Source organism: Opisthocomus hoazin, chromosome 25 (assembly GCF_030867145.1).
Source record: "Opisthocomus hoazin isolate bOpiHoa1 chromosome 25, bOpiHoa1.hap1, whole genome shotgun sequence".
Lineage (NCBI taxonomy): Eukaryota > Metazoa > Chordata > Aves > Opisthocomiformes > Opisthocomidae > Opisthocomus > Opisthocomus hoazin.
Genome location: NC_134438.1, coordinates 10,300,345 through 10,405,822, shown reverse-complemented (window position 1 = coordinate 10,405,822; position 105,478 = coordinate 10,300,345). Strand labels below are relative to the sequence as shown.

At 53.0% G+C, this 105,478-nt stretch overlaps 5 protein-coding genes across 6 annotated transcripts in view; 2 read left to right on the top strand and 3 right to left on the bottom strand.

Annotated features, from left to right (window-relative positions):
• DDX20 (DEAD-box helicase 20) overlaps positions 1-5,944 on the bottom strand; it is a 6,109-nt gene extending 165 nt beyond the window's left edge. The window contains exons 1-11 of the mRNA XM_075443162.1: positions 5,731-5,944; positions 5,562-5,656; positions 5,199-5,367; positions 4,797-4,911; positions 4,573-4,715; positions 4,048-4,186; positions 3,596-3,654; positions 2,840-2,922; positions 2,032-2,137; positions 1,846-1,947; positions 1-1,152 (exon numbers count right to left, since the gene is read on the bottom strand). The exon at positions 1-1,152 is cut by the window's left edge and continues 165 nt beyond it. Coding sequence (XP_075299277.1) covers positions 53-1,152; positions 1,846-1,947; positions 2,032-2,137; positions 2,840-2,922; positions 3,596-3,654; positions 4,048-4,186; positions 4,573-4,715; positions 4,797-4,911; positions 5,199-5,367; positions 5,562-5,656; positions 5,731-5,929 — 2,310 coding nt within the window. The 5' untranslated portion in view covers positions 5,930-5,944 and the 3' untranslated portion in view covers positions 1-52. The remainder of the gene's footprint in view (positions 1,153-1,845; positions 1,948-2,031; positions 2,138-2,839; positions 2,923-3,595; positions 3,655-4,047; positions 4,187-4,572; positions 4,716-4,796; positions 4,912-5,198; positions 5,368-5,561; positions 5,657-5,730) is intronic.
• Positions 5,945-13,049: 7,105 nt separating this feature from the next.
• Positions 13,050-23,792, top strand: INKA2 (inka box actin regulator 2). The gene is made up of 2 exons (XM_075442997.1): positions 13,050-13,130; positions 21,949-23,792. The coding sequence occupies exons 1-2, from the start codon at positions 13,095-13,097 to the stop codon at positions 22,939-22,941; spliced, it is 1,029 nt and encodes a 342-aa protein (XP_075299112.1). The 5' UTR covers positions 13,050-13,094; the 3' UTR covers positions 22,942-23,792.
• A 15,861-nt stretch (positions 23,793-39,653) lies between these two features.
• On the bottom strand, positions 39,654-77,720 carry RAP1A (RAP1A, member of RAS oncogene family). Of its 2 annotated transcripts, XM_075442851.1 has the most exons (10): positions 77,634-77,720; positions 77,200-77,268; positions 60,310-60,379; positions 55,615-55,698; positions 52,033-52,101; positions 50,428-50,484; positions 49,028-49,168; positions 45,347-45,490; positions 42,438-42,553; positions 39,654-40,375 (listed from the first exon to the last, which is right to left on the bottom strand). In XM_075442851.1, exons 4-9 carry the CDS (start codon positions 55,669-55,671, stop codon positions 42,467-42,469), a joined length of 555 nt encoding a protein of 184 aa, XP_075298966.1. In that variant the 5' UTR covers positions 55,672-55,698; positions 60,310-60,379; positions 77,200-77,268; positions 77,634-77,720; the 3' UTR covers positions 39,654-40,375; positions 42,438-42,466. The 2 variants fall into 2 exon arrangements, with proteins under 2 accessions (XP_075298966.1, XP_075298967.1); XM_075442852.1 differs by lacking the exon at positions 77,200-77,268.
• A 17,705-nt stretch (positions 77,721-95,425) lies between these two features.
• LOC104333174 (adenosine receptor A1-like) lies at positions 95,426-99,099 on the bottom strand. Its single transcript, XM_009938641.2, has 7 exons — positions 99,080-99,099; positions 98,865-99,010; positions 97,592-97,785; positions 97,373-97,428; positions 96,898-97,004; positions 96,357-96,681; positions 95,426-95,759 (listed from the first exon to the last, which is right to left on the bottom strand). The coding sequence occupies exons 1-7, from the start codon at positions 99,097-99,099 to the stop codon at positions 95,426-95,428; spliced, it is 1,182 nt and encodes a 393-aa protein (XP_009936943.2).
• On the top strand, positions 98,825-102,305 carry ADORA3 (adenosine A3 receptor). The gene is made up of 2 exons (XM_009938640.2): positions 98,825-99,499; positions 100,461-102,305. Exons 1-2 carry the CDS (start codon positions 99,150-99,152, stop codon positions 101,053-101,055), a joined length of 945 nt encoding a protein of 314 aa, XP_009936942.1. The 5' UTR covers positions 98,825-99,149; the 3' UTR covers positions 101,056-102,305.
• Positions 102,306-105,478: the final 3,173 nt, after the last annotated feature.

The window sequence follows — 105,478 nt, the reverse complement described above, 5'->3', positions numbered from 1 at the left end:
AACGTCCATGCACGGCACCAACCAGCCCATCCCTAACTGCAGCATCACTACATCAGTCTCCACTTTTCAGCAGTTCCTGAAGATAGACTGAGTTGACGTGATAGGCATTCATCCAGTTAAACTGCCTGTAACTCTTCCTATAGTGAGACACTGCAGCATAGTAGTTTTGCCATGCTTCATAATAAGATTTCCAGTAGTTTTTGTAACTCCAAGCGTTGTAGGGAACACCATCATCCCAAGAGCTGCAGGAGCAGTCGTCTTCAGTTTTTCTCGTGGAAGGGCTAGGGAATTGATGGCAATGGCTTTTCTTTTGTTTAGCGTTTTGTTTCAGAACTTTCTTTTTCACTTGATTTTGCTTTGGGACTTGTGATAGCTCCTGAGGCTTCTCTGGTGTAGGACAGCAGCCTGCACGACCCTGACGCACTGTGGGAACAGCATCCTTCTCCTGCGTGTCTGACAATGCCTCAAAGGACGAGTTGTTTTCCCTACTATTGGAGGAAGCCCTGGTACTGTACGAACCATCACTGTCACCAGACATCACACCGTTTCCTGCCGTCTCTGTATTATGTTCCACCTCTTGCCACTCTACACCATTTCTGAGGAAATCACGCTGTTCTCCCGGGGCTGAATAGCTCCTTAAGATTTCAACCTCTCTCTCCAACCCTTCTTTAATGAAATACTCATAGTCTTCAACAAACGCTGCTAAGCTCCAGGGATTGTTCTGTTGGTTTTTGAAAGAAGACAAGCACGGAATTCTGGGAAGGCTCTTTTTTAAGGCCTCCTCATCTGGAGACTGAGTGTTACGTTGTCCATCCGTTCTGGACACAGTTTTGAATTGACTCCTCCGTTCCATGTGGCAGCTGGAAGTTTGGGGGTTTCTACTACCTTTTTCTGGGTTTGCAGAATTTGTGCATTTTTTTATCTGCTTTTGCTTCAGAGCCTTTTTTGGCCTTTCTACAGAAGAAGTAGCGCCTGGAATATTAGAAAGAGGCTGAGGTACCTCTGAAAAACTATGTTGGACAGGCTGCAGTACTGGTTCCTCTGGTCTAAGACACACAGTGTCAGAATTCACTGAAGCACCTGTATATATAACAGTTTTGACTTCTACCTCCCCATCTTCAAAGTGATCCATCATTCCAGGAGGTATAGGCTCTGCACAAAAGGGAAACAAGCAGGCACTCAGTTAAGTGCATCCTTCCCTCTAGAGCTCAAATGAACAGTGAAGTAAAGCTTTGCAAAATCACAGACAAGGTGTTAAGATGTGTTAAGTTAGGGCTACAAACAGACCCCTTCAATTCTTGAAAGAGCTCAAAGAGCCAAACCATTTTCTTCATGTAAGAGATCAAAAAGTTGATGAAGACAAGCAGCATTACGTTACCTGTGAACTATTTTTCACATCCTACTTAACCAGATAAGAAATTAGAACTTAGACAAGAAGGAAAATGCTATATTTTTAGCAGAACAGCTTCTGGCAAAGCAAGGGTAGAAAATCTTCTGCTGTTTCCATTATTTCTTCCTTACTTCTCCTACTGTATCTTACAGCCTGAGAAAGGCTTAATACCAGATTTCTGGAAATGCAAGTAGTTATGTAGTTGCTTAAGTAACAGCTGGATGCAGAGTTCCTCTCCCTACGTATAGGCACGCACTAAGTTTGTTTCCTATTGCTTCGCCCAACTGCAGCAGTTACACAAGTAGTCACGAGCACACACATGAAAAACCTGTGCCAAAATTAATGCAACTTCAGCAGAGAAGACACATGGCAGTTCCCCATGGACTCGTCTGAAGCTTTGAATAAACAGCAAATAACCAACAAAAACCCAGTTGCATTCATAGGACAGAGCATACCTGGTAGAGGAAGCAGCTGAAGATTGCACTTCTGAGCAATCTTCATCATCATGTTTTCTTCCTCTCCGCGGCAGCAGTATGTCACAGATAAGCCTAAAGTTCCTGTGACACACAACAGAAGGTGTAACTACCTAGCCAGCGCCAGCAAAGCAGCACAAGCTCAAGAATCCACATGGCTCTTCTTACCAAAGCGCCCAGCTCTGCCAATACGATGCATGTATGTTTCCCAGTCTACAGGTACATCCAGGTTGATAACCAGATTCACTTTTTCAGCATCAATTCCGCGAGATGTCTTGAGAAAGCGAGCAGGAGAGAAGAGGACAGGTAACCAAATATGCTGAACAGATCTTGAAATAAATACAACACGTTTTGGAGTAACTGCTCATACTATAGCTCTCAGTTGTTACAACACACCTTAAAGCAGCTACAATTTTCCAGCCAGATTACAGTATTGTATGTACAATAGGCATATTGCATTGAAAACTACAGATCATTTTTCTTACACCTTCTACGTGTCAAACACAAGCATGTTTCTTCCCCCAGCATCAAAAAATTCAACCCAACAGCAGTAACCTTTTCACGACAGGACCTCAAACAACCAACTGAAGAGAAAAAACACCAAGCATGAAAAAGCTGAGACCGCCTCAAGCCTAACCACTGCTCTATGGAAAGCTGTTTGGGGTGTCACTGTTGCGAGCACACTGTACTAGAGAAACAAATTACTCTTGTCCTAGGAATAGTTCCTATCCAAAGCAAACAACTCCACTCCTCTGAAGTACCTATAAGCTTCTGCAAACCAACAGATAAATTATTTTTGAACCAGATGAGGAACAGGGGACAATTTCTACGTTTCACAATGAAAATAAGTCACACACAGTCCTGAAGTCACATGCTTTGTCATTACTTTTATTTTCTATTCAATTCCAAGTCAAATGTAATTCTCTGAAATAACTTTGTGTACAATATTCATGTACGCTATAAAACACTAACTCACCAAATCTGTGGAAATCAGAACTCTACAGTGGAATTGCTTTAATTTAGCCATAGCATCAAGTCGTTGATTTTGATTCATGCTGCCTGGAAAGAGAAAAATTGGAAACAGATACATTCCTCAGTTTTATTCCCCTCAATTTCTGGAAAAAAACTGCTTTGTAAAACTGTAGATATCAGAGATAAGGTTGAGAGAAATTTCCTCAAACATCAGTTTGAGGACTGAACAACGAACAAACAAAAACTTGAAAATAAGGAAATCCATTACATAAATGATTCTTTTGCTTGTTTTAAAGAGAAACCAAATACGCAGACACTTAACTCACTCCAACAACACTGACTTTAGGCACATGCTAAACACATAAGCCAAGGAAAACACTGTTGAAATAAAAATTCAAGGTTTTTAATAAACGTTAGGTACCAGCTATCAGTATTTTATAGAGCAGCTAGAAATAAAAAAGATTTAAATTTAACATCTGCAAAGAAACACTGCTTCAACCTGCAAATATAAGTAAACTTTCTCTTTACAAATTAGCCAATACATTGGCCAATAATGGACAGTCATAAAAATGACTCTCACACAAATCTGAAAGCAGGTAAAAAAAAAATAATTCAGTCCTAAAGACCTATGAAGATTCAAACGTTATTCTTCATTATTTAACTAGAGGCCATGCAAACCAAGATTTAAGATCAATTATCCTATTTTAGGTCACGTTTATGCACAACTTAAATAGAACCAGAAAGTTTTGAATGGACTTACCTGAAATGCACTCAGCAGGAAAGCCTCTGGATGTCAGTATTTCCGCTAGATGTTGAGCCCTGACAGAATATACACAATGAAAACTGTAAATAAAACCTCAAACCTAACAACCCCATGGCATTTCTTAACAACAGGCTACACTCTACAGCCACAGACCGCGTTCCAAAACCGTCACTTTCATCTTTATGTCTAGAACAGTCACCTGACAGATGGAAACCACCACCACGGTATCAGGTCTCACTGTATTTTGAACAGTTCATGAGGTGCCTTCACACTAAAGCATTCCTTTATTTTCAGTATTTCATACTGCATTCCTCCGGTTGTATTTCAGATCCCAAACTGCACACTGCTTTGAGACCTTACAGAAGGTCTATGTAAGTTTATCCACAACTGGACATTACAACCATTGCTTTCGAACATGCTTTTTACAGATTTTATTTCAAATTTGTTACCTGCTATGCAAATTTGAGAAGACTAAGGCTTGATTAAATGGAACCTTGCTGAACAACTCCTGTAGGTGCTGAGTTTTTTCCTCAAATGTTTTATGCGGAAGCGGGTGGGAATTCACAATTTTATAGTACTGCTTCAGCCCTGAGCATGAAACACAACAAAACAAAAAATCAGATTAGGGATTTCCATAAGACCATGCACAGTGCTGTGCTGCTATCAACATGTGCCACTGCAGATAAAACAAAGGCTTTAAACAAGAACACACATGTTCCAAGTAAGAACCTACAGAACACGCTTTCCTTAAAAGGTTAAAATATTTTTTGAATGGATAGAAAAAACAGAAAGTTACATTCATTACTGATATTTTAAATACATTAACACTGGGAATAAATACTTCATAAACTAATCGACTCACTTGTGGAGGGAAATTATTAATAATCACAAATTTTAAAGGTACACGCTTTGGTTTTAGTATACCCTTCGTAATCTATTGATGACAATACCACCATAAATGAACCTCTACTTACCAAGGAGACTTGGATCAGTAGGGTTCAACCTCACAAAGGTGGGCTCTCTCATGTACCTGGTCAAAGCATTAGCTAACGATTCGGGATAAGTCGCTGAAACAGCAAGCATCTGTTTATTGGCTGGTAGCGAAGAGTAAATCCAACTGCGAGACAAAGAAGTGGGAATGACTAACAAATATGTATCCAACCTCCTAAAAAATGCATGAGATAAATGTTTTTCTTACTTGATTTGCTCCTGAAAACTGCCTTCTTCTAGCAGCTTGTCTGCCTCATCAAGAATGAAAAGCCGGATACTGGCTGTATTCAAGTAGTCCAACTCTATGAGCTGTTTTATTCGACCTATACATGAAGAAAAAAGTAAAAGGAACTCCAGAAATATTAACTGAAAGGTTCTAATGATGAATTTTGTAATTTTTTAAAAAATTAATTTTACTACCCCTTCAAAAAACACATATTTGGAATAATCTCTCACTAAAAGTACCTGATGTAAATGTCTCTGGCACTGGCTTTTGAGATTATCCCCTGTTACTTAAACAAAAAACAAAACCAACCAAAAAAACTCAACATATTTCAAAAGCACCAAGTGTTGTGCACAGTCTCTGAAGCGCAACAAAGCTCATCCATACCTGGGGAGCCCACCGCTATGTGGCACTTCTTCAGCCTGACTTTGTCCTGGCTCAGGGGAGTCCCCCCAATGAAGACGTGGCATTCCAAGCCCTCCATTTTCACCCCAATAGTCGTGATCACAGCGTGGATCTGCACAGCAATCTCTCGAGTAGGAGCCAAGATCAGAATCTGCAAGGGCCAAAGACTAAACCTGAAAGCTGCAGTAGGGGTCCGAAAACTGAAGCCCAGCCTCGAGCCCTGATGACTTCAGGCACCGCGCCCCACAGGCGACAAGGCCCTTCTCTCCAGACAAAGCGCGGCTCCCCCTCACAACGCGCGGCCCCCCCGCGCGGCGGGAACGGCGGGCCCGGCCCGCGCCTCACCTGCGTGGCGGGGCTCTCCATCAGCACCGCGTCCAGGGCGATGGTGGAGAACACGCAGGTTTTGCCGGTGCCGGACTTGGCCTGCACGATGAGATCTGGAAAGAGCCGCCACAGAGGTGACCGGAGGCCCCCGGGTGCCCCCAGCCCCGCGCCCGGCCCGCCCGCTCACCCAGGCCGCAGCGCCCCAGCGGGATGGCCTTCAGCTGGACCGGCGAGGGCCTGTGGAACCCAGCCGCCTCCAGCCCCGCCAGCACCGGCGCCGACAGCAGCAGCGAGCCGAAGTCGGACGGGCCGCCGGGCACCAACACGTCGCGCGTGCGGAACCGGCCGTCGCCCGCCACCGCCGGCTGCTCCCCGGGCGCCGCCATCTTGGAAGGGGCGGAGGGTGGCGCCCCGCGAGACGCGCCTTTAGCCCGCGCCGCGCACGCGCCCTGGGACAAGCGCCTCCGCGAGCCGTGCCGCCAGGGGGCGCCGCGGCCGCCGATTGGCTGGCGGGGGCGGGCGGGACCGCGTGGAGGGGCGGGGCTTCGCGGGGCGGGGCAGGGCTTCTCGGGGCGGGGCTTCTCGGGGTGGGGCGGGGCTCCGTACGCCCTTTCCCGCCTCTTGGGGCATTTTAACCGCTATCGGCGATTATCGCCTGCTCGTGCCCGCGGCTGGGGCTGGGGCTGCCCGCTGTGCATCGGGGCAGAAGCGGGGTCACGGTGGTGGCTGTGAAACAGCAACCCTTCGGGTGCCGCAAGGCAAACCGGCGCGGCCGCCACGCCTCCCCGCGTCGCGTGTTGCTGGAACGCGGGAATGTCACAAAGCACAGAGCTCTGCGACGCGCGAGGGGGAGGGAAGCGGTGAGCGCCGCAGGCCTTGCCACTGGTTCCACAAACGAACTTCAACTGGAGCGTGAGCCTGCGCTGCAGGGATGCTGGGCTCGATGGCGGAGGGGTGGGAGCAGGTGCAGACGCTGGGATCGATGGCGGAGGGAGCCTGGCGCAGCGTGGGAGCAGGCGCAGATGCTGGGATCGATGGCGGAGGGAGCTCAGCGCAGGGTGGGAGCAGGCGCAGATGCTGGGATCGATGGCGGAGGGAGCTCAGCGCAGGGTGGGAGCAGGCGCAGATGCTGGGATCGATGGCGGAGGGGGCCTGGCGCAGGGTGGGAGCAGGCGCAGATGCTGGGCGCGATGGCAGAGGGTGGGAGCAGGCAGCTGGCCAACAGCGAGGGCAGGGCGGGAGGGAACGGTTGGAGGAGAAGAATGAGCAGGGGAAGGAGAGGGTCATAGGAGGAACGGAAGGGCCAGCAGAGGAATGATGGAGAAGGCTGCAAAAGGGGATGAGGAGGACAAAATTGACTGCATCGGCAAAACAGTGTCAACAGGCTTGCTGACAGTCAATGCAAAAAATATCTTTATCTCTGTTAATCTGGAGAGCGAGCAGTCGCCACTGGTCTCTCAGCTGTCCTGCTGTAACGAAACAGCGGGGACTTTTTTTTCTGAACGCCTGGTTTCAGCCCTCCTTCCGCCATCCTGACGACAGCAATGAGTGTCTCATTGCACTGAGTCTGGGACACAGCTGCACTGCACACAGAAACAAGATTTAAAAGCCAGGGTACAGCAAAAAATTAACAGCATAGCACTTGCTTCAGCAAAGGCCAAACGTGTTAATCCATCGTTTGTGCATTGCTACCCTCTGTAGATCACTTGTTTTAAATCGTGGGTGGTTTTATGCATATCAGCTTTTATTGCCACAGCAGTTCCGAGGCTCTGGACATGCAGCTTCCATTCATTGCAATGGGATTTGGAAAATCTCAACAGTGGCTTCTACTGTACAAGCACACACACTGCGTCCTTCTTCTTACATTGCCAGGCGGCCTAAATGAATTTGAATGGCTTTGGTGTACCACAGTCTTTGTCACGCCTTTGAAATTCCTCATGTTTGTATTCCTGATGGAGGAAAAAAAATCTGGCAAAATCTATTCAGTTGTTATTTTTTAGTATTATGATATTTTCATACGAATATCTGAGTACCAACCAAGAGTGGGGCCCCGCAGGGCAAAGAGCAGTTTCAGCGTGGAGAGCTTCTCTCTGCCAAGGCGGGACAGACCAGATGGCAGGGGCGAGAACTGTGCCCCGGAGCAGAGGTAACAGGATAGCCATCTACAAGCATCCTGTTAGTTCCAATTATTTTTTAATTTTTAAGTGGATATTCCCATTGGTCCTCAAGGGGAAACGAGTCTCCAACATGAGATAATTATCTCTGGATAAATCTGGGAAAGGAGGCAGACAAAGACACCTGGACAGAACAAATGTTTGATTACATACAGCCTCTCAAAACCCCTTTAAACTGATGTGATTCAACCAGACAACGAAGAGCAGTCGGAAGCGACTGTTCCCATGGGGGAGGGCAGAGAAGAGCGGATAAACCAGCCCAAGCCAGCCATCGCAACGAACCGCTCCCCCTCTGCTTCCCTCACCTCCTCCTCCTCTCCCCTGCGGCAGCGGCACCTCGCACCACGGCCGAGGTGCTCTGGAGCCCGGCGCTGCTCTCCGCGGTGCGTTGTTAACGCCACGTTCCGACACGCCACCCTCAGCCAGAAAGATGCTGCCGTTGGGTATTTTTTTCGCGTCCCATCGGACGCTGGCGGGACTGGTTCCGAACCATCTCAGTGTCCGTGTGCCGAGAAGCGCTTTGACGCCATGGCTGGCAGATTTACCGTCCCTCTCCCTCTGGTTTTGGCCCTGACTGATGGGGCTGTGTCAGATTCACGTCAAGCTCCTGCATCCTCCTGTATCAGCTGATCAAATGAAAGGTTTTGTTTCTCCCTTAACCCTTATTCCCGTAGAAGATCTTAACCGCTACCGCTGCTCACTCTGTTTTACGCTCCCTGGATGTTGTGTACTCTGCCATCAGTCGGTGTATAAATAGCAATCCCCAGCCTTCAGGCCTTGTTTCATTCTCCCATACTGAATTCACATCGTCGACGCGCACACATCAGCCCAGGCAAGAGGAAGCTGAGGTTTTGCCGTGGCATTGCTCTGCTTTAGCTTGCAGGAAGATCCAGAGGAGGCATTCCTGCTGAAAGCAGCCTTTGGAAATCTTGACAATTAATCTGAATGCTCTGCAGGCAGAATAGGTCCAGGGAAAGGATTTAGGTTAGTAAAAGAAGTAGATAAAACCTCCTTCTGAGCTGTAACATTAAAAAAATAACTGGTTCTTATAAAGGGATATAAGCTTGTGGTCATAAACCAGCCTCTAGGTTTTGGGACTCGTAAGAAAACTCTTGCTAGGGAAAACTTGCTCCCATATATCTTTTAAGAATACACTCATTATAGATTTGAACATTGCTACTGTAAACAAGCACCTGCCTTGTCTTATTCTTTTAGCTTCAAAGGATTTGTCTGTCATATCTGCCAAGACATGGAATTATTTAGAGCAAATCTCGGTTTACATAACATTTAAAGCATATTTTTCAAGTGAGATAATGTCAGCCTCCTCTCCCAGATGTGTTCAGATGAAGACAGTGACCTTTCTCCGTTCTCTGCAGCACGTGTGACTCGCACTTTGCAGTGTGGTATGTATTTGTGTTTACACTGCCATGGAAACCTTATTTGTTCTCTGTACAGTAAAGCACATTACAGTGAAAGGGCCATTGATATTAGCTTAGACAGTGACTTCACATTCACCACTAAAAATTGACTCCAAGCACCCTGCGCATTCATTTTCCCTTTGAGAAAAAAAGCTGGAGGGCAAGTTACCAGTGAGCAGCAAGTCTTTGGGGCAGCAGAATCTTCTCTGCTGCTTTAGTAATTGGCAAAGTCTTGGGTTTTTTCCAGCAAGCCTGGTACATGGAGTTGCTACAAATAATGATGATGATGATGATGAGATGACGGGGTCTTACGGTGCCCTCATTTCAGTGCCCTTCAGCTGAATGGATTTGGTTCCTTGTCGGGCATGTCCTTCAGAACGATCCAGAAGAACTCCACAAATTTCAGGTGAAATCTGAAGTACACGGGGGGGCCACTGCAGATGCCTGTGCAGATGCAGCGGCAGACAAACAGAAAGCAGACACCAGGATATCGGTTCAGAGCAGCTACCCCAGCTTTACCAGGGAGCAGTGCCAGTAGTTCGCTTCTGTCATTTTCCTCCAGCTAGATTAATATCAGCCCATTCTAATCTTAGTTATGCTTTTATACCAAGGTTTGCTAAGCTATTTTTCAGCTAGTAAGAACAGGATCTAGGTCACCAAAATGCAGCCAGCCGAGATGTAATCCAATAGTTCTTTAACACAAGACAGCACAGTGAATGCACGAGGAGTTTCCCTACCACTCCAGGGCAAGCAGAGCTGCGTCGGGAGCTGGAATTCGGCTGGAGCAGAACTAGAAGTTTTGCTTTTGGGATGGGAGCACAGCGAGGCAGAGGCATGTCAGGAACTTTAAAGGCCACAAGTGTAGAGGCTGCATATGCTAAATAAAGTTTAATGGAAGAAATGGTCACCTTTTCAGGGGTAATTTAGAATCACAGAATCATGGAATGGTTTGGGTTGGGAGGGACCTTAAAGTTCACCTGGTTCCAATCCCCCCTCCCATGGGCAGGGACACCTTCCACTAGACCAGGTTATCTCTTGATGCACAAATGTAAAACCAGAATTAAAGTTTTGACATCATATTCTTACCTATTTTGGCTGGACGTTTATGCCCCAGTGGATTTAAACAAAGGTGGGTGCAATTCAGGTCATGCTGCAACACAAAGGGGAAGAAATTCTGAAAGGTTTGCGTTTGGTATGCAAGAAAGTAAAAATGAACGAAAATTTAGCAATAACCATGCTTGTTAGTTCAGCAAAGAACAGTCACATGAAGGCCCTGAGAAACCAGATCAACGAACTGAAAGACACCAAATGGGATGAGCCGTCAGCGGTGCAGGGACGGCCGTGCCCTCAGACGGGAAGGAATGAGGCAGCTCGTGCAAGTGGAACACACCACTCCGAAAGGCGCATTCTGGTTTTGCCCAAGGATCGCAGTTTGTCATTTTATCCTGAAATACGGCACGTAGCTTTCTGCTTAAGGGTGTTTTATTCTCAGCTCTCTGTTTTCGGGGAGACCTGATTTTCCACTGCACCGCACCATCTGCTCACGGTTTGCACCACTGCGGAGTGGAAGGGAGTGCAGGGCCTGGCATGAAGCATCAATGCTGCTTTGAACCAGTTGTCTACACAGAAGAGAAAAGTGTTGCTTAGTGGGGAAATCCTACCGAGAAACTATTTCAGATTTTTCTCCTCTCTCACAGGTTCCCAGGAGTTTGGAGCACATGAATATTCCAGGCTTTTCTTTATCCTATGCTCACAAACTCCTTTATCAGCCTCACAGGACACAAGCAGCCCCGGAGGCTGAAAAAATGGATCAAAAAGACGACCTCAAACAGAAGCCAGGCAGGGGCTAAAAACTCTTCCCTGTTGATCTGCTGGCAGATCACACAGTTCGGTGTCTTGCAAGAGCTTTCTGGAACACAGCATCTGCCCATTGCCGTGGATACGTGCAGTTGGCCTCCTGAATGCTAGACGTGCTGGAAAATATGATGTTCTTTAACTCAGATTTGATGCTTCAAATAGCCATCCATATCTTTTGTATCTCTTTTCTACTGGAAAATTCAAAGTGCTGTGAAAAGCATCACTTAAAACAAATTCTGGAATTATATAATTTTAAAAAAAGTATGGTATTGTAAAGAGAACATTGAGGAGAGCATCCTGTGCCCAGGATAATCCCTGGTCTGCGGGTTTTCAAGATGCAAAAGCCACAGAGCTCGTCAGCAGTCTCCTTTGCCCAGACACGGTAACCCCGGGAGAACAGAAGCCATCCCCCCTCGATGCCTGCTCTTGGTCTATTCCCCACCAAATGTAAAAGAAGACCTAAACCCACTGTTGTTCAAAGCTGGCTTGGATAAATTAAGCTCATGGTCAGTTTTCAGCCCAAACCAGCTGAACCTAGGTCCAGCTATTACAGATGCAAAGAGAAAATGCCATCATGTTCTAGCTCTGGTGCCATGCCACAGGGAAGAAGTAGCGTCTACATATTCTGTTGCAGAACTGAGATAATACCGTAAGTTATAAAAATATAGTACCAGTAGCAGAAACGAAACAAAGGTCTTGAGCCACCCAAGAAACACAGAAACCTGGACTCTGAGGCTGTGGCTCTTCTCATCGCTGTCTGGGGCACAGAACGAGGAAAGGGACGTTGGGTCCTTCCCTCTGCTATTAATAATTGGCGGAGCAGGCCTTTCAGCTTGTAGTCGCCACATGGTGCCATCTTTTTGATTTTTTACCACTGACTGGCTGTTCTAACCTGCCATATGATACTTGATCTGCTCGGGTAGGCTGTGGACATCCATACCCGACCCTGGGCTGCGGGGAACAACCAGCTGGCCGGCAAATCCAGCCAGATTTCAAGACAAAAATCATAGCTGGGCTAGTTGGCTTTGGCTTTAAGAAAGACTGGCAGGGATCCCGCTCACAGCATAGCATACCCCGTTGGAAGCGATTAACTGTTTGATAAGGTCATTTCTTTAACACATTAATATGTTTACTGCCCCACGTTCTGCAGAGCCTTGAAGAAAGATGCAATTTTCATGCTTCCTTAATAGATAGGAAATAGAAACTCTGAAATGAGCAACAAGAAAGGAAATTTTGACCAATAATAAAAGAGATGCCAGAAGGATCAATAAATGTTAACTCAGGAGTGTTTCCTGAACACCCATGAAAGGGCAGATCGCAAATTTCTGATTTAAATTGGATTTTGACACAAAGGTCAGCTTTCAGAAACACCAAGGCTGATTTCTACAAACAAAATCCCATTACCGACTATAAAAAATGTTTTCCTTCAAAAAGTGAAGACCTAGAAAACCAAAGATTTTAGCCAGTCTCTGTCAATACTCAAATTTACAGCAAAAGCAAGTAATTATGTTTTCCACCCCAAATTTGAAACACGTATTTCTCATCCTATCAAGCTCTTTGCCATCGCGGAACGGTTCAGACAAGCCCTGCTAACCCGTTACAGGGGACTCGGCGTTTATCAGCCAAACAGCACAATTTTGCACATAAGCTGAGAATAACGCACATAATTTTGCATATAAACCGACAATAGGTGGGCTCTGCCGGCCGATGCCCTCAGGGGGCTTTTCCCACCTTTTCTACGATTCTGTGAAAACGGGGGGACCCACACCGGGGGTTGGGGGGGCTCTGTGCTCGGCCGCGATTCGCTTTGCCGCGCAGCTCAATCCCCGCCGAGCAGCCGGCAGCGCCCGCGCCCCCCGCCCGCAACCACCGCGCTCCCCCGCGGGGAGGGGGCACGACACCCCCCCCCCCCCCCCCCGCAAAGACCCCCGCGCTGCCGCCGCTCCCGACGGCCCCGCTCCCTCCGGCTCCCGCGCCCGCAGCCGCCCGCCGGGACCCCCGCGCCCCGCCCCGCGCCCCCCCGCCGCCGCCCCCCGGTGCCGCCCCGGCCGGCCCCCCCGCGGGCGGAGCGCCGGCATGGCGGGGCCGCGCTGAGCCGGGCCATGGACCGCCACCTGCGCCGGCTGCGCCAGGAGCTGGTGAGGGGCGGCGGGCGGGGGGCCCCGCACCCGGCGGGGCTCGGCCCTGCGGGGGGGGGGGGGGGAGCAGCCCGGGGCGGGGGGGGGTGTCCCGGCCCGGGGTGGGGGGGTCCCGCTGCTCCGCTCTCAGCCTCCGATGCCGCCGGTCCCTTCGCCTGCGGGGGGGCGCGGGGGGCTCGGTGGCTCCGGAGGGACGATGCCAGCCAAGGTCGGAGACCGGGGAAGCGTTGGCAGGAACCTGCGGGCAGAAGAAGTTTGCGGGAGTCGGCGCGGTGCGGAGGGAGCTGCGGCTGCCGGCTCCGGTGCCCCCGGGGAGCGAAGCCTTTGGCAGGGGTCAGCCCCCTGTGCCCCCTCCTCTGCCCGGCCGCGCTGCCTGGAGCCGCTCGGGCCCCGCCAGCCAGCGGGGGGTGCGGGCGGCTGCGGGGGCCGGGGCAGAGGCGCTGTCCCCGGCGGGGCTGCGGGCGGTGAGCGGGAACAAAAGGGGGAGACGAGGCAGAGCCAAACCGGGCGGGCGAAGTTTCTGAAGGCGCAGACGCTTCCCGCGTCCGGACGTGGCGGGGTGCTGGTTGCGGGTGATGGCTGAGCTGTCCGGAGCTTTACAAAGCGGGGGGGTGCGGCACTGCCTGCGGTGCGGCGAGCCTTTCCCGTGTGGGCAACGCCATGGGGGTCGGCGTGGTGCCCGCGGCCAGGGCAGGAGCAGGGGCTGGCTGCGGTGCCGGGCTCCCGCAGCTCGGACGCGTGCGAGGGACGCGGCAGCGAGCGGGGACGCTTCACCTGCCAGCCTCAGCAGTGTCCCCAGCGAACGGAGGAGCTGGGAGGGAAACCAAAACAAAGGAAAAGGGGAGTCGCGGGTGTTGGGCGCGCGGGGGGCGAGGAGCGAAAGGCAGACGGGAGCCAGCGGGAAGATCTGTAAAATCTGAGCAAGCTGGAAGGTGAGATGGGTACAAAGAGCAACTTTCAAAAAGCGTGCTTGGGATAAGGTTCCTGAATCTGTGCTTTGTCTTCCAAAGAAATCAGGCTCATTATCTGAGCAGTGTCTTTATCTGGAAGCCTAAACATTGCACCTTGACTTGTGAGTCTAAAATGTGCCTGTCTTGTAGTGCAGAACCGAACTCGTGAACAATCTGAATAGATGTGAAAGGAAGGCAGATCCCCCACACAATGTGAAAACCAGAAAATAATTGAGAAAATTATAGTTTTGTTCATACCCTTGCTATGATACAGTAGCAGATTTTTTTTTAAATTGTAAAAATGCAGCAATTTTTGTAATGTTAATAAACCAAGACCTTAGCCTGGCAAAGATTTATGTGTATGCTTGGCTTAAAAGCTGGGAAGGGGCAGTTGTCGCCTGCAGCAGCCTGGGCGAACATACGCTTGCCTGTTGCTAGTCACATTCTTTCCCCTTCCCACCCTCCAACTTCTGTTACTCAAGCTTAAAAACTTACTTTCACAACAGTTTCTCCGGGTGGCAGGGTGCAGTCTGGGCGCTGCTGTGAGCGCAGCCGTGCCAGGACAGCCCGCGGGCTGGCAGCTGGAGAGACCCTCTGCCTCACGGCACGCCGTCGCCAGCCGCTCCTCTCAGCAGCAGCTCAGGTGAGCTGCAGATCGCGTTTAGTGAAGGTAGGAGGACTGTATTAATTAAAACAACCATAAATGATAGCCTGAGCAATAAGAGCTTCTAAAATTCAAGGCTGTCAGGATAGCCTGGGATTAAAACAGATGAATGTTTCTTGAACGACCAGCAAGCAGCGCGACAGACAGCTGGGACCATCTGCCTGGCACGGCGAGTGGGAACCCAGCCTCTTGGCCCCGCTGCTTGACCGCTTTCCTCGTTCCCGGGCAGGTGGTGCCTCCGGCCACTAAACGCGCCAGAACCAAGAGTCATGCGGGAGGAATGGTGGGCAGGGCTTGGCCAGGCCGGGACCACGAGCTGCCTCGTGCGCAGCTAACGGGGGTCCGGTTCGGGAACGCGGTGGGGTGTGTGGGTGTGCCTCGTGCCAAGGAGCAGCTCTGCTCGGGTGGGACGCGCTGCCGGGCGCAGAGCGGGCGGCACGCGGGGCTGTGCTGCAAAAACGTCCTCGCAGGAGCCAGGCTGGCCGAGGCTGGTCAGCGTAACGTGAGCGTTGGAGGCCGTTCGGTTAGCAGAAGTTTAGTTTGCCTCGGTGCAAACTACTGCAGCCTTTGGCTGGTCTTGAGGAGGGGATTTTCTCCAAAAAGAGCGGATGTTGGCACAGCTCCCGGTTCCCAAAGAAAGGTTATCTTCCAGTGCAACTCTATCCCCCACCAGTGTGGGACTCGAGGATTCCAGCTCTGATTCTTCTTTCCCCTGCTTTGTGCACTAAAAATGTATTTAAATAATCGCCTGCTTGGTTTGGGCCGCTGGCGTGCCCGGAGGTTGCGACACACAGCCTGTGCGTTGAGACCGCGCCGCGGCGGAGCGTGGGTCCGGGCGAGCTCACACGCGTTACCTCGGGGAGGTCTCTGCCGGGGCTCCGAGGATGGACCTGACCCGTTTCAGTCCGTGAGAGAGCTCCTGTTCCCATCGCGTGTTTTCCACTGTAAGCTGATCGTCCCTGGCTTGTGTTGTCTCTCTGACTGGAATTCACTCGGAAGCTTCCCCATGCAAATGCTTGGCAGCCCACAGAGCCGCAGCTGGCACAGCCGCTCATCCCGACGTCCCAGCCCGGCGCGGGAGCGATTCCGAAGCCGGGCTCCTCGTCCCAGTGCTGGCACCAGCCCTCTTGGGCAAGCCGTGCCAGCGCTCTGCACCTCGGTCTCTGTACGTAGAAAATACAGAAGACCTTGTTCACCTCCGCTGGGAAGGTCCCCGCGACACAGAGCGGACACAGTGTGGTTTGGGGGGACACGCAGCGCTGTGTGTGGGCCTGGCGTGGAGTAAGCTGTGCTCCTCCACTCCTGCAGTCATCTGTCCTGCGTACGGCAGTTGCGGAATGTGCCACAGAGCTTGTGCATGTTCCATTAATGCAATTAATTCCAATACTAAAAGTCCTCGTGACTCTATCGCCTGGGTTCAGCACCCAGAAACGTCGTTCTGCGGCACAGAAATATTATGTCTGCTTTCCGAGTTACAGAACGTTATCTCAGCTGAAGGATCAGATTTAACAAGAATTGTCTTGCTCGGGGATTAGCAGAGAGGAATTTCATTTCCGTGTCTCACGCTGCAGATGGCATTACCTCCGTCAGCTTTCTGACATGGGGATTGTTTGCATTGATACGTAGTGACATCAGCATGCGTACCATGGGATGGGGGCTTCAAGGGTCTTTACAGTAAAAATAAATCACTGATTAGCTGGGAACTGGCAAGTTCACGGGGCAGATTTATCTTGCGCTTGGGGTTCGTATGACTGCAAGGGGCGAGGGGTCACAGTCAAGTTAGCTGTGGTTGTAACTTTACTTTGCATGTTCTGGTCTTTCTTGAGGAATCCAGGATATTTCTGAGCTTTCTGATGCTTTTTTCTAGGAGGAAAAGTATTAAAGTAAGTATTTAAAACAAACCCCACCACTCTGACTTGAATTTTTGAATGTTCTCCCTGCACATTCATCATAAATGCATCACATTGAGTTTGATAGAGTCTGACTCTCTTCTTACATTAATTTATGTCCTGGTAGACAGTATTTCTTGCTATGAGTATCTTGCAGGAATGGAACATTTGGTTGGAGTGAAAAATACAGCCAGTTATTTTTAGTCTTTGTCTCACACTGCGTCCTATTCCTGTAACTCGTAAAGAAGTCTGCTGTATTTTCATTCCTGCTCTTCCTGAAGGAGCAGTTCTTCTTGCGATTTACAGTAGAGTAGGGCATGAATGACAGACCTCAAGGTCTAATGTCACCGCTCACAGCTCCAGCAGGTGGAAACACGCAGCTCCCTTTGTGCCTCTGCCGATGAAGTGGGCCCTTTAGGGTGGCTCTGCCCATCGCTGCTGGAGATGGCGTCAGAAGCTTGGGTGGTTCTCGCAGAGTCTCATCGGTGTTGCCTTAAGGGAAGGTGCAAAGGAGTAACTGACAGCGGATGTCCTGTCACGTATAACCTGGGGAGAGAAAAGGCAGCCACAGGCTTTGTCCGCTTGTTTGTGTCCAGAGAAGACTCCTAAAGATGCCGGGGGATTGCTTTAGACTCCCAGCTGCACGTGTCGAGGAACGTGGACCAGGTCCCCCAGTGAAGCAGACCACTGGGCTGAAAGCCGACACTGCTGACCACCACCTTCGGCGCTCAGTCTGTACACCCAGGCTTGGGGTCACTTGTCCCTGGGTTGTGAGCAGAAGTCTGAAGGCTGGAGTTCCTTATGGGCCCTTTATTTCCTGGCTGTAGAGAGCTGATTTTCCAATTTGCCTTTAAACGTGCCAGGTGTGATTGGGAAGCACAGAAAAATATCGTTGCAACAGAAAGGAAGGCAATTGAGTGAGGAAGGTAGTTAATAGAGTGATGTGAACCACGTCTTTCGTAGTTAACATCTGTTTAAGATCTATTTAAACTACTGGGGAAAAAAAAAAATCTTTGGTGAAGTTTCAGCATCTTTCCTCTTCCAGAGAAATTGGAAGCTCGCAGTTAACATCCTCAGCTACGCCTAAAATACTCTGGAAAGACAAGAGGTGAAAAAGAGACTTGAAATTCTTGTGGCAAAACAGAAGGGCAAAAAGAAGATTGCAGGCCCTTGGCGTCCATCAAGCTGGAGGGCAGCTCCCGGGAGCCGGGCAGCGCGCTCCGCAGAGCCGAGCCCAGCCGCAGGCTTGTTGAAGATTAATCCAGTTAGTGACCCAAAGGAAACGGCAGAAACAACACGGTCAGCTCAGCAGTTCTGCAATAATTTTGGTCTCTATTATGTCATCCTCTTTAAATACCCGTTGTTTGTCGGGGCTCTGTTGCCCGTCAGCACTATTATTAAGGGCTGCCATTTGTTCTTTCCTGTCCCCTGAGCAAGAACTTCCTCTCTTTGCATTTCTCCTGCCCAAGAGCTGGACATCTGTCTTCCTCCTCATTACGACAAACGTGCTCCGAGCTCTCTGCTCACTGCTCTGCGCTGAGCTGAGAGCCGTGGTGTGTCACCTGGTGCTGCCGCTGCTCCCGTCAGCATCGCCAAGCTCTGCCGGCCCGGCGGGCCAGGGGCGCGGGTGGGCTGGGAACGCCGGCGGCTGGGGCTGGAGGGCACGGGCGGGAGCGGAACCCGGAGAGCTCGCTGAGCGTAGATGCCGATAGGAAAACACCGATTGCCAAAGTGGGTTAAAAAAGTTACTTATTTACCTGCGAAGGGGGCGGTGAAGCCTCCCGTGTTTCTGTCTCAGGTGTGGGGTTTTGAACTTGGTGAAATGCCAGTAGCTGCTGGAGGATGCTGCTGGGGGCAGGTCGTCCTCCTGCTGTGTTAATCAGTGGTGGAAGATCGCTGATTTATAAACTGTGTACAGCACTTGTGGCCGGAGTTCGGGGGATAAGCGTGTTGAGGAAATCAGCAGAAAGGCACGGCTTACAAAGCGATTGATGCGTTTGCCCCTCGAGCAGAGGCCAGCAGGCAGAAGAAGGGAGGATGCTGGCGAGCGAGGTCTGTGCTGAACCCGGAGCTTTGCCATGAAAATGGTGTTTCCCCCGCGCTCGGCTCTGCTGTGGGACGGAGCGCGGGGCCGATTCAACAGCAGGTCTGGGGTTTGCGGCTTATGAGCAGACACGAGGCAGAACGTCTCCTGAGGCCCCGCGGTGACTGGTTTACGTAACGTCACTTGTGTCACCCCAGCGAGCTCACTCAGGGTCTCTCCAAGCCAACTTGAGGCTCTCTGGGGTTTTGTGTCACAGTCACGCTCTGTTTGAAATCGCACTTTAGCTCATCACAGATTCCCATTCCTGCTGCACGAAGCGTGTGACCGGAGGAGCCAGCGAGGCTCCCGGGCTCGGCCCCGCAGCCTGCCGTTCCCATCACCTTGCATCAGGGCACCTGTTTGACTTCCAGCCCGATCTGCTGGATTATTCGCAGAAACTTTTGTCCTCTCACAGCCCCGATAGCTCCGTCCTGAACCTTTGCCAGGGGGTGGTCTCTGCTGGGGGAGGCTGCTCCTTTTCTGGAGAGGCTCAGAGAAGCCAGGCTGAACTTGGGAGAACTGAAATCTTCGTGGCAAAGAGGAGAGTGGCTGTTAGATAATGGGGAAGAAACTTTTTTTTCCCCTCCGTCTCTCCAGAGTTTTCTCTCCAGGGTGAGTACTCTTAATTACCACAGGGTAATTACTAGTGGATGCAATCCGAACCCCTGCAGACCGTTTGGTCACCAGTCAGTGGCTTTGCTTTGGGCTGGGTTCCACTGCCCCTTCACTTCTGTAAAAGACTGAACCGATACCGTGAAGAGCAAAAGATAGAGCAGGGGGCTTGGTCTGCTTTGTCTTTTAACTTGCACAGCCCAAAGTTTTAGAAGTGTTTGTCAGCAGAGTTCAAAGCCTCAGGATCTTTAAACCTCTCTCGCTGATGGTGGGATTCATGTTGGCAGAGGGACGCCGAGTCCTGAGGGCAGGATTCGTCCCACCCCAAAGCAGGTTGCTGACACAGGACAGGCGACTTGTGTCCCAAAAGCACCCACTTCTCCCCCTCTGCTGCGACGGGGACGGCTCAGCCCAGCCCTCGGCACGGGCAGCACCGGGCGTCGGGGGAGCAGTGTCCAAACCTCGTAGTCACCGATGGGAAAGTGCGTCCACAGATGACATCATCTCCATTCCTTCTCCGGTGGCTCGGGCTCCCCAGGCTGGTGCTGGTGCCAGGTTCGTTTGTTCAGCAGGAGACGTGCTGGAGTCTGAGCTTTCAGGGCTCAGGTCTTTCCTTGTCAGGGGGAGACAGGATCTGCCGGTGAGAAACGACCACGCTGATGATAAACGCTGCCCGTGAGATCTGAATGCTCAACAGAGCCTCGCTGGGCGAGGCATGCCGTGTAATGATGGCACCCGCCGTGGGGGAGCTGACGGAACCGATGAGCTGAACAGCAGAGCCACCCGGCATCTGCTGAGGGTTTGATGAGCCCGGTCGTTAGCGCAGGACCCTCGTTACTGGCCGCGCGGTGATTACAGCGCGGTGCCGGCCAGGGGATTTGGTGGGGAGCGGCCAATGAGGGGCCGGGCTGGCTCCAAAGCCAGCTTCTTGCAAAGCCCCAGATAAAGCAGACTTCCATTAATAAGGCGAGAAAGGTTAGGACGAGGAGCATTACAGCAAATCGGAGAGGTAAGGTGATAGTTTTGTCTGAGGCTTGCAGAGCATATGGCCCCAGCGTTCGTACGCATAACCCAAGAGCGCGGTTCATCTGTAAGGGGGGCATTATTTGCGTGGCTGCAGGAGGAGAGCTTTATTTGCTGATGTTAAAAAATTAGATAGCTGGAGACACTTGATAGTGTAATCGGGAAGCTAAGCACAGATTTTCTGTATCTTCGTAGCTTGTGTGCTCATTCTGCATGATAAAGAAGTTTCTTGGGAGTGAAGCTCTGAAAAATCATCGTAACCTGCCGGCGAGTGTCAGGGTCTGGGTTTTGAAATGGAGATTTGTGATCAAACTCTTGAGGAGCTTTCTGCTCACGCAGCCAGGTTGTTACAGAGGATCCAGCTTTTTGGTGGCTGCTCTTTCTCACTGGTCAGATCCACGTACAGAAATGGAAATAGAGCAAGGAATTGAACTAGTTTAGTTAAAATGAAGGAGATGTAAAAAAGTAAATCTTGATAAAGCTGAACATAAGATGCATCTCTTCTTTTTCACCCTAAACCTGAAATCTGTTGCTGTACAAAAATTGTGACGAGCCGTTTAAACTGTTTATGGCAGCGTAGGCTGAAGCTTTTCCTAGACAGTGGTAATCTCTTCTGCAAACCACCTTACATCAATGTGACATGTCTTCACCTCCAGCCCTGCCATCCCCTGCTGTTCTTCCCCGCTCCTTCCAGTTCCCCACTCCCCCTCCCTGCTGAAAAAAAAGTGGCAGCTGTTGGAAAGTACAGTCCATTTGTTTTATGATGCCGCTTTGGGAATATGATCCAGATCCTACGTGAGAGAGAAAGCAACAGAGCGAAAGAGAAGAGGGGGAATTTAGAAGCTCTGGAAAATAACTTGCTTATTTTAAGTCTAGTATAGAAAGTTGAATCTTCATAGCAAGGTTCAGGGATAAAGCAGAAGTGCTGCTAAAGGTCTTAGCTTGGGATTCAAAGAGATTGCTCGTTGAAGTAAGTAATTTTAGAGATTGCTGGTTGTTTTGTACAAAATTTCAAGTGCATTGAAATGTCTTTGTCCTCTAGTGAGAGGTGCCTGTAATGAGGGTATTAAGATCTTCAGACATGTTATATAGTAACAATGTGATTCTTATTGGGGCTTATTTTTAATTTACTTTGGCACTTCAGGTAAAGAAAACAAGGTTCTCTGTGGGAGGCACTTCTGTTCATTACTCTGACTCCTGATTTCAGCTAGTTACAGGGCACAGAAGACAGAAAAGCAAAGAATATGCTAAAACTGGCAGCAGCCAAAACCATTCATAGTTCTGCACCTTGGGTTTCTGCCAAGCAATTAATGGAAACTCAAACTATTTATTTTTGTTGTCAGGTCAAAAAATCCACTCCTCCTGTCAGCTCTTCTTATTCCTGGAGGGAAACTCCTAGAAAAATCTAAGAAAAATTCAGTTGCTGTTCTATGAAATGGGTGTGGTGCAAGTAGGATGCTTCTAAAAATGTGGTCATTAGGAAGAGGTGATGTTTCAGGAAGCTGCTCAGCCCAGCTCTCCTGTCCTTTGGTCAAAATTTTCTTGCTCTCCTGGCTCCTGGAGACACTGACTTGATGTCTGCTTCTTGCCTCCGCAGCTCTCCATGAAGGAGGTCGGAGACGGGCTGCACGAGCAGATGAACTGCATGATGGGCGCGCTGCAGGAGCTGAAGCTCCTCCAGGTCCAGACAGCTTTGGAGCAGCTGGACATCTCGGGGAGCCGAAGCACCATAGCTGGCACTGAGCAGCAGCAGTGCTGCCGAAGCAGCAGAGAGGTGCCTGGGGTACGGCAGCACGAGGGGCTGCAGGGACAGGCATCGGTGGAGGGGTGCAGCCCCACATCCCTCGCGTGGGCTGGGCCACGGCCGGTGGGTTTGCCCCGTCCCGCTGCGCTCCCAGAGGGCGGCTGCCATAGAGACACCCCCTCCTCCTTCAGGAGCCGCTGTGGTGGGGATGTCCATCACCCAGAAGGACCTTCCTCTGCTTCTGTCCAAGCGGAACATGTCCGCCCTCGGACATTTGAGCCCAGCAGCCAGGGCACAGCATGGGGACGGCCTGCATGCCGGGAGTGCCCAGGGTGTGACGATGGCCACGACTGGACGTCCTCCCTCATGTCCCAGAGCAGGAATCGGCAGCCGCTGGTCTTGGGGGATAACATCTTTGCAGACTTGGTTGGGAACTGGTTGGATCTGCCGGAACTGGATAAGAAGGGGGAGAAGAGCGAGGCATCCTTGTCCATGAGCAGATCCCAGGAGCTCTGCAGGAAGTTCTCCCTCACAGCCAACATCTTCAAGAAGTTCCTGAGGAGCGTTCGGCCAGACCGAGACAGGCTTCTCAAGGAGAAGCCTTGCTGGCTTCCACCTGAAGACAAACAGCCTGAGATCTCCAAGAGACCCAAAAAGATGAACAAACTCAAGGGGACATTTTACTTCCCACTTCACGGGAACATCCAGAGCCATCACGGCAAAGCAGAGAGGTGCCCAAAGGCAGAAAGCAATAGCGAGAAACCCAAAATTGGCACCAAGAAAATCCACGATACCATAGACTACACCCAGTCCAGATTTGACATCAACACAGCTGTTTGGGTCTAAGTTTGCTGCTGTCCTCTGCTCTGCTGAGCGTTTGTTTCACACCAGAGAGGAGCTGGATCTTCTCAGGGGATCCCCAAGCTCTCAACATGGACTGAGGTGTGAGAGGAGTCCTCTGCAAAACATCACCTGCAAGCAGCATCATCCAGAGCAGCCCAGACAGCCCCAATGGGGAGCTCTTTGGGGGACCCATATTTGCAAAAATAATCATAATCTTTAGCAGCTTTAGGGTGAGTGGTGCCACAGATGACCAGCTCCTGGGGCCCGGCTTACGACAGCCACTTCAGGCCCATTCCATCATCTCTGGTTAAAGTAGCTGCAGCACAAAATTCACTGTGTGCATGTGTGTGTATGAGTGTGCAAATATATATAGTTTTTTAAAGAAATCCTGCTTGTGTGCACTTAAGGCTGGGTTATGAACCAGGCACTGCAAGCGTTGTACCTGAAGCACTTGCTGTTTTAATTGAAAGAAGTTGGAATTTGTAAGACTTGAGCAACTGCCAGGCTGGAACGTTGCACCCCAGCTCTGCTGCACTGCAGCTGTGGGGTTTTCCCCCCCGAACTGCATCTCCGTTGTGCTCCCAGCACCTCTGCTTCCCCTGCCAGTTAAACCAGTGGGACACAAGGCTCCTTTCATGGAAGTTTGTGACCTGCAGCCCTTGGCGGGTCTCGCCTCTCTCCCCGTGCCCTTCTCCCCACAGGTCGCACCAGCTGCAGCTTGCGAAAGTTCGTTGTTGGGGTTGCACGGAGACACGGGGTTGCAACAGACGGTGGTGGTGGTGGTGGTTGTTGTTGTTCCCTCTGTTGTTGTGTACAAACCACGTCTTGGAAGAACCAAGTTCTTCAGTGTCCAGCTCTCCAAGAGTTACCAATAAAGTGGCATCGGTCTCCAGCGTGCCGTGGGGCTGTCTCCATCCCGGGGCCCCCTCAGCCCCGCTCCCTTCCAGCGTGGAAGCTTCTGGGTTTTCACTGACACAAAATCCCGGCCGAGCCGGCACGGAAGGCCGGGCTGGCAGGGGTGGGAGCCGGGAGTGCGGGCGGTTGGTGTCAGGCTGGTCCCATTCGGGAGAGTTTCCATTCAAGGAGAGGTTCCAAATCATAGCAGGGAGAAGAGCTGCAGCCAGAGGTCCCTGCCAGGGTCCCACTGCAGCCTATGCACATCCCCGAGAGCCTTCGGGTAACGCTTCAACATCCATCTTCCTCCTCCAGCACGGGGCAAGACAGAGGGAAAAATGCTGGGGGGAGAAACCGCTGCTGAGGGAAGGGTCTCGGAGCCATGCAGCCCTCGGCTCGTGGAGGGGGACATGGCCACATCATCCCAGGTCCTGCCGCGGGTCCCCTCCTCGCTGGCTCCAGGAGCAACAAGCAATGGAGGCGAGCCCCCCACAGCCCCGTGAGCCCCCATGGCAGAGCCCGGCGGTGGTGGGGCAGCTGCCCCCATCTCCATTAGCCCGGAGCCACCGGAGACCTCGTGTGCGTGGCAGGGTTGCGTTGCAGAAACCTGTTCCACTCACTCCAAGCTTCGGAAGGGCTTGTGTGCGAGCAGTTGGAGTAGGTTTTTTTAAGCATGCAATTCTATTCCTGTTGTAACTAACCAAGACAGAGAGGCCAGTGGAGCAGAGGCATGGAGGGAGAATTCTTTTTCCCTTGCAAATTAAATATAGGCACACGACAAGCCCTGTTTCTGCCCATACAAGGAGAGGAGCGGGTCAGCATCTGAAAGCTGCGCTCAGCACTTTTTCAGGAACCCGAGTTGCAAGCAAGCTTTTGGTTTTCCTCCTCACAGGCTTCAGGTCTGGTTGTTTCCCCCCTCATTTCTCTGAATGACAAAAAGCTATTTCTAAAGCATTTTGTTTTCCTCCACTTCTATCAGTAGCTCATCACGTTTGTTACAAAGACCCTCCCAGCTCCCACCAACCTTTCCACAGGGTCAGCAAAGAGGAGAAGGAGCTTTCCATAAGCAATAGCACAACAGAGAGAAACAGCTTTTCGTACACCAACCTCAGTCCCTGGAGAGCATGACCTCACCCCAGGGCTGCCCAGGCACAGCCCCGGGGACCCAGCCCATGGCTGGGCTGGCATGGCAGCAGAGAACATGGTGGCATCACCCTGGGGCACCCCATCCCCAGGCACACGTCCCGGCCATACCTGTCTGCACCGAAGGCTGAGCCCCACGGAGAGAGGAGCATCGTGCAGGATGGGAGAAGCTCTGGGGAGCTGAGCACCCACACCAGGGGCTTTTTAAGCTTGTCACAGAGCATTGCCCGCAGCTGTGCCGGGGTGGGGGGCAGCGGGCAAGGGCCCGGGCTGAGCACGGCGGGGCAGGGGCACGGTGATGCTGCGGCTGGGAGGCCAAGGGTCCATTTCTGCGGGTGGTCACCTCGCTGCGGCCGTGTGTTATCCAGAGAACAGGGTGTGCTTATGGAGGACGTGGGGAGATCTGGAGCCTAAAATGCACACTGGGAGCCCAGTCGTGGGAGAAGCCGTTCTGGGGGGTTGCACCCCCGTCCAGCCCCCACCCAGCAGCCTGCAGAGGCTCTGTGAGCTCAGCCCCGCTGCGCCAGCACGCGTGCTCCCGTGCAGCACCGGGTCCCGCTGTCGCGGTGCCGCTGCCCTCATCGCCGGGGTCTCGCGTGGGGCCGGTGGGAAGTTTCTCTCGAGAACAACCACTTCTGGCCCCGCGTGCTCCCGACAGCCGCCCCGGCCCGTGGGGCAGCGCCGGCTCGTCCTGCCCGCGCACGCTGTGCTCGGAGATCAGCTGCCGAACCCAGCCCTCTGTCCCCGCGCGGAGGAAGCGCCATTGTTTCTCGTTTCACGTGGAAAGGGCAGTTCTTGGCCCCAGCTGCCGCCCACATGTTCCTTTCCCACCCAAAATAATCGCTCCTGCTGCAGCCAGCACTGCTGAGTCCGTGCCCGCTCCCACCCTGCGATGCCCCTGCACCCCCCGGCCCCCTCCACCCCTGTCTGTGACTGCTGCCGGCCAGATCTCCGCCTTGGGGACCCCGACGGACGAACGCCAGTCCGAGGACAGGGGTGGTGGCGCTGGACTCGTTTCTGCCTTTGCCGGAGGATCAGGACCCTTCAGGGCCCTTTGCTGGCAGCTGACCGAACGCCCAGCGCGGTTTCAGAAGTGTCCATGTTCTCCCTGCCTCTGAAGTGTGTCTCCAAAGGATGTTTTGCACCAAAATAGGATTTTCCAGGGTGATTGCACTGACAAATGCAGTGTGACTGAGGCTTGAAAATTGCAAGTGAATGTAGCTGGATCTCAACCTTCTTAAGAGAAAAAAATATTTAATAAATATTCTTTAAGAGGCATTCAAATAATAATATCAGCGAAGCCAGACATCCTACCTAATTTAGTCTCCAGAGCAAGATCTGCTAATAGATCAGGGTAGGATTTGTGAATTACCATTTCACTTCTCCAGGGACTTTTCCTGAAATTGTAATGGCTTTTTCTCCTCTTTTTTTTTAATGAAACTGCCATTAAACAGTTCCCCGTTATTAAGTATGAAACCTACCTAATTAGCACAATGACAGTCTTTAATGAGGCCCTGGCTGTGTTCTGCATCTTTGATGGGAGCGGCTGATACCCAGCCCAGGCTGGCAGTGACAGAAGCGCGTTCCTCCGCGAGCTTGCCCCGCGGAAGGCAGCCGGGCAGCCGAAGCTTGGGCGTTCGGGTTTGCTGGAACGCTCTGCTCACGGGGCCGGCGAAGCCCAGCCGGGATCAAACGCGCTGGAGGCCGTTTGACGCCCGGCGCGTTCGTTCAGGCAGCAGCGATGGACGAGCTGGCGGTGCCGGAGGCTGCGGCCGAGGGGGGAGGCTGCTGCCGGCCCCCAGCGCTGCCCGGCGCGGGGCAGAGGCAGGGGCAGCTCGGGACGAGGTGTCACCTGCTCGTGGTGCAGCGCGGTTCCCTTCTGCCCAGGGCTGGACGGGCAGCGCAGCCCAGCCCCGCCACAGCCCACGTCACTCAGCGCCGCGGCTCCGGCACTGCTGGGACGGATGGGTGCTGGACCTGGCCCGTACGGCTTAATGTATAGAAAGGGTTTGGCTCTTCACATTTGCAGGGTGCTTCTCCAGGAGCTGCTCCTCGCTCGGCCTCCCCGGGCTGTCCCTTCCCCGGCAGCGCTGATGCTGACGCCCGGCTCTCCCAGCCAGATGGCCTCCAGAAGGCTCGCAAGTGTGCCTCTAATTAAAGAGCCTTTATTTTCAAAACCATTTCACAGCTTATTCTTCTGACAATGGGATGGGGCTGCTTAGGCTAATGCTGGGCCAGAGCAAAGGCAAACACAGGCTGGCTGCTGCCCGTCGTGCGCTCCTTCCCCGTTGACGCCGGCTGTATTTACCGTTTGCCCGCTGGAGCCGAGGAACCCGCACGCCCTGCAAGTCTGCGCCGTTGCCGCGGGCTCCCCAGGGCCAGCGCGCGCTTCCCCAGCGATGCCCGGCTCTGTCCCCGTTAGCCGTCTGTGCTGATGCGCCTAACGAACCCGAAAGGCTTTCCGGCTGGAGACTGAGCAAATTGAACCGTTTGCCCTCAATTCCCCTCATACTGAGGCCGGCAGAAAAGAAACCGCTTGCCGCATCCTTGCTGAACGAAGATCCTTTTCATTCAAAGTCCAGCACTGTTTTATTCACCCCAGCACAGTCCCAATCACTTTATTAATTGGCAGCAGAGTCTCTTCTGCTGCTTCAAGCAGCGTTACTAAAACACGGACCGCACCTCTTCAGCGTCCCTGTCTCTGCCGGAAGAGGCTGCGTTTCATTTCTCTCCCCTTTTGTTCAAGCCGTTTGTATCCGTGTGGCATTTCTAACCGAGCAGTCGTGCCCCTTGCCAGCTGGCAGGCAGCCTCGCGTGCTGGCTTTAAGGCATAAACAAAAGCCAGTTTTCTGCAACACTTCCCCTTGGCCGAGGCCGTGGCACCGTTCGGGAGCTCCCTCGCACCCCCGGCCATCGCCCTGATGTCCCCAGCCCCTCGCTCGCCCTTCTGCAGCCGCGGGGTCTGGCCCTGGCCGGGCGCTCGCCCTCTCCAGCCGCTTCCCACCCGCGTGTTTTCCAGGAGCAAGAACGGCAGCGAGCAAAGCCTCAGAGCTGGCTCCGGTTTCCTGGCTTTTGCTGAGCGGGAGAGCAGAAGGGGCAGAATCGATATCCCAGAAAGAAGAAACGCCTGATCCTGTGTCAGCCCTCACCTTGGGCAGGCTGGAGGTTAATTCGGAAAGCACTTTCTGACGTGCTATAAATGCACGCTTAAATCCCACCGAGGCCAGCTGGACACAAGCTCCAGTACGTGGAGGGAGGCTGAGGGGTCCCTGCTCAGGTTCTTTGCACTGCAGCCCACCCTGGCCCCTCCGCCGGCACAGGGGACGGGGCTGGATGCGGCCGCAGGCTGGGAGGAGGAGCGGGGGGAGAGCAGCTTGGGGCTGACCTTGCTCGCTGGCTGCTGCCCGCTGCCATGGGCTGGCACGGAGGGGCTCCCCGGCAGAGAGCGGGGGCTGCCGGGGGGCTGGGGGGGTCCCCCCGCTCAGCAAGGAGGGAGATCGGCTCCCGCATGAACAGACTAAGCCTGCAGTTCAGGCTGGACCTTCCCAGAGGGCTTCGCCACATCCACGACATCAGCCAGGAGTTCGCGATGTGACATCTCGAACCTAGAGATAACGAACGTGACGTTCTGTCAGGTCTAATTAGTCCCTGCGCTGTGCCGGTGACAGGCGCTGGGGAGGCAGAGCCTGGCTGCAGGCTGGCGGGACGGGGCTGCCGCCGCCGAAGGCTCCGCGAGCAGAGGGGAGCCCGGGGACGACACCCCGCGACGGGGACCCGCAGCTGCCCGACGAGGCGGTTGCTGGATTCGTGGATGCGTACGCTAACAGCAGCCTGCCTGTGCCTGGCGGGGATCACTGCAGGGGCACTCCGGGCCCCCACATCGTCCTCTCTGCCCGCTGTGGTCTGTAACAACCTGCTGGGGCTGTAGAAGTTCCTGGGGGGCTGGCTGGGTGCCTCCAGAGCGTTGCAGGGTCTCTCTCCCCAGCTCCGGACTGAAGGCATCGCAGCTCCAGGTCCCCAGGTCCCCCCCGAAGGGCAGCACGCGACGTGGCCCCGGCTGACTCCGCGTCTCGGTAGCGGCGTTGTCAGCAGCGCGGGCAGGGGCTGGGGCCGGCAGCGGTGTGACATGGCGAGGAATGAGCCCTCAAGCACATCCGTGTGCCCGGTGGCTCTGCTGACCACGGCCAGCCCGGCAGCCAGGAGAAGGGTCCTGGGGACCTGGGGGACCCGGTCCCTCCCTCACCCCTGCGAGGGCCAAGGGAGCAGCGCGGGTCCCAGGAGCCGCTGCGGCCGACGTCCTTGCGTTGCCCAGCGTGTTCCCTTCCTCGGGCCGTGATCCCGTAACCCTGCGCAGCTCCGAGGACGCTGCGGGAGTTTGGGGCCGTTCTGGGGTCGCTCCGCTGCAGCTCTCCCCAGCTGCCTGCGCCCGTTCCCCCTCCGCGCCTGCTCCTTCCGCTCCAAGCCGGTCACTGAGGGTTTGTGCCCAAAGGCAGCCAGCCAGGCGTTTATGCGTGCAGCTGCCCCATCTGCACGCGCTCGTGCTAATTGCGTGCAAACGAGCCGTGGCCGGTTTCGTTCGGCGTTTCCTGCACCCCGAGCTGCGCTCTGCAGAGAGCGGGGATTGGGCCCTCTGCGTTTGAAAGAATTCGAGAGGGGATCTTCCCAGTTACGGCTCACCCGGTTTTCAGACACGTCACTGATGTTATCAATGCTGTCAGCAGGAGCAGCTGAGCCTTTCGCAGCGCGTACGTGTTATTTGGGCACAAACTGAGGCACAGGAAGTTCCGTCTGAACATGAGGAAGAACTTCTTCCCTCTGAGGGTGACGGAGCCCTGGCCCAGGCTGCCCAGGGAGGTTGTGGAGTCTCCTTCTCTGGAGATATTCAAGACCCGCCTGGACAAGGTCCTCTACAGCCTGCTGTAGGTGACCCTGCTTCGGCAGGGGGGGTTGGACTAGATGACCCACAGAGGTCCCTGCCAACCCCTACTATTCTGTGATTCTGTGATTCTGTGATTTGCCTTTTTACGGTGTCTCCTGGCACGAATGGGAACAAACACTCTGCCTGCAGCTACAGGGGCTTGGGAAACTCGCTGGAGATCAGACGCGCTGCCGGGAGCCGTCGGGCAAAAGCCCCCCTTCAGCAGAGGTTTTATGGGACCTCTAAATCACACAAAGATGGACAGGATAAGGCACTCTCACCCTGGCTGTAAAACAGCAAAGCCTGCGGTTTCCTACAAACACCTGGTGGGTGCTTCCTCCTCCCTCCTCCTCCTCTGCCGGGAGCCGGCCGGGCGCAGCGGGGAGACGCGGGCTGCGCGGCGAGGGCTCCGTGGGATGTGCTCCTGCCCTCCTGCGCGCCTTTCCATCTCGTCTCGAACACCCTGGCACTGCTGCAGCACGTCAGAGGGGCATTTCCCCGCGTCCCGGCTGGAGGGGATTGTGTTCCCAGCAGGGGTTCAGGTTTTTTGCCGTAATGTGATTTAATGTGACAAGTGTAATTAGATGTGACCCATCTTTGCAACAATTCCCTACCTTGGAAAATCACAAAGAAGCTTACAATAAACCAGGATGCACCGACTCACATCTCTCTGTAGATCGCAGCTGGGAAAAATAAGCACCAAGTTAAGGACTTTTCGGCGCTTCCTTTGGGAGACAGCAAAGCCATGAACACGATGCTATCAATTAATTATTTAGATCCCAGCCCTGCAATGAGAGCCATCAGGCCAGATGCCTTTACGCTCACCAGAGCCGCCTTGGAGTTAAGAGCACTCCATGCAGAGGGAGCGAGCCGTCCACGAGTAGCTCATGAGGACTCAGGCTTCAGTCCTGCCCTGAAACAGGCAGAAACAGAGCAAAAATTACACGTAGCGCTGGGGTGCCTGAGCCATTTCGTTTCCTCTGGACTGAAGACAACAGACTAAGCCTACAGCGCCTTTGTAACGCCCGTGTTCGTACACCGAGCCCCCGGCTCAGGCTCTGATCCCCCCGTCCTTCCCGGCCCCGTCGGGGTTTACGCCGCGGGAGAACGCCCGGACTGGGTGACCGGCTCCAAGGGAGTGACCGGCTCCTCGTCCCCGGGTGCTGAGGGTGCAGAGCTCAGACAGCTCGTTCTGTGCCTCAGGATTAATGCTCATTCCCACGCCGTGGGGCCCTCGGTCCGCAGGCCGGCTTGTCCTTTGCCCCGGTCTGACGTTGCAGCGGGCAGTCGGTTCTCCTGGCTCTGAGTTGCAGACGTTCGTGGGCTTCGAGCTGCAGCGTCGCCGGTGTCCCCCCACGTAACACAGGGATGGAGACGGAGAGAAAGAAAACCCTCTGCCTGGAGAAGCACTGCAGGAAGCAGGCAGAGGCTCTGGAGAGCCTGGAAAACCCTCAGCAGGAGCACGAGCAGAGCGTGCGGAGCCGCACGGCCGCCGGCACCCCGGGACCCCTGCCCGCCATTCCCGGGCGAGAGGCAAAGAGTTAAAAGCTGTCTCCAGGCAGGAGAACAAAAACGCTACTGCGCTCCTCTTGCTCGCTTTGCTCATCTAATTACGTTATTTAACAGGATACCCTCTCATTGATTTTAATTACTCACATCATTTGGGAAGTAATTCGCAGTACATCCCTGCAGGGCGCATGAGTCTGAGCGGGGAACAACGTGCTCGAGCCCTCCTCTGCGTGAGAGGGAAGACAGAGACCGAGCCTCAGCGCAGCAGGGAACGTGGCCGGGGGTCCCTTCCCTCCGGGAGCATTGCTCCGTGGGGCAGGGGCTTGCGCCGGCTGCTCCATCAGCCCTGGAGACGTCGGCGAGGCCGGGGTCGCGCTGCAATAAAATATTATCGCACACGGGCGCTGGTGCAGGTCGGTTTCTGGTCAGCCGTCCCCGCGCTCCCGCCTGCGCAGCTCCCTTCCCGGCGGGATTCTCCGGACCCCTCGATGCCGCAGCCCCGGCCCCCAGCTGCCGCCATGCGAGAAGCTCCCTGTTCCCCGCCGTCCCCGTGCCCCCGCGCAGAGCAGCTGCGGATTAATCGGCCCTTTGATGCCGGTGGGGTTCTGCCAGGGACGCGTCGCTCGGGTCTCGCTGACGGGGGGGACGCTCGGCCCTTCCAGCGCCCGGGCAGCCGCTCGCTGCCCACAGCCCCCCTCCAACCACCCCGGGGCGAAGAGCCGCTCCCCAGCCCCGAGCACCGGTAACCAAACGGTCCCCGTCCCTGCTGAGTATTAAAAATGCTTTTAACCGCACTCCTCCTGCAATTTTAATCTTTTTTTTTAAACACGGTTGCACAGTTTAGCGAAAATGGGTTCTGCATCCCCCAGCCCACACTTGCTTGGTTTCTTCACCGCCTTTTGTAAGTTCCCGACTTAATTAGGATGCAAACAATCCCAGAGGAATGTTTAATTAATATTATAAAGTAACAATGGGATGATTAAGCAAGTCTGGGCAGCTGCTATTTATACACAGGGCATGTGGCACTTGTTGGGGGCGAGCGTGTCAAGGAAAAAATCCTTCCACAGACCTCTCTGTGCAGTTTTATTGCTTGTTTTAATTGTCTGGTTCAGTCCTTTTCTCCTCTTTGTGTGCGCTCAGGCAGAGCGAGAGAAACAGAGATTTAGCTCAGTGTCTCTTGTTCAGCTTAATTATAGAGTGAAAGCTTTCAGCCGCGGAGCCCGTCTCCCAGCCCTGCTCCTCTTCCCCAGCCACGAGGTCTCCAGCAAGAGCCCAGCAGAAGCTCCAGGCAATGAATGCCCTAAAACTGGTCCAGGAATAGCATCTGGGAGGCCCCTTCAAGCAGAAAAATACCCCTGAGAAGAGAGGCTTTCAGGCTGAAAGAGGTGGAGGGGCTTTGCCGGGAGCAGCAGCGACCGCTCGGCTCCCTCGTGCAAGGGGACAGGGTGGGACGGGGTGGGATGGGGTGGGATGGGCACGTCCAGGGCTGGGGCAGGTGAGGCTGGGTGCAGCACCGGGCGTCCAGAGCTGGCAGCCAGCTCCACCTCCCACCCCTGGGGAATTAAATGAGCCCCTCACATGGCGAAGCGATGCTCTCACTGCGCAGCGGCTTCGTGGCACTGGTTTTCAGGGCATTTGCTACTTAAAAAATATTTTTTCTGTGCTTCTCAGAAGCCTGCGTGCAACCTGAAGTAATTTTATTTGCCTTGGGTTGAGCTCTTTGCAGTTTCTAAAAATAAACAGTTGATTTCTTCTGCTTCCCATCGAGCTGTCTCTACTGAGAGCCGCAGCCAAATTGATAAAAAAGGACAGGGAGTGGGAAATCCGACAGAGGTGAAGTGGGAGGGCAAGAGCAGACCCCCAAGCCTGTCGGGAACGTACAGCTCCCGCAAGACAGCAGCAGATAAATCCACAGTTTCCAGGAGAAGACAGGGGCACGCAGCGGCACGTGCTGAGCATCGAGCCCCCCTGGCCCCCACACAGCTGATCCAGACCAGGCTGCGGTGGGACTCAGGGTGCCGTGCACCCCAGCACAGCCCCCCAGGACCTCCCTCGCCAGCCAGAGAAAATCCACTGCCAGCAGCTGGAAGAGCCCGGTCCCAGTGCTGGCCAGCGGCGGAGGAGCCGCCGAGGAGCCTTCCACCTCCTTCCCAAGGGCAGCGGCTTTGCCCCCGGCTGCTCTGAGTCACCCTTACGTGTGGCATTCACCACCTCACACCCCTTCAGCTATTACTTCAGCCCTGGCCCCGCTCTGCGAAGCTGATCTCACACCGAATCCCTCTCGGCCAAGCCCTGAACGCTGCGTGTTTCGGAAGGAGAGGGCCAAAGCTGCCTGGCAGCTGCTAGTCAGGCTGCGTCACGTAGCAAATACAAGGAAACACCCTGAGCTCAGGCGTGCAGCAAACCCGGGTCCTGCTCCGGTAAAAACCGGTGTGAAATGGGCCGTGGGACAGCCCTGCGGGGACCCAGCCACGCGGCGACCGTCAACGCACCACGACTGCGCGGGGCTCCGGCATGCGGAGCAGCAGCGAGCACCAGCCCCGGGAGCAGCCTCCTCGCTGTCTGCCCTGCTGCCGTCCCCACACGCAGACCGGACTCGGGACGGGGCTGAAGCCAGCACCGCCGGGCAGAGAGGGGGTCCCTGGGTCTCCCCTCCATCAGCACCCGCCAAGGCAGGAGAGGAGGCTGCGAGGGGAGAGCGGCCGCAACCCCGCTTTTTAGGGTTTCGAGAGAGCCGAGTCCGTTGTTAGAGGACCCCGTTAGCTTGAGCCCATCAAGGATGGTGAGGACACCCAGTTCTTCCAGTACCTCAGGCTGCGAGCTCTGAAGGCTTGCTGGTAATGATGAAACCCTTTAAACAACCGCTAAGGAACAGGACATGGAGAGATTCTTGGCGAAAACCCCTTTCGGGGCAGCCTTTTCAGCCGAGAGAGGCCACTGGAGGAGCTGCCCGTGGAAGTCCCAGCTGATGACAGGACTATATATTCACCGCGGTTTCTTTTAAACCTCAGGTGCCGTGTTCCTGCCCTCTGGGCTCAGCCCAGGCGCAGCCTCCCAGCCCCAGAGCGACCAGCGTTGAGGTCAGAAAACTTCGCTCCAGGGCCCGTGAACCGCGTGCTACCGTTGGCTCTGTTAGAGCCTGCGATCACTGACAGGACAAACATCTCCCTGTGCCCGAGTCCTGCAGAAAATGGATGCGTTCTCTGGTTTCCACTGAAATTCATGTCTCTTTCCAATGGGATTTCAGAAAACAAGAGGCTTCTGTTTGCCATTTAGGTTTCTTGCCAGATTTCTTGCACTTCTGTGCTGGACAATACCGCGAGTCAGTCGGCCATGGCGCACGTTGCAGGAGAGAAACCCGCGGGTACGTAAGCGCTGGCTGCGCTGCGGCACAGCGAGATGCTCCGGTTCGGTTTCTCTTCGCTGTGATTCCCCGGGCCGATCGCGCCGCGGGTTGAGCTGCTGCTGGTTTGTCAAAGCCCAAATCCCTTTGCTCCGGGATTGCGCGGGGCCTTTCCCTGTTCCTGCAGATTAACCGTGACCGGAGCGCGGGACAGCCAGTATCGGGTCTCCCTCATTTCAAACATCATTTATCATAAAGGATTACCCCGCAGGGGCTCCGGTGCAGTCATATTTAATAACGGAAACTGCTTCAAATCAAACGAGTTCTCCGGTGAATTTAAGCCACTCTGACACAGCAGCTTGACACTGCTTATTTCCAAAGCTAAATGAAAAATAGTCGTAGGATGCTGGCTGCCTGCAGCCCTCGACACGTTACAGCCGCACACGGACCGCGGGGAAGGATGCGCAAAGGTGTAACGTGCCCGAAGTCAGTTTGTCCGATGATTCGTAACCACCTGGGTAGGGAAGGGCAGCAGTGCTGATTGCTTTCACTGAGCTCCACCACCACTCACTCAGAAAGGGTTGCAAGAATCTCGATTTACATTTCAAACACAGAAAAAAAGGCAAAATTAGTGTCAACTTCCACGTCGCTGAGGAGCTCAGCTGCCCATGGCTGATGCTCTCCAGGGGGTCACTCTGAAGGACACCCAGGGGTTGCTCAGGTTTCTCGGCTGCGGAGCAGCGCTCCATGAAAATTAATCCCGGCAGCCTTGGCAGCATCCTGCGAGCGAAGGTGGTCCCGCGCAGCACAGGGTGCTCAGCACCCGCTCCCGAGGCCAGAGGCTGCCCAGCGCTGAGCGGAGCGCTCCCGGCCCCGTGAATCCGTCCTTTGTTGGTGGAGCTGGGGCCGCGGCAGCGGGGAGCAGCTGCCGCCCGCGCACGCCCCGCTGCTGCCGCCCAGCCCGGGGACGCGGCACGGGAACGCTGCCAGCGCCCCGAGCGTCCCCCCCGCCGCAGCACAACGGGCTCCTTATTCACCCCGAGCCACCGTGCCACGGCAGCGAGGGGCTGGCTGCTGGCCTCAAACACTGGTACCACCCAAGGAAAATGCCACGGATGTTTGAACTCGGGCTCTGCCTGGGACTGCGAGAGCGGCTCTGCCGGGGACACGCGCTCGTCTGGGCGACTCCTCCGTCCCAAAAGGTCCGGTGCAAGCGGGGTTTAGCCGAGAGCTGGCATGGCCAAGCCAGCGGGACGGGCACCTCGGACTCCAGCGCGGGGCTGCAACTCCAGCTCTGTCACTGACTTGTCCGCAAATCTCCCACAAATGATTTAATCTTCCTCTGCTGGTGCTGCTCCCTCTGAAGCTCATCCCGCTGGGGACGAGGGGCAGCGGCTCCAGGACACTGGGGAGAACGCGGCGTCACTCACCGCTCTGGCCTCTGCCTGCTGCTGACAGACACAAGGAATGAGCTGAGTTTCCTCGTGTGCAAGTTCTCTGCAAAGCAAGGGAGAACAGGGGTGTTTCAGTCCCAGGAGAACACAGATGCAGTTTCCCAACACTGGGATTAGCAAGTAACTGAGCTAAAGGCGAGAGCCCGGCCTGAGCCAGGAGCAGCCACATTCACACAGCGCTCTGCCAGGGCTACTGCAAGCTTGCAGCATGGCTAATTAGCCCTGGCATAGCCTCTAATTAGGCTGTTTCTAGAGCTGGCCTGGGGCTCTGCACTGGGCTGCCCCAGGCTGGGAGCTGGGAGCCCTCCGCAGCGGGGGCTCGCGTTGGCCAGAGTTGCCCGGCCCCGGCTCGACGGTGGGCAGGAGGGTCCTGGCGGGCAGGAGGGTCCTGCCATGCCCGGGCAGAGCAGGGACCCCCGAGCGCAGGCAGTGGGGCAGGCAGGAGCCGCTCCTGCCCCGCTCGCAGCAGCCACCCTCGGGGAAGGGGAGCTGGTTTTCCAGGCGAGTGGTGGGCGAAACCATCACAAAACACCGCGCCGAATGCCTCCACTGGTAACGAACCCGAGTTAAAAGCCCAGGAAACCGTGGGCACCGAGCACAGCCGAGCGCTGTTCTTACTGCTGGGCGTTCTCTTTTCTGTGCCGCAGCGTCGCGATGCTGCTGGGGACCTTCCAGAGCGGCTCCGCTGCCTCCTCCTGCACAGGGCTCGTCTCCGGATTTGGGGGTTTTCATCCCCAGAATGCAGCCTGCGTGCAGCCGGGAGCCCGTGCCACAGAGGAACCAGCGCCGGCTCCCATGCCCGGCACGCACCGAACGGCGCCTGGCCCGCTGCAGAATTCAGCCTCACTCCATCAGTGCCTAGTCCTGGCAAAACAAATAAAGCATGGATTAGTTGTGGTGATTTTGCAGAGGCTGACTCTGAAGCCAGCACTAATGAAGTTTCTGGGGTCGCTGCTGGGTGCGAGAGCTCCCACGTCAGTGCTCTGCGGGGTCGAGAACGTCTCTGCAGCTCCGGGGCAGCGCAGCAACCCGGGCGAGCGGCAGCATCACCGCGACGCTCCCTTCCGCAGCTCCTGCTCTGCTCGTGTCTCGGCATCAAAATCAAAACTCGCCATTCCAACTCTGCAGTAACCGGGCAGTTACCGGCTGATCCGACCCACACCAGGTGAGAAAATGTGATCTAAGATAACCGTTAGCTAACACTGAAAATAGGCAAAGACCGGCTGAGAAGCTGAGGAGCAGCGGGTTTGTACGGAGCAGCGCATGGCTTCGGCCGAGGCTGTGCACGGCTGGGATCGGCACCGACGGGGGGGAGGCTCGGGGGGCTGCGGGGCGGCGGTGCGGTGCTGGCAGTGCTGGCAGCGCTCCTTTCCACGGAGCGAAGCGTGACTTTGCTCGACTGGATGCTGGTCAAATGCAGCAGCACGTGGCTGCTTCTGGAAGGTTTTTATTTCACCCTTTTTTAAGACATTCCTCAGTAAACTCGTTTTTAGCCCAGCGAAACAGTGAACGCCGAGTGCTTCAGGACGCGTCGCGATCGGACACAAACCTGCGCGGCCTCTGCCCCGGCGTCTCCCCGGGCAGAACGCGGGCGGCGGCGATGAACGCCGACATAGCAAAATATCCCGCGTCCATTGTGTGCGGGCTCCGGGCACAGGACCCCCCAACCAGGACCCCCCCATTGAACTTCCAGGCTCCGGGTACAGGACCCCCCAACCGGGACCCCCCCCATTGAATTGCCGGGCTCTGGGCACAGGACCCTCCCCCAACCGCCCCCCCCACTGAACTGCCGGGCTCCAGGCACAGCACCCCGAACTGGGACCCCCCCATTGAACTGCGGGGCTCCGGGCACAGGACCCCCGACCCGGGACCCCCCCACGCACTGCGGGGCTCCGGCCCCCGCTCGCCCCCGCCGCTTCCCGCCACCGCCCTCTAGCGGCAGAGCCAAGGGACTCGGGCAGCGCTCCCAGCGCTCTTCGCCCTAGTCCTCCTCCAGCCTTACACCAGGTTTACTCCCAGGCGCAGCCCCCCCGCCTGCCCCTCTCGCCCTCCAGCTCCAGCAGCAGTCGGGGGCTGCCGGGGGGCCCTCGGACACCCCGACCCCCACTGCGGGGGCCGGCCTTGCCTTCCCCAGACCCACCAGTCACCACGGGAGCAGCCAGACTGGGAGACGCGAAGTCGAGCGGGTTGCGCATCCCCATCCTCGACGACGTGAGGGTTGAGGCGCTTACACGCCGCGCCGCAGCCAGCAAATGAAGGCCAGGTTTCTGGTTTTATACAAGAGACATCTAGCAAGCAGCAGGTACATTAAAATTACTTTATTACTAAAATATTTTTACATTTAGTAAAGATAACCAACCTGCAAAGACCACGCTTCTGCTCCTCCGGAGAAAGGAAGCGCAGAGGTGGGTTGAAGTCAGCCAGCGCAGTAACTACATTTGTCCCAGCAGCTCGTGAGGAGGCAGATGTGTCCACGTTCCCGTCATCCAAGCATTTTCATCCAGTCTTTTTTGGGCTGCAGGGAGAAACTGGGATCTCTGCAGAGTTCAACAGCTGCCTCAGTGACACAGTGCAAGAAAAACCTGTTTAGAGAAATTTCTCCCCCCTGGTTTCCATTAAAACTCTACAGCGGCTCCAGCTACGACACTGAGATTTCGCATTCAAACCCCCAGGACAAAGTCCACCCCCGGTTTTCTCCACCGTGAAGCCACGTTTCTCCTCTCACCTGCGGGAAGGGCAGCAGCGTCACACCCGGGGTGGGATCGGGGCCCGCAGCTCCCTGGGCGGCTCTCGCGCACGGCAGGAGCGGGGCACAGCACCCGTGCGTCTCACCATATCCCGCTCTCTTAAAGTTTAGGCAACCAACAGGTATTTAAAAAAAAAACAAACCAACAAACCCAAAATGAAACCAAAAGCCCCTGTGCAGATCAGGTAACGGTGGCCAGATTTTGTCTAAAAACGCAAAGCAGCCGTTTGCTTTGCCGAAATTGTATTTCGGCAGCCTGAGCTCTGCAGCTCCGTGTGGAGACGCTGATGGTGGGAGCTCACCTCGGGCTCGCGCCCGGCGGGTGCCACTGCCACAGCAGGGTCCTCCCCCTGTGCACGCCGTCGCGGGAAACCCCAGAGCACAGCAACAGTCAGACCTTGGTACAGTCTTAACCCAAATTTGTACGTATAAAAATCATTGTACAGAGGAAGTATTTTCAGCAGAATACAATCTCTAAACACTCAAAAGAATACACAAAGCTAATTAAAAGCAGCCTTCCGCACTGTAGCGTGTGGCACGACCAACCACGTCCAACAGCGCGGGCGCGTGAGACGTCGCGTCGGCACAACGGTGTGCTGGTGGTGGCTGGTGTCACCCAGCGCTCCACCTACCAGAACGGAAGAGGAGGTCACAAAACATGGGTAACAACCAAGGCCTGGAAACCATAACAAAAACACAGAAACAAAATGAAAATGTACTAAAATTTAATCATTCATAAAAGCTGTAATTTAATCTGTGACAGTAAAACACAAGAAGCAATATTAGAGTTGGTTTAGTATATTATATATTTTTGCTTTTAAAGCCATAGAAATCAGTTATCCCAGTTTTTTTCCTATAAAAGACCCATTTTTCCAAAGCATTATGCACAAACATTTTTCATTAGAATATAACGGCAGAATGAAAATAATGATATTCCATAACTTTTAAATATAAAATGAAGTCAATGACTCAAAAAGTTATTTGTCGCAGTGAGTTCAAAGGGAAATTTCAGATACCATATCTATAGTTATAGATATAAAACACAACGGTGGAACATTTTTAGTGCTTGATGGGGAGAAATTATGATAAAAGGGTCAATATGAAATTTTAATCATAGTAGCAATATCTAACATCTGAAATGCATCCATGCTCCTTTGTATAATCATACACTAGAGTCAATTATATTTATTTTCACATCTGTTAGCTGCTATTGCAAAGGAGGAGTACTATTGTCTTAAATTTCCAAGACATATACACAGAGCAATTGCTTTTTCCAGGGACTGTGTGCAAACCATTTTAAGATCCAAATTCTTCTCGCAGCATATAAAACCAGGAGAAGCTTCTTCAGGTATGTCATTAATTTCTGTAAGGTTCTGCAGTTGGGAATGCTGGCACTTTCCATTTAGGCAACAGTTCTTCATTCCTGCAATCTAGAAGAAGTAAAAAAAAGACAACAGAGGGAATGTTTCTCATCCTACCCCAGAGATGAACGATCTCGAACGAAGGCCTGAAAGCTTCCCCAGCAGACTGCCCGCACCCAGGCGTGTAAAAACACGTGGCATTTCAGCAGGAGGAGCTCACCTTCCTCCAGGATTGGGGCTTGCTCCGACCGCCCTCCGAGTTCGGAGGCACAGACGGAAAAGAGATTTTGGGCACTCTAACCCTCTGAGAAAGCAGTCCTTGTTCCACCGGGACTGCAGCAGGGCAGCCAGCACCCTGCCCGTCTGCCGTGACGGCGACAGTGCCCGTCCAGCTCCTCTGCTTACGAGACAGGCGGCCTTCAGGGGGATCCGAACTCAGCAACGGACGAGCAATTTACGGGAGAGGGATTTCATCTCTTGTATTTCTGAGATGCTCTTGAAGTCCACCGAGCTGGAGCCCTCCCCGAGCCCTGTCCCAGCTGTAACAAGCAGGCAATGAAATGGGAAGAGATTTACAAAGAACAAGGGAGACACCATGAAGCATTCCGAGAGCGGATCTGGGGGCACGGGCAGAAGCCCACGTGATGAGAAGTCTCATCAGGAACCAGCTGACCGCAGGGACTCCGCTCGCGGCCGCTGGCGTGTCAGTGCTGTGCCCCTGCCCACGCCGGGCTGCGTAGCACAGGGTCCCGGCCCGGCGGGCGAGGGCAGAGCCGTGTGAGCCCGGCAGGGAGCGTGTCCTCCCGCGGCGGGGGAAGCCCATCTCCAAGAAGCCATCCCGGCTGACGCCACGCCAGTTAAATTCAGATCCATCACCCAAGGAACAGGAAAAGCCACTTGAGACGTATTCTTCAATTTCTTTTCCTAAAGCCATTGTTTCCCCACAACCCTAAGCTATTCTTTTCTGGCATTCAAAGCTCAGGATAAGACACTCATCAATTAATAACGCACAAGTCATTAGAGGCCACGTTAACTGCGTAGCTCCCCTTACCCTACTCGAGCACCCCTCGGCTACTGACACGGCCATCTGCAGCACGGCAGCAGGCAGAGCCACCCGTTTTTAGGCATTCACCCCTGAAACCCTCCTAGGGCCAGGAGTTCGTCTGACGCTGCAGGACCAGGGCGCCTGAGCTGCTTTGCCAGCTGCACTGCGCCCATTTCTGAAATTCAAGCGCCGAGCCGCTGGCGGGCCGCAGAAGCCACCCGCAGCGCACAGCCCGCGCAGTGTAAGCGCACGACGGCAGCCGGCACAGCCCGCGCGTGGCGGCGAGTTCGTTCCTCCCCTTCGCTGCCGCCGGGCCGTGCCTCGCTGTACGGCAGCCCCGCGGGACGGTGCGCTTGGCCTCCGACTGCTTCTCACCCCGCGCCCCGCTCTCCCTGCCCACCACGGCAGCCGCCGTCAGATTTCTGTCCCAAACCTGAAGCTATGGAAACGCTGCTTTCTTTCAGGAGTGCGACAGAACAGCCGCAAGCACACCGAGTACCCTGCCAAGATACACAGGAAGATTATTTATAGCTGTGTCCAACCTTGGGGTGGTTTTTTGGTTTTGTTTGGGGTTTTTTTTTTTGGTGGGTAGCTTTTTGTTTCTGTGCCACTGGAATCCATGTCCTGCCCAAACCAGTTTGCAACTGTCCCCATGTCACCCAGGACTGAGACAGCGGCTGCAACAGTAACACGAGTGACATAGATGCTACTGCATTTCTGCAGAGGATAAAAAGGAAGCAAAACTGAGCCAGCACTCAGGGTGGCTCAGAGCACGGTGTCCCAAGACAGAGAACCTGCTGGAGTGAAAAGGAAGCCCCTTGCCCGTCTCCGTTAGTTCCTGCCCTGTCGCACTCATCAGCCCAAGCAAAAGGGGAAAGGGAGAGAAGCAGCTATTTCCCTGCCCCGTCAGCCAGGAGAACTGACTTTTTTTAAGCAGTCCAACAGATGCAGCAGAACGGGAAGGCATCTTCTGTTTGGGAGTATACGGAAGGAAGAGGAGTGGAGGGAAGGGGAGTGACTCCTCTCTGCCGGAGCAGCTCACGGCCCGATCACCTGAGCTGCAGGTGACATTCAGACACCTCTTACCTGGCTCAGAGCTGCTGCGCCATGGGAGTCTAAAGCAGCAGACACGATTTCTTTTTAGGTTTCTTCTTTTCCACTGGTGTTTTTCTATTTATCTGTCTGACCAGGTCATAAAAGATCTGAAAATGAAAAACACAAATTGAAAAATGGTAAGACACTGTGCAAGTGTCAAAAATTAGGTAGGCTGGCAAGCTGATACTCTTTCCTGGTGGCTGCAGTCTTAGAAATTCAATTAAACGGCTTGCATTTAGTTAAACATGTTTCTCCAGCAGCTGCTTAGGGAACAAGCGAGCAGAGAGCTCTCCTCAGTGCGCAGAACGTCAGGGAGCTGTGAACTCCTGCCCTGCAGCGGACAGCTTTCTCCCTCAGGCTGCGTACCACCAAAGGCTTCAGAGGAGTAGGGCAACGAAATGGCCACAAACCCCTCGCCTTGGAACAGTGGGAGAAAACTGGGAAATAAAAGGTTTTTTAACACAGAGGCATAACATGCTGCAGGATCATCTTGTCACCGGTCTCCCGGGGCTGGTGAGTGTCGCAGAGCACGGCTACGCCAGCAGCAGCGCGTTCTCGCTGCAGGGAAAGGCATCCCGCTCCTCGGCTTCCACCTGCAAACGCGGTCTTCATTCACCTGCTGCACAGCACGCACTGCTCATCTTCCTCTTTCCTAAGCATATTCGAGCTGTTAATCACTTCACCTTTTTGCCTGGTCTAATCTTTGGAGTTTATTAATAAAATTAGCAAGTAGAAGCAAAACATCTTCCTGAAGTCAGACACTTCCAGAAGGGGATGACTACAGGGGCCTCTTTCAGCTTCAGAGACGAGCTTCTTGTGAATGCTTTTGCCGTGAGTTGTTTTCCCAGCAAGACTCAGCCCATTTATAGCAAAATGAGCTTGGCAAAAACGCTTGAAGCTGGGTCACTGTATTAAGGAGAAATATTTAAACCTTCAGAAAGCTCCACCCTTGTCCTTGTTTACTCGTTTCCTTCCTGGAGTGGCTGACAGCTCACAAATTCTTGTTGACCCCAAGGAAATTCAGAAGACAAAGAAATAGTTTATAACAAATTGCAACAACTGGAAATTTAAGATTTTCTTGCTATTATCTACATGAAAAAGCACTACTGCAGAGTTTCAAATTAAATGAACGCGATGGTGGCTTTATCAAGCTCTCATGTAAAGTATTTTATACTGGCATTAGAGTTGCTCACGCCACTCCTTTACTGAGCTTATTGCCACAGTTCTCTACTGCCAGCCTCACCTGACGCGCTGCTGCTGAGAGTGACTCTCACCTGTATTAAAAGATTATTACCTGGGTGAAAGGTTTGCTTCACTTTCAGCAAATGCACATAGAAATTTATCACACTTTAGCCCAGATTTTAACAAACCTAGAAAGTCCAAAAGTAGCTAAAACCCCCCAAAACTCAGAATAATACAAGCACTTCCCTAGTCCATGAGCCAGCAGAACAAACAAATCACCAGTAGAGTAAGTTGCTTGATTCATGGTGTTTCTTCTCTTTGATTTCCTCAGCTTTTATGCTTTTCATAACAAGACAATATAAACCGGCAGAAAACCAGAACATTAAGATGACAATAAAACCACAACCTAATCTGCCAGATAATGATCTTCTCTGTGACCCGAGCCTCACTGGAGGCAGCGGACACGACAGGGAAACACGGAGACACGGGCTGCACACGTCAAGGCTGGCTGTACGTCACGGCGGGCGCGCGCTCGCCCCAGGACAGCGCGGTGCTCTCCCTCTCCCGCCCAGCTCTCGGGAGAGCTCCAAGGCCCCTTTGGCTGACGAGAGGTCAGTCTCTGCCACTGCTGTGGAAATGCAAACACCACCGAATTTGTTACATTCCATGGTGATCTGTTCAGTGACCGAGCCACTCAGTTCTTCATTAACACTCACAGCTTTACTACAGCTCAGACACACACACCAAATCCCCCTGGCAGGAGTCGAGCTCAGCACGCTGTGTTTACTGGGGTAGATTCCTGTGCACTACAGCTAGGCTAAGCCCAGCCACAGAAGCTGCAACTCCTGCAGCCTGGAGCTCCCTTCCCTCTCGAGCGGGTAGATGCAGTGCTGCGCACGTCCCCCGAGCTGCCAAGCGAACGCTGGGTCCAGGCCAAGATCCTACTGCTGCTGCTTATCACACAGCCTCCTAAACGGTCCCGGTTATCTCCTGGCACCACACCAGCTATGCTCAATGGGGTCACCTCAGCTTTTGTGGCTGGAAACCTGGCCTCTGTCACAGTCAGATAATTCACAGCAGGGAATAAAAACTTGGTGCCTGATGTCAAGCAGAGCTACGCTACCTCAGGCAGCAGCCAAAGGCACACCAACTGCAAAGGGGTTTCTCGTTTAAACACGGGGAACTGCTCAGACAGATCTGTGCTTGGAGACGGTCTCAGTACGCCAGTGGCTCCCCAGAGGAGGGCTGTGATGGGACGTCTGCTTGAGCAGCCAGACGTAGCAGGAATGTGAAAAGCAAATACTTCGAAAAACACCAGCCAACACTACGCAACATGACATGTAACACAGTGGGGCATAATCCACCTTCTGAACAGCAGCAACAGTTACCCTGAAAAGTATCCTTTCCAGATAAAGTTTATCTAAGCTAAGAGTCATCCAGTGAACTGGGCTTACTCAGGACCCTCTGCTATGCATGTCCTGACACAGACTACACTTACCTGGAGCAGTCACCCACTCTTTACAGAGAAAAAGGAGCAGGTCTCCTTAAAACAGACAGAAAGCAGTAGCTAAATACACCGCATCACAAGCCGTTCTTAGGCTGAGGTTGCAGGATCAGCCTGAATCTTCCCGATTCAAGACACACACGAAGGACCCCATGCTGGTTTAATGTGGCATTCATGCTGAAGCAGGAAAGAGAAGGGAACAGCTGATAGTTACCTCATTAACGTTGATTTTAGACTTTGCAGACGATTCTAGAAAGGCACAGTTACACCACTGTCTTGCTAAGTTTTGACCCTGTTCTTTGCCGACTACACGCTCTTCCTCCAGGTCACATTTATTGCCAACCAGAATCATTGGAACCTGGAGAGGAGACAAGCAAGAACAAGTGATACATCAGCAAGTTAATGTACAGCATGCACCGCAATGCTACGGCTTAGAACGGCGCGTGAGGAGGGAGCAGAATATACAGTATTAACAATAAAAATCAGCAGTTCAGCAGAGCTGCCAGACAAGACTGGGATTTAGATGCCTGCTGGGAAAGGGATGAAGAGGGTCCGTACTGTAGACACCCTGGTTCACCAAGAATGAAACACACAGAGGACACCGTAAAACCAAACCGTAGTATTTCAGCACAATCTTCAGTCAGTAAAGATTTATATTCTGGCCTCTACATCCACCATCATTCTAGTCAAAAACCTGATTTACTACTGGAATGCATTTCAGGACTTTTATGTGACGGCAGGCTGAACTGCCTGCCAGCTGAGCCTACTTCAGACACCAGAACACACAGCACGTGTTCCAAGACACACGCGATAGGTTTCAGCCCCTCTGACCCGTCTTGTCAACCTGCTGTCAAGGCACACGACAATCAACGGACGCACCTTTAAAAAGCCCTGCCCTGGACACAGAACCAAAGGGAACAGCCCTGTGCAGCTGAGCATTCCCAGCCAGGCCTGCCTGCCCTCCTCGCTCCCCCAGCCCGACACTGCCGCCGCGCTCTGCACGCTCACAGCAAAGCGGCTGCTCGCTGCAGAAGGCACGCACGCTGCGCTCAGCATTTACCAGCTTAGAATAAGGAAGATTTCCAGCTAGTGACCGCCTAGCAGCTCAGCTCCTGAAAGGACGTCGCTTCCGATAAATAATCTGATGCATTATTAAACCAAACATTTGATACACGTTCAAAAGATTCATCCTACGCCCATGATGCAAATCCAGGCAAATCATTTGCACAAGACAACGGCGAAAGGGCATCTGCCCCTCTCCTCGAGCCACTGGCTTGCTAACGAGTCTGGGTGAGTCACCTTCTCGCTCCTTCACGAGGAAGAAAGTGCCTTGGGGAAACCATATTCCTTGTGACTTTTCCTACAGAGAAACAGAGAAATTTAACACGTAGGAAAAGGACCTTGGCTGTAGTAAATCCTGATGTGTTTCCGCTGGGCTGCACGGACAGGAGGGATCCCTGGGCTTGCCCAGCCCTCCCACGAACGGCACGAGGGGCGACAGACAGGATGGGTCTCTGGCTCAGCCGTAGCTCACTGGCTTCCCACCGGGGCTGTGATCGTATTTGCTTGGTGCACTGCAGAGAGCCAAGCACAGTCTGCACTCGTTGAGTTATAAATCTGTTTTTCTCAAAGTGCCACAGTAAGTGTTGGTGAGCGAAAGCAGCAGGACACTTGCTCTGATCAGTTATGTTTAGATACTGAGTTAAAACTTTTTCAGGAGAAAGAAATCAGGCAAAAAGTTAAAATAAAAAAAGATTAAAAACAGTACTGAGACATCTTAGAAATAACATCCTGATATGAAAATTCAGAAGGCTTCCTCTGCTTCTCAGGCAGTCTCTACCACAGCTGCAGCCCCAGATGTCACAAATAGGTAGAAGAGACCTTAAACAAGCCAACAAAAAACACTCAGAGCACCCAAAAAACCTCCCTAAGAACCAAAACCGCCTACCCTCAGGTGCCGTTTCCACACCCACAAGCTGAGGAGCTCGCGGCGTGGTCCCAGTTGCTGCCTGCCCTCCTGCAGCCCCTTCCCAGGGGCCATCAGCCAGGCACGAGCCCACGGCCCACGGCTCCACAGCCCCACGGCTCCGCAGCCCCACGGCTCCGCAGCCCCACGGCTCCGCAGCCCCACGGCTCCCCAGCCCGCTCGGAGACAGAGACGCAGCTCAGGGCTTTCTACGCCCGAGAACTGTGGGCGATGTGTCATTCTGAAGCTCGCTTTTACAACCTGCATCTCGCAGATCTTGGGGGATGATACAGCCAGCGCTGGGGTGGATTGCGAGGCGCGAGCCGACAGCCGGAGCCGCAGGACGCACGGCAGCACGCCGCGTGCACGCAGCGGCGACAGCATCCTGTTTCCCTTACGCTACGTCAAAGTACAAAAAAACTAAAGAACTGCTGATAACGGGTGTGCACCCCGCTCCGTTTCCTGAAGCATTTAATTCTTTGAACAGAAAATGGGTACTTTCCAGCTGGAAAATAAATCATTATCCACTTCCTGTGGTAATTTACAACACACTGTACGCTTTTAATCTACTTCGATGTTCACATTTGTAGTCTCTTCCCAATTCAACTACACTCAAGATTAGTTTTTGTATTTAACACTCACAGCCATACTGATTGGAAAATTATTACATCTATTTTTGAGAAGTCAGTTTTACTGACTACATCAGAAACCCGGAGTCACAATACAGATGAGGCATTTCCAAAAAAGCGTATTTCAGAGACCAACTACATACATCAGCTTAATCCCATTCTTTACAGTTTTCTAGACAGCTAAGAAAAATTTTCTCATACCAAAACACAAAAATGTGTTTTGAACGTGCTCAGCAAAAAAAAAAAGTTACATGAAGATGTGAAATAATAGGGGGGAAAAAGCGATACTTACATAGGTAAACAGCATAGGTTTGAAAGACCTGAAACTCTGTATAAGGTTGTTTCAAAAGGTACTAATTGTTTATTATTGAGCCAAAATTGGAGTTTGATGAACAACTAGTTTTTGATCATTTGCTATTTCATGCAGAAGACTGGAATTAAACTTTGTTAGACATACATAAATGAATGGGGTAAGTACTGGGATTTTTAAAGACACATTCTGAAACTAAACAGAGGAAGGAGTGCGTTTTTCTAACTCAGCAGAACACGGCTTCAATGCTTACAAGGTTCTCAAGCTTGGATTCAACAAGTAACATCCCCCTAACACAAAATAAAAGAATGTATTTTCATAACCAATAAATCACGGAAGTAAAAGCGAAAGCAGCAGGCTCTGGTCCGATGACCTGACCAGCGCACGGTGCAGAGCCCCTGCAGCGAGCGCGGCCGAGCCGAGCGCTGGGCTCTGACCCAGAGGCTCATAAAGGACTCGTCTGACCAGGGATTTACGCCAGCATAATCCCTACCTAAATGCAAAGCAGTTCTGCATAAATAGAAGTTCAGCTTGTTAAACCAAGGAGGGAACCACAGCCACCAGGACACGCAACAACGGAGAGCCAAGAGAAAGCAGCGGCCCGAGTGGCTGCGGCTGCGCTCGTCCCACCCCGGCGCGGGCTGCTCCCTGCTCACGCCGCACGTTCCTGCCCGGCCGCGGACCACCACGCAGACTAGATGACCCACAGAGGTCCCTTCCAACCCCTACTATTCTGTGATTCTGTGATTCCCAAAGACTGCCAGCCTTCCAGCAGACGTGGAATCCTGGCTTCACTGTGCCTGTCAGCAGGTGCTGGTCCTCAGATAACATCACTGAACATAACAAACAACGCTACGGAAACTTCCTTCAACAGAATACTTTGCCACACAGCAAAGAATATTCCTAGGAAGAAATTTTACTCAAAAATTCCTGTGTGTTTACTTACAAACACATTTTAACCATCTGCAAAAGAAAAAATATTCTACTCACATCTTCAGTGTCCTTAACCCGTAAAATCTGTTCCCGCAGGTCCTGTAAGTCATTAAATGTGGACTGTGCTGTTATAGAATATACTAGTGCAAACCCTTGACCATTCTTCATATAGAGATCCCTCATGGCTGTAAATTGCTCCTGTAATCAAACATTTTTAAAAGTAATTAGCTAGTGAACACAGCTAATGAACATTTACACAGGAATACTTTCATTGTAATGGAGACAAGAATATAGTACCATACAGCATGCATTTACATTTTTACCCCTTACAGAGATCCACTAAAGCAGGCAAGTTTAATAAAAGCATTGGGGACCTTAGAAATGCCTCTAAATGTCTGCAGGGTGGGCGTCACGAGGACGGGGCCAGACTCTGTTCAGTGGTGCCCAGCGACAGGACAAGGGGCAACGGGCACAAACTGAAGCCTGGGAAGTTCCAGCTGAACCCGAGGAAGAACTTCTTCCCTCTGAGGGTGACGAAGCCCTGGCCCAGGCTGCCCAGGGAGGCTGTGGAGTCTCCTTCTCTGGAGATATTCCAGCCCCGCCTGGCCGCGGTGCTGTGCAGCCTGCTCTGGGTGACCCTGCTTGGGCAGGGGGTTGGGCTGGGTGACCCACAGAGGGCCCTGCCAACCCCGACCATTCTGTGATTCTGTGATTAACACATTTCCTTCCCTTTGTGTTTTTTTTTTCCGTAATAGAGAAAAACGCTTCTTGAAAAATGGGGAAAAGATAAGTGCACCAATAAAAATACCTGCAGACAGACCGCTGTATACCCCAGACCATAACACAAGGTGTTGCGACTTGGCTGACGTATTCTGTAGCGACCTTTCATTTATTTTCTGAGATGGTGTTAAGCACAAGTCTGCCATCCGACCAGCTCCCCAGACAACAGACATGGACTGGAAATTCAGCTTCTCCCCAGCATGATATTGAAACAGGCCTAGGTGTCAGACACTCACGACTTGTGAGCATGGCGCACGGGAAGGCACCGCCTCATCACTCTGAACATACACAATGAGACAGTCGCCATCGCTCGCATGGAAACGGCTGAAAGGTTCAATGCAGCGAAATGCAAGAGCAGGCTGGAAAATCTGTACCAGATCAGAGCTGTCTTTGTTCCCGGCTGTGAAAGGAAGCTTTACCAGAGCTGCGTAACAATGCTTTCTGCTTCCACGCCTTTGCATTGCTGTTGGTAATTTTCAAAGCTTTTTAAATAAAACTAACTTTTGGGAAGCATGCCCTCCCGCCCTGGGACGGGCACTCAGCCGCTACTGGGCTGGTCACCCAGGGACGGGACTTTGCAGGACAGCAAGCGACACTGGCCAAGTTCTACTCCTGACAGCTCACCTCACCCTCAACAAAGCAACTCCCCGCCAATTAGAAAAAGAAATTACACTTACTGTCCCTGCTGTGTCGAGGATTTCGAGCATACACTGTTGACAGTCTACTTCCACTTGCTGGGGAGAAAAAGGAAGAGACAAACGCAGTTAAAACTACAAAGTCGGAAAGGGGACAGGCAAGACGAGCATCAGCTTAATTGTTACCTCTGCCGCAGAGACCTCGCTAATAAGTGAGCCGGCCCCTGCGCTCCCCCAGCGCTGAGAGGCACCGCCATTAGAGGATTAATTACGCCCCAGGCCAGGCATTTGGGTCAGCTCACTTCTGCTGATTATAAAGGCCTAAATGAGCAGCTCATCGTAAACATCTCAGCTTAAGTGAGATAAAAGCCACTCTTACAAAACATACAACCTTAAACTCCCATTTTTCTTTGCTGCTGGGAGAGAAGGGAGTAAGGAAGAAATGAAAAAGCAAAACACTTCGTGATCCTCACAGTTAGGCTTAGCAAGTCTTCCTCCCACTGAGAAATGTCTCGGATCCAATGAGGGTAATTCCACGAAAGTCAAATAAATTTAACGGCAGAACTCATACCACCATTTACATTTAATCATCACAGGCACAAATGCCAGAAGTTTTTCTTTTCTGTTTTGGTGCCTTTAATTGTGGTAACGTTTATGCTAATCTGTAAAACAACGGGTTACTTGACATCAACCGAGCGAAGAAAGCAGCTCTGTCGATGGAATTACACAACGTGACAGCGTCAGGGATCCTGACAAGGACTTCTGCTCAGCAGTTACAAGCCTGCACCCAAAGCAGCTGTGAGGAGTTTTACACGCTGCAGACCAAGCAGAACGCGTTGGAACTGAGCGGCAAAACAGCCATTCCTGAAAGAAAACAGCAAAATGCAACTGCTCCGCTACGGCAGTGTGACCTACTGCGACGAATGCTGTCCATCTCCCCCAGAACAACTCCTGCAGATAGCACACACACAGCAACTGCTGATATCTTTATGTTTTGAAGTAATAATTGTGTCGAATTGCAGCAAACGCGTCTGGGTCTCGGTCTGCCCCTCGTTTGGCTGAGCTGTTCTGTCCCCAGGCACCGGCAGCAGCGCTGGCAGGCACACGGGCAGCACACTGGTCTGCTGACCACCACAGCTCACCCCCCAGTACACATGGAAACTGGTGATGGTTCAGGAAAACACACCAGGCTGATCTCTGGGCAGGTGCAGTAACATCCAGCAAACAAACAGGCAAACAGCGGTGAGCCGCAGCCTCAACCCGCCTCAGCGCGAGCCAGCGGAGGTTTGAAGTGAAAGCTCTGGGCCATGGAGAATACCAGAGCTTTAATCCCCCTGTTAACAGAACTAAGTTAGGTCCAATAAACAGCAAAATGTGTCATTCCCTGATAATTCAGCTTCATAGTAGCTGATACAACCTGCCTGATGGCATTCAGATGCCCTAAGCTAGTGAAGCACCTGCAAAGCCAAAGCGTGAAGCCACGCCACGACGGACGCTCTTCTGCGCCTCGCTTTCTTGCTGCGGTTTTATGCAGCCGTGACATTTTCTCAGAAAAGACCCCTTCTCATTCTGATAAGCTTTTGTTGCGTTATTAAAAAGAAGCAAGCTCTATGAGACTTGAAAGAAATAAAAATGATGTTATTTTACCTTTCTGTACGAATCTTCTATTGTTGGGTCATATTTTTCAACAAAAATTCCCTGAACAAACTGTACAGTCTGGGGAGAAAGGAAAGAAGGAAAAATTTGTGTGAACTGAACATGATCAGTAACATTTACCAACAAGCACTTTACAAAAATGTAACAAAAAAACTACTCAACACTGCTGCTATAATTCAATAGTGGGGAGCAGAGAAAAAGATGTATGAATTTTCGATTTTTTAAAATAAAATTTGTGTAGTTTCCATTGTTTTAAGAATCACTTTATTCAAGCTGGTTTTCCAAACATTTTTGAAACGTAAACCACTTGTCTGCTTTTTCATAAAAGATTATATCCTTAAAAATGCCTTTACTTCAGTGCCTACGACTTCAGAAGGACAAAAATCACCAAATATGGAAGACTTGAAATTTAATCAGAAGAACTGGCATCTGTACACTGGGGAAAAGTACACTGTGGAACATCCACATTTCAGTTCAAATTATATTGGAGCCACCGTGGAGCTACCCTGGACAACACGGCCGGAGCAGAGAGGTATCTCAGAGCAGCAAGTTAAACCTGGAGCGTCTCCAGATACTCATTTTGTACTAAACCATTAAAGGAGGAGACATCATTCACTTCAAAGAGGAAGACTTTCTTCCCCAACGTAATTCTTCAAAACAAATCTCCTCTGAGCGTTTCCCATTGAGCCGCCGCCGGGACGCGGCCCACCTCTGGACCTCCACGCTCCGTACCTGGCGTGCCTCGGCTCCTGCCAGCCCGCGGCTTTACTCGCCCCCCGCGAGGCGAGCTTTGCCTTGTTGTAACACAAGGCCGTGTTTGTTTGTAAAACTGAGTGCCAAGACCCCAGCGCTCAATATTGTCTCTTTAAAACCAATAAGCACACCAACCACCTTTCGCCAGCTGAACTTTCCACAGGCTTCTGAACACAAATCCTGCGAAGCCGCTACCTGTTTGGAGAAGCCGTGTTTTGTTTGGACAGCAGGCTGAGATTTTCCTGCAAGAGGGTTCCGATTTGAGAACTCACAAACGTTCCGCGTGGCATACGCCAGATACAGGCAGAACACCTCGCTGCACGCTGGAAACTGAGCGTTCCTCATGGTTTGCTTTAACATAAGAAGAAAAGATCTCTAGTACTACCTCATTTAAAAATCATCCTATACCACTAAATAAACCTATTTCACACTCTAATGATCAAAGCCTTTGCTTCTCCAGTGTTTTCTTGTCACACTGAATGGTCCCAGTCTGCCTTTCGGATAACAGATCTCAGCAAAACCATCACAGTAAGATTCCACGATCAACACAGACCACAGCACCACACCAGCAATAACAGCTGTAGGTTACAAACTGTATTTTAGGATTCTTAGCACAGCTGCTAACCCAAGAGGGTCCCTGTTCGCCAGGAGGCTAACTGCAGTCGGCCACATCCGCACCGCTCTCTTCTCGTAACTGTGTTTGCGAGCCGGCCTTCAGCGCGAGAATCTGACAAACCGCTCACATTTCTTCTTTCTACTGTAACACTCAGAGTCTTATTTTATGTCCACAAATACAGTACTGCTCAGAAAGAAAATTAACTGAACCCACGTATTCTCTTCTCAAATTGTTTTATTTCTAATAAATCAGTTCTGACTTTTGTTATCTCAATTGGTATTTGTGTGTTCACATAGACACCAATTACACACAATCATAATTACAATTATTTTCAGCTTCATTCATAACCTATCTTACTATGCAATATTCTTAATCTCTGATGTACTTTACTTTTATTGATCACAGGTGGAAAGTGAGGCCAGGGTAGAAGACACAAATCTGGGGTCGTTTTCAGGTTACGCATGGATCTGAGCATTTTTAACTTTCCCTTAGCTTGGGGCTGTGTGTCCCAACTTTGGCTTCATTCTACGCAGGACTACGCGCAGCTGGATGCTCTTGGTCACACCGTCTACCCACCGACACGCCGGGCGATTTTTACCCAGAGCAGAAATGGGGAGAAAACTACTGTGTAGGAAAGAAAGAAGCTGCAAAATAACTGTGCCTTAATGACCATGCATGGCTGGCTGCTGTCCTGCCATCAGCACCAAAAAGCACCACACGCTGGCACAGAAGAGTTAAAGCAGTCAGGAGGATTTGCAGTGAAACACCACCATATTGTAACGAAAACACAGCACCGAAAAGGAACACCAGCCTCTTTGTTCGGCAGTTGATACAGTTCAGAGAAAGAAATTTTAAAGTGACCTTCGTATAATTTTAAATCCCGCCTTGCAACCTCTCCTTGCTAATGCTTGAAAATAAGCGGACAGCTACCTTGCAAGCTAAATGTTATTCACTCTTAGCTGCTAATTGGCACTTCTTGTGTCCTGTTAGAAACATAACGGATCAATGTCGCATATGAATTGCAATATATGCTTACTTAGTACCTAGACGGCCAAAAAGAATTTAGCTTTTGTTTACCAGACTAAGTATTTGCATTTCAGCTTTTAAGGCGGCCACTGATGCAAGCTGACTCAGCCTTCGCATCGCAAACAAGGAAATTCAGTGATGTCAGACACTGAATAATTTTTATGTACAGCACATTAATAAGTGCCCTATTTCACCTAGTGAGTCTTTCAATATTACATAACAAAATAAAGATACTCAATCACGGGGATGCTGGTGGACAAAAGCAATACAGATCGTTTTCTTAAGTTGCAGTGGAAGAATAGAGCGTTATTAAAAAAATGACACCTACATCTTGTAGAGATCAGGACGGGATCTCTGAGACAGTACATCAAATTCGAGACATAACTGAATAACCTTTCCTCCTATTCACTCTGCATTCTGCAGGTGATTTAGCAAGATTATTAGCGGCCGACTTCAGCAGAATAAACAAGGCTGCAAAACGCAGCATCTCCGACACGAAGGGCTGCTCAGCCATTATCATCTGTGAAAGGGAAGATGGTGTAGCTCCTCGGCTTAGATAACTTTACACTTGACCAGTTCCTTGCCTTTCTTGTTGGAGCAAGCTGCTTGACTGATTCGTGATAAACAGGTGACAGAAATCTCTCTTGCAATGCTTTACTATCAACTCTGCTACGTAAACCTCTTCTTAGAAACAACACCAGCACTTAAGGAGTGCAAAGTGTCATCGCCTGCTTATCCCTCTGCACTGCACACGCTGGAGGTGACTTCTCGTTCTGCACAGCATTTGCCGTCCACGCTGCTCGTTCAGGTTCTATCCGGGATGGAAAACCCATGGCCCTCAAGGTAGGCAAAGCTGCAGCCACCACTAACTCACCGCCAGGCACGGCACGACTCCACGCGCTGCCCCGTGCCGGTTAGGCTTTTCGTACGTGGATACGGACACTCCACCATTTACAACATGGCACCCATGCAGGAAGCTGCAACGAAACGCTATCGTCGCACCAGAAAGGCGAGACGGACTCGCAGACAGTTCAGCAGTAGCAGTGGTGACACGGAAGTCAGCGTGCATGTCAGGAGTAACACAAACATCCCAACGCATTTAACGAGCGCCGTCTGCAACACAGCAGGCCAGTGGTGAAGTCTGCATGTGGGTTTCAGAACTGCTTCCCAAAACTCACCAGAGCGGACTTCCCCACACCTCCTGAGCCAAGGACCACCAGCTTGTACTCGCGCATGGTGTGGTCTGTTCAGGCAGCGACGATCTGGAAAGCAGGAGAAAAGCCAACAGTTACCAGCGTACCTGCACACACGAAGTTATGACACCGTCTTCTGAAAGTAGCACCACGGTCCCCTTCTCTAAATACATCCCAGAACAACAATCTCTTTAGTAAGAGCTGTGGTTTTTATCTTTCTACCTGGGCACTCAAATCTCGATGGTCGCTCCGACAGCCCCCGTTGACACGCGACGCCCAAAGCCGGAGCTGCGAGCCCGCCTGGCCCTGGGCAGGCAGAGGATGGATACACCATGGTGCAGACCCAGCGCAGGCAGAGGATGGATACACCACGGTGCAGACCCAGCGCAGGCAGAGGATGGATACACCACGGTGCAGACCCAGCGCAGGCAGGGGATGGATACACCACGGTGCAGACCCAGCGCAGGCAGGGGATGGATACACCACGGTGCAGACCCAGCGCAGGCAGGGGATGGATACACCACGGTGCAGACCCAGCGCAGGCAGGGGATGGATACACCATGGTGCAGACCCAGCGCAGGCAGGGGATGGATACACCATGGTGCAGACCCAGCGCAGGCAGAGGATGGATACACCATGGTGCAGACCCAGCGCAGGCAGAGGATGGATACACCACGGTGCAGACCCAGCGCAGGCAGAGGATGGATACACCACGGTGCAAACCCAGCACAGGCAGAGGATGGATACACCATGGTGCAGACCCAGCGCAGGCAGAGGATGGATACACCATGGTGCAAACCCAGCACAGGCAGAGGATGGATACACCATGGTGCAGACCCAGCGCAGGCAGAGGATGGATACACCATGGTGCAGACCCAGCGCAGGCAGAGGATGGATACACCATGGTGCAGACCCAGCGCAGGCAGAGGATGGATACACCACGGTGCAGACCCAGCGCAGGCAGAGGATGGATACACCACGGTGCAGACCCAGCGCAGGCAGAGGATGGATACACCACGGTGCAGACCCAGCGCAGGCAGAGGATGGATACACCACGGTGCAGACCCAGCGCAGCCACGCGCCCGCTCCCAGCCGCGCCGGGGAGCACCAGCTATCACTGCCTGCCCTCTGCATTCTCAGCACGTTATAGCTTAAAACAACGAGAAAATTAGATCAGAAAGATGCAAATAGCGAGGTTTCCTTCTCCCACCCACCCCAGCAGGGAAGGATTTCGGTCGGTGTTTTCTCCCTGGAAAAGGCCAGGCCCAACGCCCGGCTGCCAAGGCAGAACCTCCCGCTCGCCCAAGAGGGACTCTGCCTTTTTATGGAAATCTTGCAACTCCCTCCGCGCGCTGCGCAGCACCAGCAAACCTCTCATTCTCACCCCGACTCCCCGACAAATAAGGCAAATGACAAAGCTGGTGATAAACATTTTACACTCTGTTTACATTCTCGGCCAGGCCGGGCTGTCCCTGCCAACGGCGCCGGAGCCAACAATGACCTCAGCAGCTGGTGACCTCCCCGCTTCCCCGGCACGGCAGCGCTTTCTTCCCAAGTAAGGCTTCGGAAGCACCAGCGCCGTGAGCCCGGGCCCAAAGGCACCTCAAACCAGCACTGCCACGACATTTATGGGTTCGCTGGCTACAGTTTGAGGATTGCTTTAAAATGTATTCCAAGTAGTTTGGCAGAGAAACGCATCACCTTTTCGACCACTGTTCACAACAGTCTGCGAAGAACAGGGACCCTGTTTTTAGTTCTGCAACTGCTGGCAACTCCCTGACAATCTGTGTCTGAGCTTACGCAGTCAGTACATCAGGACAGCTTTTCTTCTGTCATTTAAATTCCGCAGGGGAAGCTGTACCACACAGGGTCAAGGGGAAACCCCCGTCCCGTCCCACCGAGCCGCGTCGGGACGGGCAGCTGGACACGCTCCTGAAGACCTGCCCCTGACAGCCGACGTTTCGCCCTCAGCCACAGCAGCGTTTATGGCCTAAACGTGACAGCAGCACAGGTTTAAACAAAAATTTAAAAATTCTGCGCGCAGCTGGAGAGGGACACACAGATTCTGTGGCCGCTTTAGCACAACGTTCAGCTCATTTTTGAGTCAGCAGAACAGAAACGCAGGTCGGCTGCCCGCGCCGCGGCTCTCTGCGGTCACGCAGCCAAGCTGCCCTTCCTCCGCCGAGCCCTCGAGGGGGATCAAGCTGAAGGAGCAGCAGCCGCCCGGCGCTTCAAGCACCTTGGGGCGGTTTTTCTTGCAACTCCTGAAACCTGTAAGAGCTGCAGTCGCTTAACTTCACAGAAATTGTGAAACTAAGTCAAACTGCAAGGGATTTTCCGGAATGGTGACTCTGAATGTCTCAAAGCAGAGCAAGCAATATCCATGCACTCGAGTACGCTGACAACATATCTGGTCAAAATTCTGGCAGCTGTAAGCTCTTCTGCTTGAAAGTTTCCCTGAGAAGTAACATTCAGTTCCTTTTTTTCAAAAATCGTGATTGTGGATGGGAAGGAGAGGGGAATTCCAATTAGCAATGCTTTCCCCTTGACAATCCTTAAAAATTAAAAGGCGATGCATTTTTTATGAAGTATAAATGAACTTATTGATCCAGTTTATCTTCATCTTCCTACAGCTCCACAGCCTGTTCCACCCAAGAGAACCCGGAAAGCAATCAAGCTAAGGGTTAAATTTAGCTGTGAACCCTTTCACTTCTTATTTATAGTAAAAATACTTGTGGGAAAGTTTCAGCTGGGAGCAGCACAAGACTAACTTCTCATTTCTTCTCTACAGTATTCGCTGATCTTTTTTTTCAGGTGCAACAGGAAACCAAGCTCCTGAATCGCATGAGCCGTATGACTGTAAAGCCCACGCGCCTTAATTATCTTGTAGCTCTTTCACAAGTATGCTAATGTTATCTGTTTATACAACATGAATAGAGTGCTCAAGAAATTACTATGCTGCATCCTAGCCAGCTTTTCATTTGGCAACTGTTTATGCCCACCTAAACACAGTTAGACACAGTAGCATTCCTGTCCATCCAGAGCTCTGTGTAGTAGAGTTGCACGCTGTGAAGCAATGGCTGCCTTTCAAAGCAGAATGAAATGATGGGTGTTCGGCGTTTCTTTTCAACCAAGAAAAGAGTAAGACCACTAAGGAGTGTAAAAAAATAACTTCTAGTGTTGCTATAAATGTTGTGAAACTGGTCTCATCAGTTCTGAATGCCATGGTGCAAAAATGAAGCGAAAGCTGAGCCTGTCTCCTTGCCCGCGCCCCCTTTTCCCACAGACACGGAGCCACCGCGCTAGGGCAGGACAACCGCGGGGCACAGCGCGGGCCACACGCACTCACCCCCCCGCCCCGACCAGCAGGCTCCCTCCTCCCCGCTGCAGCAGACTCTCCAACCCACCCAGCACCTCTACATCCCCTCTAAATACAGAGCAATAAATCAGCAGGGTTCAGATTTCATCTATAATCATGAACAAACTTTGCTTCTACACTGAAAACCACCTGGCACCTCAGGATTGATCTCTTCTTTTCTGCCTTCTTTAGCAGGAGCATCTCTTTGCTGCTGCTGCTGTCACCAGCGCTGCCCGGGAAGCGACAGAGCCAGATCTGCAGCTACGCACAGCATCGGCCCCGAGATGCCCAGCTCCCTCCCGGAGAGCGAAGGGCCCCATCCTGGGACAGACGGAGGGGTGAAGAGGCAAGATACTCGTTTTAAGGTACAAAATGCAAGGCAGCGCAGGCAGGGAGGCAGAAGGCTCTCTGAGAAGGGCCAGGGGATGGAGGCAGACGAAGCTGTAACCTGAAATGCAGCTCCGAGCGCCTGCTCACCTGCATCGTTCTCCAGCCAAGCCCTCACGAGTCATCTTTCGCCCTGCTGCAACCGAGCGGCTGAATCGGGGCACAAGGAGCAAAACTTCCCGGGTATTTCCCACCCAGCGGAAGCAGCCGGGCAGAGGCTGCGGGGAGCATGGCCAAGGCCCGTCGGGAGATAAATCTGACACAAAGTTCAGCTGCTCTTGTTCAAAAAGCTTCACCAGCTCCTCAAGACGTTACCAATTCAGGTGGTGGGGAGAGGGAAGCACAAACCAAGCAGATAATTGAACAGAGCACTGAAAGGGAGCGGGCACAAGACCTTCACCTGACATGTGACGTGCACCGCAGGTGCCTGCGTACAAATTTACACGTCTGGAGAAGGCAGCTTCTAGTCCCTAGTTTCTCCTTCCTTCTCCGAACACCGGTGGAGTTGTGAGTAACAGGAGGTGCAGATGTGCTGCTCAGTGTGAGGAAGACAGCGGTAAGAGCAGGTGCCTGGCAGCTTTGCATAACGTGGTGAAGCGTTAGCCCTAACTGACGAGACAATCACCAGCGAGTAAGCTGGTAACGCAAGACTTCCAAAAAATAAAAATCAAAGCAGATACATTCTTGACTCCGCCTCAAAAACTGTGGCCTGTAATCAAAGACTTGTATTTCGCACAACAGCAGAGGCCATCAGGAAAGACAGAACACAGAACTCCAGGGTTTCTTTTCCCCACTACAGGGAACAAGATTCCAGCAACTTTTCATTTCAAACAACACGACATACGCTTACCGATTCTCAAATTTCCCCAGCTGCCAATGTCTTCACAGTCAACAATTTCATTTGAAATACATTGAGAACATTAAAAAACTCGTACCTTGGCATAAAAGATCTCTCATCAGTGTCCGCAGCCCTACTGAAGGTTTTACCAGGCTCCCTATAAAGGGCTGGGGAAAAAAAAACAACAAAAGAAGAATTAGACATTTTTCAAATGACAGTGTATGCAAGTGTCAAATCTTCTCTTTATGGTTTCAAACAAAACATGCCTGTTACAAAATTTGCTCTTTATCAGTGGGGCTCCACACAATTTCTGAATAGTCAAATAAAATTACCTTAAAAACAAGAACTCCAGCACAATTTAACCTTGCCTCTAGGACAGTGGAAGACCGGGGGGGTCAGGTGGAAGCCAAGGGCAATATACAATTTTTACTCCATTATGTTGTTGAAAAATGCTTTACACTGGACTTGCAGTTAAAGGTAAACCATAGAAGAAGACATGAAATTGAAATTTCTTAGGTTAAAAAGCAAAGATCAAGTTCACAACTTAAAGTTCACATTTCTGTTTAAGGCAGGACTGCACCGGCCACTGGAAGCGAGCAGGAGGACTCGTCCCTGGGCGACGTGGCTCCCGGAGCAGCGGCAGCTCAGCCACCGAACCGTTGACGTCCAGTGACGCGGCTTCAGACTGAAACCACCGTCACCACGGCTGCGGAGCTGCCTTGGCCAGGAGCCGCGGCTCACCCACCGCCCTGCTCGGGACGGGACGGGCCCGGCACAGCCAAAACGCGCGGGCACCGCGGGCCGCGGCAGCAGGAGAGCTGCGGCAGCGCAGGACCGCGCTCCGGCTCTGTCCTCACCTCCCACCGGCTCCGGCAAGGCCGCTCACCCTGCCGCCTCGCTGGCGGGACATTTCATTTAGGAGTAGGGGTTACTTGCAGTTGGGGGTTTTTTTCCCTTTTTTTTATGAAAATTTCAAGTTCCTGATTTTTGTCTATCAGATTTATAGCAATAAAATACAGTCCACAGGCAAGGAAGGAAAAGATTGCCATCACAGGAAGAAGCACTTCTCTCTTCTTACACGCTGTTTTCAAATCATTATCTAAACAGCTTGTCTGTTGTTTTCCTCACATCAGTTTTTACCGGATTTATGCAAAGTTGCCACTTCTGTCCACAGTCCCCTGTACCTGTTATTTCATGACTGCATTTGCAAAAAGTCCACATGCATTTGCAACGTCTCACTTTTTCCCTTTCCTCTGGCAATGCCTTCTCCCTCAAGACCATGGATTTCACCCCAAATACCGACTGACGGCTACCCCCTCCGGGTTACCGGCCAGTCACCGCTCAGCTAAGCCAGGGGTGGGAATTTAAAAGAACAGTTCAGTGACCAGCTCCGACTGAGAGTCAGCAGGACCTGGGCTCCCGCATCCCTCCTTCCAACTCCCTTGAAAGTCCCTCCCCGCCACCCTGGCACCCGCAGCACGCCGTGCCTGCGCCGGCGTGGGAAAGCATCACCCCAGAAACCCGGGGAAACGCGTTTCTGAAGAACAAGCGACAGAGAACAGATCGGAAAAGATATTTAAGAACTGAGTCAGTGCTGAATGAGTCAGAAGGCCGCGGCTGGACGGCGAGGCGAGGGGGAGGCAGGGCAGGGGGGAGGCATCTGCTCCTCCGCAGCTCCCACTCGCTGCAGCGAAGCTGCTGGGGCAGGCGCGGGCGTTCGGGGCGGCTGAAGCGGGGCTGGTGACAGCACCGAGGACGCTGGCTGGGCTTGCACTGCGCGCTGAGCCCACGTCCAACAGGGAGGTTTAAACAGACACAGCCCCATTTCAACAGATGAACAGACTCTGTCCATTCTGACAAACTGGATTAATCAAAAGCCGGCTGCTACGGATCTCCAAGCGCTCAGGAGCTTCCCACACTCTCCAGGTTCTTTCCCCTCTCCCCCAGCTTGCTTCTCCCACAACGAAAAGACAGCTTTCTTCTGCAGGAGAGATGGGCGCTGCTGAGGTCAAATCACCGTGTTCCTGGGGACAACATATTTTTCCCCTTTTAGTGCTAGAATCATAGGAAGTTTAAATGAAAATCTAGTAATTTGCTTTTTTCAAAATATTTCTTTTTAGCAGCTCTGCATCCAACACTCCAGAGCCACGGGCACATGCCCCCGCAGAGCCAGAGGAATCAAAACGTTCTGGAAACAGACAATGACGCTGTCACAATCCTCGTCAAATCTTTTTCCAAAGGAAGTGAGCCTGCACAAAGCAGAGCACATGCAGGCAGCTCCTGCTGCAAGCATCTGCTCGGACCCAGTCTGTCCGCCCCTGAACACGGGGATGGTCAGCGGCAGCGCTGCCGCAGTCTCGGCGGCAGGACGCAGGGAGATGACAGCTCAGCCACGCAGGCTGCGTGCTCACCCACGGAGCCCAACGCGCAGCCCGAGTTTACACAAGGGCGAGAGCAAAGGAACAGAAAGCAGCAAGGCACCGGAGGAGCACGCACCAAACCGCAAGCACCCGTTCCTAGAGACAACGCGAAATGGCCTCTCCAGGCGCAGCACTGCTAACGGCACACGTACTTTGCTCTCCTGCTGCTCCCCGGAAAGCTGCACTGTGGCATCCCTGGGCAGAGGAGAGGGGCAGGCAGCAACACCGCTCACCCGGCTGTAGGGAGGGGAAAAAAAGAGAATAACCTCCTTCCGAGCGCCGGCTTGCTCAGAACCCACCCCCCCTTTCTGCCAGCGCGCTGATTTCACATGCGGAAACCAAACTCTGTAACAGGTCCAAGGGGACGCGCGCTGTCAGCGTTTCACAGGGTTGGGAGGGCAAGGCGCGGATGTCAGCGTGAACTGCAGCACCTGGCGACTCGGGCCGGCTGCGCTACCCGGCGGGCATCGCTTCCCCGTCGCCCCGAGAGCGGGGCAGATTCCCGGGGTGCTACAGCCACGTCCTGGTTATTTTTACTCTGGCAGTTAAACACCGAATCCTGGCTACTGTAAACAAACCTGTTTAATTTTGAACTTGTAAATGTCCTTCATGCCAGCTTTTTAAGTTACTATAAACTAGGCCATGAAAAGGGGTGGACTTTTTTTGAAGTGTCTACTAAACAGTGCTCAATACTGCACCAAAATCCCTTCATCACTCGGAGCCATGTTTGCAAAACAAACTCAAATCCAGCACTTCTGCAAAGGACAGATTTACGGTGATGGAAGCCACGCTCAAACTGACAGATCCCCTCCACGACGAAAAACCCCGAACAAAGACAAGGAGGGACGCAGCAGAGCCGGCTGGAAGCGCGAGACCCGGGCTCTACCCTTGGCGTCACCGGGGCCCGGCGCTCGCCAGCCGCGGGCTGCACGCTGCCTGCGGCACCGCGCCGGCTCGGCCGCCCGGCCCCGGCACCGCGAGCGACGGCTCCACTCGCCATCTGCTCCCTAATCAGTCCCTGGTTATACACCGTGTTCTCAGGTATTAAATTACTCAATGAAGTCGAAAGCGCATTGAATACTTCCCTAATATTAATCAAAGCTGTCAACAATTACGCGATTGCTACACGCGAGCTACGGAAACGTGCCGGGAAGAGGGATGGTGGACCACAAATGAAAGGGTGTTTGTCTGCAAATCACGTAACTAATTAACAGACACCTCCCCTAAAAAGCAGTGAGACAAAGGCTGCCACAGACTTACTAGTTAGCACGGCATTTACTTTAATAATAAAAATCACTGCCATGGACTCACTTGCCAAGCCCCTTCCCCAAGGCAGCCAATCTCCCCGTCTTTGGGGTACGCAGCAAATCTCCACCTTTCCCGAGGCCATCAGCACCAGAAAAATGAGAAGGAAGGGGAAAAAAAAAAGGAAATGAAAAAAGACAAGCTTAAGCAGAAAGCAGGACTTCAGTGTGACTTTAACGCACACCTTGACATACTTCCATTCACCCAGTCTGCAGAGTCTGCTTCTGTTCCACTGCACATCGTCACTGCGGTATCCGACACCCGAGTAAATGCATTTTATATATAAACATTACATAATAGCACACAACTTCTATACCTTAGGGCAGGAATCTCACCCTCAATTTTACAATTTTAACAGCAAAACCATTACCATTTCCACTGACTGCATTCAGCATCAAATCAAATCCAAATCATGGCAACAAGTGTGCACACAGCTGCAGGGTTCACCACGGCCATACCGAGCTGCGGAGCGTCACGGGCTCTGCAGTACACGTCCCGTCCCTGCAGGTTTATAAGCTTTTCCTCTCCTAAATTCACTGCAGGCCAAAACCCGAGTTATTTCTTGTGAAAACAAGGAAAACATTTCAGTTCCTGGCAGGAGCTGACTTTGCCTCATCACCCTACTTCGCCCTTCAGCAAGTTCAGCGTTAGCCAACAGGTATTTTGGACACTCGGAACCACACGCGCTCCTCGAGGGAGGCCGCCGTGCGCAGAGACCTGCAGCAACTCGTGAGTGAGCTCGGCTCCCTGCAGTCACACTTGGGAATTGAATCTAACCCTGAGCCACTACTGTGCTAAGGAGCATTTCATAAAGTACCTATAAACTGAACTCACTGCGATTAGTGAAAAGCGTAACAATATTTCAATATTGTCCCATTCTAGTATTTCTAAAAAGAGAACTTTCACCAACAATCCATGAAGTTACAAACAGGAAGGCAGTAATGTTTTAATAACATACTTTGTCCAAGTGAGAGGCAACGACGATTCAGTAATTTAAATCTAAACACATTCCTTTTTTGTTGTTTTTGAAGTACTGGTTAAAAACAAAAAACCACAGTGAGAAGCCCACGTAAAAAAAAAACCACCCCAACAGTGACGAGCCAAACGAGCGCTGAGGTATCCGAGAACACCGGCGAAGGACGACACTGTCCGCGCTGTCCCTGCAGTGCCCCAGCAGCGAAGGCAAGAGGCCGGCCTGCAGACCCCGCACACCTCCACTCTCAAAACCTCCGTCCCGACCGGGCGCTCCTCCGAGCCACGTCCGCATCGCCCGCTGCTGCGTGACCTGACGCCTTCCGCAGAGCGCCGTGCGGGTCACTGCCGCGGGGCCAGAGCCGCCCGCGCCCGGGCTAAGAGTCAAGTCCTCCAGCAGTCCCTTCCGGCTCCAGTGCCGTGTGGAACGGGCGCTTTGGGCAAATCAAAGACAGCACACACAAACAAGTCAGAGGAACCAACTGCTCTGAAAGCAGCAGTGATTCTGTAATTTGAAAGTGCGGGTTTATGCACAGACGTATCGAGATTGATCCTTCTCAGCCTGTAATCTTCTCCGCAGTCAGCTTCAGGCTGAACTGGCAATTTTAAATATCACAATGTTAACTTCCAGGGAGGTGACTGCCTACTTACTCATTATAAATTGCTTTGCTATAAAGCACTCCAGGCAAGGAACGAGTACTTTGGGCAGCTAAAGCTCGCCGTGCCGAAACGGCTAATTTATTTTTTGTCCTATTGGTCTGCATTTGCAGAAAGCGCTAGGGACGCGTGCCAGACAGACAAAGGCAGAGGAAAGGAAGCCAGAAGCAAAACTCAAAGACCAACACACACTGCATCCCCAAATTAGAACAAACCGCTACGTCACCCGCCGTAACTGGCAGCCTCCCCCCGCACGGACCGCAGCGCTGCTGCAGATTCAGTGCTCATGAGCAGTGACCTGCACACAGGAGGACAGACACCCACCTCAGCTGCGCAGATCTGGGAGGACACAGACTTTTCTCAATTACACCTTAAAACCGCGTTGATAGGAAGCACTGCACGGCCACTCTCTGGCAGCAGCCCGGCGAGGGAGCGCGCAGCCCACGCCTGCGCAGCAGCCAGCCGCAGAGCGTGGCCGTCCCACCACCGTCGCACCCAGCCAGTTCTCCTCACCCACAGCTACTCCAGTATCTCCAGCTGAGAGGTTCACACAAGCCAGAGAAGTTCTCGACAGCTTTTCCAGAAGAAGAAAAATATTTCCTTTCCCCCTTCCTCATCAGCAAAACGTGTCAAAGTTACAGGGCACAAACATCAGACACGGAAGCCGTTGATGGGACTTCCTCCATCTGTTGTCTACCACAGCCACAATTTGCCACTGAATTTTAAGTCCTATAAATTTTTTTTCTCCGTTTTCTTTAGTGGAAAAAAGTGTTCCGACCTTTTTCAGTACAGATTAAATTCCAGACAGACTCTAGGAGGTTTAATCACAGCAAAACGCCAACGACGTTATACTTGGTAAGAATAATTTGTTGTGCTGATAGTAGCTTGGCAACATTCTTAACTATGTTCTTCCTGGTTTATGTAATTAGAGTCAATAAGTGACATGAGTTAGGTAGATTGTCACTGCAGTTTCAGCCTACACTTTAATTGCTTTATTTCTGCTGTAATAGTGACCAGACACCGGTCACTGCTGGGGGCTGGGATCCAGTTTGGTCTCCAGCATCAAACCTCTGATGGAGCGACCAGCACAGCTTCATCCTGTTCCAGGGTTCTTCAAAACTTCCGGAAAAAAATGTAGATGCTTAAACTGCTCTTCAGACGGATTTCTACCCATCAGTGACAAATTCTAAGACTGACATTAAGTCTCTAAAAATGCGTCCTCTGTTAGCAAGGACACTGCCCAGCTTCTCAGGAGACCGGGCGAACTTACAAATTCCAGAAAATACTCAGATTCTTTCAATCTTCCTGGCAAAGCTGCACTAATCCGTTCGTGTGCGTACACTGGCTGTGACCACGCAGACCGATCCGACGGGCAGCTCTGCATACGCAGCCCAGGGATTTTCACCGCCGAGAAACGCTCGACCGCTCGGCGCGCGCGAGCTGCAGCCAGCGCAACACCGACTGCTCCCACGCAACGGCAGCTCATTGAACGCCCACTTCAGCAGCGATTTTTGAATGAAAAGCCCCACTCGCCATATGGCCACTTATTAATACTACATTATTTATCGGTTTAAATAAAACCCCTACAGCGATGAGTATCTGTGTAATGAGTACCCAAACACAGTCACTGACGGATGTATTTTAGCACTGCAAAGTAGAACTGCATCTCTTGAAATGCTTTCACGGCCAGATTTAAAGTTTGATAGGAACCTGAATAGCAGTAAGTTAATGCACAGAATTAACTTAGAACAGAGGAAAAAGTAACAGTTTAATCACTTTTTTAAAGAAATTAAGTTATTTAATATGGTACTTAATCCTTCCATTTTAGCTCTGTCCCTTAATGCTGCTTCCTGGAAGCTGGGGGCAGAGGGAGGTAGAAACTGTATTTTCTTTAACAACAAAAAAGAAATTTTCTTCTACGTGAAGATTTTAACTGAAGGAATATTCTGAAAATGTTATTAACACTTCAGTGTTGAAAACTGAAGTGCATCACAGCGAGAACTTTCAGGCCAGGAGGGTGGGAACCGAACCGCTGGCAGGCCTGACCTCTGTGCCGGGGGTTCTCTGAAGCTTTTAAATCCTCCCCAATCTGCCGGGCTTAGAAGGGCAAAACTACTTGACAATTCATCCTGGAATTTCCTTTATGGAAAATAAAAGGTGACACTAACCCCTAAAGGAAATAGCTCTGATAGTTTAAATCAGTTTTCTATGAGCCATTTCAGTATTTATAGGTCAAGCTTGATTACAACCAAAATAGATTATTACACAGCTGTCTTTAAACAACTTCAACAAAACCACCCCACGGGCAGTCGGACTCCTGCTCCCAGAAGCAGAGACGCTACGTGTAACTCACACGGAGCGGAGGACACATCCTACTGCCGCTAACACGATGAGCACCACCGGCACCAGCCAGTTCTTCCCCTCCACCTCAGGAACAGTATTCAAACAGGAGCAAAAAAATATCGTCCTTTTTTCATGTGTCTTTGAAATGAAAAGATGTAAGGCAATAGGAAAAAAAAAAATCTCTCCCATGTTAGCATGCAAATTTGTTAAACACATGGCCTGGAGACAGTCAGTTCCGCACTCCGAGCGAGACCTGAGAACACACCACGCGCCATTCGATGTTAACTGCCACCATCCGCGGTGGCTGTGCTCTCCACGCCGGTCAGGACACCCCGCCATCAGACTTAAAACTCCATTCAACTGTTTTTACAGAGAAAATCTACAAACACAACATCAGCCACTCAAATGCACGGGCAATACCGCTACTAGTTTTAAAATATACTTAGGAACCTTTTTAAACTTCTGCCCACACAGACGCAGTTAACGGGAACCTGGCATGAAAAGCTCAACTAAAGAAGTTTCAGCCTCTCAGCTCTGTCGGCGTGACTTCGTGTTTCTGGTACCTGCTCAGCTACCCCAGCGCCCCGCTCACGCTCGCTCGAGTGCTAAATTGACTTGTTCTTGACATCGCGTTGACGACGAGGGTTTGGAGCAAACAGCTCATTTAACAGATGGAGGCTACAAAGTCCTGAAACTACAGAAGAAAGGAACAGACCCACTTTCTCGGAATCACAGCCTTGAGGAAAGCGCCCTGGAGCACTGCAACAGCCCTTTGAACATTTTAAATGAGGTTCCTGAAAAAGCTCTATTCTAAATTTGAGTGCGTTCTAGGAATCAATACGCCAGTGCAGTGCATTCATGAAACACAACAAAGCCGTAACAATGTTGTAATCCCTCTGACTTTATAAGTGACCTGATGAGTTAAAAGCCCTAAATGCACGAGTGTTTCATGAGAAAGGCTGTCTGGAACTGTTTCAGTCTGTGTCTTTAATCTTAATGTTATTTTCAACTAAAATCAGTGTTATAAATCAAAGCAAAAAGCAACAATTGGCTCATTTTATTTTATCTTCACCTGTATTTATTTCCTAAATCCATCAAGATTTCCGTTCTTCAGGCCCGACACCCACTCATGGTTGCCCAGCACAGTACTAACACCTCAAATCTCCGGGTAAAGCAAGCTGTGCTGGAATGGGACTACTTGCGCAAAAAGGAGAACTGTGCCAGAAATAACCTTACCCAGTGAACTATGATTTACTTTAAACTATCACGTGGTAGGTGGCATATAAAAAGATATTATTCTGCATGTCAGCTCTCTGCAATGAAAGTTTTTCTCTTCTCAGGAGCCCCTCCCTACAACTTCAAGTTTATTTGCATCAGAGAGAAGAATATTACATAAAAAGCAACATAAAAGGCTCTGCAACCAATACATCCTGCTGAACTGCTCCTCCCACATACGCAGCACTCTCCAGAGAAGGGGCTGCTGCCAGCCGCTGCGTTCAAAACGCGAGGGATGCCCGGTTCTGCACAGATTATTCACTCGGAGAAAACCGCGTAGCAGCCTTGCTCCCAGCAGCGTGCCACGCTCCCAGCTCCAGCCGCAGCAGTCAGCCACCGAGGCTCGGATCTCTTGCAGAGCAGATTTCACAGCCACCCGTTCACACGCAACACCCTCATTCAAACATGAGAAATTATTTTTTTTCAGTATTGGAACACTCCAGAACACATCATTGGACCCAACGACCATTTCGACAACCCCCCCGCTACATCCCGGCCAGCCTCGAGCGTGCAGTCCTGTTCTAGCCCCTCGCAAGCGAAACGCAACCGGCTGCCTTCCTGCCACGCTCCCGCCGGCAGCGCTTACGCAATGCCACCGACTGACAAACACGCTGGGTCCTACTGGTTGCAGGGCATTTCCAAAAAGCAGGTTTTTGCAGTAACTTTTGACAGGACGACAATTACCTATTACAGAAATGCTCACCCTGCTCCTTACGTGAGTGTATGAAGCGCCAGGGCAGCATACATTTTTACCTGCCTCATTTAAGCGATTAGTAAGATCTGTTTCAGCCATACCACAGCCACTGCTGTGGACAAATCCACGCCTCTTGTTTCAGTGCCCCAGATGGATTTAAATACTTTCCATCTTATCAATATTCAAAATAAATAACAAACAGTAATGACTCAGGCCACCTGCTCGACAGGACTGCTATTGCCTCGCTCCCCATATTTTCACTCAAACAACGTGAAAAGGGTGATAAAGCCAGGCCAGCCACCTGCAGCCGTGGGCTGCAAGCAGCCCTGGAGCTTCCTTTTCTGCTGTTTGTCCTACGTCACCTGCTTCTTCCCTGTTATAAAAAGCCCTGTGAAGGGTCAGACTTTCCCCCCAGATAGCGGATTTTGTTCATCAAAAGAATCAAAACAGCAGTTTTCAAAACATACCGAGGTCTGCTTTTGAAAGCATCTGTATTTCTCAATCAAAAAAACTGAATATGTGCTTCCACCGCGGCTCACGTCGAGCCACGGCAGCCGCGCCGAGGAAGCGCCTGTTCAGGTAGAGCAGGTATTTCCCAACACCCAGCACCCGATTCCTGCCGGGCCGCTGGCGGCACCGAGCACCAACACACATCAAAACATCGTCTTCATGTGGCCACATTCAGATTCACGCAGAGCCACCCTACCTGCTTCAGCCGGCTGGGACGGTGAGAACAGAGCCCTTGTCACGCCCTGTGGCCTACTGTCACGGGAGAAACAGCACCAGCGCAGTCTGAAACCCCATCTCTAACTACAGGTACTGGCTACTACAGCGCTGTGAGTGCAGCCTGCAAATGCAGAAGTTATAAAACCCAGAACGATTGGTGATCCAAATCAGGGAAGGTTTCTGGTGTCCCATTTCTTCCCACGCACACCTCGAAGGATGTTCCCACAGCACATGAATGCAATTTCAGTTTAAACACAGCATTTCTGGTTAGGAATGTAACAGAGTGCCTCCTCCTTGAACACCACCCATCTTCCCACAGCCGCTTCATTTTAATATCGTTAAATGGACTACTTGAGACAACCTTCATTACTGCAGTATTTGCAAGGGGAGAAGTGATCTCTCAGTAACCAGTTTCTGTCCCGTTCAGAGGTTTGGAGACAAAAACTTGTTTCCTACCAAACCTGGAAGCGAAAAGGCAGCAGCAGGTCTCACACCAGAACAAAGTGCTCCAGCGCAGAGACCAGGTACTTGCTGCCCCGACTGATGCTCCACTGTCACTAGGGTCTACGCAGCCTCTCCCTGCGCTCCCCTTTCTTCAGAAGAAGGGAGCTCAGAACACAGGCAATAATTAACAAAATTATCACCATCACAGGAAAGCGCAGGTGTCTTCTAATAATGAGCCATTGATCTCTGAATGGTTTCAGTCCGCCAGCAGACACGCGAACCCAGCTCACAGGTGATGTCTCAAAAGTCACCAACACAACAAGCGAAGCCCACAGAAGAACCAGCAGCGAAGACCCTACTTTTGTTGCAACAGAAAGGCAGCTTGATACAAACTCCCGCAAATGCAGGCTGCTTCTTGCAAGTAACAGTTCACCCCCACTGAGGACAGAGAGCAAATATTCACCTATTTCTCCACCACCCAGAACAAGCCACAGGTCACGTTCTTTCCAGACATACCAGGGAAAGCAGATAGCCACCACGTCACCTCTGCTACAGTCCCGGCACAAGACCGACAGAGAGGAGCTGCCCTAAGCCAGGTGTAGTCAGGAGCTGCAGCTTCTTGCTCTCTTTGCAACTGCTTCCCTCGACCGGCGCTGCTACTTGCACAACCACACAATGAGTCAGAGCAAGAAGGGATCTGGCTGAAAACTACATCGATATTTTTGGGACTAGCTCAGTTTTCAGCTAACTAAGCTCCCTGAGTTACCTCAACATCTACGAGTGCAAGTACCCAAGCATGGGGGACAGCGGGCTGTGCGACTGCGCTTACACTGCCTTGAGTGACCACGAAACCACAGCCTGAAGCTCTGGCCACTGGACCTCTCACCACATCTCGCCCACTCTACCATGTAATACAACCATGTCACGTAAAACACAACGAAACACAGGGTAATTCAGATTGCCACGGATCTCCAGAGGCCACTGCCACAACCCCATGGCTCCAAACTGGGCTAGCTCCAAAGCCAGACCAGGTCACTCGAGACCTTGCCCAGCCAAGTTCTGCAGATCTGCAGTGACAGAGACTGCAAAAGCGCCCGGGCAGCCTGTTCCAGTGCTAAATCGCTCCCAGGGGAACCGTCTGTCCTCACTTTCACTGAAATTTCCCTTCCTGCCCCTTGCCACCCCAGCCTCCACCCCCTCAGTGTGCAGCACTGCCCGTCCCTCGCCACGGCAGGCTCCAAGAGGGGACACCTCGACGGACGCTGAGGCAGAACCAAGCCGGCACCGTGAGGCTTCATAACCGACCTTGCTCATCCACCGAACAGCTTTTGTCTAACATTTTCCACTTCCTTTGCTTCTAACACTACAGGATAAATCGATCTTAACCGGCATGAAGCATCTGCTTTATACATCATACCACATGGAATCTGAAAAATCACTTCTTTCGCACACGGAGGACACTATCTACAGCAGCCTAAGCTACCTCCTCTGCCTCCTCGGGGCTGTCACCCGCAGCAAATCCACTCTGACCTTGGAGGATGGCTTCTCCTGGCCTGCTCCGACACATCAATCAACTCCGAGCACACTCAGCTGGAGCCTCAGAGCTGGCATTAGAGCCATTCAGCCTTGCAGTTGCTTTCAGTCCTGGTGATACTCTACAAAATCCAAACCAACCATCATTTTTTATACACTATAACCAGGTTTCTCCTAAAAATCTTACATCATTGGATCAACTGCTGTGTTGAATGCCAGGTTTACTAGCTACACTGCAGCCTTAAAAAGCGTATTATTTGCATTTTTAAAAAACTCCAAGGTATGGCTATGAAAACCAGCATTTACTCTAAAATCTTGTCTACCTTGTAAATCAAAAGAAACCATGCCTTCCGCAGAGCTTGTTCAAGTACAAATGAAGAAATCTTAAGGAGAAAGGAAAAATCTAGGTGCATCCAAGGAATCTGTACGACTCCTTACGATACAGGATTGTTTTCCAGAGAATCAGTCAGGGGGAACACCCGGCTAAGCTTCACCCCGTTTCTGTAAGGTCGCACCATGGAGTTCAAACCCTTAGTTTGTCCTCTGGTCTCCAAGGGACCGAGCCCTATAGATGCCACCTCCCCCCAGAGGCACCTCCCTGCAGCCCAGGGACAGGGACACAGCAGAGCGGGGACACCGGAGCAGAACCAGCCCCGGAGCGAAGACCAGGGCACGACAACCGCGCGCCAAGTCACTGAGAACACAGGCGTGCCTCAAACACAAATCTAAACTACATTTGGGTTGGACTAGCAAAGAATATTGAAATAAGTTATAACCTTCCTAGGTGGCACAGGGCTTTTAGGGAAGAAAGCTAAAGCAACACAGAAACACAGAATTAATGTCATATGGCTAGATACTATTTTTTCAACATGGAAGTTGCAGGTATATATGCAGGGTAACTGAAGGTTATTTATTTCAACTTTATATAAAAAGTGTACCCACAGATACCTTACATTAGATAATTTTTTTTTTATATCCTTCTTGCTCAGAAGCTATTAATGAAAGTGTCTCTTCTTCACAGTTATTTTAATCCTTTCTCTTCTGGTATATTATTTCAACAGTTCTTCATTTAACCAACACAGACATGTCTTCTTCGTTCTAATATTAGTGTTGGAGACACTAAACTGGATCATCAATCAGACACCCCCTCAGTTCTTGCTTCTCAGCGTTCCCGAATGTTCAACAATAACAATTCAAGAATGGGAAAGCAAAGTTAAATCCATGACTTGCTTAAGAGCTCTGAATTACTGCCCAACTGCAGAGGATGAACAGCCTATTCCTACTTCAAACTGTATGGCTTCAAAAAAAAAAACAGTCAACCATTCTGGGAAATGTCTTACCCATGAAAACTGACTCCTGAAATTTATCACTTGTACACGTAGGACTGAAATAAACTCATCCTCACAACTTCATGCTCTCCTGAGCCACCTCCACTGACCGAACGCTGCTGGACTCGACGCCCCGCGCCGCTCGGCAGCAGGAAGCACTGTGTCTGCAGCCTGCTGAACGACGGCCAGCAGCCAAGGCAGCTGGAGGCTCGTTCCAACTTGTGCGTTAGCAACTAAAAGCTAGGTCCTCCTTTATCCTCTCCGCACTTAGGATTTTAGGATATAGTCCAAGCAGAAACCTGTTTGAGAGAGGAACCTTTTAGGACATTAATTTACACCCAGAGAGCAGTCTAGGAATCCCAATAATCTCAAATCCTGGCTGCCACCAGACTCCAGTACTGCAGCAAATAAAACCAAACACCTCGCACAAGTTCTAGCATCCGAACAAGACAGACTGGATCAAACAAGAGAGCTCAGCAAGATCAACCTCTCCTTCCAGTCTCCTAACACCCTCGCTTTCCTCGGCCATTGGGTGTCACGTTTCCAGGATCAGAAGCTTTGCAAGGTGCGAACACGAACGCCTAAGTAAAAATTTGACCCTGGGATTTATGAGCACCCCTTCGAGAAGATGTTTTCATTAAAATTCTGTTTAATTTCCCATTACCTATTAAGTAAAAGAGTAAAAGCAAATCAACAGCTACTTCAGAGCTCAGCATGAAATGAAATCAGGCTGTACCCCACCCACCATGCCCACGACCTCCTCTTAAAAATGACGCAAAACAAACCAAAACCCACCTCCTATCAAGGTCAAAAAAAACCCACCAAAAAACACCACCCAAACACAACCCCAAGCCTTGACCAAGTTTTAAACGTTAGGCCTCTCTCGAATCTGCCTCTGCAGAATTAAACACACAAAGCTACCAGAAGTGCTTCATGTTTAACACTAATCTGGCTCGCCAGAAATGCAAAGCAAGCGATCAAATCACACTGCCCCACAAAGCAGCTTTGCCCGGGACCGAGCGGCAGCGCCAGCCGAGGCAGCCCCGCAGCGCGGTGCCGGGCTGAAGGCAGCACCGCATCTCACGCAGCTACCAGTGAAAAACACTGCACGCACACAGAGTGAAGATTTGAACTTCACGTACGCTCAAAAGCTTCACTTCCTTTTCCCCAGCATGAACAGATAACTTGTTCCTGTTCTCAGAATATCACGATTCCTCTTCCAGACGATTCTGAGTCTCTGAAGTTGCCCAGAAGCAATCTGTTCTCTAAACACTAACTACAAGTTCAAAGTGCCACCGAGAACGCACCGCACGTGCACGGTACAAGAAAAAACCCTGCAACGTATAGTACAAACAAAAAATTACAGTTGTTTATGCCTAAGACTATGATTCAATATACAATTGAAACTTCTATCTTAGAGTATGTCCACGCTGCACTACTGCTACCTAATGACACCTCAGTTCTTTAAGAGCAGTCCTCAAACTGGACGAGCAGCCATGAAACGCACCCCAACCAGCCGACGTCCGTACAGCTGCAGCGTGTGGTTTCAAACACAACCCAACGTGACAAACCGCGCAAACATCCGGCTCCAAATGAAAGCATCAGCGTCTCCCTGGACCTGCACCGTGCTCGTAGGTCAGTCCGTTTGGCACGCAGTCCTCTCAAAATCTGCGGCAAAGCTCCTTAGCCTCCAACGGTGACGACAGCCATGGCTGCTGGCCTCCCCCGAGCCCCAGCCCCCCAGCCCGTGGGTCTGCCCGCTCCACGCCGTCCCGGCTCCCGCCTCGGGCCAGCCACAGCCTTCTGGGCGCACCCTCCCGCGTCTGCACAGGCCACCAGAAGCAGCTGCTTTTAGGAAGCAGAACTCACTTGTCAGAGGATGATCTTAGCCCGGCAGAACACAAACTCCGCTCCTCCGGGAGCGGGACCAGCAGCAAACCGCGCGCGTGAAAAGCGAGTATTTTTAGCAGCGGTGTGTGTGAGCACAGCACTTCCTGCTGACTCCACCTTGCAGAACGACAGACGCATTCTCATTCCCAAAAGTAGGATTTCACAACTTCTGCTGCCCGACACAACAGCGGGAGGGAAGGGACAATCTGCTGAGAACGGCAAGTGACAATTTCCCAGGCTCTAACTCAGCATTAAAAGCTTCTGTTGGAATACGCTGTCAGTCTTCAGGCAACCACGTCGGTACATCGATAGCGTTTTTCTGCCACAACGATGAACAGAACATTAAATGTTTTTATTTACTGGACTGACCTTTGCCATAGCAACAGGATGCGCACACGGCATTCCCAGCGTAATGAAGTCATTAAGCAATGTGATAATGATGTCAGAATAATCAGACAGCATTTCATACTTGGGACGTGGTGAACTGCACTGCTTCTACAAACCCAAAGAGTGGCAGATGTCACCAAGGCAGGGGAGCTCCATCTGAAACTGCCCTTCGAGTTGCCCCAATTGGGGTAACTTCTCACTCGAGACCCAGACCTTTGGTGGCAACGCACTATTTCTGTTTCTCCATGGCTTCATCCGTCACTGCCCACAAGTCTCCCGTACTCCCACGTTAAACCCCCTTCCGAACCCAGCTGACCTGCCAGCTCCCGCAGAGCGACCGGCACGCCATTTCGGTAAGAAAAGGCAACGACAGCAGTCGCAGCAGTGAAACCCTTCACGGCAGGCAGCCGCTCTCCACCGCACAGTCGGTTTCCTCAATTTAACTCTTCGAACCGTCTGCTGGCGCTTTCCTACGCGCAGCAACACCAGCCCTGCGACCCAACTGCCAACGCACAGGAACTACGGAGCGCCGGGAGCACGCTGCGGAGGCAGGCGGGCGTCCTCCGGTCAAACCACTGTTTTCAGGAGCGTTCTCTCCCTTGTTACGCTACTGAACGGAGAAAACCAGGAGTTTTCTCGGGCTGCCCTCCCTGCCAGCAGCTCCTTCCAAGCCGTGAGCGGAGCGAAGCCCAGGAGCCGACGGCAGCTCCGCGTCGCTCGGCACCGACCCGGCGTGTCCCAGCCCCCCGAGCGGGCCCGGCCGCAGCCCCTGCCCCGAACCCCCCCGAGCCCCCCGCCCCGCTGCTCACCCACGGCCCGCGAGGCCGCGGACGGACCGACAGCAGCCGGACCCCGAAGTTTCCCCGCACACGGGGAAGTTTCTCTCTAAGCGGCTGCAGGAAGCGCCAGAAACCATTCCAGAGCCGCCGCGCCCCGAGACCGCGGGTCCCAGGCCCGGGGGGGGCTGCGCAGCGCCCGGCGCACCCCCCCCCCCCCCCGCGCTCCCCGTTTACCTCCGGTCTCTTCGGGGTCGGCAGCGGCGAGGCTTCGGCGCCCGTTTACATCTCGGGCCGTCCGGTCACCTGGCCAGGCGGGACACCGGAGGGGCTCTGGTTACTGCCCGGGTGCACGGCGGGACCCGGCGCCGCCCGCCCCCGCCCCGGCCCCCGGCGCAGCCGCACAAGATGGATGTCCGGCCCGGGGCAGCCCCGCGGGCACAGCGCCGCCGGCCGCCTCCCGCCCCGGGGAGAAGCCGCCTCCCCCCCCCCCACTGCCGGCCGGGCTCCGCCGCGTCCCGGGGAGGGAGCGCTCAGCCCGGCCCCGCCGACACCGCCTCGCCCCCCCCACCCCGGACCCCCGCGGCCGGACCCGCGCCCCCGGGCCCGCTCGCTCCCGCCCCGCGGCCTGGCCCGCAGCGGAGCCCCCCCCGGTCCCGCCGCCCGCTCACCCCCCGCCGCCGCTCGGCTCCGGGCTCGGCTGCTCTGCGCGGCGGCGGCGCCGCGTCCGCTCCGCCCTCCCCGGCCGCGCTGGGGAGGAGCCCGCGGGCCGGGCCGGGGCGCGCAGCCGGCGGGGCGGGGCGGGCGGCAACGGGGAGGTCGGAGAAAAGTTCCGGGCGGCGGCGGCCACCGCGGGCCCGGGCAGGTGCCGGGGCCGCCCTCCCCACCCCGCACCCCGCACCCCGCATCCCTCCCGCCGAAGGTCCCCGCGCCAGGGGCCCGGCCTCCCGCCGCCCTGCACGGCCCCGGCGCGGACCCTCCCCGCCTGCCGGGGGAGCGGGCAGCGGGTGGCAGCGAAGGGAGCCGGGGGGGCTCGGGGGGCCGCGGGCACGGCGCCGATCGCGGCTGCGGCCCCGGGGCCTCCCGCCTGCCCCGCACGGCCGGAGCCGCCTCTCCCGGATCGGCGCCTGGTAACGGCCTGGGCTTTGATGTCGATAAAGAGCACGAAGAAGCGAAACCCGCCGGCAGCCGCCGAGGAGCAGGCGGGACCGGGGAAAGGCCGGGCGCAGGCCCCGCCGCCGGCTCTGTGTCGCTGCGGGTCGCGACAGCAGCCGGGCGCCAAGGGTCTGGCCGCAAGGTCGCCATCGGCCCTGCGCAGCGGCCCGGGACCCGGGGGGCTGCCTCCCGAGGCCGAGCACCAGCTGTAATTCCGCTGTGAAATACATAAGAAAAGCTAATGTCGACAGGTAGTGAACTTCTGTGGTGTGTTCTAAAAATGCGGGAATGCCCCGTGAAGGTCTGTCGCGGCATCCGTGACCCGAATGCCTCGCTCGCACCGCGGAGCATCGCCCCGTCGCCCACATGCCCGGGCTGCAGCCGGCGTCCGCGGGGACGCGCGAGGCGAGGCCGCGGCGAGGGACGGGCAGCAGCGGCGTGGCTCGGCAGCACCCTGCTGTCCTCACCTGCACGACTCCGGGGAGACGAGCGGGAGGTGTGTTGATGTCTGAGGCCAGAGCAATAATATTTTCGCATACAAGGTGCCTTTTGTCCAGAACTCCAACAAAACTGCTAAATGTTACTGGCCTGGCTGTACAGATGAGGGAACGAAGACACAGAGATTAAATGGCTTCTCTGAAATCCCCAGCAAGCCAGCGGTCAGGAGAGGAAAACAGCTGCGAGTCCCCCCTCTCACCCTCCACTAACTCAGAGAAAACCGTGCGGTAGTTCTCTCGCTCACGCTCTTTGTGCCTGCGTTAGAAATACACGGCGCAGGGAATTTCCCTTCCAGGTACCACTGGCGGCTGCTGCTGCTGATCTACACATCCCTGGCGAGGGGTCTCCTTCCCCAGGGACCCCCGCGCGGGGAGCGAGCAGGGGAATCGCTGTTTCTTCGGCTGGGGGCAGGGGGGTCTCAGCGGAGGGGTTCCCACCTTTCCTGGCGCCGCGGGGCTCAGCCTTGGCAGCCGCAGCAGCAGGGCGCAGCAGGCTCCGGCAGCGGGGCCGCTGGCATGGCGAGCGCGTCTGCCTGCAAGGGTGCTCAGCACCGGTGGCTGAGCAACGGGTGTCCTCTGAATGCAAACGTTATCATCAAATCTGGGAGCTTCGGAAGTCACCAGCTCTATGTTAGAAACAGGAGACTGTATCTGGAAAACATGCAGAGACAAAATATTAGCAATAACTGCTGACCTCACAGATGTAAAACAGTAAAAAAACAATTATTCCCATAGAGAGAAACTGCACAAGGAGACTCGTGTCCCTTAAGAGGCTCAGTATGGAACTGTATGAGCACTCCGCAAGGCTTTACCCAATGTTTCCTTTAAAACTAAGGGTTTACTAAGCCTTGCTCCAATGCATCTGCAGCTTTTCCCACCCAGCTGTACTGACTGATGAATTTTATTGCATCCCGTGAATCAAACACTTCTCTGTTTTGCAGGTTTGCTAAGTGTCAAAACAGTAAGGGTCCAGACACACTCAGGGCCTGACTCAGCACCTATTTGATGTCTGTTCTGGGAAGGTTGACCTCTTTTTCTAGTTTTCTGCAGGTTTGAGTGGAAACTGATAACATTTATTGCTGAGTCAGACTTTGCAGGTACATGAAATAAGATCCGGATGAATGCGAACCTGGTTATAAAGTGATTAGAGGAAGAGCAAGGGGTCCAAGTTCAGCTGCAGTCAGAGGGACTTTTCCTACTGACTTCAGCAGGGAATAGATCTGGACCTTCGTGTCTCCCAGCCCCGCGCGCTGCCCATCTCCGTCAGCGGGAGGGATGCGGCCACGCGGCGCTGGAGCCCGTTCCCCTGTCGGGCTGCCGCAGCTGTGCTCATCAGCAAAGCCCCTCTGTCCACAGGGTCTTCAATCTTGTCTCCACACCTTGGCCCTCCCTCGGTGCGTTTTCTGACTGGCAGCAAGTCCTGTTATTTCAGGGACATCTACAGTGTTACTGACAGCGTCGCTTACGCCTGCCTGACGTGGGTAAATCCTGCTGGCATCCCCAAGAGTGGATTTCTACTCCACACCACCTCAGCAACAACTCAAGGTTATAAGTCAAAGAGAGCTGAGTCTCTGCGTCCTGTCACGTAGAGGATACAACCTGGTACGTCCTGGACACAGCCCAAGACATCCGGTGGCCCTTAACATTGCAGTTTTATAAAAAAAAATTGTAATTTTTCACAATCCTTCTATTTATATAAAACATGAGTTGCCACAATAATGTCTTTTCTGAACTCTTGGATCTAAATCCATTGGTATTGTTGGATTATACCAGCATTTCCCTCTCTCTTTCCTGGCAGATGTGACAAACTGCAGGGGAAGCACGGTTATCTCCAGCGCCTGCCGCAGGGTTGCAATTCTTTGCCTGGTTTTGCAGCTGAGTTGCAGGGGTTGCCCTGAGACTTATACAGAGAAGTGAAAATGATTCCTCATCTCTCAGGACTTTTTTTATTCCAAAATAACAATTGCCCAACTGAATACATTATCACAAGTTCCACTGATGTAAATATCTAGCTAATGCCCATTTGCTGATTTAATGAAATCCAGAAACCATTTGCAATTGCATAATGAGCTTGGATTCCTGGCTGATCGACTCGCAGGACGAGCGCGCAGCAGCCGGCTCAGGAACACACATCAACAGCACGGTTCAATGGAAGTGTGTTTGACACCACACAGGCTAATCACAGATTATTATTGCTCTAGTCGTTAGAAGTGAAGGTGCTGACTGCACGATGAGCATGTCCTGATTGTGTGGACGTAAATTGCACAAAAAAAGGGATTGGTCCTCTCTGAGCTTACAATAATAGGTTTTTTGAACTATAGTCATAAAGGAATCAGGGAAGAAAATGTTCATTACAAAAACCTCAACACAAGCTTTGGAAGTGCAAACAGAATATTGTTTTTACAGATGAGATTGCAGGGTATCATTAGGAATAATGACTTAATTATGTTTTAACAACGCACATGCCCGTCGCTGACACTCCTGGCAGCACCAGCTTCGGCTGCCAACGTGGCTGCAGGGTGACGGAGCGTGCCCTCGCAGCCGGGCAGTGCCCTGACGCCGCGCTCCGGAGGCTGCCGCGTCCTTGCCGGCGGTCGGGGCGTCGAGGAGGGTTCAACACGCACAGCCCAGCCTCTGCCGAGCTCTGCGGAGGCAGCGAGCTCCCAGGCTGTGAGCCTGCTGGCAGAGCAGACAGACGGGACCAAGCAGACCCTGCTGAGAACACCATCCTCCTCAGACCGCAGCAGGCCTGCTTGCTCCATGCCCACTGGCTGGCTGGGTGAAGCTCTGGGATAATTAGGCAGATAAACCAGGAGGGCAGCTCCCAAGGCAGGGCTCCACAGGAGGTCTAGCAGGTTTCCAAAGGGAAAACCTGGGCTTTTCCCTGAGGTACAACCCCGGGGCAGCAGTGCTGCTGCCAGTTCTTCTCTCCCGACTCAGCCAGCGTCACTAAAGTTGCCTGAAAACACAGGAAAGGCTGAACCCCAAACTGGTAGCTGCAAGTGCTAAAGAACTTTCTGGGTCTGAGCCTTAAAGATGTCTCCAGCTGTGAGCACAGGGACTGCAGAAAGGATGAGGAGGCAGGAACAGGGCTCTCTTCAACAGAAGTACCAGTGAGCCTGGGCTTTCCCCCCGTGTGACTTTCACTGGTGTCTGAGAAAGGGGCATAGGGTGGAGGCCTCTTATGCAGCTCCCAACCATTATCCTGCCTCGCAAGCGTGCCAGAAACGCCCGGTGTCAGTCTGGTGCCTGCTCTTTGCAGTGCTGCAGAGCAGAAGGCAGCGACTGATACGGGTTTCTGGTTCAAGGGTTGTATAAATATAGGAGGCTGTGAAACCCTCTGGGGAGGGAAGAACAAATCCCACTTCCCACTGCTCAGGTGTGGCAGGGAACTGCTTATTATCACACTTTCCCACAAACAAGTTTCCCACTTTTTATTCCAATGGCAACATAATAGGCTGCTTTTACTATTTGCTTTCTGCAAGCAAGCATTTACTGGCACAAAACTGTAGCAGCCTGGCATTTATTGCCAGAGGAGACTGTTGGGAAGGAGGTGACCCCAAGAGAACGAAAACAGGAGCAGAGACATCAGCCTGTGTGCCTCTCTTGTCTCTCATCACGGGTGTTGGTTGTGGAGCTACGTTTGAATTCCAAAGTCTTCCAAGCAAGCTGTTATCCGTGCATCTCCCCACTGCACAGCCAGTCTGCTCAGGGCAGAGGGCAGCTCCCGAGCAGTTTGCTGTGTCTCTCCTCGGATGGGAGAGGTGATTTTGTGCTTCAGAAGCTGGGACACAATGGGAGATGGTCCCAGCTTGGGGTGGGATCTAACCCAGCAGCAGCTCAGCCCTGCGCATCTCATCTGGCCAAGTGGAAGCGCAGCTGTGGATCGGAGGAGAGTGATGGGGGGGTCCGTGTGGTTTGTATGGCAGCAGCCTGGCAGCCCAGGAGGAAATGCCCTCCCCACACAGCTCTACGCCCACACCGCTTCCAGCTGGAAACTCCGCTCTCCTCTGCTAAGGAAACTGGAGGGTGTACTGCCTGCAGTTCCTTTACCCTGGGACTTTCTCCAGCTGCTGCCATCTCATTCTTCCTCCCAGCCCGCTCATGAACACGGGTATCCGCAGAGGGGAAGCACCAGAGAGGTCCTACCCTGCTGCCAAGCGAGAGCCGCCTGCCTCTTGCTTGCGCTGGCCAGTGAAAGCGAGAAGAGCAGCAACGAACTGTTTTACTCACCGGTGAGAAGGAAGGGTGCTCACCCCGGGCGAGGGCTGCGCGAGGCCGTGCGGTGCCTTCCAGGCTTCGCTCACGTAGCAGCAGCTGATGAGAACCGAGCACATCGCGACACGCGTTTGTAGGATACTTGACAAATCCTCCAGCGAGCGTGCCTGGCAGCTCTGGCTCCAGTCTCCATGCCGAGACCGACACAACACAGCGAGCCCAGGGCCTGATTCTGCCCTCGCTTACGCCAAGCACAGTTGGGGAAGCAACCCGATCAAAGCTGCTGGACTGGCACGAGACAGAGCCAAAGTGAGGAGAGCGAAGCTGCCAGACCCCTGATGGCAACGGCCTGGAGAAGCACCGTGCCCAGCACAGGAGGCTGGGACAGTAGAGCTCAAGGTGAGCAAGAACGAGTGCTGTTCCTTCAGCTGACAAACTGCTCGCTGCTCAACAGTGACCGCACGCTTCTGCTGTCGCCCAGCTCCTTCCTGTGCAGCACTGCGCAGCCAAGCACGGCTCGCCTCACGCGAGCCGGGGTGCCTCGGCGGCTGTCACCAGGGGCCAAACCTCATCCTCCACACACAGCTCCCAGCTGGCTTCACCTGCTTCTAGGACAGACGCAGCTTCTGTTTTTCTACTTCTATTTTGTAAAAATCAGGCGGTAGAGGGAAGGGGCAGGAAGTATGGGGGAAAATGATAAAGGAAAAATTAAAATAAAAATTAAATGTCAAAGTTTTAAGTACTAGAAGAAGTCAGAGACATTGCTTTGCCTCTGCAGGTATGGTGGTAACCACACACGATGAGACAAGTGTCCAAGGCCAGGCTGGATGGGGCTGGGAGCACCCTGGTCTGGTGGAAGGGGACCCTGCCCAGGGCAGGCGGGGTGGAACCAGATGCTCTGTAGGGTCCCTTCCAACTCAAACCATTCTATGAAACATTGCTGTGAGATTAAATGTCATATATATTGAAATGAGAGAAAGTCTAATTCAGCAAGTGCTTGCTCCCACGTCTCCTTTCATGGGTTTTAAACACTTGTGTTGTTTAAACATGGTCACACAATGACTGTAGCATAGCCAGGGGGTAATTTTTTATTAGCAGGTAAAAGCAGCAACCCAGCTCCTTGCCTACCAGCTGCTGGAAACCCCCTGAGATCTATGAGATTTCTTCATTACCTGTTCCTGGTTTCCCCGCAGTTGGAAGCTGGCCCCATCCAAGGGTTGGACGCAGCAGGAGCCACGAGCCTCCCAACAGCCTCCTCCACTCTCACCCGTACCAGTCCTCCCAGTCACCCCAGCAGGCAGTCAGGGCAGGCACAGGGCTGCAGGACAGGCTTTATAAAGACATCAGTGAGTTAACAGTGAACTCACCTGCACCTGGCTGGGGGATGTGGATTCCCAATTAGTGCTGCTCTGCTGTCCTAAGTGGACTGAATCATCCCCTGGCCTCAGAGCCCCCCGGCGCGCTCCAGCAATCTCTTGCTCCTTCTGCTCTCAGGTGTTGGTGGGAGCTCGTCTCAGAGCAGCTGCTCTGGGAGAGGCTGCTTCTCAGCGCTTTTTGTTAGTTCTCCACTAGAATTATGATTACAATAACACTTGGCCTTACGATAGCCCTCTCTATTTTCTGATCGCTTCCTGAACACAAGCTAATCACACTGGCTTTATGCCTCTTGCTCGGGAAAGAGTAGGTATTTTCCTACAGAAAGGCTGTTACTTTATGTTAACAGTAAAGCAAACACAAGAGAGTGTGAGGCACCTGTGTCTGCCCACAGCCTGTGCTGAAAAGCGCACGTTCCGCTCCCAAGTGCGGTAGCCCTTCACCCTCTGGGGCAGAAGCAGCGGGTCCCCGTCACCATCCAACTGGTAACGCGACCGTGAGCTCCGCGCTGAAATCAGCTGCTGCCTCCTCACCAGACCATGAGTAACTTCCACTCCAGTCATGACTCAGCTGAGTGGAAACTTCGCCTGACTAAGGGCTGGATGTCCTGTTCGTGGTTCTCCGACCCCCGTGAGGCTTCTCCCCAGGAGCCGGCGGGCAGGGCGGTCGGTGCTGCTGCCGCTCGCGAGGGCTGGCCGGGTCACCCCGCGGCGCCGGAGCCCTGCGGCAGCACGCTGCCCTGCCTCTCCGCAGCTACACGTCGCGGAAAGCGGTGAACTCGCCGAAGATGAGCCGCCGTGCCTGCCGCGAGCGGCGTGCGTGGCCGCGTCGCCGGCAGGAGGGAAGCCCAGTTACATCCTAGGAAACATTTGGGGGTGCTTCGGTTTTCAGCACTTTCCTCTGTTGCCCTTTGAAAAGGAAAGTGTTTGTATAAATAACAGCAGATGCATTTTAAAATAACTCATCTCCCAGCCAGTGTTTAGCAACAGAAAGGAGCAAAGATAAAACAGTTGCAGATGATGTGAGAAAGGCAGCAGATGGGTTTGCCAGGGCCAGCCTGCGCTGGCTGTGTCGGCGCCAGTGGCCTCTCGCTCGCTGCCGGCACCGATCGCAGCGCGCGGGGCTGCGGCAGCTCCCTCCCGGGCTCAGCACCGCAGAACCGTGCTCGTGGCGCGGCAGGATTTTTGCCTGCCCGTTTCAGCGTTAAAGGGAGCGTCTGTGCGTGAGGTGCCGGCTCGGTACAGCGAGCCGTGGTGCAGACGCATGCGGAGCCCAGCGAGCGCGTCTCGGGCCCCGCTGCTGTGGCTCTGCCCCAGGCGCTGCCGCCCCGGGGGCATCGGCTGCGGGGCCCCTGGGTCCAGCTGCGTGCCCTGGCCCGGGAGCTCCCTGCCAGGCACGGCCAGCCCAGGGCTGCCGCTGCAGCCTTCCCCGCTCCCTGTGCTGGTCGCCCGTGCTTGGGTTTGCACAGCTAACAACCCAAAGGTGGGAAAAGGAGCATTTCCTAAAAGCACTGATCAGTAATAATTGCCATATTGCAAGGGAGTGTGTAATGACTCTGCAGACCCCTGGAGCAGGACGGCCACCTCCGAGCAGAGCTGTGCCTCGGGACGGGCTGACGGCTGGCACTGCTGTGTGACCAATGACGACGCCTCTCCCGCGTCCACACGCGAAACCTCCGAGACCTGCTCCTTCAGCTCCCAAGCCTTCACAACAAATGCAGCCATTTGCTCTCATACGCAGAGCTTTGCTTTCCTTCTCTATTTGACACCAAAATCTCTCGCTTTCCAGGGATGTGCCCACCTGGAGACGACAAACTCCCATACGTGACCGTGATGGTGTAGGCGTAGGACTGGCAGCGGTGAAGATTAAGGTCTCATGGACTGAAGTTGTATTGGCATTTATGCCAGGGAATGCCGGGTGTTGGAAAAAAATCTGAACCCATGGACACCACAGCATACAGCCCAGCAATGACCCGAGCAGTGCGGGGGCAAACAGCCGGGGTTTGGGTCACCCAGTTTCTTGGCTTCCCGCTAAAACAGGCGGGTGGCCGTCGGACTGGGCCAGCGTGGGGCAGGTCACCGGCGCTGCACCTCCGGGGTGGGGAGGGCTGGAACGAAGCTGCGCTCCCAGGGCTGTTTTCTCAAGGAATAAGCATGCTGGGGATGGGGGTATTTATCTGCCCGGAGGTCTCACATTTACTCAAAACAGCCGGGAAGTCTCCCAAGAACTGCTGTCCCCTTAGACACACCAGAACGTGCACCGAGCTCGTGGGGTGACTTGGGCCAGTTCTTAGAGTTACCTTAAGAAAACTCCACTTGTATTTCCAGAGTTACAGAAACCGCAAAGATATCAGACCATTTAATCTCTTGTTTTACTGCCTTGCGCTGTGTGTTGCGGTGCGGTGCCGCATACCAGACTGACGGGTTCTCGCTGATGGCTCCTGTCACCGCCGCCTTGCTGCTGGGGCACGTCCCAGCGAGGGAGCCAGGGCTGCTCCCGAGCCGCTCCTTGGCTCGTCCGCTCTGCTCCGAGCCCTGCAGCCCTCGGCAGCTCCCTGCTGCCCTGTGCTCGGAGCCTGCCCGCCTGCCCCGGGGCCGGCCGGGAGCTGGGAACGGGCCCTCTGTGTCCTCCCCGTCACTCCGACTGGGATCCAGCAGCTCTTTGGCACTGGTTCTGCTGGGGCTTGGTGGCTTCTGCCACTTCTCCAGGAGTCCCCCCCCGGCGGGTGTCCTGGCAGCCCGCACACGGGGTTTTCCCGTCGAGGTTTGATGCAGAATGAGGATGACTAACACCTTGCAGCTGCTACGAGATGTCCTTGGTGTGGTTCTTCCAGCGTCACCACGTCTCCTCTGTGCTGGGACCTGCAACCCTACGGAGCACGTCCCCGAGCTGCCTGCCCACCGCCAGCACCCTGCCACGTCTGTGATGCTGTTAGCTGAGCGCTGCTGGTGGCACGGACACCAGTGACAGAGCACGAGAGGCGGCTTTGGGCCCGGAGCCTCCAATTTGGAGCTGCTTCTCCTCCAAACCCAGCCGATGCTCCCCCAGCACTGGCAAACCAGCCTGCAGTCCCGACCCTCGGCCACAGCGAGCTGCAGCCCTGGGGCAGGGCGGACCAGCAGCTCTTGGGTGATGCTGGCGAGAGCTGTGGCTCCTCCACCCTTCAAAGCACAGACTGACCCGCTCCCTCAAAGCTGTGCCGGGCAGGGCAGCGAGCTGCCCGGCCTCACCACGCCGGGTCCGGAGCAGGAACGCTCCAGCAAAGGCCCCCGAGTGACATCCCAGGATGGCAGAGCCTCACGGGTGGCAGCTCAGGGTGGCCATAAATTGCCCATTTGTGGGTGGCCTCACTATTTTGAGAGCCGATTGCAGTGTTTGCCCGGGGTAACCAAGGAACCTGCAACGCTGTGATTTATCCTCGTGCGGCGTTATCTGCCGCAGCCCCTTGGCCATGTGCTCGTCAGGCTGGCGGTAACGGGGCTGCCCTGAAGATCCTTCCTGCCTTAATGACTGCGGAGCACGGCACGAGGCCACGCCGGTGCCAGGCAGGCAAGGGGGACAGGATTTCCTCCGCAAATTAAACTTCCACGAGATAACGAAAGCAAACACTCCCCGGTGAGCAGCGAACGGCTGCGTAAAGGCGCAGCGCTTGGAAATGGATTGGTTTGCTCCGGGTGCAGCTCTTTTCCCCGCTCTGCCCCGCGGCCAAGCGCTGAGTTCTGGGCACAAGGACAGGCTCGAGAGAGGTGGCAGCCGTCCCTTGTGGAGGTGGCACGTGCTGGCAGCCAGGGCTGGGGCGATGCAAGCCCCACGCTGCTCGGGCTCCATCCAACCACGGTGGGTTTATATTTACCTCCCTCTCTCCGTATCTCTGTCCAGCCCAGCTCTGCGGGCTGGTGCCCTCCCCGTGCCCTGCTCACGCGGCGTGGGCCCGGGCAGGCTCATGGCCCCCCCTGCTCCATCACCACTCGGAAACCTCCAGCGAGCGTGGTTTGCATTTCCCGTCTGCCCAAGGAGCACAGCCCAGCTCAGCAGCTTCACCCCCCCCGCCCCACGTGTTCGAAGCGGAACGGAAACGGCGAGGAGCTGAGGAGATGGCAACACGAACGCTTTATCTCTCCATCCTTCCAGGCGTGCGCTTGCCATATTTCTTCTTCAGCAAAAACCGTACTGGCTGTGTGCCATCGCCTCGCCCCTGAGCGCAGCCGTCCCGTCGGCTCGCGGCTCCCGCCGGGCTCTGAGGTGCTGGAGAGCTGCACAACAGCCACTAAATCTGGTTCTCAGGCCAGTAACAAATGCTGCGTTATTTAGCCAGCAACACGCTGAGTTTCCAGCCCCTTCCGCCGCAGAGCGAGGGCATTGCGGTTCCTGCAGCTCCCACCTGCCTCGCAGGCAACCTCCAGGGACAGCGCCTGCAGACTCCAAACCCGTGCACTGAGGCAAGTTCCATCTGAACATGAGGAAGAACTTCTTCCCTCTGAGGGTGACGGAGCCCTGGCCCAGGCTGCCCAGGGAGGCTGTGGAGTCTCCTTCTCTGGAGATATTCCAGCCCCGCCTGGACAAGGTCCTGTGCAGCCTGCTCTGGGTGACCCTGCTTGGGCAGGGGGGTTGGACTGGGTGACCCACAGAGGGCCCTGCCAACCCCTACTATTCTGTGATATTCTGTGATATTCTGTGATAAGTGCTTAAGAACAATTTATTTCCCTAAAAATCAGGGCAGCAATCTTGGCAATGAGTGTCCTTAGAAAAGCTGTTTTCTACTACAGCGAGAGGTCTGTGTGTGTTTTGCTGCAGACAGGCAGTCAGGAAAAACAAATCCCTTCTTTTTCCCTGCGGAACCAAAGAGCACGTCTGAGTTAACTGTAGCACAAGAGAGGCCTCGGTTTCTGCCATACGTTGTGGAAAGAGCTGGATCCAAATATACGTAAATTAAAAATAAAAAGGTATAAACAATGCTTCCTTCCTGAAGAGCCTCCCTGGTCAGCCCGGACCCTGGCAGCCTCCCGAGCCCGGCTGCCTCCAGCTCCTCTTCCTCTGCGCGGAGGCTGGCCCGGCGCGAAGCCGAGTGCCCGGGGAGGCTCTGGGCGCTCTGCCCTCTCTCCAGACCCCTGCCCTGGATAACGGTTCGTTTTCAGTAGCATCCCTGATCAAGTAAAGACCAGCGGGCTCCCCTTCTCCCCAGCACCTTCGCTTGCGACTCAGGGCTGCGTGAGACGGGCGCTGCAGCCCCGTCCCTGCCCTGCTCCGAGCCGCACCAACGCGTCCTATCGCGAAATCCGGCCCAATTCCCCGGCAGACCCGGGCGAGCGGCCGGCGAGCGGGCGCTGCTGCTGCTGCGGAGGCTGCGTGGGGACGCGGGGGCTCGGGGGACGCGGGGAGCACCGGCCCTGCTGACCCCCCGAGCAGCGGGACCCCCGCACTGCTCCTGGTGGGAGCCCTCAGCTCCGCGCCCCTCTGGAAGGGGCCTGGGGGGCTCCATTTGCTCATTGCCAGGCGAATTATGGCTCCTCGGGGAAAGCCTCTGCGTCCACCTCCGCGAGGCTTACGGCAGCCACAGGACCGAGTCCCGCTGTCCGTTACACCCGTGTAAATCTAGAGTAAATCCTTTTAAGCCATTGGGGCCACTCTGGGCTTACCCAGACATAAATGCCCTTACTATAAATAAGACCTTGGTTTGATTAGAGAACTACAGGCAGGAGAAAAGCACTTAAAAGATATCCAGGGGAAATACAAGCTCCCCGCCCCAGCAGTTATGCTGACAGTGATGGATGAGTCCGTGAATGCCAGTCAGAGAGTGAGTCATTTTTCATAAATAAATTGCGCAGAGATATTCCCCGTCCCAGAGCACTCACCCACAGCAAGAGATTTCCACAGGATGTGAGAGGGGAGCAGCCAGACCCAGGAGAAGGCGAGGGATGGGGCCGGGGACACCCGGAGCCCACAGCCTCCACCCATGTGGCAACCAAAGTCCTGCTGCTCCTGAGCCAGGAACCCCCGGTTCCATCATTGGGTGATCCCCGCCGGGCCCCCCGCGGCTGCACGGCAGGAGGGGACGCGGGTGGAGGGAACAGAGGGGATGGAGAGAGCCGAGAGCGGGGTGATGGGACACGAGGATGCATCTTCCATCTCTGCAAGCTGTGCTGCGATCGTTTCGCTCTGCAGCCGCCCGGGATGAAGGCGATGGTCCCCGTCCAGCGCCCAGGATGAAGGCGACGGTCCTTGTCCAGCCCACGGCACCGCTGGGCACGGGCGGGCGGGAGGGAGGGAGGGAGGGAGGGAGGGTGAGCTCCGGTCGAGTACACAGAGAGTTTGGAGAGGCTGAAAATAATTGTCTAGCTTGAAAGGTGGCCAGGGCGAAGGAGCCAGCAGAGCTATTCCGAGCGCGTTAATGGCCTTTTAAATGACAACAAACGGCCAGGCCTTCAGCCTGGTGTTGGCTCGAAGAGGCTGCGCCTTCAATCATTTGTCTAAATATTGGATTTTCACCCAGGAAAAAGAAAGGCAAGCGTGTACTGTTCAGAAGTGAGCGCAGGCTTTGCAGACCTCTGTTTAAGCACCAGGAGCACAGCGTGTGTCCGGAGGGCTGCTCCGAGCCCAGCCCAGTCCCTGCGGACACCTCGGCAATGCTCACCCGGGCCGGGACGTCTGGAGGCTGAGATGCAGCTACACGCTCGAAATGAAGGATCCTTCCTATGAAGCACATAGATCTATTGTGGCTGACGTTAGAGCCGCACGTTCTGGGCAGGGTGAGCGCAGCCCTTCCTGGGGCAGATGGGCAGGGGGGGGAGGGCAGCCTGTGCCGGCCGCTTGGCCCCCGCCACGGCTGCTCCCCGCCAGGGCGACGGCGTTCCCCTCCTCGCTGCCGGAAGGGAACGGGGCTGCTGCGGGTTGCAGCCTGCTGCAGCTCGGTAATTTGCTGGTGGTCAGAAATCAGAGCTAGGAAGAGAGCTCAGGCCCTTGGCTCTGGCGTTTCACCCCGCTCTGCCTCCCCCAGCCTTGCCGCACCTCGATGCAGAATTACCAGCAGAAGAGTTTATGACACGCCAGCACAGTTTGTCTCATTCTCCCACGTCAGCTGGACAGTTGGTATACACAGTGCCCCTTCAAAGAGCCTCCTGCCAGCTCAGACCTTCCTTTCATCTCCCCGGGATTTATTTCATGCTATATTTTGCGGGATTTTGGAACAATCTCTGCTGAAGAGCGAGGACGGGGAGTTCAGAAGAGTCCTCGGCGGTGGTGGGTGCGTGGCAGGCACCGAGCTTGGGCAGGATCCCGTGCTTGCAGCCACCTGCCAGGTGCCTGAGAGCAGCCACGCAGATAGGCTTTGAAAAAGAAATGGAGAGGTGGTTTCCTCTCACGGGAGGGGACGGCTCGAAGCCGCTGTCGCGTGCTGGGTGATGTCTCTGTGTTGCTGTGCAGCAAGCTGGAGCAGCGCCTCTGGGAACAAAATATTCCAAAAACCTGCATTTCCCAAGTGTGGCAAAGCCACTTGGAAGCGCAGAAGAAGCCGTCCCGGTCCTGTTTGTTCTGCAGGATGAACAGGGATTCACCACGCCAGGCAGGCTCGGATGCACGCGGAGAGATTCTGATCTACAGGAGACCGGGCAGGGACAGCCCTCGCCGGGGTGCGGCAGGCGGCAGCGGGGCGATGGCACTGCCCGCGGGGAATCGCCGCTGCTGCGGGCACGGGGCACGCCGGGGTCTGTCCGGCTCTGTGCCGTGCCGGCACGGCCGCCAGCAGCGGGATACCTCGCCCCGCGTGCCGTTGTCCTCCTCTTCTGCCCGGTGTGTCGGGGAGTGCTGGGTGTCGGCTGCAAACCTGCCCCGCACGCAGCCAGGGACAGCTCACGCGAATACTGGGACGAATACTGACAGCATTTTTTTATCATCACCGTGCCCCCATATCCAAAGGGGCACGGGAAATGATGCCCAAATGGGAAGTTTCAGAAGGAAACCAAAGGACCCTGCTCCTGTCCAGCCCTTCCCAGCTCACCATATTGACCCTCTTCTTTCCATGGATGGGGAAACTGAGGCACAGAGTAGTGACACGACGTTGGTCACCAACGCCAGGCTCCAGCCTCTCATCCTGGCTCGTCACCCCCAGACCCCGCTCACTCTCTGTTAACCCAGACGTCACCCTGCTGCACGCTGACATCCGCTCTCCGCTCTGCTTTCGCTTCCTTTCAAGGCAGGGAAGCGCCGGGACAGCACCCGCCCCTCACCACCTCCCCGTTTATGAGCTTCTGGGTTTTTTATCCTTTAAGGCAAACATTAAATTTGAAAGTGGCAGAAAAAAATCCCTCCTCCTCACCGCCTGGCACCAGAGCAGAAGCTGCTGGAAAGTAGGGGAAGAGGCAGGAGAGCGGGGTACCTCGATGCCTCGAAGCGATGAGGCCCAGCCGGGGCACCCCAACACCGCGCGAGGGCAGGCCTGGGGGGCCGGTGGGGAGCCCCGAGCCCGAGCGGGGTGTGCGGGCAGGGCTGCCTGCCAGGAGGCTGCCTCTTTCTCCCTGCAAGCGTTTTACAGCCCCGCCAGCACAAAGGCGGCTGCCGCTGTTGGGTGCTCACACGATCAGACCGTTGTTGGGTTTTTTCTGCATCTGTGTGTCACTTAGAAATGTTTTTTTTCTAGAAGATCTGTTCTCCTCCCCTCCACCCCCAACGTGAAAAGGGAATCTGTGCTCAAAGCTGCAGCTGAGATGGCAGATAGACCGTTCCCTTCCTGATCCTTATCTCACCAGGATGTAGGAGGATCCTTGGGGAATAGCTGGAAGCCTTTCGCTGGAGCCATCCAAGAAGTGAGCAAGCTGACTACAGCCTGTAAATGGGAAAGCCATCAAGTGCTCAGGAGCTAGGATCCCAAACGCTGCTTAACCCCCTCAAACTACGACGTCCCTGCACTCTGTGGCACGGGAGCTGCCCCGGTGCTGAGCCCAGCCCGCCCTGGGCACGGGCTCCTCCTTGAGCCACCTTCCCCGCAGAGCTCTGCGGGCACCACCGCGTCAGCTCAACAACGTGATCTAAAAATACACCTTCGAATCCTCATCTAAACCAAAGCCTCCAGCTGCTGGCTCACAAACCTAGTCCAGCCGCAAGCCGCTCACAGGCGGGTGGTTTTGCGTGGCAGCAAATCCATGGATGAGTTTCTCTCGGGCTGCGAGCGCTCCGGGGGTGGCCCCAGCTCCAGGAGCTCCATGTCACCCACCCCAGCATCACCCTCCCACTTGTCCAGAGCAGACAGCCGAGATGTCTGACAGACTCTCTGCCTTTGCTCGATGGCCGATGCCCACCTCATATCATGGAGGAATGGAAAAATGAATCCCGGACCCCCACGCAGCCAAGCCTGACCCTTCTTCCTCGCAGTCCCTCCTGCTGCCAGCTTTATTGGCCTGCACAAGGCAGCCCGCTTCAAACCACAACTGGTTTTATAAAAAAACATTAGTCTATGTGGCAGCAAAGGCATCCAAATACTCCAACCCCACGGACGCAGCGAGCAGCAGGACTGTGTTCTGGCAGCATACACCCACACGTACACGCAGGCGCGCACAGAGAGCGCAGCCCGCGGCAGAGGTGAGCGGAGGATGGGTAGCAGCGATGTGCGCAGCTCTGCTGCCGGAGCTCAGCCCTGTGTTCCCTCCAGCCTCTCGGCAGGAGCACAACGCGTGCTCACGGGAGAGCAGCTTGGTAGAGGAGTAAAGGTGGGAGCCCCTCGGTTGGGGTCTGGGGGTGGGTGCCTGTCAGTAGACAGCGAGGGGAGAGCTCATTTCCACAGCAAAACGCTCCCTGATCCCACGCTCCGGCCCCATTTGGCTCCTCTGGGCAGGGAGTGTTTAACCACTTTGCAAGCCACAAAAAACCTCCAGCCCAGTGTTTCCTGATGCTGGGGCTGAAGGAGGGCGGTGGGAGAGGAGGCAAGGACCCATGGAAGGAGGATGTGGGAATGGGGGGGGTACAAGGACACGACAACCGTACCCAGAGCCCCCCGGGACATCCCTGGGCTGGGGGCAAAGCCGCACTCGTACCAGGCAGAGGCAGCAGAAGGGCAGAGGTTTGTCCCCCGTTGGTGACAGCGGAGTCACAGCAGCCCAGCAGTGTGGTTCTTTCATATTCAGGACAGGAAACAGATGCTGCCTGGCAGAGGAAGCACCTGAAGAACATCAGTGCACCTCGTGCCTTCCCAGCAGGAACCTGGTGGGAACAGGAGGTACTGGGCAGAAACGCCCCGATTCAGCCCCCGTCAGGGCAGGTGCAGCTCAGCTGGGTTCAACGGCATCACCCTCAGCTGCACCAGCAGGGATGGGGACCCAAAGGGCATTTTTCCTTCAGGTCTTCGATTTCTCCTTAGAAGCACGGGGATCCGAGGCAACGAAAGCTCGGAGCAGGCGCGTGCCTGCCGGGAGGGCGACGGTCCCCTCCTCTCGCCCTAACGCTGCAGACCCCCTTGTGCAATCGGACCGGAGGGTCACGAAATGAGATGACGAAGCACTTTTCACCTCACCGACAGCCCAGGAAACGCGGGCTCGCTGTACCACGCTGTCTGGTACGAAGCTGGGCCCCCTCCCTCTGCTCAGCGGCAGGCTTCCCCTCCCGGCTCGCACACCTACGCGGGTTTACTGAAGACGGATGTTTTTCTGAACCCGTCTCCAGTCCACAGCTGCTCAAAAAGGACGGACAAAAAGAAACCCAAGAGCCTGTGCCTGGTAGGACCAGCAGCGTCGTGGGCATCTTTCAGACAGAGACAGTGTCCCCATGCGTCTGCCTTTTAAGAAAAAGCTCTGGGAAGTTCTAACGCTATAAAATTTTGTGGGCTGGTGCAAACAAAACCTCACACAAAGGCCACTTGTTTTCCTTCTGTTCCAAAGCACCTTTCCACAAGTGGGTGCCGCTGCCCCGCTGAGCCAGGTCAGAGCATTTTCAGACCCTGAAGCCCCCTCCTCCCAGCAGCCAGCCTCCGAGCCCCCCCGGCCTGGCTCCTCTCGCCTGCGCTGTGCTGTGCCGCTCTGCGTGCAACCAGAAATCTGGCAGCCAGGGTCTGGCGTCCCGTCGCATCCTGCAGTACCTTAGTGCTTACAGAGAGGTTGGCTCTGTGGCACCGTGCCAGAGCAGCTCTTTGTGGCTCCATCATTTTGAGAAACGGTTTCCTTAACTAGAGCTGAAAAGGCAAAGCAAATACTCGTAAAGGAGGAGCCGTTAGCAGGGGCGAAAGCAGCACTGAAGGGTCACGTCGGCTCTGCTGTCAACCTGCTGGAGTCGGCCGTGCCCCTGGGCTGCCCGCAGCTTGCTGAGCTCGGGCTTAGTTTTGTCCACATGATGTAGAACATCTCAGTGCAGAGGGCACACATGATGAGCCAGGGAAGAAGGATCCAGGTGAAGAAGCTGAAATACACCACATAATCCATTCTCATCACAGCCAAATACTGACACTCGATGTAGCTGGCACTGCCTGTGCACTGGTTCCAGCCCAGCATGGGGTCCAGCCCCACCAGCATGGACACAAGCCAGCAGAGTCCCAGAATCACACAAACCCTTTTCTTCGTGATGGCTGCCCTGTACCTGGGTGGGCAGGAAGCATCAGCCGTGTTAGATGCAATTCTTCGGAAAAAAAGAACTACAATATTCAGGAACTTGGGCTTTTAAGCACTCATTTCTGCTTGGCCTCATTCGAGTTAAGCACAGTTGCGTGCAGTTGGTCCTTAACAGCTTCCGACATTTAAAATGTATTTTGAAGCTACAGGAGAACCTCCAAATGGTCACCTATCCCTTTCCAATAAGAACCCACAGGTGCAGGGTCAAATCCTCTCCTCAGACATATCGGTTTGTTTTGACCTGCATCAGTAGAGCAGTATGGTTGTCTCTCGGGGGAAAACCTAAGGACCACTGCCTTATTCAGACTTTAAGCATATACACATTTATGAGCAACCCTTCCCTGACTCTGTAGCTTCAGATTTTCAGGCATTGCTGAATCTCCAGGAGTGCCCAGACTGCTGGACATTGCCTACACTTTGGGAACCTCTGCCTTTGTGCGAGTTTCTCAGAGAACCAGTGATGCCCAGGAAGCCCTACGATGCTGCAAACAAGGGAGAAGGGAAATATAATGGAGGAGAGAAACGGGGAAAAAAATGACGAGATGGGACCTTTGCCCAGACTCACCTGGTCGGCAGCTTCACTTGCAGGTACCTGTCAACTGCGACGGCCAGGAGAGTCAGGATCAAGGCACGAGAAAAGATCATCATCAGGCAGCACATGAGCAGGCAGCAGTAGAAATGGATGACGACTCCCAGGCTCACCATGACAGCCAGCGGCATGACAAGGGTCCCCATGGCAAGGCCAGCGAGCACCAGGGAAACGATGCAAAAGAAGGTGGTCTTCTGCAGAGCTGGGTTCAGCTTCACTGTGCAGATCATCAAGGTATTGCCCACCACCACACATATCCCAACAACAGCCTCCGTCATGATACAGATCACATCCAGACTGCCTGCTGACATTGTGGACATCTGAGGCTGGTCACATCCAAAATTAAGACACGCTGTGCTGAAACCTCTTTTTTCCTCCAACAGCCAGGTCAGCAGATGTCTCTTGCCTGATCTGCCTTAATTTAAGTCCCTCATTCAGAATTTTGCACGCTGACCTGCATACACAACGCTTTAAAGATGGGCTGAGCAAATTGTCCACGAAGATCTATTTATCAGACCTTCCATAACAAACCCTGCGATATCTTTCTTTCTGTCTGTTTGAGATTTCAGCACATTTACGTAGGCTTTCGTAGAAGAATCAGCATTGTTTAGGGGCAGCATCAGACTGTGAACAAGCCACGGGCACTACCTGTTGGGGGTGGTAATTTTGCTGGTCTGTTCTGTCCTCAAAGGCACGATCTCCCCCCCAGCTGGGTGCTCTGTACTGCCCAGCAGGGTGAGTTAGCTAACGCACAGCTCTACAGCACTGCAGCTAGATCGCTCTGTCTCCGAGCTTCTAAAGCCTGCTCAGTCTGCACTGCATGCAGTGGAGGTGCAGCATCAGGGAAAACAGGGCCAAGGGACCCGGAGTGACCCAGCCCATTCCACTGCCACAAAGAAGGGGTGGGGAGGGCAAATACAAAGGTGCTCAGCTGGATTCCGGGTGAGCAAAAGGCAAACGGAGGGAGAAACATTTCCTTTTGACGCCATTACACAAGCTGCTCCCCTAGGGTCCCACACAGCACCAAGTTCTTGTTCTCAGGAGCTACCTTTAGAGCAGGCACCGGGCAGTGAAGGAGGGCGGGCCCGGTTAGAGCCCTGTAACTCAGCGTTGCAGAGCTGCAGCCCCAGGGGTGGGTGACAGAGGAAGCTGGCAGCTGAGGCCAAGAGAGCAGACGCTCAGCGAGCGCAGGAAGCGGGGAGCACCCTCACCCCTGCATGGCTGGCAGCCAGGAGGACACAGACCCTTCCCACGTCTGCTCGCAGCTGCAAAGCGCCAGCTGCCCACTCCTTCCCAGGTACTTCCCAGAGAAGCAACTCATTCAGCTTCCAAAAGCCCAGCGTCCATCCCAGCTGTGACCTGCACATGCCTCTCCGGGGCTTTCTCTCCTGCACCCACAGATATCCTGTGTCAGATTTGATTAGAAAACCAGCACAGCCAAGTTGAGTTGCAGACGGGGACTGTCTATAGGCAGCTCACCATTTCCCCAGCAGTAATTCTACCAAAAAAACCCTCCAGCCAGGGAGCAAGAAGCACTTACACCAATTTCAAGGAAGCGGAATTTGCCCAACTCTTTCGACAGCAGAGAACAAAAGTGTCACTTATTTCTGGCTCTGTCTCTTCCCAGGGCTGATTTCACTTCCCCATCCTCAGGTTTGCCAGAAAGTTGGGTGGAAGAGATGGCAGGCTCAGCACCTGGGAAACCAAATACCACCCGTGTTGGCTTAGGGCTCTGTTACACCAGTACGGCACCATCCACCTAACGGTTTATTTGCTCATTCCTGGAGAGCGTGCATTGCTGTTTGCCCAAGAGCCAGGTTACCCTGCGACTCGCAGGCCGACACGAGCTCACGCGTTTGCATCGCTTCTCGGTTTCGTCTGAAACGGGAGCAGCTCCTCCACTGCAGACCCCCCTCAAGGAGCAAGGCACCACGCGCTGCCAGGCTCCCTCACAGCAAGCAGAGCGCAGCTTTCGCACCCTCTTCCCGCTACTTCCCATCAATTCCCATACGTTCCTCAGTTTCTCTGTCTTCCAAAAACAAAGCAAAGGAAAGTATGCCGCTTTCTGAACCTGACTTGGTTGGTCATCATACTGATTTCTGGCAGAAATGAGGGCTCTTGCTGAAATCGTCACCTACATTACGAGTGTTCTTGTCAGACTGAGAAAGGTCCAAGTAAAGAGCATTTTTCAGCCACCTCAGGGCTTTACCAAAATGCTATACCCTGAATTAAATCAAGTATTGGAATTTAAAGAAATGCCCTTGTAATGTCCCCTGAACAGCCTCATTTGCTATAGTGACTACAGAGCGATTATCTAGACTGATAAGTGGCAGCTTTGCGCAGTCAACTCTGGTCACAGTTCTCCCACGTCTAAAACCGTGGCTTGGAAGAGGAAGCAGTTCAAGTTGTTGTTTTTAGGTTGCTGGTAAGCAGGCTTGTGGAAGCTTTTCCCTTTTTTTGCTTCAAACTAGCTTTCCAAAGTACTTGACTGATACCAAGCTGCTGAAGGGATGCTGTGAGCTTCAGGAGTCGCGTCCAGAGGGGGGAACATTTCCTGGATGCTAAGGTATTTGCAGCTCTGTGGAAAGGCAACAGCTGATTTGCTGCCCGAGCGCCGAGGATGTGAAATACTGGAAGAGGTTTGCACATCGGAGAATCACTGGAACAACTGAGCACCAGACACCGAGGACGAATCCCACACACGGTCATCGATGCCCATGCTCCCTTCTGCAGCTCAGGCCAGGGTGGGAGCATCTCCAGCAAGTCACCATGCCAAACGACAGCCTGGTGCTGAGCAGCCTGGACGGGATTTACATCGGCACCGAGTGCCTGGTTGCTTTGTTTGCCACTTTGGGTAACATCCTGGTCATCTGGGTGGTGAAGCTGAACTCAGTGTTTCAGAACACGACTCTGTACTTCATCGTTTCCCTGGCGCTGGCTGATATTGCAGTGGGGATCCTCGTCATGCCGCTGGCCATCGTGGTGAGCCTGGGCATCAGTGTCCACTTCCACACCTGCCTGTTCATGTGCTGCCTGATGGTGGTTTTCACAAACGCCTCCGTGCTCTCCCTCCTGGCCATCGCGATCGACAGGTACCTGCGAGTGAAGCTGCCGACCAGGTGAGCGCTGGACCACCACGGGCCCCTCCGCTCGCCCCACTCCGGCCAGCTTTCCCACGCCCAGCCCCTGCCCCAGGCATGCCACCCTCCTCTGTCTCCTTGAATTCGCCCCTTTTCTAACAAATATTTACTCTAAATGCATGCTTGCGCATGGAGGAAGTGCCTGTGCCTAAAAGCCCACCGAGACGAGGTATCTAGAGCAGGAACCCCCCTCTGCAGTTCGTAACGCAGCGTGGACAGACCCCGGGGCGTTCATGCAGGGCCAATAGCTCGGTGTTACTGCTGATCAGAATTTGGCCACAGGATGGGTCTGTGGTCAAACGGGTGAATTCTTCAGATGTTTTTTCAGTTGCACAGGATGCTGAGAGTACTATAGATTTCTTTGGGTTTTTGAGGCTAGTTTTTAATATAAAATTCATTTTAGCATTTGTTGAACAGAATTGCTAGGGGCTAACTTCAGAAGTCACTCGCTTTTTATATTTGAATGGAAAAATACATAACACAGAAATGCAAGGCAAAACCTCAAGCATGAAAGAAGTCATTTTTTTGTGGGGAAAGGACCTACAAAATTGAAGAGTGAAAGAACAGTTTGGTCCTGCAAAAGGCATAAACCAAAGGTAAAGAGTACAAGGAATTGGCGGAGAGATAATATAGAACTGCTAATAGTAGAAAAACAGTATTTAGGCAAGAGGAGCACTACGATCATAATGAAACAAGAAACAAAATAGTTGAAAACATCCAATTATAAAGAGGGGAAGTTAAGAATAGTTCATCTTATGGGTGCTGCAAAGTAACAGTTAGGGCTTCTCTCAAGATAAGATTTGGTCGCCCCCCCGAAAGAAACTAATGCTCCATCTCCTGACAATGAACCTGCAGTATCTGAACATGCGAGCCCTTGAAGAGACCCTTAACTATTTTCAACACTTCTCTTTAACATGGCCTGGGTTTTCTTCCCCAACAGATACAAAATCATCACTACAGAGAGAAGAGTTTGGTGGGCGCTGGGTTTGTGCTGGTCTGTGTCCCTGCTGGTAGGGTTAGTCCCCATGTTTGGATGGAACAAGAGAGAACCAAGAAACTCCGAGTTTCTCAGGTGTCGATTCACCTCTGTGATGAGGATGGATTACATGGTGTACTTTGGCTTCTTTCTATGGACCCTTGTCCCTCTGCTCATCATGTGTGCTCTGTATGTTGAAATCTTTTACATCATCCGGACGAAGCTAAGCCAAGGTACAACCACCGTGAGAGGGGCAGGAGCATTTTATGGACAGGAGTTCAAAACAGCCAAATCTCTCGCACTTGTTCTCTTCCTGTTTGCCATATCCTGGTTGCCTCTGTGCATTCTAAACTGTGTTTCCTATTTTTACCCTGAGGGTGACATCCCCCAGTCTTTGATGTATTTGGGAATTCTGTTATCCCATGCCAATTCTGCCATGAACCCCATTGTCTATGCTTGCAAGATAAAAAAGTTCAAAACCACGTACCTTTTCATTTTAAGGACCTATATCCTGTGCAAAAAAACAGACCCAGTTCTTACACAGCCAACAACAGACTAACAGTCATAAATCAAGAATGAATGTTGACCTGCCAGTATATAGCAGAGCACTGATAAGCCACTTTCCTTCATTAAGAAACACATGGGAAAATGTGCCTTCTGTCTCATCTACTCCTGCTCCTGCATAAACTGTTTTATGACAAGGGCAAGCTCCTCTTAGTCTGATCCACACTTGACATTAAGCTCCGAAGGATCACTTATGATCACCCGCGTTACTGTACCCCAGAGAATTCTGCTTGATGGTTGCTGTACCAAGCCCAGATCTTCCAGGCAAGCGTCTTCATTCAACAGGACGTTCCAGTTTTTATTTCTTGCCTTGAAGATATTTAGCAGGCCAGTGACCCAAAGCACTCTCAAGGCAGGCTTTTTGCTCATCGTTCCCCAGCTCGGAGCCATGCACAGCTGGTGAAAACAGTGCTTGTTCATTTCGAGTTTTAACTCCAGACTAACTCTGTTATCATTCTGATTTCTATTGTTGCCCAGTTATAGGCCCTTTGCTTACAAACAGCCAGACTTGCCCCGACCTTTTTCTTGTCCAGTAGCACCTGTGCAATGTACCTGTAGCATCTCCTGTGAGACCTCCACCGGCAGATGAACAACTGCATTGTCCAGCTGCCCCCACCCGCTCTTGACCATCGCAGCCCCAAGGTCAGAAGCTGCACTGGCTTTGGTGATCCTCCTCCTCTTCGGGGGAGAGCCTGCCAGTGGGAGACTGTCATTGCTTTTGCATCAAGACAAGGCTCACCCCAGAAGCCTGCAAAAGCTGAACTCAGACACAGAGCACCAGGCGAGAGCTGAAAGGCTGAAGGCACTGAAGCTATTCACTAACAAGATATGCTGGGCACAGGAGGGCACGCCAGGAAGAGAAGACTGTCAAAAAATAAACTAATGATATATATTTAAGTTCTTTCCTCCTTCCCCAGCTCCTTAACCAAGGATAGAATCAACTATTTCTACACAATTCAAGGATGCGTTTTCCTAATTTTTGCCAAAAACCACCCATTTGGGGGATTCTTCCTGCACAGCACATTCCCATGCTTAATTCTCCCTACAATCACAAACCATTTTCCTAACACCAGATTTAAATGTAATTTGCTGCAAGTCTCCTCTGTGAACCTGATGAACAGTTGCTCTTTTTGTAGCAACCTGTTACAGATCTGAAGACTGTTCTAAAGGTGTTTAACTGTGTGTCTAGATATGTCTTTATATTAAATTGTTTCAAAATACAGAACAGATACATAAGACAAATTTTTTCCAGTGTTTTTTTTTTTTTTTTTTACATAAAGATTGGCTGGGTCCACTGAAGAATAGGATAAATGTGTTCTTTGTTGTTGGTAACACAGCAGTTCATAATCCAGGCATGTCCTCGCTGACTGTTCTTACACCCTTTGTCTTCTCTGTCAAGTTAGGCTATAGATGTGGGTCTCGTCAGCTTATGCTACAGTCAGCGTTGTCACATTTTCATTAATAACAATAATTATTAGATGGATTTTATATTAATTCAACCTGCTCTTCTCCCATGACAATCAAGAAAGCAGCCTGTATGAAATCTCCACACTGCTTTATTCTGTGTCCTGGATGGACGGCACAGAATCTGCAGTAAATACTACACCACAGCTCACATGGCCTGTTTTTAGGGAACATGGGTCAAACTGAAAATAGGCATTAAAGGCCAGGCTCTTTTCCTCCATTTTTAAATAATAAAAGAAGAAAAAGCAGAAAAACGAGTGCATCATTCTGTTATTTATGTCAGGAAGTGTTGGCATCTGCTCCTTTAGCTGAAACCAGACATCTCAATTTGTTATCTGATGTAACCCTTGTCACAGGCCAAAGCTACAGTCTAACACAGTCTAACTCTATTAGCAAACAGGCCACCAAAGGAAGTCGCTGCGTAAGTACACGAGAAATTTGTTACATGATCTCTCATTATCAGTTGATAGAACTGATTGCTTTCAGCAGAAAACCAGGTCCCACCTAAAGAGCAGAAAATTATTCATTTGAATGACACACAGCAAACTTTCCCCATGTATTTTGGAGAAATTGAGAAAAGAGGGAGTAGCACTGCACCAAATTCCTCGTAGGCTGCCTGACAAACTCCAAAAGAACAAGGCATAAGGATATGGGGAGAGAACAGAAACAGAGGGGACCGAGAGCAGGAGAAGCTGTCCTGCCCTCTGAAAGCAAGCTGTGAAGGAGAGCAGTCTCAGCAAGCTGGCTGACCCTGCTCAGCCCCCCAAGAGGGAACCCCCGGCGACAGCTCACCTTTCAGCGATGAAGCAAGATGCTCACCACAGCTGGAGCCAGCCTCTCCCTGTCAGGCAACCAGAGGAGCAGCTGCCCTGCTCCGGGAGAGGGTCTTCTGCCACGGTGGTGCTGGCTGGAAAATGTTCAGGCAGGTCAGACATAGGCTGAATAATCAGCAAAATCAAAATGGCTGAATAATGCTTAAACAGATGTGAAGATGAGGGAAGACACATACCAGCAGCCCACACATATACAAATACCACTCAAGGAGAGCAAAGGATTTAGCACGCTCCTGCGAGACGTCATCGCTGTAGCTCTAATAATCCATCCTTTTGACTTTGCAACCAGATAATGAATTCCAAAATGCCAGGGAATATCATTGGCCGCTACAGTCCATGCATCCTTCAAAGCACCATTTAACCCATGAGACATTTCCACCCACCCTCCCAGGGTTGGACAATTTGTACTGGGCTTTCCCATACCCACGCATTTTGCCTTGCAAATTCCTGCTGGGAAAGTTTGTCCTTAGGGAGACCACAAGTACAAACATCTCTAGCAGAAACGGACTGAAACGGTGAAAACGGGAAAGCCAGAAGAGCAAAACAGCGGACACACAACGCCTCTTCTATTCTGATTAGCAGATGCAGTTGTCCCCAGTTCCTCCAGCTGTTGATAAAACAAAGAGTTGGCTGATGGCTACCATTAGAGCTGCGTATGACCATGCAGAGCTCTTGGCATGGGGAAGAGAGACAAGAGGACGGCCTGGGACGCGTTATCAGCCATGAAACAAATGGAGGCTCTCTGTCACCCTCCACCTCCAAGGGCTGTACCACACTCGGCTCTGTCCTGTCCGTAGGCACACACTATTACTGCGCTTTGGCTGGCAACGTTTCACAAAATACATGGAATGGTTGTGCCAAGTCCCAGTACAATTCACGGTGAAGAAACATCTACATGAAAACCAAACATCCTACCTGGTCTCGGCATGGGGGTGGAGGGGAAAGCCTGTGGTGAGTCACCGTTCCTTGCATTTCTAACACAGGATCCAACAGTATCCAACACAGGAAGGCAGCATTCTTGTCGGTATGGTGAAGTAACGTTTGTGCAAGCCAGGTAAGTTTTCAGACGTTCTTATTTCTCAGTTGCTCTCAGGCAGCAGACTAACATTGTTATTAATTTTATAAAACAACAAAAAAAAGTGAACCAACTACAATCATCCCTCATGAGCCTCTCAGCAGCTGCACATTTTGAGGAGCAATAGGTATTTTCTCTATTAAATAGCGCTTGAGGAAACTGCCATGACTGAGCTAGGAGCAGATACAGCAAAACAAAGACCACAAGTTCTACTCCCGACCCTGTAAAACAGTCAGCAGCCATGCCCAGCACCTCTCGAGCCAGATTTCAGAACGCAATGGTATTGGTGCACCTGCTCTTCAGTGGTCCCAAGGACTTCCCCCAGCTTCTGCAGTCACGAAGGCAGGACAGCCCAGCAGAGCTGGCAGAGGTGGAGCCACTGCCCTGCTCTTTGTTGGAAAGACACCAAACACACCACAGCTAAGCTGAGCCCACTCCAGCTGCCCATCCGCAGCTTCGGCACATCCAGCCTCACTCCTCTGCAGCCTCTCCATGTCAGTTGGCTGGCTGCAGCTCAGCGCACAGCAGCCCGTAGGACCCGAGGCACTTGTCCTGCCTAAAAGATTCCTCTAGAGGGGCCTTTACAACAGCACGCACGCAATCAGCTTCATTTTCAGCAAAGATAAAATACTTGCAAGAATCTGACGCTCTCTGGTGACCAGAAACAAGGACGTTCCTGAAGCCCAGAGGGCTGAGGCAGCAGGAGACTTTGCTCCAGTTTGGCCTTGCAGGAGAAGCACTGAACAACAGATGGAGATCGCTGCCCTTGCTTGGACAACACACCTCCCACCCGCGGGCACAGCAACACGCAGAGAAGCTTCTCGGTGGCTGCTAAGGCTGAGTCACGAGTGGTAACTTATTCCCCAGTGCATGAAAAGGGGATGATTTTTAACTTTTTACAATATACTTAGAACACCATGGGTAATGACACATGAATGAACATTTCCAGAAGTTTTGACTGTCACACTGTGATTATACATTTCTTTTATGTGACCCAATCAGGAAGCAGACATTAGTATACAAACACTTCGCTATCATAACTTCAA

Excerpts from the sequence above, each read along its gene's own strand:
- ADORA3 (XM_009938640.2), top strand. The coding sequence starts at position 99,150 with ATGCCAAACGACAGCCTGGTGCTGAGCAGCCTGGACGGGATTTACATC. Across the intron at positions 99,500-100,460 it reads CGAGTGAAGCTGCCGACCAG|ATACAAAATCATCACTACAG; the intron begins GTGAGCGCTGGA and ends CTTCCCCAACAG.
- RAP1A (XM_075442851.1), bottom strand. The coding sequence starts at position 55,671 with ATGCGCGAGTACAAGCTGGTGGTCCTTGGCTCAGGAGGTGTGGGGAAG. Across the intron at positions 52,102-55,614 it reads GTGTGGGGAAGTCCGCTCTG|ACTGTACAGTTTGTTCAGGG; the intron begins GTGAGTTTTGGG and ends CTTTCTCCCCAG. Across the intron at positions 42,554-45,346 it reads CTAAAATCAACGTTAATGAG|ATCTTTTATGACCTGGTCAG; the intron begins GTAACTATCAGC and ends TTTCATTTTCAG.
- INKA2 (XM_075442997.1), top strand. The coding sequence starts at position 13,095 with ATGGACCGCCACCTGCGCCGGCTGCGCCAGGAGCTG. Across the intron at positions 13,131-21,948 it reads GCCGGCTGCGCCAGGAGCTG|CTCTCCATGAAGGAGGTCGG; the intron begins GTGAGGGGCGGC and ends TTGCCTCCGCAG.
- LOC104333174 (XM_009938641.2), bottom strand. The coding sequence starts at position 99,099 with ATGGGCATCGATGACCGTGT. Across the intron at positions 97,429-97,591 it reads TGGCTGCCAGCCATGCAGGG|GTAGCTCCTGAGAACAAGAA; the intron begins GTGAGGGTGCTC and ends CCTGCTCTAAAG. Across the intron at positions 95,760-96,356 it reads CAAGTGAAGCTGCCGACCAG|GTACAGGGCAGCCATCACGA; the intron begins GTGAGTCTGGGC and ends CTGCCCACCCAG.